The sequence below is a fragment of the Simochromis diagramma genome, unplaced genomic scaffold, assembly GCF_900408965.1.
Source record: "Simochromis diagramma unplaced genomic scaffold, fSimDia1.1 OVJJ01000545.1, whole genome shotgun sequence".
Taxonomy (NCBI): domain Eukaryota; kingdom Metazoa; phylum Chordata; class Actinopteri; order Cichliformes; family Cichlidae; genus Simochromis; species Simochromis diagramma.
The window spans coordinates 1,191,766-1,316,273 of NW_024387371.1; the positions used below are offsets into that span (position 1 = coordinate 1,191,766).

General features: G+C 39.9%; 3 protein-coding genes and 1 long non-coding RNA gene across 19 annotated transcripts; all 4 read left to right on the forward strand.

Annotated features, from left to right (window-relative positions):
• The first annotated feature begins 5,466 nt into the window (after nucleotides 1-5,466).
• samd10b (sterile alpha motif domain containing 10b) lies at nucleotides 5,467-63,281 on the forward strand. The gene is made up of 5 exons (XM_040008324.1): nucleotides 5,467-5,791; nucleotides 32,466-32,650; nucleotides 47,018-47,186; nucleotides 53,390-53,530; nucleotides 61,623-63,281. Exons 1-5 carry the CDS (start codon nucleotides 5,779-5,781, stop codon nucleotides 61,643-61,645), a joined length of 531 nt encoding a protein of 176 aa, XP_039864258.1. The 5' UTR covers nucleotides 5,467-5,778; the 3' UTR covers nucleotides 61,646-63,281.
• A 4,951-nt stretch (nucleotides 63,282-68,232) lies between these two features.
• Nucleotides 68,233-95,573, forward strand: znf512b (zinc finger protein 512B). Of its 11 annotated transcripts, none has more exons than XM_040008294.1 (18): nucleotides 68,233-68,917; nucleotides 69,017-69,245; nucleotides 70,567-70,701; nucleotides 79,294-79,373; nucleotides 79,526-79,654; nucleotides 79,963-80,138; nucleotides 80,228-80,511; nucleotides 80,605-80,676; nucleotides 82,157-82,291; nucleotides 83,233-83,360; nucleotides 84,498-84,590; nucleotides 87,120-87,218; nucleotides 87,864-88,118; nucleotides 88,257-88,616; nucleotides 88,829-88,930; nucleotides 89,071-89,133; nucleotides 90,556-90,654; nucleotides 91,775-95,573. In XM_040008294.1, exons 3-18 carry the CDS (start codon nucleotides 70,569-70,571, stop codon nucleotides 92,114-92,116), a joined length of 2,550 nt encoding a protein of 849 aa, XP_039864228.1. In that variant the 5' UTR covers nucleotides 68,233-68,917; nucleotides 69,017-69,245; nucleotides 70,567-70,568; the 3' UTR covers nucleotides 92,117-95,573. The 11 variants fall into 11 exon arrangements, with proteins under 11 accessions (XP_039864228.1, XP_039864229.1, XP_039864230.1 ...); XM_040008295.1 differs by having other exon boundaries at nucleotides 69,063-69,245; XM_040008296.1 differs by having other exon boundaries at nucleotides 68,233-69,245; nucleotides 88,275-88,616.
• A 1,182-nt stretch (nucleotides 95,574-96,755) lies between these two features.
• Nucleotides 96,756-119,184, forward strand: uckl1b (uridine-cytidine kinase 1-like 1b). Of its 6 annotated transcripts, none has more exons than XM_040008309.1 (15): nucleotides 96,756-96,882; nucleotides 102,025-102,218; nucleotides 104,328-104,434; nucleotides 105,529-105,699; nucleotides 106,075-106,146; nucleotides 106,921-107,110; nucleotides 107,221-107,282; nucleotides 115,025-115,044; nucleotides 115,771-115,869; nucleotides 115,992-116,085; nucleotides 116,595-116,657; nucleotides 116,810-116,932; nucleotides 117,161-117,268; nucleotides 117,370-117,526; nucleotides 117,647-119,184. In XM_040008309.1, exons 1-15 carry the CDS (start codon nucleotides 96,809-96,811, stop codon nucleotides 117,724-117,726), a joined length of 1,614 nt encoding a protein of 537 aa, XP_039864243.1. In that variant the 5' UTR covers nucleotides 96,756-96,808; the 3' UTR covers nucleotides 117,727-119,184. The 6 variants fall into 6 exon arrangements, with proteins under 6 accessions (XP_039864243.1, XP_039864247.1, XP_039864246.1 ...); XM_040008313.1 differs by lacking the exon at nucleotides 96,756-96,882 and adding an exon at nucleotides 96,889-100,552; XM_040008312.1 differs by lacking the exons at nucleotides 96,756-96,882; nucleotides 115,025-115,044 and adding exons at nucleotides 96,889-99,561; nucleotides 113,910-113,926.
• A 625-nt stretch (nucleotides 119,185-119,809) lies between these two features.
• On the forward strand, nucleotides 119,810-124,150 carry LOC120719250. Its single transcript, XR_005692639.1, has 2 exons — nucleotides 119,810-120,204; nucleotides 121,577-124,150. It is a non-coding gene; the product is annotated as an uncharacterized LOC120719250 (long non-coding RNA).
• The last annotated feature ends 358 nt before the right edge of the window (nucleotides 124,151-124,508 follow it).

Sequence of the window (124,508 nt, forward strand, 5' to 3'; positions counted from 1 at the left end):
AGCACAGCAGCTTACAAAACACGTAGCTAGCTCATACAGCTGCGACGTAAATTTTTTTCATAAACTAAGATCACCTTAAAATAACGGGGCTCCGTGTGGTGATGCTAGCGTTAGCCATGTTAGCACGTTACCTTCAACGGGTGGTCAGACTGCGAAAACAGGCACTCAGTCAGAGGTTGCGCTCTCCGTTTCGCTGCAGGGTCTCTTCATTCTTCACATATCCGCGTGGAGCCGAGTGTAAATCCTGAGGCTGAACGGCCTTTGTACAAGCACACACGCTTCTTAGCAGGGCGAAGCTATGAGCTAGAAAAATCCAGGCAGACAGCCTGTATCTGTCCAACCAATCAGAGAGCTCCTTACATCTCACGGTGTGGCTAATTTGAATAGCGGCAAGGAAGTTGTTAATCGAAGAGCTAATCCAGCAGCTAATCCCTGAGCGAACAGGAAAGGGAAATGGATTTTGAAATGCAGTTTATTAAATTGGAATTCAAAAATGAATTTACAAATGCAGAAATTATTCTACAATTCATTATTTAAGCACAGAATTCTTTATTTCGATGCACATGGCTCTTGTGGTCCTCCATATTTCACATGTACCAAAATATGAATACTTCAACTCCCTGATGAATGAAAAAAAGATTCTCCACCTTTTAAAGTCATCAAAGTGTTTAGTTTTTTTCTCAAAACCTTACTGCCTTTGGAAAAAGTCTTAAAAATGTAGGCTGAATGGGAAGTGAACATTTTTCAGGCATAAAAATGAAATGTGAAGGATTTTTAACTAAATGAAATTTGAGAAAAGCAAAATAAAACCACCATAAAAGACAAAGTAAATAGATACAGTCTGTGAACATAGAACCAACTAAGGTATAGTCCAGTAAAGTCACAGTACAAACATTCAGCATCCACTTTATTAGGTATTAGGCACAGTAATCCAGATATCTAATCAGCCTTTCAAAACAGCCGCAACTCAAAGCATTTAGGCATGAAGTCATGGTCAGGACAGGCTGCTGAAGTTCAACCCAAGCATTGGAATAAACATGAAAGATGATCGAATGTGGCATGGTTGTTGATGTCAGACGGGCTGGTGTGGGTATTTCAGACATTGTTGATGTACTGGGATTTTCCTCCACAACCATCTCCAGGGTTTACATGGAATTATCTAAAATGAGAAAACATTCAGTGACCAGCAATTCTTAGGGTGAAAATACCTTGTTGATGTCAGAAGAGAATGGGCAGATTACTTTGAGCTGATAGAAAGGGAGAAGTAACTTACATAACCACTCATTACAAACAAGTTATGCAGAAGAGCATCTCAGAAAGCGCAACAGCAACAGAAGACTGTGCTAGGTGCAACACCTGTCAGCTAAGAACGGGAAACTGAGGCTACATTTTGCACTGATTCTCCAAAATTAGACAATAAAAGATTGAAAAACACTGAACTCCAGTGGCCTCCACAGTCATCAGATCTTAGTCCAGTAAAACAGCTTAGAGGAAGGAGAAATTTGGATGAGCAGCTGACAAATCTTCTGCAGCTGTGCAATGCTATCATCTAAACATGGAGCAAAATTTCTAAGCACATTGATGAATCTATGTCACAAAGACTTGAAGTATTTCTGAAGGCAAATGACGCTCCACCTTGAGGCTTGCAAGGTGTAACTAATAAAGTAGCAAGTGAGTATATATGTATAGTATATGCTTGTGTGTAACTAACAGTGCCATGACATCAACCTGTGACACAAGAGTATGTATTTCTATTTTTTTCCAATTAACCTTTTCTGAGAACATATGTTTATATTAGCTTTCAGCTGAAGATGAGGTTCCTGTAGGTCTGTCACTGTCAGTGAAAAAAGTCAAATGTTTGAAGTAAGTAATTTGAAGTAATTTGAAAATACTCTCCAACAATGCTGCAGAGTGTTAAGGAAAGTGAGAGACACAATAGCAGTGTACAGTGTAGACAGAGACCAAATAGAAAGGCTAATGTGAGTGGAGAAATGTGTTAATTAAGAGTTAGTGAAAATGAAGTTCCTGATGTGAGAATTGCACCAAAGCGATGGAGAAAAACTGTAATTAGTAAAAATCTGTACACAGTACCTTAAAAATCATTGTATTTAACCCATGGATACATTAATGGCATCATTGACATTCAGCCACAAGGATGACATTCTTGATTTGCTTCATATACAGTATTTAACGTAAACATAAGACAAACAAGAATAAAGCTCTTCTGTAAGACTTCAAAGACCTTTGCAGTGGTGTGGAATGAGGTCATGACCCCCACGTGGTCAGCAGAGTCAATTCAAACAGCAGAGTTCAAGAAGGTCATTAAAGAGACAGCAACATGGTTACACTGTGCACATTTGCATGGGTGTGGCTACTGTGAAGGAGTTTGTGGCATCTGAATTGTGTTCCATCCCTTCCTCCTTCTGCATATGAGCAAATGTATACGTGCATACATGTATTGCGTGTGGAGCAGGTGAAAAGAGGTAGTGATCAGGGAGTGGTAAAGGGAATATATCTCTCAAATGTGTCTGTCATCTTTTGGTCCACATCCGGAATAAATCTAGAAAGGGGACGCAACACTTTCAAAGGAGGCCTCTCCTCAATATGCACACAGAATTGCCAAATACTCTCCCAAGTCTTTGATTAGGAAAGCAGCTCAGGGCCACAACTTAACACTATAAAGTGGATTCCTCTCTATCATCTGCACTCATCTCAGTGGAGTAAATAGCTTCCTATGGGAATTCATTAGATTGCTTTCACTTTCACCAGAAAAAAAAGCATCCCCCCTTTCAGATCACATTAAGTGTAGAGAGAAGACGACTCTTCTGTTTTACTGATATCCAACCTCTTTGAATCTTTTCTGTTTCTGAGCCATTTAGATGCACCCAAGGTTTATCCGGTCTTCCCTTGGCTGCCCTTCTCTATCCATTTTACTGTTGTATTTGGCACTATTATTCTTCACTGCCAACTCAGGGACAGCCGCTCACCATGACACCAGCTTTGGTGAGGCTGATGCCACACTCCACTATCAATAGCTTCTCTGTGCTTCTCGAGGAAGGGCTCTCTTTCTCCCTCTCTCTTTGAAGGGAGCTCTAACACAAGTCCAAGACACTCCTTTTTCATCAGCAGCTGCAATCTGGTTGTTAGCAGTACAAGCATACTGCTTGCTGCTGTTGTTTATGTTGTTGGAAAGCTCTGTCTACTTTTCAAAAAGTGCATTTTTAAATGGCATGCGTGGATGTGTTTGCGTTTAGATTTTGCTAGTTTTGCACTGTCCGAAGCAAAAGAACCCAAAGAAAAAAAATGGCATGGAGTTAGGGTTGATAATGCTGGTACAGCATTATCAGAGAAATATTAATGGTTTCATATATCAGTTATACTGAATATCGTATTATAAAATGCATGGAGGCAAACACTCTCTTAGTCACCATCACTCTAACCTTTCACTGATACTGCTTATCTCACTAAAAATGCTTTAACAAAACCCTCAGCTTGTGCTCCTGCTGCCGACTGAAGAATGAATTATAAAAAGTAATGAATGACTACAAACAATAACACTTTTCATGTCCCTTTGCTGTTGTTCTCTTCTTTATCTGCACTGGCATACCTCTCCTCCCTCCCCCGCAAGAGTTGCTCATACTTTAGCTGCTGTGTTGCTGTCACCTGAGACCCTGTGGTTCTTAGCAAGTTTGTCTCTCTCTTGATCTCTGTTGGACCCGTTCTATTCATTATTCAGCACACAGACCACCCTCTGAATTAAAGATGCAAGGGTTCAACCGCTCAATTTTTTTACATGACAAAATGTCCTTACAGGCATAGAGAACACACTTCTAAATTAAGCTCTGACTCTGTGAGTGTGAGGGAGTGAATGCAAATGTGCGTGTGTGCGTGTGTGTGTATGTGTGTATTAACATTATGTATACAGTAAATCCGTGCATGTGTGTGTTGGCGTGTCTGGCAGGCTCACTCCCAATCAGCATGTATTTTGGTGAAGCCCTGATGGACCAGCTAGTCCTTTGTTCCTTGTTGTTCACCCTTTGATGATCCAGTGCAGTGCCTGAGCTTTAGGGAGGGCCCCCATCTTCTTCCGCAGACTGATGGAGTCTTTCAGGGACATATCTCTCGACTGTTCTACACACACACAAAAAGCACTGGTGCAGAGCAATCTGCATGTATCTGAATGCCAGCAGAATCAATTAGTCGGATATGCTGTGAGATTATATTGACAAAGACACGTTCACAACTTTCTCCCATATTCTCCGCTTTGAAGTGAAGCTCGGTTGTTTGACGGGCAAATAGCAGCTGACGTGGATGTCTACAGGGGGATGGCTGTTTTTAGGTTTTGCTGCCAGAGGATCTCTCCACATTTCTGCTTCTTGGTTTGTGGTTTGAGACCTTCTGCTCACATAGATGGTAGCAAAAACATGTACTTAAAATTTCTTCTGTTCTTTCCACTCAATGCAGAGGACCAGTTTTTGCACACACACAGACACACAAATAAACTAAATGAAACACTTCATTCATCAGCGTACTATTGTGAAGGCAAATAAAGATCCATAATGTCTTCTCTGATTTGAGTGGCTCTAATGTAGTGATTTGCACATTTGCCTAACAAGCAAAAGATCTGGTTTGGTTATAGACACAGATCCCTTGGGAGGAGTGCGGACAGTGATAGATTTACTGATGGTTAGAAGAAGTGTGCTGATAATGACAGGGAAAGAACGAACGGATGAAAAATAACATATCTATTGTAAAGTCTTTCAGCACTTCTTCACTCTAGATTTGAACTACATTTAAACGTTTAACAAAATTGGTATGAGGAAACATGTTTAATATAACAGATAATATCAATATTGGAGCAGTCCCAAAACAATCAGGTTAAATTTAGGCAAAGAAAGTTACAGTGACAATGTGGCTGCATAATTTTCTTTAGATAACATTTGTGTTGGTAGCTATAGTAAAAAGTGAGCAAAACTCACTGACTATACTGCCCCGCTGATGCTGTTTTCATTTTGACCGTTCTTCTTCCTCCTGTCGGACCCTTAGTGAAACCACAATGCTGCAGTATATGATAACCAGGCTTTCTGTAATGGTTCATTTTATCCGATTGCTGTCCCAGTGTGCAGAACTTGGAAACTTTAGGCTGAGGAAACTAGAAGGTTTCAAGCAACACATCAGAGGAAACTTCTATATTATTATTATTATTATTATTATTATTATTATTATTATTATTATTATTATTATAACAATAATAACAATATAGTTGGTAGACGAAAGTTTTTCTGGGCATTTTTAAGAAAAAGGGGGTGGGGTGGGGGGTTCTGTGTTATGTGAATCTCTATCGTCGCTCGTGATTTAACAAAAAAGAGGCGTGGATGTGTTTGTGCGTGGGGTGAGAGAGAAAGAGAGAGAGGGAGAGAGAGAGCGGCGTCTGTGTCCTATAACAGCTGGTGTCGGGGCGTAATGACCTTTTGTCTCCAGCCGGTCAGGTACGGAGGGAGGGGGGGCGGAGATACTGAAGGAGCAGTTTCATAGCGGACTGGTCCCGGCATCCCGGAGACCAAATGGCCGTGAACCGACAGAGAGGAAGAGTGTGATCTAGGTTTTTCTTTTCTCCCAGTACTAACAGCAGTAAGAGCTGTCTCCATGCTCACATAGGTTAGAAGGGGCAGGAAGCGCTCTTCATCTCTCACGCTCAGTAGCCTACATTTTATCCGTCTGGCAGAAGAATGAGAGAGTCCTGTTGACACCACGGAGAGATACACGCTGAGACCGACTATGGCTGTGGACGGTAAGAGCGCCTACTATTCCCTTTACTAGAGCATATTACCCATACCCACAGTGGGTATTCATACGGGGCATGAGCTGGTCTCTAACTGTGACTTTATAAGCTACTTTGGGGTTTTCTTTGACATCATATCACATTTGCACCACATCTATTATTTTTTATAGAACATTTATGATGCTATTTTTTGGCAAAAGAGAAATAAAAATGCCTTTAAGTAGCAGGAAATGTTTCTATGGAGATTATTTTATGTATGTTTTCTTTATTGTGGAATAGCCTCTAGATTTCAACTATCCTCAGGAAAAATAAATAAATAAGTAAATCTGCAAAGTTGTTTCTGACAGGATTTCAGGTAAGAACTTTTCAAAATAAATGTGGATTTAGTCTTCTCTGTCATGTTAAATTTGCCTTTGAGAAAAAAGACTTTTAAACTTGCATGTAGTCAAAAATACCCAGCTGTAACGTGCAGTTAAGTAGCCAAAGTCTTTGTTTTACAGGAAAGAAGACTGTATTGGAGGTTCAGTGTTACCCATGGTTTCTTTGTACTTGATTGTATTTGTCCAGCGTCTGGCTCACCTGAATACATTACCAGCTGAAGAATAACAATGATGCTGTATTCTTTGTTATTCATGCTTTTGTTTTGCTGTTACACAAGTATGAAATATGACTTCATCAGTCATGTAAGCACAATAACCCACCCCCATCCTTTCAAAGCACCACCAACCCCACCCCTCACAAAACAGAATTTGTTGCTTTTAGATCTGGATTGAAAGGGTGGCATACACTACAAAGAATGGTAATCCATAGCTCTCTCTTTTCTTTTTTGTAGAAGGCTGCGGTGGCTAAATCTGCTGATTGATCTGATGACTGTTCTTCATTCATTAATTACTGTTTGGTTTATGAAAAGCTAGAAAAGAAACTGATAGTAAACTACAAAAGCTGTTTAGCAGCTTTGTTTTGCTTGGAAACATGACTGAAATTTAGATTTTGCGTATCAAAGTGATTTCTTTAAAAACCAAAATTCCCCTGAAAACATGTTGAAATAAATCCTACCCATTTTTTCCTTTTGTTTTTGTTGTGAGGTCACATTTTATGCAGCCTCAGCTCAAAACAAATTTCTCTTTGCAGAGCTCTGATTGTCTTCCCCCCCACCCAGCCCACTTACCCTAGCTTCAGGGGACCAAACTAATTAGACATTAATATACTGTGCAAAAAAAAAAGCTCTTCGGTGTTTTTTGGAATTGTTTGTACCCTTGTTTTTTGTCCTGCCACTTTCTCTTTCCCGCGCTTGGCTGGTTGGTGTTAGCTCCAGGCTAACTAACTTAAGTGAAGCCTAATCAGAGCCTCTCTTTGCTCAAGGGCAATAATGTGTGTGAGAGCGTTGGTGTAGTGCCAAGTGGGTTTTCCATCTGTCCTCTGTCTACTGAAGCAGGTTAGCTCTTCATTAGCATGATTGCAAGGTGGAGGCTCAGTCAGATATGCATACGTGCATACTGACACATTGGACAATCCATAATTAATCCATAGTTTACTTAAGCATCATTAATTTACTCAGAGCCTCTGGCGCTGATGCCACCCTGACACTGCTGTGCCACTTAAACTTTAATGAATATGGGTCCAAAAAGACTGTATCACTGCTTGAAGACATGCATGGGGGTGACTATACAGCTAGGAAACGATATCAGACTTACTAACATCTGCAATAAGTTATAGGGCACGGATACTTATTTAAGAAGATTTTGTCTCTTATTTAAAACTTTTAGAAAGAAAGTTTAAGAGTCTATTTGAGGAATTTAGATAATTGTTAACCGAGTTTACATCCAATTTGTGAACTGTGATTACTTTTAGTTGGGTACGTACAGAACCAAAGCGACACTGACTGGTAATGCATTGCATTGATTTACATATGCCAGGAGACTTTAGTGTTATTGTGAGGTAGGCTCTCGGCAACCGGCCTGTGACACTATCATTTACAAGGGCTGATCTGCATTTTAAATGGTATAATAGACATTTTGCCTCATCTTCATGTAAATTGCTGAGGGAATTACATTTTTCTCCTTGCTGCCTGCTGCACAGCAAGTCAAGCTATATAATTATATTCCCCTCTACGTTAGGCAATTCCGATTGGATGAAATTCATCAGATGTTTGCTTAAATCATCCAGGACATCTGGCTCTGTTGTCATATCTGAGATAAGCAGCCATACAAATGATCCAAGTGGGCCACTGTGCCGTCCAGTGCTCATTGTTTAGGATGAGCAGGATTTCTTTTTCTCCAGAGGAGAGGACAGCAGGCTTCATCCCATGTTCACATTAGCGATAGACATGGGGGCAACCCAGTGTGTGTCCTCCAAAAGGCAAGCCTGGCCAAGCCCAGCAGCAGCATATCCAAAGATTTTGGGCCAGTATAGAGCATTCCAGCATGGTTTCCATCCATCAATAATACAGCGAGACATAAGCACACACACTCAGACATACAAAAAAAAAAAAGCCAAAAGCCATGCCCACCACCAACCTGACAGGCCCACACAGAGACAAGCGCACAGCTGGATCTGAATCTATAAACAACACATTTATTTGTGTCTCTCTCTGGGCATGTTGGTAGAAAGCCTGCCAAAGAAGGGTCGATAGTTGCTGTTTGCCGTGGTTCATGATGGACACTTACTGTAGGATGGGGGCTTAAACATGAGGAATGTTTGTACTGTAATTTTCTTCTAATAGACAGACATGCTGCAGCATTATTTTCTTTTAATTACTCTGAAAATGTAGTTCTACCATAAAATAATTCATAAAAATGAACAACTATGGCCTAGATACACGCTCCTTGAATAATCTATTGTGTTGTCCTTCCTCCAAATGATGGTTAAAAGCCCCAAAGCACAAATGCATAGTGTTTCTTCAGATCAGGTCACACCATTGTGTGCTCATTTGGTTTTAAATGAACTGCCCCTTTCCACTGAGAAGCCAAATATGCGCACATGCTTTGGTCAATGCATCCATTTGTGTTTGTATGTGTGAACATGTTGATGAAGCATAAGGGAAGCTAACACCCCTCTGAGTGAGGCGCTGCGGCAGGAGGAGTGTTCGCTGTAAACAGACAAACTTTGTTGTTTTCCTGGTGTGTGCTATATCGCCTGCTAGAGAGTGCATCCATTTGGTGCTGGAGCCAAATGTGTTTGGGGCCTCTGTAGTTGGGTAATATGGTAATGGTGTGCTAACCCTCTCAGCTACAGTGGCATGGAGGGGTTATACAGCAATTTCATGTGTTTATGCTTGTCAGGGAGCGTGCAAGCTGTTAACCTCTTTGCCGTGTCCATCATCATCCCGTGCTTCCTCACAGCAGGAGGGTGTGCCACTCAATATAATGCATGGAGAATCCTCTTTAACACACGCATGCACACACACTCATGCACTCCAGTCATCCATCATCAGCTCTCTGATCCACTGCTGCCCTGCAGCTGCACCTGGTATGAGCATGTGCATTTTAGACTCACAGAGAGTGGAATAAAGGCTAAATTGACAGAGGGATAGAGGAAACAGGGGGGATGTGTTTGTGTAATCTTGTACAGTAACTGGAATTCCCAGACTACATTAACAAGAGCCCTGAGAAGTTTCCATAAGCTGTTTTATCAGCTGAAGGTTATATTATTGTTATTAGTTTCTTCATAGCTTTGGCTACCATTTTTTCAAGTGACGATATTCTTGTAGCTCACTCAAGAGAATACTGAAATGATTATGTCTGTACATAGTAATGTATGTTTATAATAGAAAGGTTGGGCCATAATTTTGTAGTTTGTCCTTTTCCCACCTCTTTCATATATTGTAGCTAAATCGACTGGATAATATGAAGGAAATGATTATCTCATGAAACATTTGAAATGTTATTTTAAAAGAAAAGTATGATATATGATATGATATCATCATGGTATATGAGAAAAATGAGAAAGTGACCTTTTCATGAGAAAATATTGATATGAGAGTACCAATGAAGCATTTATTATTAGAAAAATATGAGATGTGTATTCAGTCTTAATTTTATTTATTTTTGTCTATAAAGGAAACCTGTAATATCTTTGCATTACTTAAATTTTAACTTTATTTTTTAAACCAATTCAGCTGCTGATAATTTGATTAGAGATTGTAGTATGTTATTCGAGAAGCCTCAAGTGTCATCCACTATTACGCTCTCCAAAATAATGAGATATTTTTGTACAAAATAATTTTAATTCCTCAATAAGCTTCTTACCCCCTTTTTATATGTTCTTGTTCATAATAATATTTCTGCCTTTCTGGGTCTCATCAGTTATACTGGTGAGAATAACTTTTGGGCAAAATCACAGACTTTGGTTTTGACTTACTCAGGTAGACTGTGGTGTTTAAATGATGCTCAGTTGGTACTAAGGGGCCCAAAGATTGCCAAGAAAATATTAAATATCCCCCACACCATTACACCAATGATACAAGGCAGGATGGAATCATCTTTTCATGGTGTATGCACAAAATTTTGACCCTGCCATCCAAATATTGTAGCAGTAATCAAGACTCATCAGACCAGGAAACGTTTTTTATTTCAATTTTCTGTTCTCCAATTGTAGTGAGCCTGTGTGAACTGTACTTTCTTGCTCTTAGCTGACAAACAAGGCATCCAGTATGGTCTTCTGCTGGAATCTGCTGCATTCTGTTCATTCTCCTTTCTGACACTGATTTGGCCTTTTCACTCAAAGGACTGCTGCTCACTAAATATATTTTCCCTTTTATGGACTTTTCTTTGTAAGCTTTAAAGATGTCTACACAGGAAAATCGCAGTATATCAGCAGTTTCTGAAGCACTTACTAAAAACCTTGATACTGAAAACATGTTTCTTTCCCATTTATTTGAAACTATGCCTAAATGCATTGAGTTGCAGCCACATGATTGTCGATGAGATATTTGTGTTAAAGAGCAGTTGAAGAAGTATACCCAATAAAGTATTAGGCGAGCTCTTGTACTTGTTACGTTAGTAAAGTTTTAGGTAAGTGAACTTCTCTTGGCTTAATGTTTTATAAAAAAATGTTCAAAGCCCTAAGACGAGCCAGGGATATATATATGTATTATCATTCAGATGATTTCCCAACATGGCTGCAGGTTGGTAAGACTTCCTTCAAGATGAACTTTGGTAAAACTAGAGAAACATGACTTAAGTTGCACAACTCACTTGGTAATTCAGGGTGAAGCCAGTCGTATTAGTAACACAATATGAAGTTTAGATCAAACTCAGGTATCCATTAGAGTGTTGCTGTTGGTGGAAAACTTTTTTCTGAGATAATGATGTAACGGGTTTTTTTGTGGCTCCGTGAGACCAACCGCCAACTGCTTTAACCTCTGACCCGATGTGTAGGACTTAGATGGACTGCTTTAATCCTGCAGGCCTTTCGCAGATTGATGAATGAGTAAAAGAGGAGAAGCCTGTTTCGGGGTAAATAAGTCGCGGATTAACAAGAGCACAGTGCGGTGGATTTCTGAAAGATTCTGTTCTGAGGCGTCACACCTCAACTGTTTTCATTGAGTCTGCCCTGTGCCCTCATTGCTACCAATGCCATGCCTGTAATACTCTGCCAGATGACAAGGCCTCACCTTTCCCAAATTCTTGTCCTGGCTCCAACTTTTCTCCCGCCTCTCCCCCCTCACTGCTTCCTTTCTCTATCCTCTTGCTGAATTAAAGTGCGCACAGGCCCATATCCAATTTCTGTATTTTAATTAGCCTTCTGCACACAGAGAAGGATCAAGGGAGAGGAACTGAAAGGGTGCAGGGACAGAAGAAAAAGAGAGATGTAATTTTTCTGAAGGATTGCACTAATTAGCTTTAATTTCATACAGTGGTTGTATCCCCCATGCATCACTCTGTTGTTACTTACAGACTTAACTCACTGTATTTTCCCTCACTCACATACTTGATCAATTTAATTACTGAATTTTGGCTGTTGTGATAAAGCATCTGTGTAGTTTTATTTTTGACCATTATTGCGGTAGTTCAGTTGTAATGACTCGCATTATTGTTTATTTCTGCTCTCCATCATTACCATCGGTCCCGAGAAAATGAGATAGCAGCAAACGGGAGGCCATGTTCCACTAATATCTTTGTGTCCTCAGCCTCATCCTTGGCCAGATGTCTTTCAGCCTGCAGTTTCAAGGAGAGCAGTCAACCCCTTTCCCTCAGTCGCTAACTCTCCCATTAGAGTCTGCTAAACAAACAGCCTAATTAAGTGTGGCCTTGTGTGATAGGGTATGCTTGGAGCTTTTTACTCTTTTTTAATAGGTTGGCCTGCTCCTCCTACCAAATGCTGGGGGTCAGTGAAGCTTGTGGAGCAGATTGCCCATTACACCAAATGGCTAATGGCTCCAGCTACACCCTAACAATGCATACCTCCTTGCATAGTCAGAAGCACAAGTCACATCCATTCATCCACTCGAAAAACAATTACATTACTCCTAATAATAACCTAGGAGCGTGTGGCAGGGTCCGTCTGCATGTGAGATGTGTCTTCTACATCGGTTTACGTGTATATATTAAGCCACTGAAGTGTGCTTGCGTGACTTTGAAATTGAACAAGTTTAAATCTCGTTCCTCCCGTACCTCTTCCAAAAATAGAAATCAATTTTGTGTTCCGTCTTCCCCTCTTATCAGTCACTTAGCTGTTCCCTCACTTTCTCTGCTCCAGCCTATAAATCACGCTTTTTAATCGCTCTACCTCCATACGGCCCACCTTATGTTGCGCTCCTTTTTCCTTCTGTCCATATTCCACTCTTTCCCTTCCTGCTCTGTTCCCTGATGTGTATGATTACAAAGTTCCTTTGAATATACAGCAACTGGCAGGGTCTATAGCCTCCTCTGGCTGTCACGGCGCTGCTCGAATAGGCCCTCAATTTACCATGTCAATAGGCAGCCAAGTGTCAGCCGAGGTGGAGAGGAAGAGTTGTTTAAATGCAGCTCAACGCACAGTGACTCTCTTTAAGCCAAGCAGTATGCTCTCTAGTTAGCTGCATTTACCCCCACACATTTATACAGTGTTTTATTTCCTAATTTTATATGTTCTCAATATATCTTTCTCAAATGCACTTAATTTCCACTTCCTTTTCATCATCTTTAAAGAGATTTTTGGAAACATTCCTGTCTGGCTCTTCTCTCTTCCCTATGGTACCTCTCTGAAGTTACATTAAAAAGAAGCCCCTCCCCAGCCACGTCAGTTCGACAATTCTTTGCATGCTCATTGAACATGTGACATTTTCACTTCACAAACTTTTTTTTGTATTTCCTTTTTTCACTCCCATGCTTACCAAACCCAAGGGAAGCTCTGGCTGATGAAAAAGCCATATGGCGCTATCGAAAAGTGCCTCAGACCATGGAAAATACACATTACAGTGATTTATAACATGCTCGAAATGCACTGATAAATGTGAGTAGTTTAATATGACATTCAGGTTCCCGTTTGTGTGTACATGTGATCCGATTTTCTGCAATTAAGTCACAAATAAGAACTGACTTTAACGTCCAAGCCCAGGAGATGTCTGGAGGCTGAAAAGAAGAAATTCTGTAATTTTAGCTTGAATGTAACCCACTTCCTCATGTGGCCCTTCTTGACTTCTTAAGTGATTCATTCTCAAAAAGAGATTGGGGCCATTATGTCAAAGGCAATCTCTCATACGGCACATAAAGATCATGTGTTGAAAAAAAAAGTTTCTATCTGCGCTTGATTTTGAATCAAAATCTTCTTAGATTCTTACCTGTCTTATATTATTTCCACTTCTAGCCCTGGTTCTCTATTAATTTGTGGTCGTTTTGATCCTTTACTTTGATCGCTGGCATCAAATGGTGGAAACACTGGGCTTTAGCGTGGCACTCTTTGTGTACAATACTACGCTTTTAAGTGTTTGCACCCTTTTGACCTGATTTAGTTGAATCCACTGAGACATGCGGCTGTTGCAACTTATCCTTAGATTAGGATGGATTTGTCTCGTAAGAGTTATAGATAGGCAATCACTTTCAGCAGCCTCTAAGTGCTGTATTGGTCATAATATCCTCCTGACTACCAGCAATGCAAATTTGTCCTCTGTAGATGACATTTCTAAACCTGAATATCTTCCATCCACTGCATACTACAGAAATACCTACTTTTGGTATCTACAGGGGACATTTGGGGCTTTCCAATGATACCAAATGTGAAGGGGTGGGGCTTTGGGAACTTTAGTTTTTTCATCAAGGATCATGGCGGCCATCACTGCAAGCACATTTTATGGGAAGAAGAAAAGTAAGTGCATAAAACTTTTTATTGAGGAATTTTTGGCTACAAATGTTGTTAACATATTTTAGATTAGTCTCTTAATAACAAATTAAAACATAGTATGCCTAATTTTAACTTTATTTTAGTATAGTATTGAAGTGTTTACAAAATGTCCTCCGTAGTGGACATTTGTAGTTATTTCCTCTATTTTGTTCCATTTTTTTCAAATGACCAGAAAGGGAGTCTTTTTCCGAAGCAGAAAGAATTTTATTACGAATTGTTGAGGGAAACTCAGATCTTGAGTTGTCTGATGAAGAAGATCAAGATGCATTGTTTGAGCCAGAAGCAGAGGAAGATGATTCAGGGAGCTCTGAGGATGAAATTCAGGCAGGGCAAGCAGATACTGAGGAGTCAGATCAAGCTGAACAGTGCAGTCGGCGTCCACTGTGGAGCAGGAATTCAAAGTACACCTTGAGTTTATATTTTAAAACAATACCAAATTTTATTTAACAATTGAGACTCATTTAAGTGTTTTATTCCCTTTTTCAAGATTCAAATTCCAAGTTGATGATCCTGCCATTGTTGAGAACAATGATGTCATGACACGTGAAAACTGGACCCCAATGGATTACTTCAAGCAGTACATCGATGACTCAGTGTTTGAAAGAATGGCCTTGTGCACAAATCAGCGCGCAATCCTTGAGTCTGGAGCAACACTAAATACCACTCCTGAAGAGCTGAAGACATTCTTTGGGATTTCCATTTACATGGGTTGTCTAGGCTATCCAAACATTCAAATGTATTGGGCCTCAAACACCAGAGTTCAAGTTGTGGCAGAATCCATGACTAGAAATCGTTTCTACAGGCTCAGAAATTCCATCAAGATCATCAATGACCTTGATGTTTCAGATGATGAAAAAAGAAGTGATCTCTTGTGGAAAATCAGGCCCCTTTTGGCCAAAGTGAGGCAAGGATGTCTGAGTCTACCTAGAACAGAAAAATTGTGCATTGACGAGCAAATGATCCCATTTACTGGTCGCTGCCCAGTGCGCCAGTATGTACCAGGCAAGCCATATCCAACTGGATTGAAGGTGTTTGTCTTAGCCGCACCAACTGGTTTGGTCTTAGACTTTGTGGTGTACCAAGGCAAGACTACCTTTGGAGATACAGGAGGAATGGGTATTGGAGAGAAAGCTGTTCTTCATTTGGCAGAGTCTGTTCCCCAAGGAACCCACCTGTTCTTTGACAGGTTCTTCACAACTATCAACCTCCTTGACACCCTAAAGATGAAAGGGCTGACTGGAACTGGAACCCTCATGAGTAACAGGATTCCAAAGGAGTGCAAGATCATAGGGGATAAGCCCTTCAAGAAGAAAGAAAGAGGGGCATCAGAGATGGTAGTCAGACGAAGTCCTCCTGAACTGTCAACTGAGCTGTCATTAAGTGGTTGGACAACAAGCCAGTTGTCATGGCATTCTCTGCCTATGGCATTGAACCTCAGGACATACGCACAAGATGGTCCAAGAAAGACAAAAGATTTGTCCAGGTGCCAAGGCCACTGGCAATTGCTGAGTACAATACCAACATGGGTGGTGTGAACCTTGTTGACCGAATGTTGAGTTTCTACAGGATGGCCTCTCGCACTCGGAAATGGACAGTACGTGCAGTTCTCCACTTTTTTGATCTGGCAATCACCAACTCGTGGCTTCAGTATAGGAGTTACTTGCAGTTTCGGGGAAAGAAACCACTGAAGCTCCTTGACTTCAAGCTGCTCCTTGGTGAAGAGTTGATTACTCAGGCTCAAGGAGGAAGCGCAAATGACAGTGTAGATGACTATACTCCCCCACGTCAAAAGTGGAAACCTCAGCCAAATGAAGCTCTGAGACACTATGGTGCCATCCATCTTCCAGAGATGGTGGATGAAACACATGCATCAAGATGTCGCAGATCCAACTGCACGAGCAAAACATACGTGATGTGCACAAAGTGCAAGGTATTCCTCTGTGTTTCCAAGAAGGGGAATTGCTTTTTGAAGTATCACTCCAAATAAACACAACAGAATTAATCAAAAGTGATGTTGGTCTGTGGATGTTAACCTTGTTCTTAGGTTTATCTCTTTTTTGGGGGGAAGCAACTGTTTGCCATCAAAGTTCAGTTTTACATGTTTGGCCTTCCAATGTCCTCTGCAGTGGACATGTGATATCTAAAAAATAAAAACTTTTTTTTGTAAAAAAATGATTTCAGTCTTCTCATTACCTTACAAACATTGGGGGATTTAAAACATTGATTGGACAACATTTTTTTTCCTGGTAGTCAGGAATATTGGCTGTTAGAGCAAAAGACAAAAATCCTGTAGCTATATATAATTTTTTTTTTTTTTTTTTTTTTTTTTGCACAAGCACATAGAACAATCTAAGACTTTTGCAGTTCTTTACAGTTGCTTAAGGGAATAAACAGCAATCAGTTTGTCAGAGTCCAATTATATCTCCCTCAAAACATTTCCTCTCATTCCACTTCATGTGCTTTTGTCCTCCGGTTGTAGTCTTATGCTTTTATAGAATTTTGCTCCAGAAATAGCTGTTATATCAAACTAGGAATGACAGACGTTAAAATGGAACCAGGACCAAACTATTGTCGTGGGAGGCAGCCGAGGTTACGGCGCTGTCAGTCAGAGTTAGTGGGGGCGGGCTCTAAGCTGTCATCCCAGTGTGTCGGTCTCGCCCTACATATCAGGTCAGTGGTGCTCTGCAGGCTTTGGATCTCGGTAGAAGCAGACACACACAGAGATGCACATACACTACTTTTAGGGATATAGCTATGTGGGGTATTGTATATACAGTATTTTTTTCCTTCCACTTGTGTGTGCACTGCACGTTTGCACTGATGGGCCGAGTCACCGAGTCTGGAACAATGCTGGAAATAAAAACTGACACAAGTCAGGAATAATTCTTGTAAGAAAGTCTCTGCCTTCAGTGGATTTTTGAAATGGATGACGAGATGAAACAGATCTGACCAACAGATTTGACCAAAAAAAAAAAAAAAAACTGATTTAAATTTCTCTGCAATGACTGAGAGAAGAGAAAAGCACAGCCAGTAAATGTAGGGATATCATGTGAGATGGGTTTGAGGTGCACTAATTTGACAGAAAGTGATGTAATTAAGGTCTGTATAATAAAACTCTTCTCTCCCAGCCTGTCTCATCTAAAGTGAAAATGGTAGACAATCAGCCAGTGCATTAACATCAATAGATGTGATGGCACAGAGATAGGGCTGTGTGTGTATGTCTGGGAGATATAACGCAAAAGAAGCAAAATGGGTCACTCACGCTTGTGCCATTAATGCCCTATTGTTAGTGTGATGTATCTGTGGAACAACTAGTGTTTATTCATGTGTGTGTGTCTGTGTGTGTGTGTGCATTCGTATAAGTGTCTGGCTGTGACATCTGAGTAGCTGGGTAATAATATGGAAATGGTTCAGTAAAGTACAAGAGAGCGTAGCGCTGGTTTGGCACTGCAGTTTTGGAACGCAATTACTGAAACTACTGAGACTGTAGTTTCAGTAATTGTAACACTTCTGACCAAGAAGCACTGGTGTTGGCGCTTAACAAGCATACACGCACACACGGGGGTGATTAATTGGCTGGTTTCTGAGAGGAGCCCAGAGCAGTTTCTGCTTCTCTATGAAACATCTGGCATCATTAGAAGCCAACATTAGGGAGTTATCAATAGAGAGCTGATAGTGTTTGAAAACCTGTTATTTATGGAGCTTTGTGGTGCATTAGCCACGGAAATGGGCACATAGACAACTTACCAAGCTCGAAAAAGATATTTGTTTTAGTAAATGCTTTAAAAAATAGCCTGAAGTGTCTAATTAGTGTAACAACATGTGTTCGTGCACCTCAATTTGACCTCTTACCGGAAGCTTTACTCTTAGTTCTAACCAATGCCCTTTCCCTCTCTCTGGAATTCAACATGTGTCCTTCTCACTTGGATTCACTTCATCTAGGCGGCTCTCCCATTTCTTTTTTATCTCTTGTTCCCACCTTTGATGCACTGATTTAATATTTGGGTTTGCTACCTGTCCAATTCAAGCCCAAAAATCTAGATAGGATATCTGTGACTATGAGGCAATCCACTGGCACGATCTATTCAATTCAGTTCTATGTTATTGTGCGTTTGCTTTGCCACTGAGCTGCAGCTAGCGGCAAAGCTAAGGTAGAATGGAGCTAATGGCAGACAGGCAGACAGCAGTTTGGAGGCACATCACAAAGCTACAACAATATATTTGAACTCAGCCACAGCCAAGATATCAGTATCAGACTGGACCAGGAAAAAGCTGGATCAGGCAATCCCTACTTTTGTAGACACCATCAAGTCTTAGTCTAGAAAACTTTTTTTTCTTTATGTTTTTTTGTAATTTTTTTGTAATGCTATTCTTTTTTTTTTTTTAATTTTCATTTTAAAGTGCCTGCTCTTATAAACACTAGGCATAATTACAACCATAGATGGATATACACTCTTAGAGAAAACAGCCATGGTTATAAAAGTGCAAAAATATCTGTGTTAGATTGCAGAGGCAAAGCAGGAGACAAACAGGAGAGACATTTTCTCTCGGTGCCGAGATGGATCAATGAACTCATCACACACTAGGACAGCTGACTGTCAGCACACAATATCCTCAACATATTTCCATTTGTTTTGCAATAGGGCCATGCTTTAGCGCTATATTTTTGAATAGACGTGAGGGGTAATTTGACCTGCATATGCCTATCCACTCGATGTCATCCTCAGTCATGCTGGTTACCATGATTGTTGCAGATTCACTAAATTACTTTGAACTGAATAATTAAACTGAGCTTGCACTTCAGTAACTCACAGGCGATGTGGGTGTTTTCCATTATCACACTGTATAAATTAGTGTAACTTATAGCTGAAGTGGAATTCAGCTTAAGGGGCACAATGACTTTATTGGATGGAGCTTAAGTTTACATGACACTCATGTAACAAAAATTCTTCAGGACTATTTTTGTTTTAATTTTTTATATTTATAGCTTATAGAAACAAAAAAACAAGTTTCTCACAATATAAATTCTGAGTTTGAATAAATTATTGTTCAAATAGTATAAATACCTTGTGTCTCTTGGTTTAGCTCAGTATGTGTAATCACAGTCATGGGAAGACAGTTGATTTGATGGTGTTGGAATTAAATAATTTTCTAGATGATAATCATGACAGTCAAAAGGAGGGTAAGACACAGAAGATCATTGCTTTGAGAACTCAGGAAAGTTTCACAAGGAGCGGTCTGATGCTGGTGTCAGAACATTAAAGGCCACCATACACAGACGTCTTTGGAATAGAGGCTACGGCTTACGCATTTTTAATGTCAAACTACACCCAAATGAAAGACAATATCTTACCTGTGCTAAGGAGTAAAAGAACTCGATTGTTGGTCGCTGGTCCTCTTTACAGATAAAAGTAAATTTTGTGTTACAATTGGAAATCAAAGTCATAGAGAGACACAGAAGCCAAGGGTTTTGATGTAGTGTGTGTACGTGCTGCAATGTGCTGGTGTTGCTGCAGGGCTACGGTGTTTTATCAAGTCCAAAGAAACATAGCTGTCTGCCTGGAGATTTTAGAGCACTTCATGGTCCCATGTGCTGGCAAGTTTTATGGTGATGCTGACTTCCTTTTCCAGCAGGTGTTAGCGCCTGCCCTCAGTGCCAAAACCAAATTGTTTGTTGATCATGTGTGGTTGATTGGTTGGCCAACTCGTTTGAACTGAACACCAGTGAGAATTTACTGTATGGGGTATTGTGAAGAGGAAGAGGAGACCAGCACACCTGATCAAACAGATGAGCTTGTCAGAGCTAGATATTTCTAAACAGTCAGTTCTTTATTGACGGAAATATTCAAGTAAAATGAGTTGCTCAATTGGTGATTTCCATTAGTGTGATTGAAGTACTCTGGTAATATTCATATTTACCGTTCTATCTCACTTTTGCATGACGTTAATTTAAAGCCACTGAAGCTATACAGCACAAGGTTTTAATCTGGTTAGTTTGTTTCAATACATGACAACTGTATGCAATAATTCAAATGATGGTGCACAATTTGGTTTGCATTTGTCAGGATACTATGGGTATATGTTTGAGTTGCCTGGCTGCTGCTCCAGTTCTTCCTGGTTTAAGTAAAAGAGGAAGCTGAGGGCAGAGCTGGTTTAAGTGCAGAGGCCAACAAATGGACTTAACCATCTGGTGACCACACAGGAGAATGGGGTGTCCTCTTGCAATGTGTTTAGCTATTGTGTCTGTGGTTTTTCCCTTTGATGTTTAAAATGGTTTATTCAGTTACTATATAAGTTGCTAAGTATTTTTTGAGTAGAATTTTGTTTTCTTGTTTTCTTTGTTTGACATCTTTTATGGGCCCACTTAGTCCTTAAAATAGTTTGTTTCCATTACTGTAAATTTTTGTAGTAACGTCTTTTTTGGGGTATAATAAAACCCATTTTTTGAAGATTACACCTGTGCCTGTACATTCTTGGCTGATTGGTCCCTTAGTTATTAGTTATATGCCATAATCAACAATTTGTTTTTTAAAAAAGAGAGAATATTTCACTTGATATGTTACTTCACTTGAATACAGAATAATTTACTGTTTTGAATGAACTTACAAAAACAGAATACATTTTTCATGATATTCTACCTCTTTGAGATGCACTAGTACAAGCTCAATGTTATAAGTGAAACAAACCAAAGGAAAATGCATCAAAAGAACAGTGCATAGTGCAGGATGTGTAGGCAGGCAAAGGCACCCTCATCTATGGGGCAGGTGAAATGAAAAGAATACTGAATTCTAGGCAGATGTTGTGCATTACAGCCTGTACTTGGCTCGACACTGAGGCAATTCTGCAACACTAACAACACAGAGCACGACAGCAGAGAATTTGGTTTCTTCTCAAGATATTATTACTATTGTAGCTGTGGATTTCAGCCCATTCAATTACACTGCCTCTCTATGAAATGCAATATAAATATTATCCATGTGCTTCTGTTTCTCAGTTTCAGGGAGGGTGACGGTAAATGAGGATTTTCATCACAGGCTTGAACCTTGACAGACTTATTTCCTCCACCAATGCATATGTGATAATTGCAGTTTGATTGTGTGTGTGTATGTGTGTGTTTATTTGTCAGCAAGACTACATAGAACCACTAATCCAAATGCCATAAAACAGGGACTGTTTATTATGCGTTATAATACACAGTCTGAAAATTGAAGTGCAACTCCACAACTTTGCTTTTATTTTGACATTTTGGTTTTGGACCTTTTAGAGCTGCTAGTAGGAGATGGAGAGAGACATTTCCATCTACTGCCAATCTCTAGACATGACACTGATGTCAATTCATTCCTAGAAAGGAAACAAAGAGAATGCATGCAATTTCAAACTGCTGAATAATGCCCATAAGAAGAAGGGAAGGCAAGAAATGAAATAGGTACAGAGTGTGTGTTTTGGAGTAAAGGATTAAGAGGAGAGAAAGTAGAAAGGTACCCCGGGGATCTTTGGCCCCGACAAGAAACTCCTGCTGAGACTTTATTAGTTTTGGTGTGTGTATTTTTCTGCATGTGTACATAGAGGTGGTGCAGAGATTTGATTCCTTTCCCCTTTTTTATTCCAAACTACCCGCTATGTATCAGCTGCTGCGGAAGCTATTTGAGTGAGCAAGAACAAGTGTGTGTGTGTGTGTGTGTGTGTGTGTGTGTGTGTGTGTGTGTGTGTGTGTGTGTGTGTGTGTGTGTGTGTGTGTGTGTGTGTGTGTGTAGAAGAGCAGTAATTGGCATGTCCACCTGACTGAAAGGCCTGGGCGAAGTGGCAGTGCCGGAGTGGAGCTGATAACATGGCAATTAGGCTGCGAGAGACAGACCCCCAATCAGCTCAACATGGTACAGAGACTTACAGAGACAGGTGGGACTACAAGGACCGACAGAGACCAGAGAATGGGCGAGTGCCCCCAGGTGTGAGCTAATTTGTCATGCTGCTATACTGAAATCAAGCAAGCTCCGCGAGGGCTTCTGCCAAGCTATCCGTACAGGATGGCGCAGGCAGACAGCTCACGTTCACGCAGAAGACACCTGCTGCGGCTGCTGACGAAAACCTTGGTTTTGTTGCGTCTTTTTAAAACTCAAATGGCACACTTTAAAAGGATGAAGAAAGCGGGCAAAGGTTTACATGCTCTGTGTCTCACTACTAATGCACAGATAAAAAAAGAGGAGAGTAATTTCATGGCTGTGTCTGATTGTTTTTGCCAGTGGTTCTTTCTTTCTTTCTTTCTTTCTTTCTTTCTTTCTTTCTCTTTTTTCTCCTTACCCCCCCCCCCCCCCCCCCCCCAGGAAGGATTAGAAGAAGCCTCCTGGATCGCATCACATGAGCATTGCAACAAACTTTTAAAACTTCAAAGCGCTGAGTTATATTTCAGTTGGCAGACAGAAGTGTTAACACTATCACCGCCTCTATTGCTGAGTTTCTAATCATTCATGCTGCTTGCAAACTAACTCTCTGTCTGGAGCCTTCAGTCTCGACCCATCTATCTCAGCTCCAGATTCATTGGCACATTTTCCTTTTCGCCTCACTGTGCTCTTTTGTCTTTCTCTGTTTACCTCTTAGCTTCTGCAGAGCATTAACTTTTATCTCTTTTTTCCCCCCCACACCAGCTCTCCACTCTTTTGATAAGCCTACTCCCCCCTCCTCTTTATCATCTTTTATCCCCTCATCCTGGCGTCTTTGTGTGGATTCAGGGATGGTGTAGAGCAGATTATCAACTAATGCTCACAATGGTCATTTATTCACCTCTTTGTTTGCAAATCCTCTGGTGTTCAATAACCTTTGTGTTTATTTATGCAGAATAGTGTGTGTGTGAGTGGGTGTGTGTGTGTGCTTGTACATTGTGTGTTATCGAATGGTTGTTATGGCCATGCTATGCTCCGATGTTTCCTCTCTAATATGTGGCGAAGGCTTCATGAGTGCTGACATACATAAGCAAAAGCGGGGTTTGTGTGACAGTAAAGCTTTAAGGACACTCAATAACATATTGAGTACTGAACCCAGACCGCAGTGTGAGTGCACTGCATTGATTTACAGACCACATGACAATCACAAATAAGTGCGGCTCATGCTCACCACTGTAGGCCACTGTGTGTGTGTTTATGAGTGGCAGCTTGTGCACAGACTCCCTTGCATCACTCCAGGAGCTTTTAACCCTTGTGGATGATCACCACCTCCATATGGAGTTATCGTGTAATAGTATGAAGAGACGATTTCTCTATGATCAGCAGACAAAGTTTAGCGAATCCCTGCCGGACAGCCTTTCAGGCTATCACTGAAGGTATGTGTGAACTGGGAACTACTACCATACTGCATTTTGCTTTTTCAAATTGCTTCTTTAATTTCAATTTAGAGGAAAAAAACAAAACAATAATAACGAGAAAACCTATTAGTCTCATTGCTTGAACCACTTTAGAGTTCATTAGCACGCCATCTGGCTTATAGCTCTTGGTTCCAGTGATAGGCTTAAACTGCTCTTTAAATGAAAAGATAATATTTTGACATTGAGATGAATGCTGCCATTGTTTTGCGATAACCTGTTAAATGACTAATTTCCTGCTGGCTTTATCGAGGACATGGTTGTAAGTTGAGGAGGAAATTGAGTTTTTCAGAGCTTTGATATTTTGCACCCAAGCATCCGTTAATCCACTCACTGAGGATGTTTTGCCACTCAGGGGAACAGCTGTAAACAAACACCGCATGTTTAAGAAGCCAATTTTGTTCTTAGCAGAGACGTTATGTCATTTCATTTCCATCATTATTTTGGATTATTTCCTGTGGCGTAGAGGAGGACGGCACGTTTGACAAACGGTCTCTCTCTGAAACATCTGAAAAATTGAATTCTAAACATGGAATTAAATCAGCAAAGTGCACAATTCTGGATGGACAGTTCTGCATGTTTGAGTTGTAATATTATAACATCTGCCTGGGGATACCACTGCCACTGTCACGAGTATTTGAAAATGTATACCACGCTTTGCTCGGTCTGAGCACCTCAAGTAAATTTTCATGCCTTGTCTAATTTCCCTTGATTAATTTCTAAGTCCTAATGAGGCTAATTTGATTACATTTGTCAAAGCTTTTCACACATTGTGAATGATAGCAGTTGAGTAGTTGTGAATAGGCAGATTGATCTGTGTTACCTCTGTAGTTATTGTTAAATAATATTTTACAAACATGTACATAAACACTGATACTGGTTGCCGTGTGACACTTGAGGCTTTAATGGAAAATCACTGATTCATTGTAATGATTACTCTATGGATTCATTATGTAAGTGGATGCCTACTGCAGACTGCCAAAGTGTCATACAGTAAACGGTACATATATGTAGGCCGTATAGGTGAAGTAGTACTAGATCTACAATGTCTTTACTTTCAGTATTTGAAACATTCACATGGTAATGTGATTTCAGTTGCTGGGTAGTGTCCTCACATGCCAGCCAGGTCTCTGTCAGCCAGTTCTGACCAATCCACACTCACACAAGCTTGATGATGTATGAATGCTGTATACTATTAATATCACACCCTTTTGTTACTTGCCATCTGGCATTTGGTGCAAGGCGGTTAATGTACACTGAGTTTTTCACTGAAAATGGCTAATGACTCAGAGGATAATTTTCTGTAGTTAATTACTACAACCAACCCGCTTGCTACAGTCTTACAGTAGTTGCCTTTATGTTAGGATCTTTTCCATTTTATAATGTAAAGGGAACTACATATGGTCAAAGTTTGAAATAAAGAGGTCAGGCCAGGATTCAGACTGTTTCTTATTCTTGGGTTAAGTTTATTTTTCAACTCTTGGATTTGTATGATGTCAGAGAGAGTGGATATGCTGTGGGGCCACAGCATGATTATGAGCCACAGGTTTGCAGAAAGGTCCAGTATCAGATAAATGAGGATTATTTTTAAAGTGTGAACGATACAAAGCTACTGTACCACGGCGGAGTCAAGTGTAAAAATACGGGGCTTGAAATGAGACCCATACAACAAGCCCTCTTACCTCAACGACATAATACGTCATAATGTACTCTCAAAGCAATAATAAAGGTGTGTTTACAGAAACATTTGAAGGTGGAGGCGGTGATGATGGCACAGCTTACAAAGATTTTTAACCAGAAACAATTAAGAGATCTGAGTTTGCAACAATGTGAAAACAGTAACAGAATTAAAGATTCAAAATAGGCAGTTTGATGATTTTAACTAAATTTCTTTATACACAGAAAACAAATTCATGCACATTTGTGTTGAGTGTTGAGCTAGTTTTGACGTTATGCAGCATCCTTGTTTTCAGGCTGCTGTTTTTTGCTCCTTTCATCACTTTGCAATGAAACACACGGGTACCAGAATAGTTATGCATTGCCAAAGTCAAGTTTTAAGTTTCATTTCAGGGTGTAGTTACTATAAAATTGTTTATAACAAAGCATCTTGTCTGTTCCCTGGTTTGCTCAGCCCTGGTCACAACTCAAATTCTATTATTCAAGCTCATCTCCTCCCCCTTGTCCTTTCTCATCCTCCCTCTGCCTCTGACATTCACTCTGGATTATTGATTGTCAGTGAGATCTAATCTGTCCTCCCATGTCATCATACAGGAGCTTGGCTGTGAAGGGGAGAAAACAATAGACATGCATGATCTCCACAAACTCATCTTCTTAGCAGTTCACACCTTCATTCTTCGCCCCCCTTCATTTCCTGGTGCAATTAATTTTAATGCTCTTCTCTAAAGCTTCATTTTCCATCTATTCTCTTTCATTTGTAAATTGCCATTTCGCCTAGTTTCCTGACGTTCTATTTCTCCCTATACTCTGGGTTACTTTTCGTCATCCACTTAAGAGAGCATGACCGTGTCAGACCCTTATATCCTGTCTCCTCTTCCTAGTAGTCCTTCGTTTTCTTCCTCTTGTGTGAAACATGTAGGAAGTTCCTTTGAACAGGAGTGGATATGACAGCCAGTGACCTCGATTGGAGGAGTTAGGTGGTCTGTGTCTGTGCCTGTTTTATCTAAAGTGATCTGTAATTGTATGTTCTCTGAAACAGTGATGGATAATCAATAGTTCTGTCTGTCTCTGTGAGAGTGTGGTGGTGGCTAGAGTTAGAGAATAAAAGTCATTTTGTCCTTAATGCGGGACCATTACAGAGCTTTTTTTTTTCTCTCTCACACCACTGCTTGCAAAGAGGAGACCAAGGCTGGCCTGGCATTTCCTATACCAGCTTTTGTTATTCTCTGTTAGGTGCTCTCAGGGTAGTGCAAGCTCTCACTGGCAAAATCATAACAGAAATGGCAACTCCAGCTGCGTTCGTGGCTGCGCTGTGCACTGTAAGCCATAACTGCCCTGCAGTTTGAATCCAGAATCCAGCCTCATATATACAGCCTCTGTGCAGCTTCACTCAGATCCTCTGGTTTAAACAAATACAGACAGGGGATTGTACAGATGTGTGAATATATGAGTATGCATCCTGGCATTGTGAGGCCCATTAATGTATGTATGAGTATGCTGGCATTTACTAACACCCACAATCAGACACACAGATTAAGTTGGCATTTCTCTCGTCTGTGCCCTGATCAGAGTTGATGACGGGACTTGGAGCCTGTGTCGTGGATGTCCATTGTTTACTACCATTTCTCTGTTTGTGTGTTCCCCTGACACTGATCGTTTGTGAAAAGTAAACCTCAGCCCCAGCCTCTGTGACAATGTCTCGTGTCACAGCGGATAATAGACTGCAGTGCATCATGGGAAAAACCCTGGGGTCCTGGGTTTTATATTTATTTTTAAAGCTGCGACCAGATTCTTCTTCTCCCCCCCCCTCCTGCTCGTTCAAATGAAGTAATTTCATGGCTCATTCCTGGGGTTAAAACTGGGTCTGGTGGAATGGATGAGATGTAAATAGCCCCATGCTTTACCTCTAACATGCTATAGGACCAGCAAATTGGGATCATCGGTAAACGTGTTGGCAGCATTGGTCTGCTGAATGCTGTATTTAGGAGTCCAAGTTTAATGTGTTATACAGGCATGAAATCACTGTGTGATAGAGTTTCACCCGCTTGAAGATTACAGAGAAATGAGGGTAACTGTGATTTTTTTCCTTTCCTCTTTTATATAAAACTTGGACTGCAAATAGAAATTTTATCTTAGAGTTGACTAAAAGGTGTTTGGTGGGGAGGTACTCGATGCCAATATCATGCTGCTCAAATACACCGTGGCACCGTCTCTGTGATGCCTGAAATAAGGTGGATAACCGGATCACTTGCCTCATCCTCCATGCATAAGGATGAAGCAAACACATATTCAGATGCATCCTAAAGTTGAAGCCAAGGTTATGCAGAAATCAAACTTCAACAAAAAGCCTACACAGCAAAAGAGTCCACATGGACTAATTTAGATGCTCTTTTTTAGAGTCAAATGAGCAATGTTCGGTGACGCCATGTTAATCTACTGAGGGATTTGGCTTGGAACGACCTTCCTGGGTGCTGTACCTAACAGCTTAATTACCTTTTCAAAAGGAAATACCTCTGAGAGTTAGCAGCCACTCTCACAGCAGATATGCTGCTCCGTCAAGAGGAGGTGATATGAGGTTACACTTCACTGGGCTGAGTCATATTGACCTACCTGTCCTCTACACACACACATAGACAACAGACGCACACACCTGTCCGACACTTTGCCCTTGATTTTGGCACCTTCACTATACACATACCTTTTTTCTCAGTATGTGAAGCTGGAGGTACAGACTTAAATTACACTCCATCACTGTGTATCTTCTTTTTCAGCTACCCACAAGACGCATATCTTGCTTTTGTCTTTCCATTCTGCCTCCCACCATCCACCCTCCATCATTAGTTGTCTTCTCAACACTCCCTCGGCTGGAAGTGAAAAAAAGTCACCAGCAAGGGCAGCGAGAGATAATGCAACACCAGATAGTGACAAATAGGACAGTGGAGATAGTGCGATTGTTGAGTCAGATCAAATTCAAGCTGAGACAGACAAGTAAAGGTGACTGATAACACCTTTTTTTTTAATGGTAAGGGTGGTAATCACCCCAAATCATAAAGATCTGAAGGGCTTTAACACAGATAGATGATAGTGCACGTGCATGGTCTTAAAGCTTTGCGTCCCTAAAAGCAAGCAGTAGAGGGATATGGTGCAATGTCATTTCAAAAGCGATGTCAGTTGAAAGGTATGGATATTTAATCATCTTTGCCTCATCTTAAATTCTCTGCAGTATCCTGTCCCAGGAGGGAGAGCCTACAAAGTCCATTAAACCACAGAATGAGCAGTTTGTCTTCATTTGTACGTAACGGAAGTGGTGAGGCCTGGCAATGTGGCAAAGGTGGGATTTCAGTGGAAGAGGGAAGTCACGATCCTGTTAAAAGTGATGTCTGTAAAGTGAAAGGTCTGCTACATCTTATACCTTGAAAGCTTGCTCTTTAACAGCTTGTAAAATTAAGTTGTTCTGTGGTCTATTAATGTGTCTCCCTGCCTTCTTCTGCAGCTCTTTCACCTTTATAAAGTTTGATCGGTTTGCATGAATCTGATGCTAATTTGCAGCTTGGCTCTCCCGCCTCACTTTGTTTTCTGTCTTGCTCTTGCTTGTGCACTTTCTCTTGCCTCTTTTTGTGAGATTGGCAGGTCTTTAGGGTTGTGAGGCACTTAGCTTCCCATGTTTCTTCCTCCTGTCTCCTCCCCCTGACTGGCAGTAATTACATCAGGTTTGGGCCTGGTTTTTCCTGACAACCCCAAAGAGCTGACAACCAGAAAGCTGAAAGAGAGTGAGTGAGAAAAAGAAAGATGGGAAACAAGGAAGATACTGCTTAAGAAGACACAAAAGTGGCAGCATACAGAAATGGGGAAAGCAGGAGTGAAGTGCAAGACAAGAGTGCAGAGGGAGAAAACCGTACACGAAGGGAGAGAAGCAGAAAAGGCTACACATCAGTGATTCCTGACAGGTCTTTCTTCTTCTTTTTCATCTCTACCCCCTTTTGTTAGTCTTCCCATCATGGCTGTGTGAATTCTGTATTCACCACTGCTCACTTCGACCGACGTGTAGGATGAAAAAAAGTGTCCCCTCCCAACTCGGAGCTGCAACCAGCTGTTTCCCACCATTTTCAGCTGTCATACAGCAGGTCTCAGCAGGCCTTTATTTAATTCTAATATGGAAATGGAAAGATTATAATCCTTTGTTAGTTAATGAACTTTCTTTCTTTCTTTCAAGATGACCAAGTGTCAAAAGTCCCTTAAAGACAGAAAAAAATGTAGAAAATTGGTAGACTGATAGATGAACACATCAGAAAGATCAAATTCAGCCCAGTTCAGTTTCTCCCTTCTCTCTTTGGAGGAATGAGGAAAAGAATTTAAGAAATCATTCACAGAAGATGGAATTTTTGTTGTTGTTCCCTCAAAGCATGTGCTTTTGTTCTTCTTTTGTAAAGAGACTTTCAGATCAATAAGTAATGAATACAACATTTATTATTCCACATTTCACTTTTACTTCTATCATCAGCAAGTCTGTCTCCATCTCACTAACGGTTTTTACATAGTCAGATAAAACTTGTGGTTCGAAGTAGAAGTGTTTGTCCACCACTACTGTCTCCAGTTGAATAGCCATCACCAGTTGTGTCTGTATCTGGAAGTCCCACAAGACCCTAGCTTGGTCACTCTTAACAACCCTATGGGTGTGTGCCATTTTGACCTTTTGTGGACTTGCAGGCCATACTCAGCACAGATGTTCCTGTATACTATGTCAGTCGCTTGATTGTGTTCCATGTATGCCCTGCCTCCTAGCATCTTGCACCTTGCTGTTATGTGCTGGATTGTCTCAGGGACATTTTTATACAGCCTGCACCTGGGGTTGTGTTTGGTGCCTCTATCGAGCTTGTGCTTAGAGCTCATACTTGTGCTGCAGCCACTTCTTCTATCTGCCGGTGGTATGTACAGTGCAGGGACCTGTCTTTCCATAATGGGTCCTGATGTTGCTCCTATTCTTTCTCATGGTATGTACTAAGCATGTGATCACTTGTGGCCATCTTTCTAATGTAGTCATGGATGTTCGTTGTCTCACCCTGGCACACGCTAGTCCTCGGCCTCCATCCTTCCACTTAGTTTATAGTTACAGATTGCTGCATTTGTGGTGAAACTCTTGATGTAGGTGGCTTCTATCACCTCCTTTGGCCAGCTGATTATCCCAGCAGGGTATCTGATGAGTGGTAGGATGTAGGTATTGATTGCCCAGATCTTGTCCTTCCCATTCAGCTGATTCTTCAGGACTTGCCTTATTCCCTGCAGGTATTTGGTGGTTGCAGCAAAGATGTGGTCTCTTTTCAAGTGCTTCACATTTGTCTGTGGGATTCTCAGGTACTTGTATCTGTCCTTGATGTCTGCAGTGCTGCCTTTTGGTAGTGCATTCCCCTCAGTTCAGACTACTTTCCCTCTCTTAGTTACGATCCAGCTACACTTCTCCAGTCTAAATGGCATTTTGATGTCGTTGATCCTAGTCCTAGAATTTATATCGTTTTTAACTTATAACATACATGATGTTATCCATGTAGAGGAGGTGGTTAATGTTTACTCCATTCTGTATTCGGTACCTATAGCCATTCTGGCTGATGATCTGGCTAAGGGTGTTTTTTAGGCCGTTTGCCAAACAGCAGTCATGACAGAGCATCCTGGTATATCCCGCATTTGATGGTGACTTGTTCAAAAGACCATGTTGATCTTGTATAATTATAGACATTTTAGGATCCATGTGAGCCATCGAGTCATTGGCTTTCTTCTAGTCTATCCAGGCATCAAATTCTGACTCCACCACCCAAATGTTGCAGCAGAAATCGAGAGTCACCTGACCAGACAAAATTATTCCATTGTTATTCAATTTTGGTGAGCGTGTGTGAATTATAGCCTGTTTCCTTTTCTTAGCTGACAGGAATGGACACATACCAGTAGACCATCTGCTTCAAAGTTTGACATATGCATTCTCTGATGCTCTTCTGGATACCCTGGTAGTAACAAGTGGTTATTTGAGTTACTGTTGCCTAGCTGTCAGCTCAGTCTGACCATTCTCCCCTGACCTCTGGCATCAACAAGGCATTTTCGCTCAGAGAACTGCAGCTCACTGGATATCTTCTCTTTTTATGACCAGTCATTGGAAACTCTAGAGATGGTAAAGATGGGGGGGAAATCCCAGTAGCTCAGCAGTTTGTTAAATGCTCAGACCAGACCATCTGTTACAAACAGTTATGTCACGTTAAAAGTCCCTTAAATCACCTTTTCTTCCCCATCCTGACACTGCCTAAATGCACCGAGCTGCAACCATGTTAGTGTCTGATTTGATGTTTGCATTCATGAGAACTTGAATAAGTGTACCACAAAATGGAAATTAAACAAATCTTACTCGGCTGGCAAAGAGCTTGCAGTCAAAACTTAAATATTGTTTCATTTTTGTTTGAACCAAAATAATCAAGAATGAGTGTATAAATGATTTACAGAATATCAGTGGTTGCATGTAAACAAGGTTTCTCATTTACCACTAATAAGCAGGTTTCTTATCAGATTTTTTTTTTTAAATTACCGCAAAATGACTATGTTAACCAGGTAATTGTGATCAATTCTCTGTTTACACACCCTCTTGACCTTTTTACCCCTCTCCTGCCGCCTAGCCTCTTATTATTTGCATTACATCACATTAAATCAATGCTTAGGTAAACTGAGCAATGACTGCGTGTCTACGCTTTGAAATAAATCCATGGCTACAGATGACTAACCGCAGTAAAATAGCTCATTCAACTTGATGTGAACTGTAGAAGATGCCCTTTGGCCTTCACAGAACTATACTCTGACCCCGCACTGACAACTTGTCTGCTTCAGTGTCTCATAGCAAGCATTTAGTCTTGACAGGGAACGGGGGTAAAGATAGAAAAAGAAAAAAAATAAAATATTCATGAAGTAGGATTTAAATAATCAAGGACTAATCTGAAAGAGAGACACAGTTCCAGAAATCATGCGGTGCCTCTGTGAATATGCACTCAGAATAATTGGAGATCACACTGTAGTTGCACTGCTGCCCACCACCATCACCAAAACAGCCATCTGTTTGTAGCTGTTATAGAATCAGAACACACAGCATGTAATCTGGGGTGAATGCTTCCTGTTAAGCTCCTAGAGGATTATCAATCATTTATTTTTGTTAGGTTTGGATGTTCTTGTTTCTTATGGACCTTATGAAAACCCCTTTCGTAAAGAAAATACAAAGTGAGTGCTTATCAGTAGCTATTATTTCTCCTCTGCTTGTTTCGTTCTGTTTCATTTGCTGGTTGTTCTTCTTTGCTCTCTTGTCAGCGGCGTCCAGCTTCAGTTTTTGCCGTGCCTCCCTGGAGCACACGGTGTCTGCTGAGGAGCTGAGTTACCAGCTGCCGCGTCACGCCGGAGGCAGCAACCTGACCTGGCACGATGGCCGTGGCCAGAAGACAGCACACACACGCACCGTCAAACTATTGCAGCAGCCCGGCACAGAGGGCATCCAGGTATGAAGATGTCCACACATACAAACCAAAGGCAATGCGGAGGAGTGTTTTCAGTGCATGTGAATAACTCTGAAGTGTTTTTGCTTATATTTTTATTTTTATTTTTCAGAATTAAAAAGGCCAGTGGGCAATTTAGCATCTTAGAAAAACAAATTTAAGATCCCTCCCCCTCTATGTCAACACACTTTGCAGTACCCTTAGGGTCAGCGCAGTCAGTCAGTTACAGTTTACTCTTGTCAGTTCATTTTAATGACATTTTTATACAGAAATTTAAAGTTTCTCTTTCTTTGGATATAAAATAGCAATTCCTCAGTCACACAGGCCTTGAGACAGGTTAGCGACCGGCCGTCACTGTTCACAAAGAAATGCCCGAGTGGTTGCTGTAGGTAACTGGTTGACACTTGTGATTGTTTGCAAAAAGAGTGCTGTACCGAAAACCTTCTTGCGATTGATTTGCTCACAGTTGTATATAGTTTGAATGAAGTACTGCAAATACTCCCCATTTTACTGTGAGCGAGTGAAGCACGAGAAAGTGCGACACTCTCTGGAAATAGGGAATGTTTGCTTTCAAAGCAAAAGTTGTACCTTACCACTGCAACCAACACATTTCAAGTGAAACCTTTATTTCCAGACTGCATCAGATTTTTCAGTCATTCATCACTGCTTGATGAGTAGTTTGCTGGTATTTGCAGCCAAGTTTATGTCTGCCATGCAAGCTACAGGCGATCCTAGCAACCTGCTAGCAATCAAAGCAATTGAAGGATGTTTTGATGTAGCACCAAATACCCCTGTGCACTCAATTTTGCGCCGGCTAACCACTCGTAACCACTCGCCAATCTGTCACAGAATACACTTGCATGCAGGTCTCTGAAAGGCTTGCATGAAGAGGGATTTGACAATCAAATTCACAGCAACTGCCACCAACCACTCAAAACCACTGGTCATGAGGAAAATTGTGTATTCTCCAACCAGTGGTTGCTACATGATCGCTAACCAGCCTCTAGACCTGTGTGATTGAAGCATTTAAACATAAAGCATTCTTACTACCTACTACGCCGACTGTGGTCCATTTTTGCTGTAAATAATGTTACATGTCACTTGCATGGTGTTATATTACATTACATTATAATGAAATGCTTTAGTAAAATTATTTGGAAAAAATACTTTTTCTTTGAGTATAATTTTGTTGTAATTTGGAAGTAAATAATATGTCACAAAAATGTATGTAATTTCAAAACAGTGTCTAAGTTCTGCAGAAGAGTGTGGTGCAGCGAACCTATCCACACAACGTATCATACAGCAAGATAAAGGAATGTGCACAAGCAACGGGGCTTCACCTAAAGCGATCTAGTCTAGTGGGAAAGAGGAAGACTAATTGTTTAATTTACATAATGTTGGCTTGCCTCATCTTAGACTGTGGTGGATACCACCAGAGAAAAACTTATATAATTCAGGAGTGGTGTGAGAACTGCCTTCTGATGTAACTATTCTTGTACAGTCCAAGCAAGCACATACTGCACAGGAAATAAACTCCCAGGAGCATGCAATTTATAGTGACCTAGATGTCTCAGATCATGTTTTTTTTTTTTTCAGCCCCCCCTTTTTTTATGCTCAGCAAAGCTTTAGCGGAACTGACTGGTATAAAAACTACATATTGAAGTTGTTTCACTGCTGATTGATGGATGCAGAATGTGTGTCTGGCGGCTCTTAGCAGTATCATTTAAGCACAGCAACCGGAGCATCGTTTTCTTTCACACATCACTTTGTGCAAAATGAAATCCCATCTGTCCAGCACCAGAGACAGTCTAAACAAAGAGAGAGAAAAAAAATCTATTTTAAGGCTTTCTGTCTGTGTTTACCCAAAACCAGCACATGACACAACAGCTCCTGTCCTTTCTCCTACTCCTCAAATGAAAGAGACCAGATAGGCCAGCGGAGAACATTTGCTCTGTCTCACCACTGGTTTGAAGAAAATTTGCAACCTTGAGGCCTTAAGATGTACATGTGCACGACAAAATTTGTTCAATAATTCATAAAACAGTGCCCACTCAGCTATAACGGCTATAAAAGGCCTAATGAAAGACGAGTGGGAAGCTGTTTCCATGTGATTACACAGACACCGGATAATTAAACCTCCTCTATACCATGAGAAGCAAGGCTTATCATTTCCTTGTGGCAACAAGCCTCTTAATGCATTATTCAACAAATGGGAGAGCCGTCCAGCTCTGTCTGATACGTGTGCGTGTGAGAATGAGTGCCTGCGCATTCAGAAAATGTTTCAGAGTCCATTCGTACATCTATACATTTAAGCACTGGTGTATATTGGTGCGTTTTTACTGTCGATTGTTTTCTATGTATCCAGTTCTCTCAGGATGATTAGATTATGCTCCATTACACTGGTTGTGCACACATCAGCTGTAATGAGGAAGCCAGTTAAGTGAAACACAGCTTGTCTTCTGTATAAGGTGGGACCTGGGGAATTTCTTGATCTGTTTAACAAAGCTTATATAACACATTATGCACTGCTATCCAAACACTCAGTCAGTGGAGACAGAAAATAGTGACAGCAGAGTGGGAGGACAGAAATCTTTGATATTTATTGGTGTTCATGCATGCACAAAAGGGGCCATTATTACAAAAGATGCCCCCAGCATTAAAATATTTTCAATGCAAAAAATATATCAAAAATGTAATTTTTAAAAACATTTTTTACCACGGCGCACTATATTCCAGTCTTTTTTTAATTTTATTAAAATGAAAGCAAAGGAAAGACACCAAGAAATGATTATTAAAAAGGTTGCAACGGGTAGACAATTGCACTGAAAACAGCTCAATTTATATTGTAAACAAGTTAGATATTGTCTGCACACAGTAGCAGCTGGCTCAACAGGAGTCAGCAAAAGCATATGTTGAAACAGAGGTTATATACTCCTTTGCCTTATTAAGTTTAGGCTTACAGAGATCTGTCTTCTGACTAGATTTTCCAAATAATTAGTTATTGCGTAGTTGACGTACCTTCTGTGCCATCCCTGAATTGGCTGTTTAGATAGACAGATGGGGTGAAGGGAGGGGTTTGTGGGTGGCTCATTTTGCCGTCTGACTCACAGCTTGTGGGTGAACCTTTAGATGAGACTGGGGAATAGGTGGAATAAAATGAATGCAATCTAGGAAGGTATAGAAGCCACTGTGTCTCCTTTCTCTAAAGCAGGACCAAGTGAGTTACTGGAAATGAGGCTTTTATTCACGCTATGCTAGGTGGGCAAATAAAAAACCCCACTTAGTGAAAATTTTTACCATTATCCTTATTGAAGACAGTTTCTGACCTGAGCTGATACAAAAGAGTATATTCCCTATTCTCACATATATAATAGTGTTCACTTTTGCGCCAATAGCACCAATGTATGTTGTTTCATGTGTTTCTGTATTACGTACTCACTTCTATCATGTATGAACATGTATGAGATTGCTTAGATTATCGTGGTCTGCTGTAATAAATTAAGGCACACGCAAACTACTTGTACAATGTGCATCATAGGCTCCTTTCAAAGTGCTAGGTTTTTAGACAGGATAATGGCATGGTTTTACAGATTCCACAGTTGGTCTGTCAGTCAGTTCACAGCTTGATCCAGATGAATTTCATGAAACTTTTTTCAGACATTCATGGTCTAAGGGTATGAATCCTGATGAGGTTTGTGAAATATCGAAATTCTGGCGAACCACATCTGTACTTTCTTTTCAGTGGTAATTAGTTCATGTCAGTGTAGTAACATAGTAAGCCAGGATGAAAGACATGGCAATCAATTTGCCACCCTATCACCAGCATGTTAGTATTTTCATTGAGAGTTTCATCCATCTATTGAGTCCACTAAAGCTCATCTCTTCCTATATGGAAACACTGTGGCATTCCCAAGCCAACAAAGAAACATGTTATGGGCGTGCCAGAGGATCTCCTCCCAGTTGGACATGATTAAAACAAGCTCACCTGGGAGGTGGGCAGAAGGCATTTTGGACAGATGCCCGAACCTAAATTGGCTTCTTTCAGTGTGAAGGAGAATCATCTCTGCTCTGTGCACCTTCTGATCACCTGCTCTACCGGCAAAGGATACGTTAGACACTCTTAAGTGGAACCTAGTCTCTGCTGCTTGTAATTGCAGTCTTATACTTTCGATCACTAGCCACAGCATGTGGCTATGGATGAGGGCGGGGATGTAGCTCAGCCAGTAAACCAGACCACATAGTGAGTTTCCCAATGTAAAGCATAACTTTGGAGCCCGTCGGGTGCACTGGCGTAGTGCTGATGGTGAAGGCTAGTGGTTCACACCGAAACACACAGAGATAAGTACGAGTGGCTTTGCATCGAGGCAGAAATACTGTAGACTGAATTGTCCTTGTCCTGCCACTCGGTGATGTGTTGCCCTGCCTAAGACACATGTTTGACTCATGCTAAATAGAAAGCTTTGTGAAAATCCCATCTGGCTCTTTGTCCACCCACTGAGAGACTGTTCATATTTGCATGAGTGCAAGCCATTTACGCACTCAGTGTCCTGAGGACAACCAAAGGCAGTTTCACAAAGCTGACAGAGGTTGACAGTTCGCACACTCACACAAAGTTACTTGCACAGGAACAATCAAGTAGACACTCACAAAAGCTTCTGAAACATTTTCAGAATCACAGTGACACACTCAAACACACAAATGCAAAGGGCTAGACATAGCAGTGGGAGACACAGGGGTGCTAAATGATGCAACAGAAACTGCTCTGGAAAAGGGATGGGGTTCACTGTTACTAAGAGGAGAAGAATGAAAGATAAGAAGTGTGAAGAGACATGAAGGAATCAGGGATAGGATCTGTCAGGGTCTTTCGGATTGGAAAGAGAGGATAAATATGCAATTATATGATGACATTACAGCAACTTTTAGATTTGTACAGTAAATGGAAGAGAAACAGAGCTGTTCGGTCAGAGGGGAGAGCATACAGGACAGGGGTTGAGTGTTTGCTGTCCAGTGATAAGATAAAGATACGGTAGGAAATGCTGCAGAGCAGAGACGGGCAGCAGGTGATATATTTATAGTATGCATGTCATGTACAGATTATACAGTACATGACATGCATCCTATAAAACATCGATTCACTCATTCACTTACACCCACCTCCAGAGTTTTACTGCTAATTGGCGTAACATCATTGATCAATCTCAGGCAGGGTCTGGCTGCGCAGAGACACAGGCAGTGATCGGAAGAGAGGCGTTATCGGTCACAAAGAGTGATTTTTAAGGATTCCCCACGCTCCCTTGACTTTAAGCTAATCCCCCGATTCGGCTTCACAGAGAGGCAGGGCATGCACGTACGCGCACGGATACTTGCAAGCCCACGCGCACCAAAACCCAGGCACTAATATGGACAAAAAGTAGCTCAGTGCACAGAAGTCAAAGCAGAAAAAAGATAGAAGGGAGTGAACATGTGAGAAGGAGGGGGAAGGGAGGGTGGATAAAATTTGTGAGAAGCTAGTAGAAGTGGGGAGATCAGAGACATGATAGAACAAAGTACGCTGGGAGGACAAATGCTGTGCGAGGATACAAACAGAAGGATCAATAGAGAAGTGGAGAGAGAAAGTCAGAGTATGGGGTGGGTAAGAAAAAATTATGCAAAAAATGATGAACAGATAGAGATAGAACTTGTGTTGCTGAATATATTAATGCACCTAATAGCATACTCAGTTATTAGAATTTATTATGTGCCCTTGTGGCAGTTTCTGAAAGATGAAGTCATAAAAATAAATTATAGATTAAAAGAACAGTAGTACATTTTAGGCTACTAAGACAGTTACATTAAAAGGCTGATACAACTTGAAAAAAAGGTGAACATATCCCATATTTGAATAAACAACATTTCTTTGAAACAAAGCAATGTTCTGAAATAAGTGATGCATTAAATTTACACTTTGTTTCATAATTCAAGCAAATCTTAAAGAACAGATTATTTATATGGAAGAAACTGAGGACACTCTTATATTTGTTATACTTTCAAATTCATAAAATTTAAATCAGATTCCAGGTGCCAATGATTAAGGATTCTTTGGGGAGTCATCATATCAAGATGTAAACAGAATTCCTATGAGTCTGGTAAGGAATATTCAAATTATTCAGTAGTTATTTGAGATTAACATACAAGACTTCAAATAACTATCCAAGATTGGTCACCCTGGAAACTTTGTCCCGAGAGCAAAACTTGTCCAATTTTCTTAGCAAGATCTGAGCCTGATTAGCGCTGTTTCCTCACAGGAAGAAGGTTCTGGTGTGAATCTACCAGCAGGCTTGGCTCCTCCCCTACACTGAGTCTGTGCAGAGTCTGCAAGCTTTCCCTGTGCATTCTCTCCGGGTATCCCAGCCTCCTCCCACAGTCCAAACATATGCTTGTTAGACTAATTGGTGATTCTAAATTGGCCGTAGGTGTTAATGCTTATCTGTCTCACCGTGTTCGCCCTGTCCAACTTGCACCCCCTGCATGACAGCCAGGATAAGCTCCAGTCCCACTGCAATCCTGATTTGGATAAGTGGAGGAAAAGGTATAAATCTGCCACTAGACATAGCTTTTGTTGTCAAAGTACAGGTGTCTAACAAAGAGACAGCACAAATTTGATCTGCATGGACACTGTGCCAGGAAAAAGCTTGTGTGTTTAAAAAAAACAAAAACATTAGTGCAACACTACAGTTTAACAATAAACATGTTCACCAAAGACTTGCTCAAACAGAAGCAATGGAGGGTTATGTAATGATTTAGTGAAAAAAGGGCAACGTCTAAATCTCAATGATATGTTATAGAGGGATTTTAAATGCACATGCAAGATATCTGAAGTAGTTTTGCATGAAAGAATGGTCGGAAGTTTAAATAAATGTCATGGACAAGTAGCCGTCTGTGCAGTTCTTAGTTTTTCCTCAGAGGGAAACCACATGTATTAATATCTTTTTTAATGGATGAGGTGTATCAAAAATCCATTTTTTCTGGGTGCTGTAAAAAAGAGAACCAAATGTGTCCAAAAAAGTCCAGAGACAACTGTTTTACTTTTTCACATCTATGGTCTGTAGCTACACATCTGTTTGCTGCGTTTACCACACTTAGGGATTTAATACTCTTCTTGCTAACTGCAGTTTATGATTGCATTTACAGTATACTATTTTCCGCCTTTCTGTCTCTTTCTTCCTCCTCTCCATCCTGAATTTCTCTTTACACTTGCGCTCTATATACAGTCTCCACTTTGCATATGCCTCCTCGCCAACTCCAGCTCCCTGTCTCCCCCCTCCTCTTCTGTATGTAACAAATGAGGGACCTCCTCCAGCTGGACAGAAGTAGGTCTCGGGAGGAGGAGGGAGGTCGTAAAAGGGGGGAACGGCGACGAGAGAGAACTGGCCAGAGGAGATACAGTCTGGATGGCCAACAAACAGAGCGAGAAGAGCAAGGGAGGAAAAGGAGAGCAAGCAGGGATGATGGGAGCGATCATTCCATTTCCCTTCTGTCTGGCTCCTTGATAATGAAGGCCATTACTCATAAGCATTTCACTCTCCTGGCTCACTGTCTTCTCTTTCTTTTCATCATTTTATTTTCCTCTTTGTTCACTCTCTCCACCTGCCTTTGCATCTATGCCTTTCGCTGCCAGTTTCAGTACTTATAATGAACAGTTAAATAAATGTCAACAAATGTGAGTCATAAAATATTCAATAACTAATTATTACAGCTGAGGCATTTATAAGCAAACAGAGACCTGTATCCGTTTCCCAGATTTGTTATTGTGCAAAACGATCCTTCATTGCATCTTAAGGGCTTATGATTTCATCTCTAATATGCCAGCACTCCTGTGGCTTAGCTAATCGTTATTACAGATGGTGGGGTCATCCTTTCTGGGAACATGGATATTCTAGTTATTAAAATGTATATTATCATATTTAATAAATATGAACTCATCAAGATTTTTGCTGTTGAAATGAAAATGGGGTAATAAGCTGTTAGAATCAGAAACCACAGTGCTATTTGTATTACCTTCACCCATTTTAGCATCTCTTTATTCATGCAGTACTCTTTATGTAGGCTACGTTAAAGCCCTGTTAGTAAAGAATAGTGCTGCATTTTGAAATTTGATCCAGAATTCATGTGGCTGTGGCATCTGTAGTCCAAGAGTTAGAGTAAGTTGTCTATTAATAAGAAGGGTGGTGGTTCCATTCTCCTCCTGTCCCAAAGCATCCTCAAGAAAGACACTGAAACTAGAGTGTGAGTGTTTGAATGCTAGGTTAAAAGAGCTCACCATAGAAAAAAGGCACTTGTGTGAATGCGTGAACGAGTCTTCTTGTACTAAGAAAGCACTTTGAGTGTTGCATAAAGACTGGAATAAGGGAAATAACGGAAATTTCAACCAGTCTACAGTTATATTACTTTAATGTCACTAATAAACGTGTAAAATGGTACATATCTTTGGTCTTTACTGAGTTTATTTGTTATGCTGTGTCTTTACAATGCACGACATCTAAGAAAAAAGGGGAATAGGAGTTAACAATTTTTTGAACTTGTAACAAGTGGCTTTTGAACTTCCCTCAAAAATCAAACCCCTCGCTTGTTGTGAAGACTATTAGCCCTCCAGGTCACGTGATTATGTCCTTTTTTCATCCTGAGAGAGCAAATCGTAGACCGCTGACTTAATCTTGGCAAAAAATCTATTGGTCTTGTTAAATTCACAGAAGTGATTGATAGTCCAAGCGTTCGCATCCCCCAGCGACTTCGGTATTTACTCAACTATGTCAACACGAGGATAGTAAAAAATGATAGACTAATTCTGCAGGGATTTCAGCTACAGCTTTTACTCTCTTTTGGCCACACTCAATCATCTACAAGAGTGGCCATTTCTACATGTCTCCTAACTTTATCTCAATTAATGATTGGGTCGGAGTTGTAAATTTAGGTTATTAAAATGGCTTTGGCGCTCCACTGAGTCAGAGTTGAAGTATGTGTGTGATTAGGAAACCACCAAACACACTGGAGCGGAGAAATTGAGTTGTTTTCAATTAAGGCCTACAAAGCAGAACGCACTTCGCTAGTGGACCAGCCAGAAGTTGATAGGCCTCGTTGGTGTTTAAATTGATTGAAGGAAATCTCATTACAGCGGCTGGCAAAGATGTAAATTTAGTTAGTTGTGAACAAACTCATGTCTGTCACCTTTTTTGTGCGTGAAGGCATTCTGTGAGTTGCTCTTCGTATCATTAATAAGAAAGGGGTGGGGAAAACATTAGATATGAAGCTACAAGAGCGAGCGAGTGTAAGTTGCATTTGTGCGTGTGACATTTCAGCATACATAATCCCATTTAATACGGTCAGTTATGGAGTGGAACATTTGGCAGCACTTCTGTGTTTTTCTGTTGAAAATCAGCCAGAGCTTTTGTCATAGAGTTGGCTCAGACAGAGCATGAATGAATGGATTAGATATGAGAGTAAGTCAGACAACAGAGAGAGAGTTGATGGGACGAGGAAACGGTTGGGTTTTTTTGCTTGTGAGAACTGGCTGTGACTTTATTAATGTTCCTATTAATTCCCCGCACATGGCATTGGCCTATGGAAAAATAAATTATATATATATATATACATACTAGGGGTGCAACGATACACAAAATTCACGGTTCGGTTCGGTTCGATACTTTGGTGTCACGGTTCGATATTTTTCGATACAAAAAAATGTTCATGCATTTTTAATTTGTCATTTATTAAAATTATAAATATATATTTTAACTCAAAAGTACAGTTTTTAAATTTAACCCTAACCCTTGTGCGTGTTTTTTATTTTGACAGCGAATGCGCACGTCATATTGCAGCCACAGAAATTCTTTTGTCCATGAAACCATAAAGCTGCACTTTCTTTTTGCCTTATAGTCTGATTTGTCATAAATTCTCCGTTTTGTGGTAAGCTTTTCTTTGGCTGTCACTTCTTCACCCTGACCTGTCTTATTTGGCTCAGCAGAACTGAAATGCTTTTACACGCTCACTCACATAAGCTCAGCGATTCTCTGCGCGATCAACCTCTCACATGTTTAAGCTTGCTGCGGGAGATTTCACTTGTCATGTTTGCATAGTAAGCTAACGATTAATAAGACGATGTCAGAGGAATTGGTGCACAAATTATCATCACTCACAGATCAGTGCTGTCGCTCTCTATACACAGTTCGCACGATTGCAAAGTGAAAGCAAAAAAACAAGCGCAAATTCAAACGCGACTTCAATATGTCACATATTGACAGTGGCTCACCGATGCCAATGACATAATTACCCAGCTACATTTCTGAAAGAATGCAAAAGCATTGACATATATTTTTCCTACAATAGCCCGACGGGCAGGGAAGAGATAGATTTTGGTAGCCCGACTGAAAAAATCGCTAGCTCCGGGACGTCGGGCTAGCGATATTGCAAGCCCTGTATCTGATTGAGGAATCACTCATCTTTGGAAAAGAGAGTTTATTACAGAGAAATGGCTCTTTCCAAAATAAAAGCTATACTATCCGCTTCTTCTGGGCTATATTCTCAGCAGCATATTAAACATATAAGGAGAATCATGTGCTAACAGCTGTCTAAATGACTCGGCTAAAGTTAGTAGCATGCTTGCTTTTTTTCGTCTTTGCACTAGGATGATGTGGGCGTAAATGTGCAGTCATATTCGTTGTGTTCCCACTAGTGCTTTCAGGTTAATCTCGTTAAAATGACCTTAACGCCACAACACGGCAAATCTCCGTTAACGAGCTACCGCCGATCGCTCCGTGCATGGGGCTAGACGGCCAACACGTTAACGAGCTAACTGCGCTAACACACTAGTTCACACCAATGTAATTGAGCATTGCATGGCACATCCAACATACTGTTTTACTTTAGTCCATGACTCGCTTACCTTCAGGGTCATACGTCACATGAAAACCAAAATAATTCCAAACGCCAGATCTGAATGAGGTTCAATTTGCCTGTTGCAAGGAGAGCTTAACTTCTGTCGCGCTAGCTTGCCCTGCGCTCTTCCTTCTGACTATGCTGTCTGTGTTGAGCGCTCAGTGGATCTGCGCTGGACAGTGCAGCCTAGGCGGAGTAGTCGAACACAGATTCACTGAGCGCTCAACACAGACAGCATCGTCAGAAGGAAAATTGATAAAATAAATTACAAATGTTGTATTGGTCGATACATATGCGTACCGAACCGAAAGCACTGTATCGAACGGTTCAATATCGATACGAATATCGTTGCACCCCTAATACATACATACACATTAGGGGTGCAACGATACACAAAATTCACGGTTTGGTTTGGTTCGGTTCGATACTTTGGTGTCACGGTTCGATATTTTTTCGATACAAAAAAATGTTCATGCTTTTTTAATTTGTCATTTATTAAAATTATAAATATATATTTTAACTCAAACGTGCAGTTTTTAAATTTAATGTTGCTGAAACAACAAAGGGATAAAATAATAAATCTATCTGATCGAGAAATCACTCATCTTTGGAAAAGAGAGTTTAATACAGAGAAATAGCTCTTTCCAAAATAAAAGCTATACACTTCTTCTGGGGTTTACTCTCAGCAGCATATTAAACATATCAGGTCCCCATAAGGAGAATCATGTGCTAACGGCTGTCTAAATGACTCGGGTAAAGTTTGTAGCATGCGTGCTTGTTGTTTTTGTCTGCTTCCACTTGTCTTTGCACTAGGATGATGTCGGCGTAAATGTGCAGTCATATTCGTTGTGTTCCCACTAGTGCTGTCAGCGTTAATCTGAAATGACGTTAACGCCACAACACAGCAAATCTCCGTTAACGAGCTACCGCGGATCGCCGATCGCTCCGTGCATGGGGCTGGATGGCGTCAACACCAGTAGTTCCCACCCATGTAATTAAGCATTGCGTGGCACATCCGACATACTGTTTTACTTTTGTCCATGACACGCTTACCTTCAGGGTCATACTTCACACGAAGACCAAAATAGTTCCAAAGGCCAGACCTGAATGAGGGTGGGGGAGGTTCAATTTGCCATGTTGCAACGAGCTTAGCTTCTGTCTTGCTAGCTTGCGCTGCGCTCGGTGGATCTGAGCTCCACAGCGCAGCCTAGGTGGAGTAGTCGAACACAGATCCACTGAGCTCTCAACACAGACAGCATCATCAGAAGAAAAGTTGATAAAATAAATAAAAAAAATTGTATTGTTCGATACATATGCGTACAGAACCGAAAGCACTGTATCGAACAGTTCAATATCGATACGTTGCACCCATATATATATATATATATATATATATATATATATATATACTCACTGACAACTACAAGGATCATAGGAAGGTGTGTGAAGAAGAAGAGGAAAAAAATAGAGAATGAAACAACGAGACATGCTTTCATGTAACTGAAAGACGACATTGACAGAATCATATTAATGCTGCGCTGACTGTATAATGAAGCGCTGCTGTCAAGGAAAATTACCTTTGGAAAAAGATCCTACCAGTCACAAAAAGACACATCAACACCCATAGAAAATGTGGAATGTAATTACTCTATCAATATGTGTTGCTGACAGATGGTTAAAATGCCACAAATGTACAAAATTAGAATAATAAAATCTGTTTGAAGCTATGTGCCAATAGAACATTTAGATGGATGGATGGATATATTTATTGATTTCACAAAGGAAATTATTAAATATCTAAATTTCAGTCGCAAGGTGATGAGGTTTATTTATCCAGAAGAGCATCTGCTTACCCTTCTATGCCTGCAAGCTTTTAAACTGCTGATTTTTCTTTTGCCATTTGCACTCATGTGGACTTGATTTGTTTCGTACAATACAAAGTCATAACCCTGCTAAATTTTAAATGAGCTGCATTTTTTTTTGTCTTGCATGAGAGAAGTATCACTGCAGGCTAAATAATAATGTATGGACACTTAATAAGCTTCTTTCCATTACATGATGTTATTTGCACTCGCTGGGTGGTTTACTACCAGAACTGATTTTGTAGCAGTCATTGGCAATAGAATGCATCATCCCAGCTGAGTTCACATTAATGAGAAAATCGTGCATGCTGCATATTTAAGTAAGCTAGAGCAATTACAGAGTGTTTATTTGAAAAAGCAATAAAAAAACAATGTTTTAAATTGCATAATATAGTAACTCAACAAATTAAAGTGCAAACATAGACTCACTGGTGTTGTCTTACTGTCCGCTCACATATATGTGCGAAAGTCTGAAGCCACAGCTGGTTTTTAAAAAATGGAAAATTGGTGCAGCAATTTACATACAAACATAGGAAATACAGCATATTTTTGTAAAATTCAACTGAGCTGTGTTTTAGAGATGGCTGTAGATACTCATTGTTAAATGTCTCTTCTGATATCATTCATACAATATGAACTACAAACTAGAGATTTTGATTCGTCACACTATAAGCTATTGTCACTGATTTTTGTGTAATTTCACATATCCCAGCCTTTTCTCCCTGTTTCCCTTCCCTTCACTCTTCCACTGAGACTGAGGCTTCAGTGAAAAGTAGATGGATCAGCTGAAGGGCCAGATGTGTCCTGTGTCAGATCTTTAAAGGATTGTTTTCCTATTTCTTAAGGATATGACTGTCAGATACTGCTCATCTGCTGTAGTTTTTTTATGCCTGCCGCTTATTCTTTTGTCCTCCAGTTGTTCAGTTTTAAGGAAACACTGCACATCATGTAGATTCATAGATTCAACAAAAGAAATAGAAACAAATTTTATGTTTTTGTGGCAGACTGCTAGTAGGAATGTGATTTATAATTGGTTCCAATGTTAGCTGTCTGGTTTCTATATACATAACACTGGTCCATCCCTGGATTTTGTTGTGTTTTTGTGCTTAAATGATTCATAGGTTAGTGTTAAGTGTCATGCTGAAGAGTGATGTAGTGAGGACCTAAAGGCAAAAATGGAAAGAGAGAGATCACAAACAAAAAGCAAACTGTTTAGGTAGACTGGTAAGTTCATACCAATCTGAAACAAAAAAAATAAAACAAACAACCGACATAAATAGAAATTATGAGGAAAAAATTGCCAAACACAAGATGTAAGATTCATAAAATAAATACCAAATCACAGGCATAAAAACCTCATGTTCATGGCAGCTTAACATACAAACACAAATAACATTCCTCTAAAAATGGTCAAGCGCAAGGACTTGACTGAAAATGGGTGAAAAAGCAGCCAATCTACATAAGCAAACGTTGAAAAAGCTTCAGAAATCCTGAGAACTACTTCTCAAAACCAGCAAAGTATAAAGAAATCCAAGACTTTTGCACACTATTGTACAATATGCACATTGACAAACTGCTTCCTGTGTGTGTTCTTCAGTTACGTCCAGGTGAAGCGTTCACTGTGTACCACACCAGTCCTACACTGTCCAGTCTGTCCAAACCAGTGGTGCTGTGGACTCAGCAGGATGTCTGCAAGTGGCTTAAAAAACACTGTCCACACAACTACCTGACCTATGTAGAGGCCTTCTCCCACCACGCCATCACAGGTACAGTGCACAACATGTGAATATGTAGCATCAGTTGTTACAGAACTTTATGCTGACTGGGATTGTTGTCTTTTATTTGCAGATAACGTCAATCACTATGCCTGCTAATAGTGTAAAATGCACAAGATCTTCTAGAGGGTGCTGTTTGTGTTAAACTTCTCATTGACCTCTGTTCCGTTCAATAAGCATAGTAGTGATGCTCATTTGGACTAAGGCATTGCAAACCAGAGCCATAAAAGGCTTAGTAAATCTCACACAAAGTTTTATTTTTAGGTTTGTGGTTCCACAGCTTAGCTTTCTCAACTGGAAACAGGTTTACACCCAAATCTCTGCAAAGGAGATTTAAAAGGCATTCATGTGAGGTAACGAAAGGAGTGCAGCCTATTTTTGCAGAAGAAAGGCAAATCTGTGGAAAAAGTGCTGTGTTATCGTGTTTGAGTTCAAACAACAGGCTCTCACACATTTATTTGTTAGTAAGCCCACACAAATGCATGCGAGTGCTTAGATACACAAACCAAGGTAGTAACAGACATATGAGCATGTACGTGTTGACACATCCTCGTCCTTGACAGACCAGACAGTAGAGCAGTTTCTTTTTCAGTGTCTCATAGAGAACAGATTGCTGGTCTATGCTGCAGGGTCAGCCACCACTCACTTACATTTCCATACACACACACACAGACACACACACAGACACACACACACACAGGCACATACAGTGCATTGCATACACAGGCTTCGGGGTTAACAATGCTGCCACCATCATAGCTGCAGCAGCTCTGATCTGATCATTTCTATTTATGTATTCTCTAACAGAGAGCGTGAGATAGAGGCTTCAGCTCAATTATCCCTGTGTATTCACTTGCAGATGTCCAGCTGGATTTTATTTTGGCTGTTATTAGCTGATGTATTTTTCTTGTGCAAATGAGAGTTGAATATGTGTTTGTGTTGTGGATGCATTCGGTCAGCATAAAAAATAACCTCAGAAAAGACTACATACAAATTCTTTGCCTTTTTTGAAGGATGCTGATTCTCATGAGCAGCCATGAAATGGATTCTGTGTTTGTAAAGGAAAATATTTCTCTGAGCTGCTCTCAGCCACTGGAAAAAGCTACCTGAGAAAAATCAGTGTAGCTTTCATAGTTTCTCCTGCAGTTTGAGTTGAGTTTGAGTTTGAGTGCATTTATCAGCACGTTTAATCTGTTTCTACTGTTTCTAGCAATAGTGAGTACACAGCATTTTGTCAGTTTTCTATATAATCTATATTCTGTAGACTACATGTGCAATTTGATTACCACATAGTAATGAGAGTCAAACTTACGATCCCATTAATGAACAGTTTCAGGAACAGTTTGAATTGAGTACTAGAGCACTTCCAGGACAACAATAAATGCTAAAATGTGCTATAGATGTGTAGATAAGCTAATGCTAGCACTAGCTAGCTTGAATAGCTTTTTTGGAGAAAAAAGTGGTTAGAGACCTCAGCAGAATCCAAATTATTGTGATGGTGTGCAATAAACTTGAAATCTTTTTGCCTTTGAAACTGCTGTTTCAAAGGCAGGGACCAGGTCTGCAACTGCTGGCAGTCAACTGACATCTTCAAAGCAGATTTAGTGCATCAAGACAGCAATAAAACGGTATTAAGATGGAATCAGTCTGCTATCAGTTTACAGTTAAAGTTGGAAATTACATGCAATCTGTTTGTGATAATGCTTTGATTAGCTGTGATAAATGACCAAAAACTGTGGTGTCTATTACAGAAATTCACATTAATTGCTTAGTCTGGCCAGAACCTCCCATATATAAAACAGAAAATAAAGACTTTCCCCCACAAATAGTGATATAGTTGCTACAGTACAGCAATTTAGCTGCAAAATAACATAGGCAACCTTGCTTTCATGTATGAATAACACCCATCAACTATTGAGGTAAGTCTCCTATTGCAAAGAGAAGCATCGCAAACAAGTTGCACTTATAGGAGCAGGCTCTGATTGATTGCAATGCGTTGGTAAATTAGACAGCAATTATTTGCAAAGCTTTGCCAATCTGTGTGGGAGTGATTATAGTTAGTCTGAGCCAGACTTTTGTTTGGAGTTTGCCTCTCTCCAGGTGACCTCTGCAATCACCTTGCAATTGAAAGTGGTCGCCCAGAGCCCGAGGGTGTTCCATGTTAAAATATAGGTGCGTGGTGGGGTACTTCCAATCAATTGTCGAATGCAAAAAATATCAATTTTCATGGTCACAAGGAGGCTGTAGTCATATTTTTTACTCTAGTGTGCCTGAGCCATTAATAATGTGGACATGTAGATACCAAAAATGCTGAACAGTAGCCTACATCTGAATGTTAAACAAGCCCTTGATGCACAGAATAGCCACACTCTAGAGCACACACTACTTAATTATCTGATTTACTCTTAATGGGAGTATAATTTGCAACGTGAATACTATTCTACATTCAGTTAGAATAAAAACTCCAATCTGAAAACATAAACTTTGCAAAATATTTATCAAGATCATAAATCAAATGAGAAGTGGAGTCATTTTCTCAAAGTTTTCCATACAGCAATTTTGCAACTATTGGAGTCAGCCCCTGCAGGACAGTAGAAATACTACACGTTTAAGTAATGTCCTTCATGACTTAAATGGCTTCATCAAGCGGCAACTATACTATACTGCATTCTGCACTGCAAGTTAGAACCGTTCATATTAGACTAAAATAACCTCAACTCTTTTGCAAAATGAGAGAAAAACGGGGCAAATAAAACTCAAACAAGAAAAGTGTGAAAGCAAGAAAATTTCTTACTTAATGCTTTTAGAGTTGATCATGTTACATGATGTCTGTTTAAGTCAAGGATCTGAATACTTCCTCCATCAGACAGCTGTTATTTGCAGAAGTAAATAATAGATGTGATTACACTCGATTCTAGCAGATGTGCATGTGAGTTAGTGACAGAAAACCATTTTTGCATTGCATTAAAAAGTTGATGTGATAGATGAGATGAGTCAGACTGAGGCACAGATCAGTCACACATTCAGACCAGTTCTTTCAGTTTTGTGCACTATGTCTCCTCAACATTTTCATAAGTATTTCGTAAGTACTGTACAATAGGCCAAGAGGTGTGAAGCTGATAAATTGGCACTTGCTATCCAAATCTCATGTACTGTTACTTTCTCATAACATGGCTGTATACTTCACAGACTGAAGTTTGAACACACAGAAAGCTAGACCACCTCTATATGTGGTTTTAACTAGATTGCCCCTGAAGTTGCTCCTATGCTTCTTATGTTAATATTCTTGGTATAAAATGTTATACCAAGTATGATTAACAGATATATTCAATAGATTAGTAATATAGACAGACCACAAAGTATGTAGTCAATAAAGCAAAAGTTAAATAGTTTAAATTGTTGGTCAGTTTGATCACAGATTTAAACTAAAGGTTGCTCTTTTATAAGGAAGTGCCCCCCCATGCACACACACCTTGGATTGCTTTTCAGACTGTTTTAAGAGTCATTATTGTCCCAGCCAAGTCAGAACTGCTTCCCATTTGCCCAGAGACATTGTTAATAAGCAATTTATTTTGAAGCCAAATTGAGAGAGGCGATCTCTATTGAAACAGCTTTTGTTTTTGTGTCTCTTTTCTGCCTTTGACAGCATACTTTCCCTATCTGCAGGCAATTATTAGGAGCTGTATTAAGTCTGTCTGAGGGGAATTGATTTGAGCTCCATTCATCTGCTTTGTCTCATTTGTACACATGCACACACAGACATTCACAGAGCAAGGGCAGTAGTTTTTTTTTTCTAGGACACACTGGTCCTGCTTTTGGCAAGCGCACATGAGAGGGCTTTTGTGAGGATTGGGTAAAGAGGCCGACGAATGTGTACGAGCAGACAGAAGTGTGTGTGTGTGTGTGTGTGTGTGTGTGTGTGTGTGTGTGTGTGTGTGTGTGTGTGTGTGTGTGTGTGTGTGTGTGTAAAAGAAAGAAATACTGATATACCACACAAAATAAATGGAAAATTATTGTTGTATCCTCGAGGTAGTTGTGCTCATACAAATTGGGTAATTCGACTCTGCGTGCTCGAAACAGGGAGCACCTGGACTCGGAGGAGAAGCAAATAATCTCCCTTTAAACAAAAAGTGCATAGACACACATGCACAGCAAACACACACGATCCATTCAACCATTATAAAAGCTAACTGGTTTGTCATGGCCTTTCCTCCAAGGGAGAGCAGCCATACCCACAGAAGAGGGAACTATTGTCTATATTGTTGGAGCCCATCTGGTAGTAAGGAAAAGACAGGCTGACAGTTCTGTCCTCATTTGGCTTGGCTAGTTCCATTGAGAGCAGTATATCGTATATCAGAGAGCTGAGAAGTGTACAAAACACACATTGCTGCTATCTTATATTATATTCAGCTGTCTGTTATGTAAAGTATCAATTGGCTTTAACAGAGCATTTTTGCTGAGATATTTCCTCACTGTTTTGCATTGTTCTAGTCTGAAATTGTATTTCAGTTTTCCTCAAGAGGAAACATACCACACTCACACACACATACGTCCATAGTAGAGTATAAAAATAAGACTGGAACCAAAAGAGTAGCAGCTTTTATTTGCGAGAGTGTACTAAACGGCAAATGAGTCAGCTGAGTCATGCAGCCAAAAACATGGAAATCTGTCAAGATGCCCATGCTACACGAGCTGATGGAAACAAAAGGTTTCCTTTAGCTAAATATAGAGCTGTTGGACTCATTTGGAAAAATTACACAATCCCAGATCAGTGCTTTTATACTGGTTTTAGGTTAGATGAAGGGTTTTTGCTGTATAACTTACCTGAATTGCTGTGATTAAGATGTTAAAGAAGAATATGGCTTGGGGCATGTTAGATTTTTCTTAACAGATGGTTTTAGAGGCACTCAGGCCGGGCCTGGGTCACAACAGACCTATTTCAGTGTAATGTAGCACACCATCAAATCTCTTCTCCAACATAGAGTCTGTGTTATAAAATATGACTACAGAGTCCTTTAAGGGTATTTATATTTTATGGGCTAAGAAAAAAGACAGAGGGCATGTGGGTCTAATTCTCTATCCATTTTCCCTCTTTTGATTTTATTTGCTTTTATTGTGTTCTCTTCTTTCTCCTCTGCTTTTGCACTCGTCCTACAGATTTGCTCACTGATTACTGTGGGTACATAAAGGAAAAAATTGAGGCTCAGTGTAAGTGTGACAGCAAAAGAAATAGAAAGGAAATGTGAAAGGTGTTTACAAGCTATGAAATACACACTGGTTGTACATGCAATATATAACCTGTGTGACTTTTCTTCTTCAGAACATACTTATGATGCAGGTATAGAAAAATGAAAAAAACAAAGGTACAGAAGATATGTGCAGGGCAATGAAATGGAAATGAATAGAGTGATATAGAGAGCTGCATGAGTAATGAGTCAAATTATGATTTGGGCGTCGTACAGAGCTGCTGCAGGTATGATGGATTCCTCTTCTTTCTGCGCCTGCGAAGGACGTAGCTCTCCTACTCTCAGTAAGCTCTCTGTGTGCTGCACCTCCACACATACAAGTGTCTGATATTGTGTCTGTGTTCATGGGAGTGCGGCTTGGTTGTAAAAGCTGTTTACTGTGGGTAATGGTATGTTAAATGTGAGTGTCCCCAGGGTTAACTGCCAAACTGTAGTAAAACTTAACCATAGAAAGAGTCTGCCTGTGTGAGCCAGCCTTTTTACTGTTAGCCACCAGGTGGCTGAAGTGCTGACCAGGAAAAGAAAAAACATTTCTAATTTATGTACATAAGAATGTGCATTTCATTTGCCTTTTTCTTTTTTGAGATTGGGAGAAAATTCACATTGGAAACATGTGGAACCCACAGATTTCTATCAAATGTATATTTTTCTTATTTTATTTATGTCAGCGACAACACTGCAACATTTGATAGATGCTTTATAACACTCACACACACAAAGAGATGGGTCCTTATATGTTCTTGCAGCTACATTACTGTTACATTTTATCAAATGTAAATGTAGTAGTTAAATGTGTCAGTATTTTCCCATAGGGTTATATGAAACAATATTTCATTTACAAGGGCTAAATCAAAATTTTAAGCTGATAACACTGAAATATCTATTTTATGGCTACTTTCTGAATTAGTGGAGAAACCTATCCTGACATTTCACTTCTGTTCCTTGCAGGACGGGCATTGCTGCGTTTAAATGGGGAGAAGTTGGAGAGGATGGGCATTGTCCAGGAGACACTAAGGCAGGAGGTCCTCCAACAGGTCCTCCAGCTGCAGGTCAGAGAAGAGGTCCGCAACCTGCAGCTCCTTAGTAGAAGTAAGATCTCAAGATTTTGTGAGCGAATAACCACGCTGCTGTGCACTTCTGTTTTGTGCCTGTAATTGTGTGCTGGTGTATTGATGTGAGAGAGGGAACAATAACAAGAGACAGGGGAAGAGCAGTTGGGCTTGGTTAAATTGGGAGGAGACAGCGTGAGACCATTGATGCCTGCTGTGACATACGTGGAGTTGGGCATTCAAGTGCAATTGTTTGTGGCTGTGTGGTTTTATTGAAGGGAGCCCTTGATTTGCTGCACTGCCTCTGAATGGTGACTTCAGTAAATTCTTTTATTTTCCAGCCATCAATAAACTTGCTCAGGCAGGCACTGCTGACCTGGATTCAGACGTTGATGTGGTTTGTGTCTTAAAAGGAGTGTTTTTCTTTTTATCTGCTGCGGTGATTGTTTTCTGTGCACATTGAGGACTGGGTGGCATCAAAGGGAAACACGTGCACAGTCTCCTTTCTCTGTATGAGCACGATTATATGGTTATTTAAAGCTTCCAACATTTTCAGTACATTTTATATTCCAACTTTAGCAGAATTACCTCATCCAATAAGCCAAATGTAATGATGATAAGTGCCATAGTTTTTCTTGGTGTAAGAGTTTGTATTCAAAGCCAAATGCGGGGCACCTTCACTCAGTTTAAACACTATAATCTTCAAGATCATGACCTATATCAAGAAGCAGCAACATCCTGGCTGAGCACATACCTTGAATAAAAGGGATTCTGCAACATTTAAGGGGAATTGCAAGAAGCTTACAGCCTTAGTCGTTTCTAGATTGTTCAAGCTTAAAACAAAAAATGTCTCGAGGTTTCAGATTATCCTGAAGAACAAAGCTTTTTCTGCAAAATTCAAGAAAAAAAATGCCCAGTCTCCCTTAACATGAGTGTTTTTGTCTAAAATTGATTATTTTGTTAAATCAGGCTGAGCAGTGAAGTTGTTTTTGTCATCAAGTGATCATCATCATCAACTGATGGCACAAGGGCTCTTATAATCACCAGTTAGCTACAAACAAGTAAATGAAACACTCCTTGTACTTTGACAAGCTCTCCACTTTCAGTATCTGATCATGCATGCTGCTGAAGTTACTGTTTGGTTTTCTGCATATTCCTACTTGCTGCAGACCACTTTGGGGTAAGTGCGGGAAAAATATGTTTATGTGAATTTTAATCTTTCAGTGGCCCATACATAAAGCTGTGTACAGAGCCAGAGAGACGGAAGAGCTACACATCTGGGGTTACAGCACAAAGCTGTACAAAAAATCCTGCATGGTTGTGCACTGTTGTCAAGGCATGGACAAGTTTGCCAGTTAAACATCTACAACAAACTAACAACAATAAAGATGAGGCGTAGATCATCTTCAGTTTGAGATATAGTGAAGCAGTGAAGAAAGTTTATGTGGTTTGAAATATTATCCTGTGATAGTTTGAATTTACATTCAGTAATGAAAACACTGGATTTGTAGTTCTCTATTAATAAAAATGAATTCTTTAGAGCTTAGAAGCAAAGGTTGTGCCTGAAAGAGCACTAATGTAGATATATTCGGGGTGAGAGGTTGGGGTTGCAGAAAATGTTTGAGAGTTGCTGAATTAAGAATTGTAATTGGTATAAAACCCCTACAGTAATTAATGAATAACAAGAAACAGCACACAGGACTGAATTGGGTTACTACTAAAGACTAAATTCTAATTTGTTTCAGTAAAAGGTGCTGCACTTTCTTTGAAGTGGTAATTATACAAAATCAGTCTCAGGTTAGCACTCAGTACTGTTTGACACGGATGGACCACTCCCTCTCATCTTTTTGGCTCATTCACTTCACTTACAGATATAGAAAGTAAAAGTGCATTTGATGGCATGCGTGCCAACCAAGCATGCTGTATTAAATTAAGCTGAATTAAACTGAGACATGTGATGCAACTTACTGGTAGGCAGAATTGCTTTTGGAAACTTCTATTAACTGGAAAATGCATTGCAATGCAAATGTAATTTCCCAGTTCAGCAGCCTCTGACTTTAAGCTATAAGGCCAAGCTAATTTGGTGCACTCATAAAACACCTGAGTTTCACAGGGTTGCAGGGTATTCAAAGGTGATAAAGGCAGGTCGAGGTGTGAACCCTTGGAAGAAGCGATAATGGGGATGTTTCAGTGGCTGAAATGAAATGAGAAGTGTTATGAGGTGGTGTGATGTGATGAGGTGCTGATGAGGTGCTGATCTCAGGAAAAGGTGAAGGTCTGGACTGAAACTGGTTTAGTGTAAGATAACAATCTTGTCATTTTCTAAAAAACAAGTTAATGTTGCAATCAACTTCATGTAACCAGTGTCAAAGTCATCCACAATTTTATTGTCAGAACTTCTCAGAAGTAGAGGAGGAAGAGACACAGCTGTTTTCTAGCCTAAAGTCAAACATCGCAGTTTATTGTCAGTGCCTCAGCCAACTTGTATCTTAACCATTCCAGTAACATGGCTGTAGAAATAAGACACCAATGGCTGTCACTTACCTGACCATTTTCATCCAAACCACTGATCCCACTGCTTTTGTATGATTTTGGCGTGTCTGTAGCTCAGGTGGTAGAGCATGTCACCTACAAATCAGAAGACTGGTCATTCGATCGCGGGGCTGCTCCAGTCTGCATGCCAAAAATCCTCGGGCAAGACACTAACCAGGTTGCTCTCCAATGCATCCATCAGAGTGTGAATGTTAGACACAAAGCACAAAGTGCTTGTATGAATGAGTGTGACTAGGTGAATGAGGCATGTTGTTTAAAGCATTTTGCGTGTTCAGGTAGAGTAGAGAGGCACTACATAAGAACCAGTCCATTTACCATTTGCCATAAAGCTTCATAGAGACATTTATGGCCCGCAGATTATCCTCTTATATCCAAAAGTTCCAAAACTCTTCCTTTATCCCTACCAAAAAAAAAAAATATTTAAATTCTTTAGTAAAATATATTTCTGATGGAATTAAGTTTCTGTGGATCAGTCACCAGGTGGGGCTGGGTTAAGAAGGAAAAAATATGCTGATGTGAGGAGAAAAGGGAATGAGGCTGACGTTTTGGCTTGTGAGTCAGATGTGGAGAAGGATGCTGATGGTGAAACGGAAGATAGAGAGAAAGAAAGAAAGAAAGAAAGAAGCAGACTCACTCAGTGGTTAATGCATATTAGGATTTAGACTTGTTCATCTTTGCTCACTCCACACACACTTCTAACTATTCTCCCTGAATGATTCGCCCAATACACTTTCAATTCTGGGGTGATTTAGCAGAGCCGTCATACCAGCTGTCAGGTCTGATTCATCTCCAGTGGATTTACCAAAAATTAAATATTGATCTCACAATAACTTTAAAAGGGGGGGGGGGTGAAAATACAGATGCAGCAGTAAAGCTGAATCTGATGGGAGCTTGTCTCTGATCTGAGCCGCGATAGCACACTTTAACGCAACCCTTACAAGGCCCTCACATTATTGATGTCAGGATTGTAGAAGGCTCTGTTCAGTAATTCTTAAGCTTTTACAAGCAGTGCAGACTTTCTCTGTCTCTCTCCAATTCATTAAAAAAGCTGAAACAGAGCTGTGATACAAAATTAAAGGGACAAATTATAGAAAAGAGCACCTAAACACCTGGAGGGTATGATTTGAATATGGAGAGGTGAAAAAGACAAGACTAGTGTGCCATAAAAAGGAGGACAGAGAGCTGAGACTGGAGGTGAAGTGTTTAACAGAGAAAAATACTGGAACTGAAATTAACAGATCACAGAGATAAAGAAATGAGACGGGTGAACAGGTTAATAAAGGGACATTGATACTTGATCTGATTTCACTTTTATTCTCTGACTACGGGGCCCTACTTTTCTGCTTCTTGTTAATCTGCGTAAAGCAGGCTCAGTTGCTTAAAGCAATGTAATAACATTTCACACTCAGCCAAGAATGAGATTACTTTGGCTGCAAATTATGGTTGAAAATGCTCTTCTGCATGCGATACCCAGTGAAAAACAAAACTCTTGTCTGTGGATAAAAGGGAATTTTGTCTGTTATTTGATGTCCATAAAAATTGTGGAAAGATTTTTTTTTAAGATGTTCCCCATCTGGAAATTTTGATTATTAAATTAAAACATTTCATGATATTTCCGTGCCCTGAGAAAATAGCAAAATAAAACTGGAGGTGCAGAAATGTAAAAATAGACTAAAACACTAGATGGGATGGTTGGAGGGGGATGTTTTGGCCTCCACTGCACCAGCTGCGAATGTTCATTTTTAAGATGTCTTTCACAAGTCACCCAACTTCATGAAAGCCCGTGACTAAACTGCTACTCTGCCCTTTAAAGGTTGGCTGCGGTGACTTCGATGGTTAGGTATTTTTGGTTTCTGTAATAGCAGCCCTTCCTGTGAGCCTCAGAAGAACACATAATCTCTTAAAGTCCTCACAAGCCTTTTCTTTCCTCCCCAAACTCCTGATATCCACTTCTAAAGACTTTGCTAGATTTTTCTCATTGGCTTCTTTTTTCTTTCCTTCTACCATATAAAACATGAATGGAAACAACATAAATAAAATTGATGTTTTAGAAAACACAGTTCATTTTCAGTCATTGCTGCAGATCCATGTAATGGATCTTGTCTTACTTACTGACCACTCAAAGCACTTTACAACTCACCTGCCTCACAGCCATAATCGATTAAGAATCACCAATTAACCTATAATTCGGGTCTTTTGATTCTAGGCTGAAGGCGGTGTACCTTGAAGAAATCTATCCTAATCAGAGAGAAAGCAAGAAAAGTCCACAAAGAAAGGCCCAAGCAGGGCAGGAGATTCAAACTAGGAACCTTAAGCAGCCTATCACTGTGCTTTAAAAATACATAACTTGTTTGGGACACTAAAAAGCCCAAGGTAAACTCTAAAGGCACACATATATATTCATGTTTGAGAAAAAAAAGAACCCTACATCAATTGGCATGTTTTCAGTTATTCTTTTGACTGTATTGTTATATATGGGCATTTTTGATAACATGACATGAAATTTTTTGCTTTGCAATAGCTCATCTTGCCTCCTTCACCTAATAAGATGTGTTCATGCAGTCCAAGAGTCTTGTTGCTTCTGGCTCCCCTCCAGTGCTCTTTTGAAATTGGCCAAGTTTCTCTCAGAGGGGATGTTTGGTTTCCAAGTGCCTCCTTGCCTTATTTGGCACCATGTTCATATTAGACGACTTCTCCTGACAGATGACACGCTGAGGCTGAGGGCTGCTGACATCTGCGGTCTAGCAGAAGTCATAAGAAAGGGGGATTTTAAGATCATTCCTGATAGCTTCTTCTCCCTGTTTTCAGGGGGTCTGCGGTCACATTGTTGGTAGATGTGTTTGGTTCATGCAAGAAAATGATTCATGTTCCCCTATCTGAAATCTTGTTACGCTCTTTGCTAAACCAGGGTTTAATGTGTTACACTGTGATAATTCCTACCCTCCAGAAACAACATGAAATGACTTAGTTCAGTTTCACAGAAACCTCTTAAAAAACAGGGAATAGAATTTGCATCTGTATTGGAAAAAGGGGGCCTACAGCTATCAGATATTGGATATGTTTTATTTAGTTTTACGGCATGTAAATAATAGTCAAGTAATTGTCAGTGATGAGTAATGATCAGGCAAATGAACAATAAGGGAATTGATAGTAATCTTTTGCATATAAAATACCAATCATCTATCTAACCTATCCAACCATAGAGAGGCTGATTCCAGTGAGATAAATGTGTTCTGATAGTCAGGGTCCATTTCATGGTTAAAAACAAAGTCCGGCTCACAATGATGTGACTCTTGGAGCATAACCCACCTCACTCCTTTACATATTGTTTAATATTAGACGGAAAAACTTTTGGAATTCACTATTATAAACTTTTTATCCACTTTTTAAGTCTGCAGACAGTAAGCGTTTGAAATGCAAAACATTTGAAAGAATGTAGATTTACATCCCAGCATCAAAGCTAAATGCAAATTTATACATGAGCACATCCATCCTGGCAGTACTATGCAGCATACAATACTGCTCTTCATGTATACAACCCTGCTACTGTTGGGAAAGGTGCGGTGCCTTATCTTTTTTTTGTGTGTGTGGATCTTTTATTTGTACTTTTACACACTCCATTTCAAGTGTTCTCGGTAGAATTGGTTGCTTTATTTTAGTCAGCAAGTGAAAGGTAAGGTTGATGTCTTTCAAAGCCCAGAGCCACAGCTCTCTTAGGGCAACGTAAACCATGCAGGGGTTGTAACATCTTGAATGCTTTGGGAGAGAGGATTCACATCAGAGCCCAGTGGGAGATCCACCTTCCCTCTTCCTCTTAGCCACTGGTTGCGAATAATATCTTTATAACATACTGTCAGAAACCCCCCCCCCCCCCCCCTTCTTCTTCAACATATCAATTTTTCATCAGTCATTCTGTGCATTTGTATGCAGCCATCTGCCATATTTTAGACTCTTTCCAGTAATTATCTAAAACTGATGAAGTTGCAATTAACCTCTACAAAACACCTGACACCACCCACCCACCCCCAAATGCAAAAAGAAACCCTGTCAATAGCACTTTGGCTGCCTTAGGAGACTGCCTTGGTAACCTTTTTGCTCTGAATCGATTCTGTGATGTTGCCCATCCTTGCACAGCTTTACTCGGAGCTCCCTATGGTGCCTGCCAGCTGAATTAGAATATGAATGAAACTCTGAGCGTGACAGACAGAGAAGAAGGAGGAACATGTCATTTCTCCTCAGAACAAATTTTGCTCAGTTGCGTTTCACCCCCATCCCCCCTTCTTCCCCTCCACCTCCCCTCCTCTGCTTCATCTAGGCTCTGACGACTCCATAGGGAGCTCATTTAAAAGAATTTCTATCACAGAAACTGTTTTCTCTTTGTCTGTGCAAGCCTCAAGTCATATCAGCGCCTCTCTGTCCTGTCTGCTTTTCCATTCTGTCCCTCTGTTGTTTCCTGGTCGAGGTTTACTACCGTTCTACGTTACATCTGTCTGTGTTGGCTGCAAATCTACAGACAGGTATTGTCTCTTCCTTGGCAATCAGAAGAGGAGGGCTTGGAGCTGAAATGCCAACAGTCTGGGAAAGAAAAGTCCGCCGTTCTGCTGACACTGGTGTCGTTTTAGGATGCAACAAACTGGCTAGTTGTCAGGGAAACCACCTGGTTGAATCTGTTGTTTGAAAAGACCCAAGAATAGATAATTAGAGTAGAAAAAAAGGTTTGCTAATTAAATCCCTTTTTTGTAAAGATTTGTAGCCTTTTCTACCTCCAATTATTAATAATTTATTCATCTCCATTTTATTGTCTTTTTCACTACTTAGTACCATTATTCTACTTCTTAGTCAGTCTGCCAGTGCTTGTCCAAATTACTGTTTGTTTTGGAGACTGTTGCTCTGTGACTGAGTACAGCGTATTACATCAACAGAGATTAATCACAAAAGTTTTACAGTAGTGTAAATGTGGTTGTATATTGTACTCGGAACAACAAGCATGAATTTTATTCTGTTGTTCGGTGGTTGTCTTTTCCCCCACTTCTTTAGTTGAACCTATGAAAAATGCAAACAATAACACAGTTTGATAGCCATGAAATAGTAGTTTTACACCAACATGGTGATTCCCAAAGAGGTATTAGTCAAGTTTAGAGCATGCTGTATCTCTATACATTGTGCAGTCCCCCACCCCCCGAGGAGACTGAACCAGGCCTGAAGACTATCCACTGCAGATGAATAGTATCTTGGGGGGGGTCTGACACAGGATTATAGAGATGTGTCTGGTCCTTCCATTTATCCATCTACAGTTCACCAAAACCACAATGAAAGGTTGCTGACAATAAGGCATCCTTACTGAGACAAATACTTGGATATTAGAAAGACTCTTAGATACGTCTGTGCTCTCAGGACAGCACAGACTTGCACTGAGTGCATACAGAACAAGCATACCAACAGAGAGAAATGTGTATTAACTATTTACTGAGGTCACAAAGGAGTATGATGTAAGAACAAACTAGTGCTGCACTTTCAACCTCTTTTGCATGTGAATCCTATTTATGTATTCCCCTCTCTCTTCTCTCCCCTCTCTGCAGCCTCCTTTGGAAATTTCTCTTAGCTCATCCCTGGATCCATTTAGTGGCCCTTTCCCTCATCCCTTGTCACAATATGTCTCTAGGAGCCATGGAAGAGCTGCTGTCTTCAAATATGTGAGCGGAGAATCAACGAGTGAAAGGGGAGAGGACGAGCCTATAGACTACATGCCAACCAGTCTGGAGGATTCTCATTCAACACGGCCAATCGGGTTTACAGACACTGAGACAGAGACAAAAACCCCGCTCTAGGCAGGGTTACCCCCTGTAACATACGATAAGATGATAAGATGAAAAGATGAAAGATTAACAATCTTCGTGATGATGTTTGCCTGGCGCGGGTATATCTTCGGTCATAGCAAATCTCCTTTTGGTTTCCTTTCTCAGCTGGAATGCACTGGTTGAGTAATTTCAGCAGAAGCTGTTGAAATTATATGTATTTGACATAAGTAGCGGTTATTGAATGAATTATTTTTTGACATGGTTTCACTTAGTTTGTAATAAGCATTTGGCCCAGTGGCAAAGGAAATGTGGATGTAACCATAGATTTATAGGCAGAGCTACAATTTAGACAATGGAACCTTACATTTAATCTTTATCTCCCTGTAAAGTAACAACCATGAGCCTATTCAAAGGTAATTAGAGCTTTTGTTAAAAGCATTTGACTAATGCCAGTTTAATCAACCCCTCACCCACGTGTCACACTGCATTTTCCTCTCAGGACATCGGTTTCAGAATTTGCAGGCTTGGAAGATGAACATTAACACAACATTAACACAGGCTGAATGTCATTCCCACAATAAAATTTTTGTATTGTGACTAATCTGCAGTATTTCAGTGAGAATTTAGAAATATATATTATAGGGTGTGAGCATTGTAGAGTAACATACACTTTAATGTGTGTATACTGTAACAGTTCTTTGGTCTTTTATTAATGAAATGGATCCAAGGGGCTCACAGAGTTAATGAGATTATAATTGCTTGATAAAGCAATAATGCAAGTGCTAAAAGGTGAAGAAGATGCACATCTGTAGAGATGGGATGCACCGTGTGAGTGTCTGCTGACGGAAATAAACACCTTGCCCTCTACAGTGGCAGTATTTGCAAGCCTTGTAGTTTCAGTCCTTTGTCTGTGATCATGTATACTGTATGTCACCTCTTACACACAGATAAAACAAGAAGGATGGGTCTCCGTTTGTGTTCCATCTTGTTTCTATCCCTGATGTGATGCTGTACTGTCAAATGGTCAGAAAACAAGATACGGTTGAGATTCCCACTGTGAACGAAACCAGCACCTTTGATGTCCTTCTAGGCAACAGCAGACAGCGACGATGACAATGATGCTCAAGACAGATGATAAAATCAGTGAAATGAAACGTTAAAAAAAACACACAACTTCCAAAACATCTGCACCAACCATCTTCCAACTGTCCTTTTACAAGGACGCTTTGAGTAATGTGAGATATCGACTGTTAAATGGGAAGAAAACACACTTTTATTTTTAGATGAAAAAATGTACTGTAAATACTGGTTTACATTGACTGATGATTTATGACCTGCAAAAGGAGAAAATGTTTCTCTGTTTTACAGATTCAACAGTGGATGGAATGGAAAATGATGAAAGCTGTCATCATGTTTTTTGAATAAACTAACTGAGATGAATTGTTAGTTGAGTTTTTAATCGGCAGCCTTTGAAATGCATGTATTTGACAGTAAAATAACAATGGGGGGAGGCACAACAAATGACGCTAAAAAGAGGAGACAAGACAAAGGAAGGCATAAAAGAAAGAATAGAAAAGAAACAAAAAAACACAAGCCCCAGAACATAATCACACTTCAGCCTGATATACACCGCCAAAACCTATGAATCAGCCCTTTATTTAGTCAGTCTTACAATATAACATCCAATATTTTTCCAAAATAGAGAGATATTTTAAGTTATTTAAGTTAAAATAATTTTCAAAACTACAATTGGTTCCTCTAACCTTCTTGAAACACAGCGTCTGAACGATTGGAAACTGATTTTTGGCAAGCAGTGCTCCCATTATCAAATTGGCTACGGAGCCAAACGATAGATTGTCCTCTCTGTTTCGACAAATCAACCCGAGTCTCTCTTGGAAAGGAAATTGGTTTGGATATTTTGAAATAAATACACCAGACACATCCAAAAATAAATGCAACGCAGTTCCACTTTTAGTTTTGAAGCTGTTAAAAAGGTTGTTTTGATGGTCAAATAATGTTTAAGACTTCTAAAAAAATGAATATGTAGCTCAAACTGTGAAATAACATTTTTATTTTCTTGCTAAACAGAGAGAAATGCAACTTGTGGGTTTCTACCTTCATTATACATAAGCAAAGATGAAAATGCGTAGAAACATTTCATTTTATTTTGTTTCACACATGGTAAAACAGTAATTCATTTCCTACACACAAACCTTTGTTTCAATTAAAATAACACTGTATCCATGCATGAAAAGAAGCAGGAAGAAGAATAAATTCTTATTAACGCCTATCTATAACCATGCAAGTAGGCACTGACAACCAAAATACACTCTGACACTATTCTACACACAACAAAACAAAACAAACAAAGCAATATAATCATAATGAAGAATACCACTAAATAGCAAATTAAAAAGGATAATTCTTTCTATAATTAACTCCTGTTATTTGAATCTTCTTCATATTGGTTTAACATTTTATTCTTATAGCACCTTTTAAATTGATAAACATTTGTACAACCCTTAAGATGATCATGGAGAGAATTCCACATTCTTATACCTATAACATTTGGACTCATTTGCCTTTGAGTGGTCCGAGCAAACCTTAAAATAAAACTTCCTTCTACTATCCCCATTTTCTGAACACAATACAAATAATCTTTGTAACTTCAGAGGCAATGTTTTATTTTTTGCCCTAAACATAATTAATAATGTCTGTAATTTCACTATATCTTCTAGTTTTAATCATTTTGATTTTATAAACAAAGTATTTGTGTGTTCTCTATATTTAACATTATGCATAATACGTAGTGCTCTCTTCTGTAATAAGTATAATGGTTTTATATTAGTTACAAACACAAACGCTTGGTTTTAAAGGTCACAAAACTTCCCCTCAGAATCGAAAAGTGCTTCTAGAAATTATAATTTGGCGTTATTACATTAAATGAAGTGTGTTTATAATTTCAAGTGTGTAAAAATGTTCAAAAATAATTTTTTTAAGAAAAATAAACTCAATTTGAATTATACAGTTACTGAATATTTGTTCCAGAAGTTGCACGTGCTTCCTGAATTGTGGGTCCATCTGTGACGACTCTGACTGTGAATGCAAAATAGTGCTACACACTATTATTGTGTCTGTGTCTTGCATGCGCATTCATGCACGCACACTCACAAACACACACACACACACAAACACTGGCATCCAATTACTGAGAGACATGAAGCATCTCACCTGTTAATAACAGGGCACATGTATGATAAACAGAGTCGGTGAACAGTAGCTTTCTCAAGCTTGACAGGAAAAAAAAAATCTGGCGCAGATGGTTGGATGGTGCAGTTAATTGGATGCTGTTTACTGTTAAGGGTCTTTTCTTTCTCTGTGTGGCATTTGTAGATGAATGAATTCCTTTCAGAAAGCTGCTCTTTTATGATTATTCGCTAAAATACCCCAAAGCTGACACCCTTCTACCAGATTGTTTATCGTTATCTGCTAGTGACTTTGATCAGATGGATCTTAGTCATATGACAGCACTGAAATTGAATGAAAAACACTCTGTCCTCTCTCATCAGCTATATCTGTTGACAAGCCCTTTAACGGTTGCTTGAGTGAATTTCCTCTATGGAATAAACTTAAACAGCTAGAGAATTTAATTTTTACTGGCATCCCTCCGATGTTAATACAGAAAACTAGTACAAAACACATTAGCATGAAATAGTGCATGCCTGCTCCCCAGACTTTCACTGGAAAGGTCAATAACAGTCAGCTGCTGGTTCAACTTTTCAAGAGCCTTTAAGTGCACAGACCACTCCACCTGGCCAATTTTATAAACTATTAAGTAGCCTTTTGCTCACTCAGCAGAGCAGGAGTGGGAACATTAATCACTGCCATGGTTGGAAGTCTTAATCAGGGGTCAGACTAGGCTCTGTATGAACTATTCATTAACAGCCATTAAGGAAAGCAAATTTCAGGATCAGCTGGATATTCGGTGTAGAATGGCAGCTGCCAATTGCACCCCGCAGACTTGGTTTGTCAGCTGAGTGCCCCCTCTAGCCTAACAGATCAGAGATCAACCCCAACAGTGTCTGTACCAACACGTGTCGCTGCATAAAGTCCAGTCACTATGGAAGAAATATAGTGTCATCAGAATTCAACTATTTTTAGACATTGAATTTATAACACTGAATTTTTATCCTCCAAATTTCCCTGCAAAAATATTCACCTGCAAAAATTCACCTGCAAAAATATTCACTTGCAAAATTCACCTGCAAAAATTCACCTGCAAAAAATTCACCATCAAATATTATGGAAGAAATATAGTATCATCTCTGATGATACTATATTTCTTCCATAAGTCACACATTAAATAGCGACAACAATGCTGCAGGAACCCAAATATTTCTATCCAGTAATCAACAAGAACGGTTTCTAACACAAAACAGGACTGCACTGCTCCCTTGTGGAAGAATCCGGATAAACCTTGACTGAAAAGAATAATGAAACCATATGAAAGCTTTTCAGTGGTAATAACTTAATGTTATATAGTCCAATCGTGTGAAATTAGTATCTATGACTATTCCCCACATGGGTTTATCTTTTTATTGCAAAAACATGAAGCCACATAAAAACCTAACCACTTTGTATGTTAAATACCACAAAAGTGACTATCCCTCTCTCTCTCCATATATGTGCACGGACGGACGGACAGACAGACAGACAGATAGTTTGACTCCACCATCTCCACTGAGGTATTTCAGTAGTTGTATTTCTTGTTCCACTAGCCCACTTCTCATGAGTTTGCCTTGGTTTCCCAGCATCTGATGTGGACTTTAGTAAACCAGGTCACATCCAAGTTGGTATGCTTTCAGCTTTAAGTGTCACGTTTCGCATATGTGTCGTGCTCCAGATCTAGCCTGGGGACCCTTCCTGGACACATGCTGATAGGGACATATATACACTCACTGATCACCTTATTAGGTACACTTTGATGGTGACTGGACTGGCTGGACTGTCTTGGACCTCATATCCTTCAGAACTCTCTTATTTTTTCCTCTCAGAGGTTCATTATTATTGTAGGATCTCTGTGTTACAATATAAAGCCTTGGATAATTTTAGCCATTCTCCTCTGACCCCTGGCATCAGCTAAGCATATTTGCACAAGCGACTGCTGCTCACTGGATATTTTCTCTTTTTTAGATAATTCTTTGTAAACCCTAGAGACGGTTGTGTAGGAAAATCCCAGTAAGAGTTTCTGAAATACTCATAAAATCCCGTCTGGCAACCATGCCACATTCAAAGTCACTTAAATCACATTTCTTCCCTAGTCTGATGCTCAGTTTTAACTCCAGGAGTCCATCTTGACTCTAGGGATGTATATATGGCCATTCTGAGAAACAGCAAAGGAGACCGTGATGAGGTTAATTTTACTTTGTATTTATTATTGCTTTTTATCTTAATTCTTTTTCACTCATTTTGTTTTGAAAAGTGTCCCATGGTGTACTGTTTTTTTTCTCATGCTCAAGTGCATGCAGGTCTTGGGGTCATGATATTTTTCATCAAGAAAAACCTTTTTAATCGCTAATCTCGCGCCTTCTCGGAAATATTTATTAGGCATTATTGAAATACCAGTAATACTTTTACATTTGTCAAACCTGCTATAAAAATGAGGATCTACCGCCCTCCTCTGGCAATAACGATCCCACATAAATTACATCATGGTTCCTGATGATTTCCACTAATAGGAAATATCGGGTCATGATGACTGGCACCAATCAAAGACTAGCAGGGACCCTCTGTTGTTTTACTGGAAGTGAGTGACGTGGCAGTGATGCTGTGAATGATTAATTTAGAAAGAGAGAGAAGAAGAAAAAAAGATGTGGGCTCACACCATATGTGAAGCATTTATTATTCTGTGTTAAATGGGGAAATGCCAGTCTGTTCATATAGCCCGTAACCAGCTTGCAGCTATACAGCAATTAAAGACCCAGCAGTGTTATTGACTGCAGGCCTGTGTGCTGTTAAGCTGCCATTAACATCAAAAAGGACTAATGGCTTATGTCTAAATACTGACCTTGAATTGAAAACACAGCATCAAAGACTTTTTACTCTTTACAAAACTCTGGCTTTAAATGCAAAATATTGAGCCAATTAATAATTCACTTTTTTATGTGGAGCCTTTTGCTCTTATGTATAGCCTTACTAAATTATAGGCATACTTGATATTTCAGAGGCTTTTTTTGGAGGGAGCTACTTGCAGTGACTACAGCACCGGCCTGGTATGACAGCTAGAACAGCCTGCCACAGACTGGACAAGAAGCCGTTATCGGCTACGCGGGAGGACATGGGAAGAACATTTTGGCTGCAGCTAGATTAAAATAATTCGCTAAGGGTTTGTATACGGAATTTAAGCCCTGACCCTTTTTTTTTTGTCGTCAGGAGCGAGCGCCGTTACGTCGGAAGAGTAGCACGAGCCGGTATTGCAGCGAGTTTATTAGCCAGAAATCCCACTATTATTCAGCTCGAAAATTGATAATAATAACGCGAGAGTTTGCAAGTTGCCTCAAGACTGTAGTCGCAACTGTCAAAGGTGGAGTGGATACGCGCATGACCCAACACACATTACTGTAATACTGTACACGGCCGCCGAGATAATATCCGTATAAAAAAACGAATAATCCCGAGGTAAGGAGCGAGGAGTGAACCAAACCCGACCGAGATTTGGCGCTTCTGCTGATTCGTTTTCGTTCGTTTTCTTTTACTCTAACCAACAGACTCACAGCCGTCGAAATTACTGCACTAAACATATTTTGTGCCTCCCTTTAGCTCCAGCCAGCGCAAGGATTTTTTTTTACTCCTCCTTCGTAATAAAGTCGCCATTTTGCTTCACTGCCTATATAAACCATCCCGTATTCTAATATTTTTTCTCAAGGAGTCGAGGGCTCTGTCTTTCCTGGCTATTTCTATTAATTTGGAGAGTTTAACGAGAAGACAAGGGTTGGAGAAGTGCCTCGTGGTATACATATTAATGCACGAAAGGAGAACGAGAGGGGGGGGCAAGGCAATTGGAAGCTGGAAATAAGGTGAAAGTATCCTGGATTTCTTTTCATGTTCAGACGAATTTATAATTTCTCATCTCCTGCACTGCTCTTTTTTACCGTCCACCTGGTCGTCGTCTGCAGACTGGGGGGGACAGGACGACGGTGACGACTGTCCGCTTCCTTTCAGGCCCCCCAAGCTCAACCTGACCGCTCCTTGACGCACAGCAGGTGTGATTGCCATGTAACTTAACGTTGGTGAAAAAAAACGCCTACTTTGGTGCCTGTCTCCTGCCCCTGACCTCCTCCTACCTCACGTGGATGACCCGGGGCCACCCGGGCTCTGGTGCTGGGTGACTGCTCGACAGTTAAGGTAGGTGTGGCCGGGGAGGAGGAAGAAAGTAGAGCACTATTTTAGTTAACCACATAAATAGGCAACTCAGACCTTGTTGTAGTTGTCAAACAGCGTGGCAGTGTGCCACGTGCGGTGTTAAAATACTTATTTCTAGGTTGGTCTCTCAGCAGATTGTGAGAGGAGATGTGAGTGGGTGTCACGGGGTTTTGTTGTGTCTAGCTAAGTGTATGGTAATAAAGTTTCTGTAGCAGGTTTGTGTTTACATGTAGATTTAATCGTTTATGAAAACCCCAGCTGCAATGTATTTATTCATTCATTTATTTATTTAATAGGAGGATGCTGTTGAAACACTGTGGCAAATCTAAAAGGGGGTTATCCTACATAATTATTACAGGGTTGCACAGTAAGACTCACCGTCAATCAGCCATATCTTTCTCACCACCTCTGTTTATTTTAAGTAGTTATGAGCTGATCTGTAGTCCATCTCTTCATGCTCTGATACATCATACCGGAAAAGGAAGATGCCTAGTGTTAATGTGTGAAAGATTTCATCAAGTTGCACCCTGCAGCAAGTTCCCCATGCATTTTATAGTCAAAATCATCAAAACTTTACAACTACTGTGAACGCTTTATCTCTGTGGTATTCACGCAGTGAATTGCACAGCATGTAAACGGACACCGAGTGGCCCCCATTGAGTGACCCTTTGTGTGCTTTGTAATTCATTAGGAGAGTGACATGAATGTGTGCTAAGAGAAACCATGTTGGATTGTAATCAGTACCGCTCACCATAATTAGCAATTGTCAGCCTCTATTCAGAAGGCTGTTCCTTCCTGATGGGGAATGATGTTTAAGCACAGAGAGTCTGAACTTGACATGTACAATATAAGCATCGGGATTGATAGATGTAATGTATCTCACTTGACCTGAACTACAGATCGCTGGTTTTCATAGTAAAGAAAGCTTGCACAGCTGCTCAGGAGAGTAGCTTTGTATCCCCACCATCTCTTTGACTCACCTTTTGTCTAATGGGCAAAGCATGAAGTTAGTGTGCGAGCGAGAGTATTGATTTTGAAATGAAAACATAGAAGGTCACACCCTCATTACCACACGTGTGCCTGCGCTCAGATAACCTTCAGGCCAATAGCACTGATGGCCAACATAAAGAAGCTGCATTATTGAACAAGGAGACAGCATCATCACACGCTATTGATGCAGCAGACTTTGCTAGTAATGTTTTGACAAACAATGGATTCGGATTAATGAGCAGCAGAAGCATTTCCGATATTACCTTTAGCTATGTCTCCTGTGTGTTTGTACCCCCTCGTTTGTACATTGCAGGCATGGAGAGCCCAAGTGGGCCCAAGCTTGGGAAGCTGTCCTCATCAGGGCTGTCGAGGGGCCGAACGCCCAAGCATGGACATCCCCAGGAGCAAGTTAGAACCATGTCAAGCCCTGAAAACCACAGCAAACATAGTGAGTGACGAGCCGCTACATTTTGTTGAATGAATACAGTGTGTGAGTTCAGGTTTTGTTGGTATGACTCAAGTTTGCTCCTGGACTGATTCTAGGATGAAGTTCATGAAGCGATACAGTGTGAAGAGTAGGTACTGGGTGCATACAGCATGACATACTAACACATATATGACAACTGAATTTTTCGTTTTTGCATATTTGTTTCTTAGATCCAGCAGGTTTGCATTGGCTAAAGTTTTGTAATTCCAGCTAGTGCACTTTAGTGTGCTTTCTTAAGGATTTGATTAGCATACCATGCATGCAGGGGTCTCTGTAGCTGCTTTTTTTTTTTTTTTGAATGGATTATATTTTATTAGAAATCAATGGTTTCAGGTTCAGTGTAATTCTACCCCTCTCACCACAGTAGAGCCTGGAAACTCCAGCAATTTTCCTGAGACTGCTTTACAGTGAGAAAAGCAAACAAACAAGAATTGCCAAGCACTGACACAAGTGAAACCCCAGGCCATCTGGATGGAAATGGAAGATTTTGGAAAGAGAGGGCCAGACTGGGGAATTATTTTTCAATCCAATAACCAGTAGATCATCATGACTTTGTTAATAGCGTTGGGCAGGCTTGGAAAAATGGGGCTGTTCTAATATGACCCAGTTGTTTTGGTTGCTACAAAATAGCCTCTCATTCCCAGACACACAGAGCACAAACACTAGACTAGGTGCTTCGGTTTATTTTCTTTTCATGTTATTATTCAGCCCTGTAGGCCAGAGTTTCATACCGTTGTGCATGCATGTGTTTCTGTGTATGTTTGCTTGTTGTGGTTATTAATGCAAAGCTTGTGTTGCAAGAAATGAGAGTTCGGCGACACATGGTACAAAAAAAAGTGTGGAATCCCTTTACTAAAATCTTTCTTGTATGATCTTTCATGTATTTATGACTGTCTGCAAGATCTTCCCATAGTTAGAAATAAAACACTCTCCTCAACTTCTCATTGTGTAGGGTCTGGCAGCTGATTGGCTGTTTTTGCTGTTGAAGTACATTTGTTTTTTGAATGAAATGGTTTTCTCTGCAGCCTCTTAAAGCTTTGTGTTTTATGGGCATTTTTTTACACTTTATTACTCAGTAAATAAGAGGAGTTTATAAATCAATCAGCAGAAAGTTTGTGCTGGGCTCTGCTCTGATCGATGTGAGGCTAAAGACAAGAGATTAGAGACACACTTTTGGCTTAGCTTCACTAATGAATAACTCTGATGACTGCGCGTTTTACTGTGTGCGCGCGTCTTAAAGTAATACTATAACAGGTGATGGATTGGTCCTGGTTTTTATGGGGCTTTTTCAGGTTACTTAAGATTCTGCTATTTCTGTGTGTCTATTTCATTTTCTCTTTTTACACTTGATCTGTTCGGACTTGCAATTATGTTGAGCTTCTAAGTGATACCAGTAGTATTTAGATCATGTTTGATACTGCAAGTCTGTGCTATTGTCTGTTTTAAGAATAGCTTCTGGCACAAAAGATAAGAATCTATGTTCCACTATGTCTAAGGAAGCTTAGCTGGTAACATTGCCAGCTGGTTGAGATTTATCTTCTCTAAGAACCACAAGGAGAGAGACAGATCTTCTCCTGGAGCACATGTAGATTGTACTGACCAATAAGAAGATGAATATAGACATAACATACAACACGGGAAATGTATAAGAAATTCTACATTTCCATTTTAGGAATATAGTTAAATTTTGTACAGTAACCGGTTTGGAATATGATTCATAAACCAGTAAGATATTCATTGACTGACTGACTGTGCCAAATTGTGTTTCAAACACCAAGCAATCTTTTACAATTTTCAGTCTCCTTAACTTATTATTTAGAAATTTTATGGATGTTATGATAAGGAGAAATGCTACAGTGGTGATATAATGAACCTGGCACTGGCTTGTCTATCCCAGGGGGGATATGAACCTCAGTTTGGGGAAACAAAGGCATCAATATCTAAGGCTCCCTATGAAGGTTTTTCAGTCCATGCTCATTGCACACAGTGTGCTCTTCTGATAACCTCATTATCTGCCCTCATCCCACTGGTTACTTCTTCATTTTTCATTTTATGTCCATGGAGAGTTTGGACTGTTATGTTGCGTTATCAGTTCTCATGTTGGCCCATAAATCTCCAGCTGGAAACTTTGCATGATGTAATAGCGGAGAAATCCCGTCTGGCTGTTGTACTGGTGGTTTCCTGAAATCACTATGTGCCTTCATATGTGACAACAAAACCTGGGTTTGTGTGCTTTCCTAGAGTGTTGTGGTTGAGCTGTCACCTTGCCACACCAGAGAAGTCACAGGAAAGAATGTGGTCCTTGAGGGTGATTTGCGCTCTGTTTCTCTCTTTTGTTCTTCAAGATGTTTCCTATTAATGCCTTGTTTGATTCTAAAGCTAAGTCATTTTTCTATTTAGATAGAACTAATGCTGTTTTGCCAAGTGCTGTAGGCCCTGAAAATAGTTACCTTTCAGCAAACATTAACCCAAGTCTAAATAAGTAAAACTTGGATGTGTGAAAGGCCGCCCCCTTCTTTACCCTCTCTGACCCCAGAACACACTATCCAGTCGGCATGTTCTGTGTAAGAGGAGATGAGCGCTCCAGATTTGTTGTTGTATGGTAACATAAGTGGGTTAGGAGGGGAGCTGAGAGCGTGATAAGTTTTATGCTTGTGGCTGTGTGTGAATGATAATGTGCTATTTGGTGCCATTTGTTTGTGTTTATGTTTATGCATCTGTTCGTGCCTGTGTTTGCCCTAGCATGTGTGTTCTCATGCTACACTTTTCTACTCTGGCTGTGGGGACCTTCTTTTCAGGTCCACAGTTGCTCTCTATTGACCTGGTATATCTGTGTCAGTATCCGTCCATCAGTCTCTTGCTTTTCCTCTAAATGTGCTGCTTTTTCAAGCTTTCTCTCACTTACTTGTTGTCCAGACGTGACTGTCATTGCTCACTGTTCTGTCCTTCCTCAGCCTCGTCAACTATTTCTTGTTTACCTATTAGCAGTGACTTAACCTCACTATTCCTGCCACTTCCCATTCCTTCTTCAGCCTGTTCCCAACCGTTACCCTCACTTCTGGTCTTCACTCTAATCACATTTCATATTTGTTACATTTTCTAGGGACTTCCTCTTAATGGCTCGAGTCTATCAAATCAGTAAAATAACAAAATATCAAATCAATAAAAAGCTATAGATTGAGACTGTTTGTTTTTGGGTAGAAATTTAATTCTGGTGCTTTTCTCAGCCTGATGTTACACCTCATTTTGAGGAGAGTCCTTTGTCATCTTTGTCACACCTTCACTTGGCAGACTTGTGGATGGTTGATGAGAACGAGTACAGGGAAATGGGAGAGGAGAGAGATTGAGTTGGTGAGTCACTGTCCATAAGGAGGGTATTGCAAACAGTTTGTAGCAGGCATTGTCTCTCGGCACACATATAAAGTGCTGGATGCCCTGTTGCATAAGCTTATTTTATTGTTATGTTGTTGTTTTTTCAAGTGTGTCTGTATATGCTGTGCATCAATTGTAAACTCCCCAGTGATTGGTCAGTTCTCTATTATCCCTCAGGTTTTATCTAAAACTGTTGCGATTTGATGTCACTAAACATGGCATTGGCTGTGGGCCAAATAAGTATCAAGTAATTCATTGAGTTTCCAATAATATGAAGCATGCTGTTGATGTGGAAGGCTGTAAAATCAATACAGGTCTGAAGAAGCTGTTGAGGTACAATGAGTCACCAGATTATGTAGCAGAAATCTCAAGCCTGAGCTCTATTCTTGGCTGCTTTACGTGTGGTTTAGTGGTGGAAGTAAACTGATATTCTACCACATGTCTGTGTAGTGATCCCTGGCCTCTCAAACAAAGTGATTCCCCATACAGTAAGTCTGCGGGCAATAAAAATTGGCATTCATTAGGACACTGAAGAATCTCCCAGTGTAACTGTTTTCACTAAGACTGAGTGACTAGTGCAAGTATAGAAATAAATGTAATTATTTTATATATCCATTTTCTTACACTTGCACAATTCGGGGTCATAGTTGGAGCCTATTCCAGCTGTCCACCCAGACAGGTCACCAGTCTATTACAGAGAGGCAGATTTCCATTTAAGCTCACATTCGCACCAATGGACAATTTAGAATCACCAGTTAACCAAACGTGTTTGGGTGGTGGGAGGAAACCGTAGTGCTCTGAGAGAACCCTTGCAAGCAAAGGGAGACGATGAAAATGTCACACAGAAAGACCTCCAGTCAACCAGTGGTGTCAAACCAGGAGCTTTTTGCTTTGAGGCAACAATGTTAACCACTGGACCAACAACTCTCCCTGAATAATGCAAGTGATAGCAAATGCCACAGTGTATGCCAGCACTCAGAATGGTTTAATATTAGGAAATAGGTGAAACAAATAGGAAGGTGGTGCCACTAGACAAAAATCCAAAAGTAACCTTTCAGTATATAATAAATCGAGTTGTCTAAGAGGAGTTTTTACTCCTGCAACTGCTTTCAGCTCTGTTCTGCCCCATGATAGGGAAACTTTGGCCAATCTGATCTTTTCTGGAAAAGAACAGTCAAATAGTGTGGCGTAGTATGAAGAAAAGGTTTGGGTATAAAGCACCCCACTGTGCAGTGGGCTAAGGAGAGGGCATTCTTAGAGGAAAGCTGGATTTGATTTCTTTGTAAAGCCATAAGTCAACATTGGCATTATTTTAATACATACCAACACATACATATCAAACTGGCAGGGTGGAATGGGGCTCAGAAGAGAGAAGGAAAAGCTGTGGAAGGCGGGACATCTACTTTCAAATTCTGGTCCTTTCCTAGATTGCTGCCAACAGGAACTCTAATTTATTTTGCAAATAAACCAGTGGAGCTCCACCAGATTCTTTTATTTGTGGTTGTGTCCACTTTTCAGTTAAGGCAACCCAGAGCAAAGGTATGTTTTCTTGCAATGCTCTATAAATTATACAGATTTATAAACATTGCTACTGATGAATTGCTGTTTCTTTTCCATTAAAAAAATAATGAATTTTGACAGATTAGTTAAATGTTTGTGTCTTTCAACAAGTGGATGTATGTAAAAGATTAAGCTCAGATGGTTACACAAAGCAAGAGATAGAAAGGAGGGAGGGGAGAAAAAGACAGAGAGAGAGCGAGAGAGAGATAGAGAGAGGAAAGACTAAGACGGAAAGTGAGAGCCAGACTCACTGAGACTCTGGGGTTTTTTTTCAGTTAGCTGTATCAGGGTAGTAAGACTTGTCTGGTGTTGCTCCACCTCACTCCTTACTCACTGTCTGGAATCAGGCCTGACTGTGAGGGAATATAGGAACGTCTTCAAAAGGAGGTGTGTATATAAATGGAACAACTGTTGTGTGTGTGTGTGTGTGTGTGTGTGTGTGTATGTGTGAGAGAGAGAGAGAGAGAGAGAGAGAGAGAGACAGAAAGAAGGAGGGAGGAAATGAGAGAACATAATGTAAAATAGCATATAAATATGTGCGTGTGCTTGTATAAAAGTGGTGAACTGTTGCTAAATCAAATGTGTGAAGGAAGGAAACAGTAAGCAAGAAGTTAAAGCACAATAGACAAAAATTTATAGCAGAAACAGAGATGTTAGTAAGGTCCTGTGGTTGCATTCACTATAAAAGCTGCACAGCTTGCACATGCTGTACAGTCATCTGCTAGTGCGTTTGCTCTGCAATGAGTCCAGGTGTATTCGTTTATACATCTAGCGTCTGTTGAGATTGAGGAAGTACTGTGTCTTGTCTTTTTTTTCATGAAGTAGCATGAGTGGTGAGTGATGTTGTTTGTGTGTTGTCTTTCTAAACGACAGTATGTCTAAAACCAACTGTGAAGGCACAGACAAAGGCTCCTGTGTGACTGTTTGTCAAGGAAAACAAATGACTGTTCTGTGTGTGTATGTGTGTGTGTGTGTGTGTGTACATTTGTGGGTAATGTGTGAACCCTTGCACTCAGGGAGAGCAGTTGCAGGCGTAGCTAGGAGAACTCAGAGGTTATTTGAGATCATTAGACAGCTGCCAACACTCCTGGTTCTCTTCTCTTCTCTTCTCTTCTCTTCTCTTCTCTTCTCTTCTCTTCTCTTCTCTTCTCTTCTCTTCTCTTCTCTTCTCTTCTCTCAGTGTTAACCATTCTCTTCGCTTCTGTGAGTGTTAACCAGTCTGCTGCAACAGTTGCAGACAGCTGGGAGCGAGTCACACTCTGACATTAGTTGAACAGCTGTTTTATCCCTATGGTCTGCGCCTGAGAACTGGGGTTTAGATTTGCCACAATAGACCTGCTTTGTTTCCTACCAAGACAATGGTTGTGATTGCCTGAATGTTTGAGCACAAGTGTGCTAGCCATAGTCATACAAACAAAGTAAAATGTATAAAAACATTTTTTGTGTGCACAGTTCACCCCAGAAAATCATGTTGTTGTTGTTTTTTTTTAAAAAAAACTTTTTGCTCTAACTTTTGCCAGCATGTGCACTGCTGTGGCTTTGCAGTGTGATTTTTGCCTGTTTGCACTGTAGCCTGCTGCATGTGGGCCTAATTGTTCTGCTTGCTGTAAAGAGGCCTCTGATAATGGTAACTAAGACAAGTGGATCTTATTCCCATAGCAACAAGAACATATCTTTCCCAAGAGCAGAATTCATTAATTATGCCTTTCTTTTACAAGACCTTTATTTTCTAAGACAGGAATTAGAATGCATGCTCAATTTCCTCCTCAGCATAAGAGCTGCACCGCCGACTGCATCACCTCTCCAGCTGCTACCCAGACAGCTAATAGAGAAATGCTCTGTCGCCTGGAGAATATTAATACACTCATATCCATGCAACCACATCTCGCTCACACTCGGTAGTAATGGTTTTGTGTACTTGTTTGCGTGTCAGTGTGCCCTGACGTGTGTGTTTACACCTTGTGTCATCAACTATTCCAAAACACAGTCAGTATTGCTTTGCTACTTCTTATTACATTTTATTCAGTCTTGCTTTATTTTCAATCTACCTTATTATTGTGAATATGAAGTAAAATGTTACATATAATCTGCCTACATATGTTTGTATCTGTGTTTCCCAACTGAGAGAGTAAAAAGAAGACAAATGAGGGAAAAGGGAGAGAGCTGATACTGTGTAATAAAACACGAAGGGAAATGAACAGGGGAGGCCATAGTAGGTTAGTCCTCGTGTGCTTCTTATACACATTAACATCCCTGGTATAGAGAGTTGTTTTTGAGGGGGTCAAAGGGTGGCTTTTGCTAACACAAGCTGTTTTTTTTTTTTTTTTTTTTTTTAAGAGAAATGATGGCATTAAGTCAATTCATTTATCTGATGAAAAATTATCCAACCATTTTGTAATCCTGGTAGGCACACAGTGTGCTCTGATCCAGTTTGGGACCTTCTGCAAATGGGCAGCACCAGGCATGTGCATGCTGCCTTGGCTTGTCAATTTGCAGGAGAAGAAAATAGTTAGCAGAAAAAAATGTTATGGTGATGTGAAAGAGATCTTAAAAAAAAAAAGTGCATTCCACTTCACAACAAAATACCATCTTCTCTACTGTAAATAGATTTTATGTCACTGAAGCATCTCTTGAAGCGTCTTTGTTTCCTGTTTATTTCTACTGTTGCTGTTGGGTCTTGTCAGATTAATGCAGAGTAAGTTGAGAGAACATGTAAAGCCATATCATTTTGTAGAGCAAAGTACAGCTACCTGGAGCACTATGATTCAGTGTTATGCTCAATCAGTTATCCACCTCTGCAATTCTCTTCCCTTCCTCAAAATCTTGTGCTCTCCTCTTCTTCCTTTGTCAACCCCCCTCCCCTTTTTCCACATGCATACACTCATCTTCAGCTCTTTCCGCCTTCCCTCTCTCCTTCTTCAAGGAGCAGTGTATAGAGGGAATAGAGTGCAGGGCTGATAGCGTGGAGGTCTAATTGCACCCGAGAAGAGAGCAGTGATGAGCCAGTGGAACCGTAGAGAGACATTGGAAAGGGTGTGAGCAAAGAAAGGGAAGAAAAGTGAGAAAAGTAGACATGGGGTGAGAAAGAAGTAAAGCAGCAGCATGAGAGATGGAGGGAATGAGCAATAGAGAGCACATAGAGAGCTGAGGCAGTCGGTCTGCAGTCTGCTGTGTCAGAGGTCCATGCAGGCACTAGCGATTTATAGCTGATCTGTTTGGCTCTACATAAGGCCTTTGCCCAGGCTGCCTCATTTTTCCCTCACTTACACACACAATCGTGGACATCCATTCTGTGTCCCTCCACAGAAGAGGCTAACATTTGAACAATGGTCACAGTTAAACCTAAACACTGTATAACTTTGCATTTGTTTGTTTTTCTTCAGAAGTGTTAGTGTTCATACTTATTTTGCAGTTTTGGTGAATCCAAATCTATTCTTCTAAATCTCTTTGTGATATCTCAAGAGCATATCTAGACATGGCAAGTCAAATATAACTAGGCTTGTTAGGTCAATAACAAAGAAGGTCCAAATGAAACTTCAGGAATTTTTTATTTTATGGATATGAAGTGCTGGCAGTAGATTGTTTTTAGCTCTGATGTGGCTTTCTTTCTCGCTTTGCCAGGTCCAGTGTGTGATGAGCCAGCAGAGGGGAAGCGGAAAGGTCGTCCTAAAGCAGAAATGCAGGAACTGAGAAGCATCCCTGTGAGTATTTCTCTTTGAAATGAGTGGGTACTTGAAGTGGGCTTCATTTTTCTTGCACAGTAGGCAGCTCCCCATGAATATTCACAATATACAGTGCTATATAGCAATAAATCTGGCGTGGATTCAACTCTCTCTTCCTCACCCCTGATCAGGCCCATATGATAGTACAATGGAAGGAAGAGTTTAAGCGGCGCTCCAGGGTAAAATGTCCATGTTCAGGCTGCTGGTTAGAGTTTCCCAGCATCTATGGCGTCAAGTACCACTATCAGCGCTGCCCAGGGGTGAGTCACTAGCCTCTGCTCTTTCCTGCCACAAGGCTGTTTATACCTTTATGCTTCAGAGTAGACTTGTAGCACTGGACCACTTTATAGGAGAAACCCATCCGATAGGGCACCGTTTAATAATTCCAGAGAATATATAATGGCCTTATTACAAACCTGAGCAATTATTAAGGCTTTTTCAAAAACCTAAGATAAGTCAGCTGGAGGGGGGGGGTTATTTTCTTTTTTGTAAAAGCTACCCACTGTCATTAGATTTTGGATAGGGAGAGAACTCACTTTGAATCTCCTCTTCGTATGTCTGCATCCAGGCCACCGTAGCTGAAAAGCTGAGTCATGGCTGTCCCTACTGTGAGGCCGTGTTTGCCACAAAGGTGCGTCTGCAGAAACACAAACTGTGGAATCACCCAGAGAGAGTCAGCATGGAAACCAAGGACGAGCAACCTAAGCTTCAAAAGACTTTTGTGAAGTCCAGCGCTAAGAAAAGGTGACTGAGATATAGCTCAAATTCCTAACCAGATTGAGTCACTTAAAGATAACTGCCTAAAACTGTCCTGTCTCATTCTGTGAATTCAGGCCCATGGAGATCAGTCCCCCCTCTCCTGTGTTCTTCAAAGTGAAAAAGACCCATGAAGTGTCCACACCCTCTCAGAATGGGGAGCTGGCCTACCAGAAAAATGAGAGGAAACAGCACAGCCACAGCCAGCCTTCACAACAAATTCACCAGACCCTGCCAGTCCAGCCTCACTCCCAGCAATCTCATTCCCAAAGCACGTCATCTGATGCAGGGGGAAGTGAAAGCGAGGGGGGCAGCCTTCCCCCTTCTTTTCCTGACGAAGACCCAGAGCGAATGAAGCACAGTAAGATTTCAACATGCCATTTGAAATGTTCTCAATTATATGCTTCTAGTATATTTGTATAACCATTATGCACTGTTTTTCCTCCTGCACTAGGACGAAAGCAGAAAACACCTAAGAAATTCACTGGAGAACAGCCCTCAATATCTGGAACTTTTGGATTGAAAGGTAGATACCTTTTATTAAAAGGAAAACATGGGTTTTTTTTAGTGAAAACTTGAGCATGACAAAGAATTTTGTGATGTAATTTCACATGCCACTGTAGGGCTGTTTGATATAACGATATATATCGGATGACGATATAAAAACATCTATTGTTTTTACGCTATCGTTTGTTTCGTGGTGTTGCAAAATAAACTGTTTACGGCAATATTTTTTCATCGTTTTGATGGTCACTGTAGTGGCTATATTAATTTCTTAAAGTTCTCTCTTTCTCTTATATTTAATATAACCACACTACGGATGGACAAGTGCCTGTTTTTATGCGTTGTCGTTAGCAACAGCGACGGTAAAACCACCGCGTGTCCGCTTGTTTATTTTCCACATAAACCTTTCACAATAAAGCTCAAGATCCTGTTGAGACTTTTCAAAATAAACTGAATCACGTGAAAGAGCAGATTATTTACAAAAAAGAGCCGCCAGGTGCTAAAAAATAAATCTTAGATTCAAACGTTAGAACAGGCTTTTCCCCGCAGCACGCCGTGTAATAAATACTCACAAAGAAAACGGCGGCCGCTACAACTTATGTCTAAAAATGTATAGTTTCATGCATCGATTAAAATACTCGACTCGACCAGGTACATGACGCGCAGCTGGAAACACTTCACGCAAGTCCAGCTGCCCGAGATTCACAGAATTTACAGAAAATGTTACATTTCTGTGATTTATATCGTTATCGGGACGATAGATGTCTTATATCGGGATATGAGATTCTGGTCATATTGCACAGCCCTATGCCACTGATATAATAAAAATATGAGACAGAATAGTTTTTTTTTTTTTTTTTTGTATGCTGGTTGATTTACAACAGACCTTAGGAGCCCTTTGCTAATTTACTTAAATATTGAGTTCCAGAGTGGACAAATGTGCCACTGCTGGGAGGAGGGACATTATTAATTATGTAAGTGACTGAGATTGCTCCCTGCTGCCACTGATCAATGGTGCTGTTTTTTTACACAGTGCTAATGTAGCAACTGTAGAGATGTCTCATATCTGGCTAAATTAATCAGTGACTCACACATCAAGCACACATTACATACGCATATTTTTTTCAGCCTTTCTTCGTCTCATTCACATATATGCTGAAAATGCTCAGTGACTCATATAGCATACAGAGGGCTGTAAACTACTTACTATCACTTGTCAGACAATTCATCTGCAGCTCACAGGCGCTGTCTTTTGCTGTCTTTTAGTCTGCTTGTCATTGATTTGGTATAGCTCAAAACAACTTCCATTTTCAGCCTCCTTTTTTCAATTTATAGTCAGTATCAACTTTCTGTTTTTAGTATCGTGTTCTTGTTTGGTTTGCCCTACATCTGTCCCACTCGCATTTCTCACTTTATCTTCTATACTTTCAGTTTGAATTTTAATCACTAGCATGACTGTCTGTGTATATGTGTGTGTCTGCGTGTGCACATGTGTGTTGTAGGTATGACTAAGGTAGAGGAGAAGCTGAAGGCAGGCCGTGTGAAGAGACCAGAGGGGAGTGGGTTCATTGAGGAGGCTCAGAGAAGACCTTCGTCAGTTCAGCCCTCCAGAAAAGACTCGGCCACAACAAGCTCTGGTGAACACCAAGATCACATTTTTTAAATTAATCATCCATCTGTCTAGCCATCCACACATCCATCCATCCAGCTATACATTTTCGTATCTACCTGTCCAATTCAGGGTTTTGGGGGGCTGTCATAAGGCTAACACAGAAACTAACACATTCATGCTCACTTCACACCTACAGCCAACCAAGTTTATTAACTAAAAACTAAAATTAAGTATGAAAAAAATTAGTTGACTAAAATAACAATAAAATGTATAAAAAAAATCTTTAAAAAATAGTGAACTTGAAAAACTAATTAAAATAAAAATACAGCGAAAGTAACCTTAGTTTTAGGATCTGTTAGTTTGGTATAAATGTTATTATAGCTTCCTTGATTGGGCATTGATGGACATGCTTGAACATTTAAACTAACTAAAAGAAAACCAAAACTATACATTTTCAAACAGTAAATGCTAAACTGAAATGAGAAATCCCTTCTGGAAAATAACTGAAACTAGAATTGGAACTAGAAAATACACTGATCACTCTGCCACCAACTTAGAATTACCAGTTAACCAATTAACATGCATGCCTTTGGACTACTTGAGGAAGCCAGAGTAATTGGAGAAACCCCACGCAGGCAGAAGAACATACATAGTTATTAATCAGTTAAATATAATTATTACTTTTATAAGTTGCATCATGTTTTCTTCAAAGAGCATTTCTTAAATCTTAATGAGATATGCATGCATATGACAAAAACGACAAAATATTTATCTTCAAACTATCAAAACCCCATGGATATTCATTTCAGTCATATGAAACTGAGAAAGCAGCAATCTTTCACTTTTGGGAAGCTAAAAACGTAAGTGCTTACTGATCATCTAGATTGCTGACACATAAGGACATCATACCAGTGTAATTTCATTGGCTAAATAACAAAGCAGTACTGTGTTCTGAATGTTACTCAGGAGCTGTTCCTGACACTCAGTGGCAGCGAGCAATCTCAGAGAGAGGTGAAGTGGTGTGTCCCACTTGCTCCATCGTTACCAGGAAAACAATCCATGGCCTCAAGAAACACATGGAGATTTGTCAAAAGGTCAGTAGTCGATGCATCTGTTCATCAGAGTGGGAGCGGGGTGGCTGCGCTGTCAAAACAGCTGTTAGAGCAAACTGTGAAACCAGTAAAATTGTTTTGCTGGTAGTAGCATTCAAAGACAAACTGGAGCTGTAAAGCTCAGCTTGAAGAAGCCTTGCATTGTGGTTATTGTGCACTGAATACGTTAAAACTGGGGAGCCTGGGAACCTTTTCTAGTAAAGATAATGAAAATAAGGCTATCGGATCGCCCATGAGCCTGTTGCTGATTCACCACTGTTCTTTCCTTAGACCAGTTGTGATAGATACTGACTGCTGCAGTCCAGAAACACCCCATAGGACCTGCAGTTTTTGAAGATGTTCATAGTCATCATAATCTGGTCCTTCTCAGGCTCATTTAAATCCTTACACTTAACACATCAACTTTGAGGAAAAAATGTTCACTTGCCCCCCTAATATATCTCACCCACTAACAGGTGCCATGATAAAGAGATAATCGGTTTTATTTGCTTCATCTGCCAGTGGTCATAATGTTATGTATGATCATAAAAGGGGAAGGGAAGGGCCCTGTAAGCTACTGAAAATATAGTGTGTAATGCACTCAGTTGTGGTTATTAGCAGTAATAAATGAAAATGGGCTAAAGCGTGGGGGGAAAAAAAGGGTTATTTCAGTTGTATTATATCAAGCTTGTCTAGTGGATGAATGAGGTTGAGTGTTGCAGTAGCCTCAGCCCTCAAAGACAGTGTTCCTGGAGCCTGTTTTAATGGCTCCTTAGCCCAGTGGCCTGTGTGACTCTATTAAAGTGACAGTCTGCTGTTAAGCAATGACAGAATCATCACATTACCACTGGGTCACTCACCATCAAGACACCTCTGTCTCCAAATCAATACTGAGGCGAGGAGAGAAGCTACAACAAAGAACACTATGTGATAAATTGGGGTGGGGGTTTAAGGTTCCTAATGTGTCCCTTGCCCTTTACTTTGACCAGAACATGCACTAGTAACAAACTTTATTAGGTTACAGATTAAATGTTGCTATACTGATGGATTCAATAAAGAGCAAAGCCAGCAGGAGTGGGTTATTTTCCTCTCATAGAAAAATGTTATCTGAGCTTCTTCTTTGGCCTTCAACCCCTGCAGCTCCAGGATGCCCTGAAGTGCCAGCAGTGCCGCAAGCAGTTCAGGTCCAAGGCCGGCCTCAACTACCACACCATGGCCGAGCACAACAGCAAGGTAATTGGCTGACGTTGTACTTTGTAAACCGGTTTCAAAGACTTTAAACTTAAAAATGACACCCTGTGACTGATTTTGCTCCTTTTTCTATGACTCATTATGAGTCCAGATGGTTTGGGTGATCAGATCATCACTGAACATGGTAATTAGTTTCAAACAACACCAAAGAACTGAAAAGTGAATGCTAATAGTTTGGTTTGTCATGACAGTATGCATGGACATCCTACATTTATTTCTGCTAGTATCGGTTTACACAGCAGATGTCCATCTATTTATATGCATCAACGTATAGAGTAAAAAAATATACTCTATCCTATAATTTTATCTGTTACAAAAGTATTGTCAGATGCTATGATGATCTCTCAAAATTTGATCTTGTGGTCTCTAAAAAATCGTGATTGTAAAGTTGAACTGGCGATTGGTATTCCTGTCAGTGAAGGGCTCACATTTTTTTCTGCAGCTGTCTTAACTCTGACAGCAGAGAGCTTCATTAAGATATTATCATGACACTCCTGCATTAGAGCAGTGGTGCCACTATGAAGTTTGCTGAATAATTTAAAGCTACCCGTTTCAAAAAGTATTATAAAAGATTAATGAATCTACACTCAGCAAACCTTGTGGCATGTGTGTTTGTGTTTTTGTGTGAATGCGTATGGTTATAGTATATGAAATACATGGTAATCTATGTGTATGTGTTTAACAGGCTTTGGCTGTGTAATGTTTGCTAGATTAAGGGCTCTGATAGATGACCGTGCCATCTGTGTCAGCCAAGTTAAACTGTTTGATGCTGCCATTTGTCTTCAGAGGGGACCTGTTGTGTCCTGACCTTATTGGCGGGATTCCAGTCCAGCAGAGCAAAAGGCATTAGTGCATTGTGTGTGTGTGTGTGTGTGTGTGTGTGTGTGTGTGTGTGTGTGTGTGTGTGTGTGTGTGTGTGTGTGTGTGTGTGTGTTAAGAATAAAATGCTTAAAGGTTGCACAAGGTAGTCTTCCTACACATCTAAACTTCTGCTGTTTCTGTTCTTCTGATTAGATAATTACAACTTTTGTGACAGAATGAAAGCTGTTATTGTGTTAATCTCTGTTTGTGTGTTGGTGTGCTCTAGATTTGAAGTAGTTCCTTATTAAAGAAGGCTTTTTTAGCTTGTGGGTTTGACTGGTGTCACACTCTTTTTTTACTTGTCTTTCCAATGAATTTTAAATTTCAGGAAATTGAAAGATCAGGAGGAGATAACACATTTCTTAAAATCACAGTCTTTAGAAGTATGACATGTCCTCTTTCTGTTTAGATACAAACGTTTCCTTTGTGCTACAGTAAGACAAGTACTTTTCTACAGTATCAATCATGTTATTTATTAATGTTACAATGTTATACATTGTAGCGGTTTTAGAGTCATGTTTTTAAGGAAGTAGGCCCTACTACAACTGTGCTTTTGGATACACTGTATATTAAGGCATTTATTCATTCAAAAGTATCAAAAAGACCAGTGTTTGGTGCCTTTGAATTGCAAAGCAGTTTTTTTTCATCACTCATGTGTTCCACTGACAAATCTGCAGAACTTTTGTTCATGCAAATATGTTGAACTAATGTATTTTCCAGTATTTGTGAATCACTTGGTACTTTAACATAGAATAGAAAAATGAGCATATAATAAAAAAAAGCTTTTGCTTTTGCTCATACATTTTATTAGAGGTGTTAAGTTTACATATGTTAATTTGTCCAGAATTTCTTATTAATATTCCTATATTAAACCGATTTGCACTTCAGTCTCATGTAAGCTGTGTTACTGTGTTTGGTTTCTGTATGACTTGGAGACTTCACTGACCATTGCTCTGATATTGTAAGTCTTCTCATGTGGCTTTACCCAAATGCAGTGTGGGAAAGGCAGCAGGCTGACAGAAGGACAGGGGTCACCCACTGAGATTGACCTTGGCGTTGCTACTGTGATAGTGCTGCCTCATTCTCTTACGCTTGCTCTTTTGCTCCTTCCCTGATAGAAGCATTAAGAATACAAGCTGATGTCGTTTCATTGTTGCTGGCCCTGTCATTGTATATCAAAGGCTTGCTGGTGCCTGTCCTGCTACCCTCAGGCTTTTGCAGTAGCTTTTTTGAAGTACTCAAGTGGTATCTCCCTCCTACCTTTACAGAAAGCTACTGTAGTGTTGTGTGTCAGTCATCTCTGTGTGTTAACACATGAGAAAGCACATTAAATGTGTTCCGCTGGGATCCCTCAGTTAGTCTACTCTCTCTCCAGTCCCCTGCATTTCTTTTCCATCTCTGGCAGCCCTACCATCTGTTGTTCTGGTCTTGGCTGGTGTTTGGCACCAACCAACATGCGAGCGAAAACACGAGTTTGACAGTTGTCATAAACATGCCTTGAGTAACAGCCTCACCAGGAAACCATTTAATGATCCTGGCATCTTGTGAACATTAGAGATAGAAAACACATTTTGATTGCTTTTTTTTTTTTTTTTAGTCATGAGGAAGTGGGGTGTGTGGTGGTGTAATAGTGTATTTGTTCCCCCTCAGCCCTCAGGGAGTGAAGGCCAGAAGGGCAACGAGCATGAGGAGAGGGAAAGGCTGCGCCGAGTGCTCAAACAAATGGGACGAATCAAGTGTCCCAGTGAGGTATGCACTTCTTCTTTTTCCCTGGTCTTTTCCTCTTTTACTGTCTCTCATTCTATACTACTCTTGCTTTCCTGTGTCTTTCATTTCCATTTGTCTCAACCTTTATGTCTTTTATGTCACATTTCTGTCCCTCGTCATCTGCCAGTTTTGATTTCATTTCTCTCTTGTCCTCAGGATCTTCTTTTGTGCCTTTCTCCTTTTACATCTCTCTCTCTCTCGCTCTCTTTCTCTCTCTCTTGTTATCTTTCGCTCTCTCTTCCTTCCCTCTTCCCTCTCTTTTTCCTTTATGCCTTGTTCTTGACATGTTGCCCAAAATCACATCAACACCCTGCTTCGCATTACTCACACTAGAGTGCAAAAGGCAGAGAGAGTAAGAATAGAAAGAGCTGTAAAGAATAAACTCTACAGTGACATGTCTTCACACTGAAAAATGAGCATCTTTCTCCTGTTTTCTCTGTCTTTTTAACATTAACCACAAAGTATTGACCAAATGCAGCGTTCCATTAAAACTACACTTTGTTCCACTTACCCAGTCTCTTGCTTAATGTTTGTTTTCATTCTGTCTCATTTTTGTCATTGGCGTCACTCAATCACACAAACATTTTGTGTACAAACACACACACACACACACGTACACAAATACAGGGCTGTTCAGCCCACTTTTCCAGTCTGATGGGCTACCAGTATCACCAGCAGCGTTGTGGAAGAGAGTGTTCTGACGATGCGAAGCCTGTGTTTCTGTGCCAGCACTGTGGAAAAAGCTACCGCTCCAAGGCTGGCAGAGACTACCATGTACGCACCGAACACTCCCCGGCCATCACCACCACAATGACAGCCGCAGCCACCACCAACCTCATGGATAGTATCACTGACACCAACAACAACACTGGCAAGGAGAGGGTGAGATCATCATAGACGAGGGTTGTAGTAGCAGTTATAAGAGATGAACCTTTTTTTCTTTTCATTTTATGCTGATTACAAACACATTTTACTGAATTTTAATGAGTACCTAAAGTTTTCCTATATTTTCACTCAAAGGTCTTACTGTTCCTTCAGGTGATCTCTGAAGAATCTCCAACAGGAGGTAAGAAGGAGCAAAGCCAAACTGAAAGGAAACGGTGGCAAGAGAAAGCCCCATCCAGCCATCCTAAGGAGAAGGACAGAGGCGCTAGAGAGAAGGACAGGGAAAAGGAAAGGGAGCAGGAACAAGATCAACAAAAAGCAGCACAGATTGAGAGACAGGGGGAGGACTTTGAAAGGACCCCCAGTGGCAGGGTGAGACGGCGGTCAGCTCAGGTGGCGGTGTTCCACCTGCAAGAAATAGCTGAGGATGAGCTGGCTAAAGACTGGGGCACAAAACGCCGCATCAAGGATGACCTGGTTCCTGACAGCAAGAGGGTGAGGAATAAAATTTGGATGCATTAAGTGCGCATGGTGACCACAGTAAATACAGTACATTAGCAGTCCAGGTCAAAGGCCATGCAAAGGCTCCACACAAACTCCATCAGCAGATTTAAAAAATCATTTATGTTACATCCACTTTTTTACACTGTAGAATTATATTAATAACTTGAATACTGATAGATTAAAAAAAGTTGTCTTCTGCATAGTTAAACTACACCCGCCCTGGCCTCCCCAACTTCAGCCCAGAGCTTCTAGAGGCTTGGAAAAACCAAGTCAAGGAGAAGGGCTTCATCTGCTGCACAAACGAAGTAAGAATATACAAGTACACCATGTACAAAAAATAACCTACAATATCTGAGCAAAACAAAAGGGATTTGCCTTAACGTTGAGTGTAACATAAATACGAAGTCAGTGTGTTTAATCCTTGTTTGTTTCTGCTTTGTCCTAGAACTGTGAAGCTGTCTATTCCAGCGTGTCAGGACTAAAGGCCCATCTCGCCAACTGCAGCAAGGTACAAATCCACACTGCTGCAAAACTCAGTGTCTGAGAATATTACTGGATATACAGTAATATTCCAACAAACCAATACAGACATCCCAAAAATACACTCAAACTGAAAAAATTAATCTTAAGCAAAAGGAAGTGGAATCTGATGGTACAGTTCAAATAAAATTAAGACAAATAAAGATACAAAATGAAGAGAAAGCAGGAAGTATTAGAATCACAGCATGATCTTGTATAACTTGTAAAACAGGATCTATTTTGCTCATTTCCAACTCATCTCAACGATTTTTCACTCTCTACTAGAGTACCTTTGTATTATTAACAATTTACTATGATACGTGGGGGGGATATACTGGGCTTTTGTGCTGTCTCTCAGTTCATCCGCTGTATACTACAAGCCTTTTTAGATTGACTGTGCCCTGGAAAGAAAATGTTGGGAGGGGCTGCTGCGCTCATATTAAGGATATCCCTTCTCACTGACATCATACAGGGTGAAGCATAGTAAATATTTTCCGAACATTCTGAAACCTGAGTTTTTGGTTGATAGGCATTCATTGCACGTAAGTTCACCTCTGCGTTTGAAACTATGGCCCTGATCACTATCAGAATCCACCAAGACTTTGTTTTTGAGCTGTATTTTCTCAAAATATGTTTTTAAGCTTATTTAAATAAAAACTTAACTTGGAATATGTTTTTAACACCCTCCTGCTGTAAAAGGCTGACAGGGTATGGTTTTTGATGGGTTCTTAACTTTCACCTTCTGCAGCAACCTTAAACTGGTTATCTAAGCAAATATCTTATCAGTCATGAGGCAGAAAATTGGCATATGAACAGGTGGACATGGTAAAGATGGTTTGTTAAATTTCAAAAAAGAACATTTCTGTCCACATGGCAGTCAAGAATGGGCAAATAAGGCTATGGTAAAGTTAGAATTTGGCATAAATAACATAGAAACATGCATCTATCTATTCTCTTTTGTGTCAACAATTCAGGGTGTTCAGGTAGTCTAATGATGTGAGGGATAATTTCTTTGCGCATTTTAGTACCAATTGAGTGTCATAAATGCCAAAGACTGAGTATTGTTGCTGACCATCTCGATCACTTTATGACCATCCCTTTGTGTACCCATCATCTAATGACTACAGCTGGCGTGGTAATGGACCAAGTAACAAAGGTCATACCATCTCATACTGGTTTGTTGAACCAAACAGTGACTTTAGTGTACTCGGGTGTCTTCCACAACTACCAGATCCAACAGAGAACCTTTGGAATGTGGTGGAACAGGAGATACACCAGATGATGCCGTTACCCACAAATCAGGAACAAACATTTGATGATATCATGTTAACACAGACCAAAATCTCAGGGGAAAGTTTAAGTGTGTCCAACCAGGTACTAGCAACATTTCTGGTGTGTGTGTTTGTTACAGGGTGGTGGCGAAATGGGGAAGTACACCTGTCTGATCTGTCAGAAGGAGTTCAGCTCGGAGAGTGGCGTCAAATACCATATTAGCAAGACACACTCACAGGTGGGTCACTGTCAGTATAAACCTAGAGGTTGCCATTAACATGACCCACTTAGTAAATTTCATTTCTGGTAATACGTCATAAAATAATAAACAGCATTGGTTAATCTTAGATCCAGTTTATTTTATCAGACTGTTGTTGCCAATATGACCGAAAAGAGCACTAAGAGGCTGGTCACTGGGACTCACTGGGAATTGTTGTGGAAAAGTGTATGAAGAAGAATGTGCAGACCACATTTGGCAATAGTAGTCAACCAGTCTATAATAATTTGGTTGAGTGAACTGTAGGACAGATCGTATCTTCCTGCTTTTATGATGCTGTTATTAACACAAACGATTCATGGGCAGGTTACCAACATGGTAACAGTAATGAACCCATTTCTACTGTTTTACTAGTTACATATTGTATTTTTGTTTGTTTTTGAGAAACATTCAAATGTCTCCGATTGGTTGAATAAAGTTTTTTGTTTTTATCTAAAAGGCAAAGCAAATCCAGAAGTGTGTCTACGGCTCCAAAAAGTTTCTGCAGTTTTATGCAAGTCTATGGGAAAATAGCCTCAGAGACCAGCTGCTAGTTTCAGGTCATCTTGAATTGAACATTAAGTCCATTATGGTTATACTTTTAACAGCCAGATAGGAGGACTTTCTAACGACATGTCAATCATGTCATATCCGGTTTTAAAACACCAAGACAGTGAAGCCACACACTTTAGGCTTCATAATGAGACTTTCTAAACTAACGAGTGACATCATGGTGGCTACATCCATCTGTTATACTGTCTGTGGGTAAAACCAGCTAGGTTGCACATTAACCTTGTCATAATACTCTTGCACTCAACAAGTCTATACATATCTTCCTTAAACTAATCTTTTCTCTTTACCAACAACAACTTTAGTTACAAGATAACACATACAGTTTTTTTTTTCCTTATATCTTTGTTTTTCGGTTTTAACATCCCCATCTTGTCCCCAGTTAACATTAACCTTTGGTGTTCAGACATGGTGGTTTATACAGTTATTTAGAAAGAAAAATGTATACACATGCAGTTGTATTCTGCTTGTTTGGCTTCTTTGGATCTTGACTGGTTTACTGTTTTTTTGTTTGTTTGTTTTTTTGTCTTAGAACTGGTTCCGTGCAGCTGCCAGTCAAGTTGTGTCCAGTAGCAAAACTAAAGTCCCAGAGAACAATGGGATAAAGGCCGAAGTGAGGAACGGAGCCACGACTGGTAAAAAGAGGGGCCGTAAACCAAAAGAGCGCCCCCCTGTGAATGTACCTCTCGAAACAAAAACTGAGGCACTTACCACCCAAAACTCAACCCCTGCCGCGACTCTGTTCTCTGACACAGCACAGCCCCCAATTCTGTTCCCTGACCCAACGGACAGTGATAATTCAGGCCAAAACAGACAGCCAATTCCCTCCGCCACCAGAAGAAACAAACCCAAGAGGCTGTTACTGTCCGACTAGCTCTGCTTTTGTTGACCTAGGAGCCCAAGAGGATTCTTTCTTTAAATATCTGCCAGGAAGCTTAAAGACATTTCTAGCGCTACAAGAACTTGGCACTGAGAAGAAAGCCAAAAATCAACCAATATGAAGTAAAACCCAGTCTTCAAATCTTGGTTTTGAACCCCCCGAGATAATGTGTATACTGTTGTACTCAGAACAGTAGTGTTTTATTTCCCCATTCCACTTTTGTCTCCCATTTAAGGCACATTTTTCAATTTCTGTACTCACAGCAGGGGTGTCAGTAGTAATCAAAGTCCTGACCTAAACATAGATTTTTTTTTTTTAAACAGAGTTAGTATTCTAAATACCAATGGAGAGTCATTTTCTCTGCAAGATTTGTGTTGTGTTTGAGAGGTTTTAAAAAGGATATTCTATTAGCATGGTGAAGTCATTTAATAATAGCTAGTGTTTTCACATTTTTTCACAGATATACTGTACTGTGTACATGAACAATATCTATATCTATATCTATATACTCAAAGCAATGATGCCATCCGTCATTTCCAAGCCTGAAACATCCAATTGGATCATAAGCGGTCAGAATTTTTTGCAGTGTGTGCTTTAGTGCAATGTTGTTTTAATATAGTTTTTTTTCTAGTTTGACTTTTATTGTTTCTTGCTTTTCATGTTTTACATAAGCAAATGTCATATAAGCTAAAATGTTTGTAAGTTGTTCATGTTTCACAATATTTTTTACAGTTGTTTCTTCCAAGGATTTTTTTTCACATGACTGTGAACAGTATCTGCTTTGACAACCATAATTAAGTGTGAAAAGATTATTTCCAGACTGGTTTTACACGGAAGTTGAGAAGCAGAATACCCAGAAAAGTGACTGATATTTTCATCTGTAAGGCATACTGCAACTTAGTTGCGATTAGAAATAGAAAGACACGTTTAATTGAATTTTTAAAAAAAACCAACCAGGAAAAAAATGTTGAAACACTCTAAAATCGGTCTAGCAAAGCTAAATGTTTGACAGGAGGAAGAATTCTGTGTGAAGCTTGTTGCACCATTGCAGCACAATCAAATGATGAGGCCACGTTTTGGCTACTGCTTTAGCTTGAATCAAAGCTGAGGAGGGAATTTTAAAAATATACTATCTTTTATAGAGAGGTCCAGGATAATAATCTTTTATTAAACAGAAAAACTGCTAATTAAGATTCACATATAATAATGTAAAGAATGAATTCTTGAACGCTCAAAGTTATTGCCTTGCACTTTAACCTTTAACCCTTCCTGCTCCCCTCTTGTAGTTTTGCACTCCAGAACTATTCACCCTAACCTAGTGGCTGTCTGGTGCAGGAGTGGGATTTTTGTTTATTTTTTTTTAAACTCTGGTGGTAAACTAGAGAAAGAGACTAAGTTTGTCATGAGCAACATGACTGACACTTTCTATATTGTATCTGAAATCCAACGCAATGGTATAATTATGATTCACCTCACAAAGCCATAACTGGTCTTATTGAAGTTTAGGGCTGCTTAGCCACTTAATGTTAGATTAGCTTAAAATATATAAATATATAAACAAAATATTAAATGACTTTTCAAAATCTAAAAGATTAGAGAATATTTTCACTTTAACATGTTGAAAGTAGATACTTGAATCCACAGTTGTATTAACAATTTGAGCAAATTAAAACTCCATGAATATTTGATTTATATTTGAAGTTTATGTCCATGAAAATAACGACTTGCTTGCTTAAAAAAATACAGATCATAAATCTATTTTATATTCTATGGTGTGTGTTACTTAGATAGCAATCTGATAGCTTTGGATAAAATTATGTGAGGATATTCTGGTGAGATAATAAGGGTGCTTTACTTGCCACTCTACCTTAAGGGCCTGATACAACTCACTCAAGTCCATATTATCCTTACTGGCAAGTCCTCTGAATTTTGCACCATAATGTCAATGTCATTAAAATCAAGCACTGATGTCAGCAGAACATTTTCAAGAAACATTGAATTTGAAATGTGTGTTTTTCCAGGTGGTGTCATTCCTACGCTGTGACTTTTTATAACGTAACGCAAAGATTCAATCTGAATTCCTCCATTGCTAATCAACTGATGGAGTTAATTCAGGTGGGGATGATTATGCACGTGTCTCTGTCATGGGGATGGACCTTTATCTTCTACCTGGGTTCAGATGACAGAGAGGATAAGATGAACAAGCACTGAGTGGTCCTCGGACCTTTTCAATATGAGTTGTCCAGACTTTGTGTGTGTGCGCGTGTGTGTGTGTGTATTAAACAGTTAGCACCTTTTTTTGTAATGACTGGATGTCAGAAATAGTAACACTTTTGAGTGTTATGCTGTGGCACAGAATCAGTTCATCAGCTGCTTGTTACTCGTTTCATTAATGACGTCACATTGACTGTGTTTACCTGACGAGCTTTGGTGTTGCAATATGATAGTTTAGCACTGCTTTTAACAGTGGGTATTTTATATTTTATCACACCCTTTACTATCTGTCTTCCTATGATGTGGAAAACACATATCTATCCCGCAGTGTGAGCTAACTGCAACATGTTTAGAGAGTACAGCAATACACCATATTTAGCTGATTTTGTTGGCTTGCTGATATTTTGATATCGATGTGTCTTCTCGAAATTGTATGGCTTTTTTTCCCACTCCCCTCCTTTTATTAATTTGCTTTAAAAAAAAAAAAAGCTTTTTACATATGATGAAATCTACACAAAAAAGGTTGAGAAACTTTGTAGACCACAAACAACATTGTAGGCCTGTGTGTTGGCATACACTGTTATTTTATCCATTTTGACGATGCACATAAATTGAGCTTTTTCAGTACATGATGGCAAACAGATTGAGAGAGTCCTTTTATTATTATCTATTCAGTATGGGACAACAAGGCATATGTATGTGTGTTTGTTTCTGTATTTAGTGCACTTACTATACCATGAAATAGGCTTGAAATAGGAGTGTTGTTGGAGCTTTCTAGTTACCTGGACTGTGTGTGGTGTGACTTTTGTACCTGGGGAAACAGCAGGCTCAAGTGTCTTCCCTTTGTCAGCAATGTTATTTCCAAAACCAAGATTATTCCTTAGAAATTCCCCTAGACAGCTGAAGAAGTTTACACTTTTTATTTGGTGGTTTGTTTTGTATGCTACCTAGTTCAAAAGCAGGAAATGGCATCCAGCTCTGTTGTTGGGGTCATTGTGATGAGTTTTAAGAGATGATGTTGTAGCTCATAACTGTTTATGGTATATAGGTAACAAATTAAATGAGACTAATGATGTATTAAAGATTTCCATATCTGAAATTAAGCTGTATAGTACCTAACATTGGAGGATTCAACACCTCCTTTGAGTCTGAACTGTTACAATTTTTTCTCCCAAACTTGTTGTATTACCTGTGCATTAGTATCCCTTAACTAATTAATAAAAGTTTGTTGACTAAACATGTGTCATCTCTGTCACCTTTTAGTTACTTTTTTATAGCTGTTGCAATGTACAATGTAGTTGATGGGATTGTAGATTGTGTAAAGATGATGAAGATGGTTATATACAGACAATCAGTGGAATATAATAAACTTATTAGGGTGAATATTTTGACAAACACAAGGCTGTGAAATAAGATTAATAGTCCTTTTAGCCAAGTACAGACAATAGACTATATATATTCAAACCAAAATCACACATTAAAAGGAGCCCTTAGTGCATAAATGTTTTTTTTAATGCAGCTGAATAATTAGGGTTACAATTTTATCTAATACTGGCTTTTATCACACTTGTTCATAGTTTATTAAAGCTGCACTAAGTAGCCACTAATTGTGCTCATGAAAAAAAAGGAAATATATATTTGTACAGTACTGTGCACAACCCCGGAGCCACCCCTCACTTCTTTATATTTTGCTAGGAAAGTGGAAATTTGGGGCAGAGATTTATTGAAATGTACAAAAATTCCTGGAAAATAGTGTAGGTGAAAACAATTCTAAAGAGCTTGGAATGTCCACCTTCATTCACCAACACAACCTGAACTTTGATAGGAAAGCTTTCTTTTAATTTCTCAAAGAAGTCAAGCCAAGCCAGTTTATTTATACTGTGCACTGAAACACAACAGACACTGAACAAAGTGCTGCCACAACACTGGTTCATTCCTTGATATAGGTGTTTTTTGTTTTTGTTGTTTTGTTTGTTTGTTTTCCATTAGTAGGTCAGTGTTAAGTGGTTTAACAAACAAATAACATTCTTCTGAAAATGTTAAGGTACAAGAACTGGACTGAAAATCATTTAAAAGACTTTAAGAGAACTATTGCTCAAGACTGCTTTAAAAAATTACCAGAAAGTCTGGTTTCTTGGGAGCAAAATATAAGGAAATAGGAGTGGCTCAAGACACAGCACTGTAAAGTTATTTAGATTTAGAGAGAGATTATGAAGCAAAACTAAAATTTAAAAACTGACTAAAAAGATTCATCTCCACTCCCACCTACACGTGGCCTGTAAAAGGCCCTGTAAGCTTAAAATAAAAGTACATGCTGCTTATTGTGAATAGAAAAAACGGATCACGTGCATTCTGGGGCTTGAAGTCCAAGTGCAGCCGCGAAGCTGAAAGAGATTCCACTGAAGAAATACAAGTCCCATGATGCCTCAGCTGTGACTGCGCTCTTAACACCTGATTGTCAACAGGGCAGAAATGTCTGTGGTTAGCGTGGAAGACAGGCGCTCAACGATGGACAGCGAAGCGAAAACTTCCTCTGTATCGAACAGGTATAGAGTTTGTAGATTGCTTCGGAAACATTTGGTATTATAGTACATTATTATGACGTTACTGGATGCATTTTTTTTTTTCATTTTATCCTGGCAGTTGGGTTAAGCATCTTTACGGAAACACGACCTGTTACACTGTACACTGTACGTCCCAGTGGTACAGTAATTAATATATAATACGTCTGATAAATGTAACAGCAGTCTAGAAGTTACAGTATAATTATTAGTTTATTATAAATATAAGCCCGAGGCCTGCTTTTTGAGTCTCTCGTTTTGTCCACTCTCTCTCCCTCTCTTTGGCTTTACGATCTGTCATCTTATTTTACACGAGGTTGCCTCGTAGCTTTACTTCATTGTAATCTTCTGAAACGAAGAAATCACATCAAACACGTCTTTACAAAAGCAGCCACTGTTAACTGAAACATGTTCACCTATTTTAACGTGTAATGGAAATTGCTAGAGAGAATTGGAGAGCTAGCTTAAAGCAGAGAAAGTGGACTAAGAGAGCTTTCTTTTAGCAGAGGTGGAAAGCACGCGCCTTGGTGTTTTCTGGAGGTACTGCGGCGTGAGTAAAGCGGGTATTTCTGGCAAATGTCATCTTCCTTTGGGATATATAAGGTAACGGAACAGAATAACATTTGGGTTAGGTGACTAAGACTCAAGCTGAAGCACTTGGTCCAGTTGTTTGTCAGCTGCTGGTCTGCCTTAGATGTTCAATACCTCGTTATTCCACAAGAGGGCGGTATTGTATTGGTGTGTCCGCTGAGAGAAGTTCCTGCTTTTCTAGACGTCAACCTTAGTGGCTCGCAGGCTTTAAAGTTATACTCACATTATTAAATGTATGACCGCTGATATTAATATAGTTGTATGACAGAACTCAGTTGGTCACTAAACTATAACCTAACACAGAGGCACCATAAACTGTTAATTGAGGCAGTACCAGGCCAGTCAAGAGCTCTGCAAGGCAAAGGTTCTATGCACTGCAACCTCCCTTTATCACTGAATATATTTGATTTTTTAAAAATTAGTAAGTAAAGTCAGCATTACATGCTGTTACTAATACATTTAGCTTATATTATAGTGTGTTTACAGTATTAGTTTTTGGTTAAGTGTTATTGCAGCCGAGACTTTGTAAGCCTCCTGTGCATCACTGTCGCCATAGCGAGATGGCTGAATGTTTGGCATAGAAACCAGTTCAGGCTTCTTGTTTCGATGTGGCTTTCTTGCTCTGCAGCTGTCCTCTCGATGAAGATTAAAGCGACAGTGCCACTACCAAACCATTACAGTTCAGATTAGAGGAGAACACTCAATTCTCTTTCCCCTGTTGGTCCCCTGTATAATATTAATAAGTGAATAAAGAGAAATGAAGTCTGGTCGGAATCCATGTTCCAAAATATTTGGAAAAGCTTCCATGTTGCTTTGTATTATATCTAGTAGCTTCTCTAAGCTGCTTGATTGTTTTTCTGTGCACTGAAAAGCAATTAGTCCATCTCCTCTGAACTCTGAGCATAATGATTTGTTTGTCTGTACAAGTTGTGGCTAGGGAGGAGTGGAATGGCGTGCATGTGTGTGTGTGTCTGTGTGCGTTTCCCAGGGCTGTTCCCCAGACCGTCAGCTGATAGAGCAGCAGAGGTAGTGTTGGGTTTCATCATGCTGTTTATTCCCCAGTCTTCACTGTGAGTGAAAACAGGGAGGGGACTTTGCTCTTCGGGCGTGTGTGTGTGTGTGTTTGCTGTGGTGCTGACATCTCTAGACTTGGTATAAGGCACACAGAGGCACTGTATGTCCCCACAGGGTAAAAGCACATCAGCTCCCCTCTACCCTTCCCCTCTGTCATCCCCGCACCCCCTTCAATTTCTCTTCACCTCCCCAACACAGCCTGAGGCGTCTCTGTTGTGAATTCAGCCAACTGCATCAACATCAGAGGAGAATAATCGCTGGCTGTGTGACTGCGCTGCACTCTTGTTATTTATTTCTTTGTTTTGTCTTGTTTTGGGTTGTTTTTTTTCCACCCTCTAGTTTGTTTCTTCTCTTGTCACTCTCTTCTGGTTCCTCTTTCACCTCCGGCCACATACTGCGACACTGACTGCCAAAGACAGATGACCCAAGCTTGGCATGTGTCTGTGTGTGTTTATATATGCGGGTGTGTGCGTGTGTGTACCAGGAGTGGTGTGGTCTGGTTCTAACCCGGTGCTATTAATACACCCTAATGAACATAATCTGGAGGGCAGGTTATCCTCTTATGTTTGTTGGCTGGGCGTCTAATGGGAGGAGCAGCGAGTTAGTGAAAGAGGAGGGAAATGCTGTGCTGTAGTTTCACACTGAGTGCGCCTCCTCTACCAAGCTGCAGTGCCTTCTCTCTCGCTCTGTTGAGAGAATGGAAGAAATAGAAAGCTAAGCAAATGTTTAAAGTTTCGTTTCTCATCCAAGCCGATTCCCATGTATATTAACCACCTTCTGTCGCCACCTCTCTGGATGTGATGCTCCAGAGAGGAGCGCTGTTAAGTGTGTGTTTGAGTGCATATGAATATATACACTGAGTATACCGGCTGACAATAGTATAGGATTAAAACACAACTTTTGGAGTACAAACACTGGAAGCTTCCCAGTTATGAACACTCTACCAGCTTACTCAGGAGCTAGAATATCTGGCTGTTGGACGCTAAGATCTGATGGCAGGTAAGTGCATTTTATTTCCTTTAATGTACTCCTTAGGTGACCTGGGCAACTTTATTCCTGTCTGTAGTTTAAATGTCTTTAAAATGTGTACAGTTAATGCTTTTAAAAGTCTGGATAAACAGGAAAGACAACTCCAAGTTGAAGCTCACTTGTTTATACCTTCTAGGTTTTTGTCTACATACTTTAGGAAATGTGGCACCTTTTAAGTGCAAACGTGATGTGAGGAACCATAAAGTTTTTTTTAAACTGAGAATTTTACACTGACATTACAGTAGTGTTACATACTTGTACATACTCGTTTTTTATGAAATCTTGTTGGACAAATGAACAAGCTGATGTGAAACAGTAGTCACTTTATGCAGCTAGGTTGTGTTGATTTACTCTTTGTGTGAGCCATTGTGGAGAAAGTAAAGAAAAACATGTCGCTTTACTGACATTAGATGTGACGTTGCGTCTTGATTTGCTGCTAATATTATCCTTCAATCTGCTGCCCATAAGGCTTAGATGTCTGCTTCATAAGGGCCTTCTCAGGTACCCCACACTATAACTTCTTATCACAAAGGTGCATTCATGTAATGTTTTGAAGCACTGGGTACTGTAAGTGTAACCACAGAACAAGGACATGATTCAGCACAGTCAGCTAAGCTAATCTTTTATTGCACACTAGTTGGGTTTTAACTGATAGCCATACTTCAGTGAGCTATGTCCCGCGCACGCTCTCAGCAGTCTCCCACTCTGCTCCCTGGCTCCGTCTAACCAGGTGACCCTGGTGAGATAAGATAAATCTTTGTTCTCTCTTGTTTGCTCCTCTTCTGAGCTCCTGGCAGTCCACCTGGGCAGGTATATGACCTATATAAATGTGTGGAGCCTGACAGTTGACTGGAAAACAGAGGAAGATCTAAGACTTGTTTATTACAAACGCCGCTATAGTTATGGCCGCTGGCTTTTTACAGTCTTCACTGGGTGAAGTGTGGATGGCTCGGATAATGCAGTAAGTGTTCCAACTGTTGCTCAGTTAGGCATACCGCACACAGATGTTATGTTGTATTTGTTAAACAATGAACGCAGCAGTTGTTTTCATGATGATTGTGGGCGGCAATCGTTGAGCGACTTTAGATTGCTTCGCTAATCGAGTGGCATTTTCCTAAAAAAGCAATATTTTGTTTATCAAACGTCAGCGGCACAGCAGATTCTTGAGACGCTGACAAAATAGAGTTATGTAAGAGAAGTGAGGCTGTTGTTTTAGAGGAAGTAATAGAGAGGTTGCTCACCAATCTGCTCGACCAGTTCTTTGTACCAAGTTTTTTCTCTGCTCTGAATTCCAGTTACTCACAACTGCCGAATGATTTGTAAAGGCACAACATTAAACTTAGTCATTATAGGTTAAGTAACTTACAATAGTGAAAGAGTAGCCCATATGTGCAGCTGTTTGCAGTTTAGACACAAAACTCTTGCAATGGGTGTTACATAAATTTCTTTCTTAATTTCTTCTATCTTACAGAACAGATGAGAGACCATCAGGTGTAGTTTGAATAAGTCAATGCAAATTCACTCCATGCCTCGCTCGCCTCAGCACCTTGTACCTGTTTTGAATTGGCTTGTTGTCATTTGTTTATGAGGGCCTTTTTATCTTGCTGGTTGTGATGGCACATTATTGCAGCAATCTTTTCGCTCGTAAAACCGATCACAGGACTTTTCGATTAGTTGAATCAACATTTCTCCACTTCTAACATGTTCTGTAGGTGTTTTTAGGTACTGTAACCACCTGCTTTTCTAGCATGCTGTCTTTCCAGTGGCGGATACCTGATCCTTTCAATTGGTAAAATACAATGGACTATGAAAACACAATCCATCACTTTGACTCTATAATTCTCTTATGGTTATGGGGAGCTTTAGATGTAATATATTATACCATCTGTACATTAGTACCTGCAGCAGTTACACTGGACAAGACTGGACAAAGTTGACAGGTTGAAAAATTAACCAGTGACAGGAGGGAAAATGCTACACTACTGTTTTGTTGGTAACTAACTGGGCCGCCTTTCTTTAGTCAATCTGTTCATCCATTGCATGGTTACATGCCACAAACAATGTCTGTCTCTGTGTGTCTAATGTGTCACCGGGCATTAGATACAAGGGGACAACAAGGCTATACCAAATAAGAGATTGCCATTTCAGTGGGACTGATCCTGTATATTACATTGGTATGTTATTGCCTTGATTCTGTTGTTTTACCTCGTTACCTTTCCATGAACGCTCACCAATGTTAGAAGTTGAAATCATGACACAGCACATTCGGGTTCAGTGTGTCTTACTATATACAGGTGGAGAAGATGTGATGATGGAGAATGTTGGCGTTATACTGCTACGCAAAAGGTTTTATGAAACCCAGAAAAATGCAGTGACAAGAAGGAAAGTTGCTTCCTGTGTACCAGAGAGTAATGTCATGTTTCTCATCTGCAGTGGAGGTGGCGAGGGATCACTCGACCGTCTCCTCCCCTCGGTAAGCACAGGCCTCTCGCCCAGGAAAAGGACAACCAGCCAGTGTAAGTCAGAGCCTCCTCTGCTACGCACCTCCAAACGAACAATCTACACTGCTGGTCGCCCACCCTGGTACAACGAGCATGGAACACAGTCCAAAGAGGCATTTGTCATTGGTAAGAAGAATAACTTTCTGTGTTTGACATTTAGATATCATAAAGATCTATGAACTGTCAGAGCCCCAGCTTAGATTAAGTGGTGAGTTTTCATCTAAAGTATTATAAATATGTTCGGATTGTACCTTTAAATTTAGGAAACTAATGAATAATTGTTTATAAACTAACCTTATACTTTGTATAAGTGAAAATTTTTAATGTTTAGAAAACTCAGGGAATGCACACATTAGCAATATGGCAGCCTCGCTTCTGTCAGTCTGCCCCAGGGCAGCTGTGGCTACAACCGTAGCTTGCCTCCACCAGTGTGTGAATGCGAGAGTGAATGAATAGTGGTATTGTAAAGCGCTTTGGGTGCCTTGAAAAGCGCTATATAAACCCAATCTATTATTATTATTATTATTAGCATATTTTCTTCCCATATAGTTGTGGCACAAAGTTGTCATTACCTTATTTAAGGTAAGGTAAGGCATTTTCTTGGCGTATTTGACCATTTTATGAAGAAAAAAGCTTGAGAAACCTAAACCCAGATAGAGATGCACTGGTTAAAATTAGTTGTTTTTCACAAACTGGAGAGTTTCCTCTTTGGCAGAGTGTTTTTAAATACAGGAAAGCCCTGCTATACTAGTGATAAAGGGCATTAACTCACAATTTCTCACTGGATGGAGCAAAGCAGATCCATCCAAGTATGTTAAAGATGGGTGTGCCCTGCTATCAGGAAGTGCTGAACTAATGCGTGAGAGACTTTGTGAAAAATAGGAATAAAGAGAATGTTTATGTTGAAGAATGTTATTGGCTCTGTTTCTGCATGCCTTTTTAAATTAGCCTAAAGCAACCTCACAATGTACTGAAACAAGTCTTGTCAAACTAGTCAAACTACTGATAGCATGTTTGCACCAAGTGAAGGTACACTTACCAAACACTTTATTAGGGCCACCTTGCTGGTACCGGGTTGGATCTCCTTTGGCCTTCAGAACAGCCTTAATTCATGACATAGGTTGAAAAAAGTACTGGAAACATTGCTCAGAGATTTTTGTCCACATTGACATGGACTGATTCTTATATAGCGCTATTTTACCTCAGCACTCAAAGCGCTTGTTTTTTTATTGACATGACAGCATCACACAGTTGCAGATTTGTTGGCTGCACATCTCAAAGGTGTTTTCTCTCTTGCATTGATCTGTGACTGTGGAGGCCATTTGAGTAACTCCTTGTCATGTTTAAGAATCCACTTTGAGATGAGTTGAGATTTGTAACATGGCACATTTTCCTGCTGGAAAATGTGACCACATGAACATGGTCAGTAACAATACTTAGACTGTGGCATTTAAACATTGCTCAAGTCGCTACTAAGGAGTCCAAAGTTTGTCAAGAAAATATCCGCCACATCATTACACCACCCTGAAGGCAGGGTGGTTAGATTAGATTAGCCTCTATTGTCCTCTGGGGAGAAATTTACCTTGGACAAGCGAGGGAAACACATCATGTAAAATAACACACATATGCAAACACTCACAGAGAAAATGTAACTCCAACTCACAGTTTTGTACCTTTTTCCTGAAGACATCAACTCATAATCATTATAAAGGATGTCATTTTTGTCCGTAGTAATTTTAACTATCTTTGAATCAGATTTTGAATTTGGGATCTGAGCTTGACAGAAAGGTTTTCAAACCATGTAGTGATACCATAACAGATAATAGATTCAACAGTTCCCCTAACATCACGCATTTATTCACCCCAAGGTAGCCTTAAGCTCTGAAAACCTCTGACTCTGCCATCTGAACGTCACAGCAGACGTTTTTCCAATTTCCTTTTTTCCAGTTTTGTTGACCCCTGGAAACTGTAGCATCAGATTTTCTGTTTTTGGGTCATCCTCTGTAAAATCTAGAGATGGTTGTGTGGGAAAATCCCAGTAGATAAGCAGTTTGTGAAATAATTACAGTAAAACCACACCTATTAGTCATTTCAACTTTCTTCCCAATTCTGATGAACTTTTTGAATGTCTGCAGGTCATCTTGACCATGTCAACTTGCCTAAATTATTTTGTTTTTGTAATTTAACTGGAAGGAAGTTATTACTCAATGGCTGTTTGTCAATTTTTAATTTCAGGCCTGTGTGGTGGCAGCGCTTCAGGAAAGACAACTGTAGCAAGGAAAATCATAGAAGCTTTAGATGTACCCTGGGTTGTACTACTCTCAATGGACTCTTTTTACAAGGTATTTCTGTGGTGTCTACAAAACCGTATATGTCCTTTTGCATGCAGTGATACATTTGTCACTGTATCTGTGAAGTTGTTAAAAGTTATCTGAATTTTTAAATGTTGCTGCATGTCTAAATAAGTGTTTAGAGTTATAAATAAGACATGTGATAGGTCCAAGAAACTCTGTTCTTATCACTTTTGTCTTGAATGGCTGTTAACCACCCAGGGGCCTAAAGGAAGGCTAAAGAAAAGCGAGACTGAGTGCAGGAAACAGGGTGAAAGAGAAAAGAAAAGATTTCCTTTGGATCCCAGAGGGAAAATGAGAAAAAGAGGTTTTGATTAGAGAGAGAGAAGAAACAGAGTAGATAAAATATAAGGAGGCAGTGCTGAAAACAAGGATGAAAACACAGTGATGGGTGTTAGGGGGAGAGAAAAAGAGATGTAGTGAACAGTATAGCAAGAGCCATCATTCTTGCCCCCTCTACACCTCCACCCACTCTCTAGTTGTGTAATCCTGTCAAAATCTGACAGCGGCAGATCAGACTGTGCAGAGTTGGAGGGATTTACCAGTGACCAGTGCCGCTGTAGCCCTCAGCAAGTGGTGGTCTGCTCACCACATTTTACAAAAGATTGCCATTTATTTTCAGTTAATCTATGCATTTTTATATTTTGCTTTTTTTCCAGTATAACATTGGTTTATTACATAAATATGTTACCAGTTCATTTGAGAAGGGAGTGTTGCTGTTCATTAACTGCCAAATACCAGGACTGGGTTTTTAATGTTCAACCACCCAAAGGACAGATACGCGCGTGCACATACCACCTCGTACGGACGTCACTGTGGCACATGATGTCCTCCTAAATTTAGGTCCCCAAACTTCTCTGCTCTCGATCAGCGATCTGTGCCAAAGTGTTTTTGCATTATTATTTGTGAATGCATCATTTGTTTTACTGCAAAACACGTGTGTAATGTTACTTGACTAAGAGATTTTTCTTTTGATATGCAAATATTAATATGTGTTCATGCCATTTTCTCAGGAAATCTTGTAGCATTGAAAAGCAGCATGCAGTGGTGACATACTCTAACTTCAGTATCATGGCAATCCTCAGGTCCTGTCCCCAGAGCAGCAGGCAATGGCTGCCAGTAACGACTATAACTTTGACCACCCAGATGCCTTTGACTTTGATTTGCTGACACACACCTTGCGCAAACTCAAACAGGGCAAGAGCGTGAAAATCCCTGTGTATGACTTTACAACTCACGGGAGACAAAAGGACTGGGTAAGGATGAATGCACAGACCCAAACATTTGGCTTTGTATTTTTAAGTTATTAAGTAGTGTGTCATTTTTGCATATAATCCCTCCTTTTTGTTTACCGAAGAAGGTTTTAATCCTCTTTTCTATAGATTTAGCTGCATTGTAAAGCTGTACATCTCCAGATGGTCTCCGACAGATCGCTATTGTGATATCTGCGTACTTCTATTTATCCTATCACACACAGACATTCACACATTAGTGAGGCAAGTCAGTTTGAGAGCTTACAACGATTGTTGGAATATACATGCACACTTAATGTGTAGTGCTTTAATGCCCTCGTTCTCATTTTTGGTATGTAAATTTTATTGTGTTATTACATGCACATGTCTCTGCCCCAGAAAACAGTTTATGGAGCCAGTGTTATCATCTTTGAGGGAATCATGGCCTTTGCAGATAAAGAACTGTTGCAGGTAAGAGAAGGTCATTAGCCCTGAACAAACCGATACAAGGTCCTACTCTCAGCTTTGTTGTCAAAAATATGTATTACCTAATAAAAAAAACACTCTTAGAAAACACATACAAGTGGTGTAAGAGGTCTTTATTAAATAAGAGGTAGCTGTTTATTTTTCCCATGTTGTGTACATAGACAAGATTTACAGGTTTTTAAAATAGATTCAGCATATGCATGATAGCCCAAGATAAGTAAATAGATTGAAAAGCCTGATATGTTTGTATGCACTGTGTGTCAGCTAATATGTGCAGAGAAGTGAATATTGATTTAAAGATAAGAAAAAAATATCTGCAGTACATAGTTTGTCCACTTGAGGGCGCTGACAGGTTTGTTTTTCAACTGTTAAGTGTCATCGATTTAAAAACGTAATGGTTCTGAATAACTGCAGTATCAACTGCAACACAGTAAAGTTAATGGGTTTTTTCCTTTGAAGGTCTGTTAAAATCAGAAGTCATTATAAGCAAAAGAGAAGCAAACATTTTCATTAGTTATCTAATATTCATTCATTTTTCATCTATACTTACATTGACATTGCCAGAAATATTTTTTGCTGTCAGATCTTTCATTCATTCATTCGATTTTTTTCTAGAATTTCTTGCAGGCTTTCACAATAACCCTTTAAAAATACAAATTTGAATACAGTTTGGTATTTTAAGCTCGCTATTTTCATGTCATCTGTTTGTGAATGTGTCTTATATTACTTTGTGTTGATCTAATCAACTTGTTTTTCCAGTTGCTGGACATGAAGATCTTTGTGGACACAGACTCTGACATCCGCCTGGTGCGCCGATTGAGGAGGGATATTACAGAAAGGGGCCGAGATATCGAGGGGGTCATCAAGCAGTATAACAAGTTTGTTAAGCCAGCTTTTGAACAATACATTGAGCCTACCATGCGACTGGCTGATATCGTGGTGCCACGTGGTGAGTATATACCAACATACTTTCATGTACATGTTCAGTATAGCAGCAACAATCCTAAAAAGATTTAAAATTAAAGCATCATTTTTATGCTTTCTTTTTTTTCCGGTCAGGAGGTGGCAACATGGTGGCAATCGACTTGATCGTACAGCATGTTCACAGTCAGTTGGAGGAGGTAAGTGAGGTCATGCTTACAGACATAAATATAAATACACACGCAGAAAATCTGTCATGCCACTTAAATAGTTAATTTGGGGGGAGAATTATAACCTTTCATTTGTCCTTTTTCTTGATGGCCTCCGGGTCAGTACATCTAGTTATGTTATTGCATTCATAAGAGGGTGTATGTGCAGGCTCCCCTTCAGTATGCGCCTGTAATTTCAAGGCAGATCACCCCCTCTAGTGGAAAGAAACTTTACTGAGGCTGAATATCTGTAAGTGCTTTGGGGAAAGGTTTAATCATTAACACTCAATGGAAAAAACTGTTCTAAACTGGTTTTGGTTTTGCTAACTTTCCTAGTAACAGTAACAAACTGTAGTTATTTGGTTCAGAGAACATAAATTTTAAATTGCTTTGTTTTTTTATCTTCTACTTTTTTCTTCTCTTATGTGTTTATTTGAACACTCAAAAAACTTGACAAGATTTTAAAAAGTGTTTAATTATTAGTCATTTTCTGAATCTACTGCCAAAGCACTTAAAGCAAGAAGGCTAAATGATGTTTTCTGAAATGTGCTCTATGAAAACAGGGCTTCTGTTTCTGTTTTCTTATCATTTCATACTTAAGAAGAAGAATGAATATGAATATAGCCCTTTAAATATGGCATATATGTGTGGTTTAGTGATTTACACAAACAAACAATCCCTGGTTAGACCCTTGGAGGAGACTCAAATCCCTTTGGGGAAGGACATCCGGCTAATGCAGAGCTCCCCACTGTGGTGACCCCTTGTGAATAAGGGAGCAGCTGAAAGTAGCTTCCTCAAATAAAGAAAATATGTCAGGTGGAGCTTGCTGACAGAAATAGGTTTCAGTGTTTTTTATAAATTTTATTTTCAGTCACAGCAGCATGTTAACAACAAAACATTGAACATACAGTAGTTTGCTGTTCAGTATTTACAATACCCCAAAAGATAACAGAAATAGAGAAGGAAAAAACAAACAAACCAAAGAAACCCCTACAAAACAACAAAAAACAAACAAACAACAACAAACAAATATAAAAATAAAATGTATAAGGGACATTCAGCGTACAGTTAACTATGACAGTGATATAGAGATATGGCATCCGGTCATGATAAGGTGGTCATTTTAAATGTTTCCATGTACATCAGGAATGGCTGCCATGCCTTAAGAAATTTGGTGGTTGAACCTGCCAGTGTATATCTCATCTTTTCTAAATGTAAAAACCTCATGAGCTCCGCAAGCCACTGTTCATGTGTGGGAGGAGCTTCCTGCTTCCATCTTAAAAGTATAAGGCGCCTTGCGATAAGTGAAGCAAAGGCAATAGAATTCGAATAGCATTTTGGCAAAGTGATGTCTTGAGGTATCACCCCAAAGATAGCCGTTAGGGCAGAAGGATCATATTTAACATTATACATCTCTGACAGAGTGTTAAATATAGACACCCAATAGGTATGAAGATTGGGGCATGTCCAAAAGGTATGAAGGAGCGAACCTGTTTCTGCTTTACATCTGTTACACAGAGGGTCAGCTCCTGGATAGAACTTGGCTAACTTTTCCTTGGAGATATGTAATCGGTGTAGGACCTTAAATTGAAGGAGCCCATGCCTGGCACATATCGAAGAAGAGTGTACCCTCTGGAGAAAAGATTGCCAGAGCTCATCTGTTATAGTCATCCCAAGGTCTTTCTCCCACTGTGCTTTAAGGATGAAGAGAGAAGGAGATTGAAGATCTAATAGTATAGCATAGATTTCTTTAATCGCCCCTCTCTTATGAACGTTTATATTAATAATTTTATCCAATGAAGTTTCCTCAGGTAGTTCCGGAAATGAAGGAAATCGACTCTTTACAAAGTGACGAATTTGTAAATAGCGGAAAAAATGTTGCCGAGGAACATTAAACTGCTTCAGGAGCTGCGTGAATGAGGCAAAAATCCCATCTACAAAAAGGTCTTTGATATTTCTAAGGCCATTACTTTCCCATAATTTAAAGGCAGCGTCCATCATGGAGGGTGGGAACATATGATTTGAGCAGATAGGTGCTTTAATTGACATTAAGTGTAACCCCAACCTTTTCCTACATTGCACCCAGATTCTGAGCGAGTCATACAACAAAGGGTTACGTTTATAGGTGTATAGTTCTAATGGGAGAGCTGAACTCAACAAAGCTGATAGGCAAATTTTGCCACAATTGGATGACTCAATTTGGAGCCAAGCTGGAGTCTCTGTAGTAACATTACTCATCCAGTACAGCATATTACGAATATTTGCTGCCCAATAATAAGACTGAAAGTTTGGCAAGGCTAATCCACCCATTGGCCTAGTCCTCTGCATGAAATCTTTCCGAATTCGTGGACTTTTGCCATTCCAAATAAATGCAGAGATATGCTTATTCAGTGTTATAAAATACTTATTGGGTAAGTAGCATGGGATACATTGAAATAAATAAAGGAACTTGGGTAGTATGTTCATTTTGATAGAATTGATGCGGCCAATTAATGACAGTGGTAAATTGTTCCATCTCTGAAGATCTGTCTCAGTATTTTTAAGCAGCGGGACAAAGTTTCTTTCATAAAGATCTTTGTATGAGTGGGTAACCTTAACCCCCAGATAGGTCACATACCCTGATTTAACGTTAAATTGAAAATCTGAAAATGAAATCTTTCTGGCTAGAGAGTTGACACAGAGAAGTTCACTTTTATGCAGGTTCAACTTGTAACCTGAAATATTACCAAAACCTTCAAAAATGGCAAGAGCACGGGGAAGAGAGCATAAAGGCTCTGACATATACAGCAGGAGGTCGTCAGCATACAAGGATATTTTGTGCTCCTGGTCACCTCTGAAGATGCCCTTAATGCAACTGTCAGCTCGCAGTTTAATCGCCAGTGGTTCAATTGATAATGCAAAAAGAAGAGGGGATAAGGGACAACCTTGTCTCGTACCACGGAGAAGTGGGAAATAAGAAGAGAATAACGAATTTGTTCTAACACGTGCCATAGGTGAGGAGTAAAGTAACTGAATCCATGAAATGAAATTAGGGCCAAATCCAAATTTATGCAGAGTATAAAACAGATAATCCCACTCCACCCGGTCAAATGCCTTCTCAGCATCGAGTAATAAGGCAATTTCAGGGGTTGTAGTTGACTTGGTGTGTAATATGTTTAAAAACCTGCGCAGGTTGAAAAAACCATGCCTACCCTTCACGAAACCTGTCTGATCTGGAGAAATTAACAATGGTAGGTATTGCTCTAGCCTGAGAGCAAGTGTTTTTGACAGTATTTTTAAATCTACATTTAAGAGTGATATAGGACGATATGATGAACACTCTAATGGATCCTTATTTGGCTTCAATAGGAGTGAGATGGTCGCTTGTCGAAGCGTTAGGGGAAGACATTTTGAAACCAATGACTCAATGAACATGTCTCGTAATAAAGGTGATAAACTGTCTTTAAAGGTCTTGTAAAATTCAACCGGATACCCATCCGGACCCGGGGATTTGCCATTCTGCATTGAGCTAATCGCCAACTTAATTTCTTCCACCGTAATTTGCTCCTCTAATTGGTCTCTGAATGCCGAGGTTAAAGTCGGAACTGTCATTCCATCAAAAAAAACCTCAAACAGTCCAGGCGTGTTTAAAGATTCAGAATCATAGAGACTGGAATAGAATATTTTGAAACTCTCATTTATTTTTTGTGGTGTAGTGGTGACATGTCCAGATTCAGTCCTAATTTCAGGGATTATACGAGTTGCTTCTGATTTACGAAGCTGATGTGCTAAAATTTTAGATGCTTTTTCTCCGTGCTCATACCATCTTCCTCTAGATTTAAGAATCATAGACTCTGACTGCTGGGTTGAGATTAAATTAAATTCAGTCTGTAACGTTAGTCTTTGTTTATACAAATCTGGAGAGGGGGTTGTAGAGTGTTGCTCATCCAATTGCGAAATAAGGTGTATCAATTCAGAAAGACGTTTCTGTTTCTGTTTTCTAGTATATGAACAGTATGATATAATATGGCCCCGTAAGAATGCTTTTAAGCTTTCCCAAACCGTACTATAGGCCATGCCAGGCGTAATGTTTGTTCTTATAAAGATATCAATTTGTTTGGAAAGATATTCCACAAACTCCTTATCTGACAAAGAAAGAGGATTGAGTCTCCAGGAGTACACAAAGGGTTCATCCGGGAAGCTGAGTTCCAAAACAAGTGGACTGTGATCAGATATTACTATGCTATTGTATTTACAAGTCTTGATATTGGGAAGCAATTTTTTGTCAACAAAAAAGTAGTCTATACGAGAATACGTTTGATGCACTGCAGAAAAAAAGGAATATTGTTTAGTGGAGGGGTAGAGAAATCGCCACGCATCAACAGCCCCATAGGTTTGTAAATAAGACTGTAACACTAATGAGGATTTAGGGAGTGGAAGTCTTTTATCTGAGGAGCGATCTAGTACTGGATCCATAACAGTATTCATGTCCCCTCCAAGGATCAAGTGGTGTGTATTGATCTGTGGAAGGGAATTAAGAAAGTCATTGAAAAAAGTTGAGTCATTCCAATTCGGAGCATATACGTTTGCTAAAATAAGTGAAGTATTAAACAGGGACCCTGTCACAACTACATAGCGACCATTTGGGTCAGCTATTGTGTGAGAGACTATAAACGGAGTATTCTTATTAATCAAAATTGCTGCACCTCTGGCTTTACCATTGAATTTGGAATGAAAAATTTGTCCAACCCAATTTCGTCTTAATCTGGCATGATCTGTATGCTTAAGGTGTGTTTCTTGAAGAAACGCTACATGTACTTTAAGATAAAGAAGATGAGAGAGCACCTTATTTCGTTTCACTAGGTGGTTCAATCCCTTCACATTCCAACTAATAAAGTTAACATGGCAGCCATTACTCACAGCAGTTGAAGTGTCATCAACAGAAGTCATCACCATATAAGTACATGATGAAAAAGGCGGTTCCAAACGCAAATACCAATCCTATCATGAGTGCACACTGAAATGTTGTTGTTAACAATAATCTGAGCAAATAATATACAACAAAAAAGAAAAAAAAACAAAAGAAAAAGAAAAAGTAGATAAGTCCCTCCCACCCACCTCCCCGTGTTCAGTGTTGTCCCCAAACGACACACACCAATTTCCCAAAGCTCCCCTGCTTCTATTAAGAGTCCCATTCACCTTATTCATAACCACAGCCCCACATGAGCAGAAGCATCTGAACTATGAATCACACATGTAGTCCAAAACATATTCAAATTAGAAAGTCACAAAGTCCAACACAATAGAGTAAAATAATTAAGAGAAGGAAAGAGAAAAACTCCCACGTCGCATTTACCCGTAACCGAAAAACGGACCTGTTTCAATTCTCATCGAACCTGACCCCGGAGTCCCTTTTAAGTGACAAGTACTGGAATATATTTAACCTCCCAGGAAACAAGGGCAAACTCACCAACATCTGAGATTTCTAAATGAACATTGAACATGAAACTAAGCTAAACCAAAGATCGTCCGTTTATTGATTGACAAAAATATAGTCACGATGGTATGAAAGTCCCGGTGGTTCTTATGAAATGTCATTCGGGAGATGACTCAAACTTGGAGTCAATGAAATCTTTCACTGCTTTAGGAGAGTCGAATACCTGTGTTTCTCCATTAAACGAGATCCGAAGCCGGGCAGGATAAAGAAGACCGTAGCGAACTCCGTCTTTTTTCCGTAGTAGTCCCTTCACCTCGCTGAAAGCAGCCCGGCGTCTGGCCAGGTCGGCGCTGTAGTCAGGAAAGATGAAGATCTGCTTCCCTTGAAACTCCAGCCGGCCTTTCTGTCTGGCTAAGCGCTGTATCCGCTCCTTCTCCTGGTAGTAATGAATGCGAACAATGAACGGCCGCGGTCGCCCTCCCTCCGTGGGCAGCGCAACCGCCGCCCGGTGAGCTCTGTCCAGGATCGGAGCCTGCTCCAAACCGCCGGGACCACCCAGTACAACGTGCAACAGATCAGCAACAAATTTAGTGGGATTCCCTTGTTCGGCTCCCTCCGGCACTCCTAATATACGCAAGTTGCATCGTCTTCCCCGATTCTCCAAGTCGTCAGTTTTCAGCAGCAACTTCTTGTATTGGTTACTCAGATCTGCGAAACATGTCTCCATAACTTCTAGCCGCTTGTCCAGATTATTCAAGCCTTCTTCGTGTTCGCCCAACTTCTCAGAGGTTTCAGTGTTTTAACCATATTAACCTCTTGCTGTGGTTATTTGTCCTGCATTAATTCAAACCAAACTAATCTCCAGGCATTTAGTTTAGGAATAAATGTAATCACAGTGGAAACATTACATCCTAATACATAATTATGCAGCATTAGTCACACAGCCTTATAAGACACCCTGTCTTCATACTTGTCATACACAATGTCGATTGATGGCCTGTTAGACGCACTTTGGGATTAGCTGTGCAACATGCACTAATCACTGGTCACCAAAGGCACGCTCTTGGCTGTCGGAGCACTTTGCCCTACTGTGCAGTTTGCTTTGTTCCCTCACAACATACACACACTGAAACACATATGCTGCTGATGGACTGCTCTCTCACTCTCTCCCCCTCATCACCAAATCCCTCCATTGCTTGCAGCGGGAACTCAGCGTCAGGTAGAGTGGCCTTTATCCTTTATATCGTTCTCTCCTCAACATCTGCCCAGTTCCCCTGCTGCACCAGCTTTTTTACTGGGAGAGCGAGAATAAATGTCAAATCAGAAGAGAGCAAAACCAACCTCTACCTTCCACCGACGTGCTGGCTGCCATGACACGTCACCAGGCGGCATTCTTGTATCTTGTACCCAACCAAATATGGCTAATTAGTGCTCTGTCAGTGGGGACATAATACACGGTTAAGACTCGGTCCACACCACCTCAGAATAAGAAGAAGTGGATCAAAATGTGCGAAAACTGCTGTCAACATTTAAAAGCTGCACTCTGATGTTTGAAAGTGGTGTAGTGCAGCCAGCATTCAGTGTAAAGGTGTTGGTTTTCCTTCTCTCTACCTTTTAAAGAAATGACAACTCACACTCTTCCTGCCTTCTGTGTCTAAAAATACACCAATGAGTCAAGTCACTGACCCCTCCTTTCAGCAGCAGCAAGAATAAGAGAGAGAGTGACTACAACTGAAAACGAGAGAGAGGAAGCTCTTGCTACAGCTATTGTTGACTATCGCATACCTCAGCCACAGAGAAAGTTTCCAATACCCTACTACAAAGCGCTGAGTTTTTCCATTGAATGTCGGCCACAGTATCTGAGACAGAGAGAGAGAGGAAGTGAGCTTGGTGTCTGTCTTTAGACACAGGATGTGCTGGGGCCTGTGAGCTGAAATACCAACTTCTACTGTTCTACACAGTGTAAGAGTGACAGCCACACGATAGTTTGTGCACCTCCCACGCATACACGCAAGGGATGCATGGGTACAGATATCAAAATCGGAGCTAACACTTGGTTGGTTTCTTTTTCTCATTGCATTATTATTATTATTATTACTATTACTATTACTATTAAATTTTGATGTCATTTAGTTCAAGGACTTTTGACATTTACAATTCTGGCTGTCACACTTTTCACTGTTCCCGATAATCTTTTCATCCACCTGATTTTATGTCTTTTCTCATTTTTCTTCCTCTTATCTGTTGTTGTTGTTTTTGTGGTTTGTTTTTTTGTTTATCTGTGTCCGCTCTGTTGTGAAAAAAACCCTCCCCATAGAGGAAACTTCGCTGGGATATGTGAGCAGACATGCTATGATTTCTCTTTTCTTTGCATCTGGCTAATGTGTATCTCAGTGGCATTGCAGTTAGTCTAGTGTGAACAACACTGCATCACTGAGAATTTGTAAAAGCGTGTCTATTCCCCTCAAGTCCAAGGTAGAGCGAGGCTAACAAGGCATTCAGAACTAATATTTATTCATGCAAACATGGGGAAATATTAGGAGTACAGCCCTACCATGGGAAACTAATTATGCATGTGTTTATATTGCACATTTAAATCTTTTATTTGTATCTGTATAATTATAATTTTCAAATTAATCTATTTTTCCATTATCACGGTCTCTGTGGTGTTGTTATTTTCCACTGAAATACTCAAAACTGGCCCTGTGTGCGCTGCAATTTTGTGTGTGTGTTTCTTCCCAAGCACTCCCATTACAGTGGGTACACTGCCATTATCAACTTTGCTCTAACTGCTATTGAAAAATTATTTGTGTGGGTTTTTTTGTGCAGTTATTTATTTATCTGTTTTTGCATGCACACACAGGTCTGTGTGTGTGTTACAGTATGTATGTGCACGTGTGTGTGTGTGTGTATGACCTTGCACATACTGTACACATGCGTGCAGAGCAGTCTTAATTGCACTGGCTTTCACGTGTTGCACTCATGCGTCTGTCCATCTTCTCTCTTTTCCGCTGCTCTCGGCGTGTACCACCCCCGCGCTACTATTTGTTGCCGTGGTTACAGGGCAGCCCTGGCTTCTGCACACCAGGCCCAACCCCTCCCCCAGACCCTCAGCGTTCTGGAGAGCACACCTCAAGTCAGGGGCATGCACACCATCATCAGGTAAAAGCTAAGAAACCACATTGTTGTTCCGTTAATAACTGCATTTGTTTTCATGGAAACCTGCACGGTGGAAAGCTGCCGAATAAACCTTCGATCCTTCTTTTCTCGACCATCACATCTAGAAACAAGGAGACCAGTCGCGATGAGTTCATCTTTTACTCTAAGAGGTTGATGCGGCTGCTGATTGAACGAGCCCTCTCCTTCCTCCCCTCACAGGTCCCAAACACAAACACAAAAACGGTTCAATTCAAGTATTGTATTACACTCTTTCTTAATTAAGTTACGTTCTTTATACCAAGGAGGGCATTAAACAATTGGAAAACTACCACAGATAGAGAGAGGTGTAGGAGAAAGAAAGCATGAGATAACCACTCAATAGAAAGATGCTGACAAGTCACACACAGAGACCGTGCTACAGTGTGTGGCCCTGAAATGGGGAAAAATCTGAAAAGGCACTGATAAATGGAAAAAAGAATCTCCCCATCTGTCTTCTACAAAGAAAATCAGATAGACATACTGTATTGGCCTGCCACATGAGTATGGAAACTTATCAAGTCACCACAGTGGAAAGTTTCCATATCTTTATCGCAACATTCAGTGTGCATTTCACAAATTCACGTGACCGACAATTCAGCATTCACTGTAGCTTGTCACAGTATATTTTCCTTACTGTGGTAGACTATAGCATCGTTCTAAAGCTCTTATGATTTTTAATATTATCTCAGGTCCACATAGTGCAGACCCCCCAGGGAGAGGATTACGAAGGCAAGACTTTCCACGGAAAGAGGGTGAGTGAACTCCATTTGCTTCCTGCTATATTCTCTGTGCGTTATTTTTAATTGAGAAAAAAAGAAAAACATTCTGAAGAGTTTTGTCTCGAAACTAAATTGATGCAATTAACCTCTGCTTAATTTTTGTACCCCTCTTTGTTTTGCTTTAGATCACAGGGGTGTCCATCCTGAGAGCCGGGGAGACCATGGAGCCGGCTCTGAGGGCCGTCTGCAAAGACGTCCGCATCGGCAAGATCCTCATCCAGACCAACCAGGACACTGGAGAGCCAGAGGTAATAAACCACATTAATGTCACATGCTGTCAAAAACCTATAACCAAAAACAATTTTGGTTATATGAGTTTTTACATTTACACATTTTCACAGTAACCTCCTTTGGCCTAGTTTGCCATGAAGCAGTTGTTTGTAATATTAGAGGTTTTCTATATGTATATATATAGCTGTAGGTCATATGTGTCACATTTTAGCATGAACCCACATCCTGTCTGTGCACAATTTTAGCTCCATTATCTTCGTCTACCGAAAGACATCAGTGAGGACCACGTGATTCTAATGGACTGCACTGTGTCCACTGGAGCTGCTGCCATGATGGCCGTGCGAGTCCTGCTGGTGGGTGCACCCAGTTGTTCACAACAATGCCAATGCCTCCTGTGCAAATTAATTGCATTGCACATGTAGATCATTTTTCACAGTTGTGTTTTCAATTTCAGGATCATGATGTTCAAGAGGACAAGATCCTGCTGGTTTCTTTGCTCATGGCTGAAATGGGAGTCCATTCTGTTGCTTACGCGTTCCCGCAGGTCAAAATCATCACCACGGCTGTCGACAAGAAAGTCAACGATCTCTTTCACATCATACCTGGAATAGGTGAGCAATGCTGAGGAAGCAGGAAGGACAGGACAGTTTTAAAGTCATTGAAATGTAAAAATAAGCATTGTAGCACTGTATTTATATTTTTTATCGATGTCGTTTATTGTTGTTTTTTAGGAAACTTTGGAGATCGGTATTTTGGAACAGACGCACCGCCTGACTGGAGTGATGAAGACATGGATGAGCCCAGTTACTAAATCAATTGCTGTCAGTTGACTTACTTTTTGAGAGAGTCAGGGCTGTGCTCCTGGACGATATGAAGACATACCATTTGCCCCCGTATGGCTGCTGTTGAAAAAAAAAAGACTAAAGAGAAGAAAAATGTTGCTTATTTGTATCTGTTTGGTTTTTTTAAATAATGTTATTTAAATTTATGTTAAATATATTTTTATTTGTACAGAATGTAATAAGGTCAGAGCGTTTTAGCACTTAAATTGTGACAATCTCTATCGACTTCTGCAGAAATGTTCTGAAAAGATTTTTCTAGCCTTAAACCATGTACTGTGGACGACACAACTGAATGTGAAATTGCATGTGACATAAAAGGAAAAGAAAGAAAAAAAGAAGTAAACTTTTTAAGGTTATTTTTTACCACGCACCTTCCTCACAACTTTCACAAAAGTAAAATCAGAACATGAACTCATGTTGCTCAACTTCCATCGCCATGAGCACTTTCTGAAGGACCATTCAATCGGAAAATGTGTAGGTGTATTTTTTTTTTGTCTCTCTTTTTTTTTTTTTTTTTTAGCTCACTGGTTCACTCTTTTCCTTCTCTGTGGATGCTGACCTAACCAGTTGAAAAGGATGTTGAAAAGCATTTTTCATTATACGGCTTTAAGTGCGTACTTGTGGTGCGTATTTATGCAGAATGTCGCTCATTTGCATATTTTTTTACTATGGATAGTCCTGACCAGTCAGCGAGCAACTCGTACGTCTTTTTGTTGCAGTGAAAATGGGTCATCTTCATTTATGTGAAGTGTTTATTTTAGTCCCTCAGATCCCAATTTATCCCTCCATTATTTTATTTTTTTCAGCAGCCCATCAGATTGTTTGTTCAAAAACGGCTTTTGTGGACATATGAACTCAAAATATCCAAAGGTCACAAAGAGTCCTGATAGTGCCTCATCTTTAAACTGTCACGCTAAAAATGAATGAGATCTGTCAATGCCGTTGCCTGTTTAACATTTCCTTACTGTTTGCTGAAAATGATGCTTTAGTTTGCCAAACACGAGGCGCTTCGCTTCATCCTTGCGGGTATACGAGTCCGGGATATTTGAGGAAAGTTGTCTATAAACTTCTGATATTATAAACCGGGCCATAATTACCATTACACAGTGTTCAGTTTAACAACATTTTCTATTTTTTCACAGTTATTTGCTTTTTTGAGGAAAGGATTCATAAAACAACAAAGGAAAAAACAAAAACATTGCACTGAAACTGTAAATCTGTTCTGTCACATACGCAGCAAGTTCACCTTTAAATATTAATTGTGTGTTAATGTACATTAAATGTGCACGGGTATGAACCGATTGTGTTATGTAGCCTCATTGGGTTTTACTCATCTGCATGTTTTGATTTTAATTCTTTTTGGGACTTTGTTTGGTTTTGTTTTGCTTTTTTAAAATATTGAATAAAAGTGCAATACAACTTTTAAACTGCTCACAGTTTATTTATGCGAAATGTGAATTTCAGAATCTAGTATTCTGCCAGCTCCCACGACTTATCTGAAAATATTCTCCACTCTGGCTGATTAAAATACACCTGCAAAAAACATAAAGCAGGGTGAATATTTCTACCTTTATCAACACATTTCGAGAACGAGAGACACATTACCTACACTCAATGAACAGGAAGGATATTGTGGTTGTCCTCTTCTCATGGAAAGTAACCTTGATATCTTCCATCACTTTCCATAATTATCACTCTGACAGCTGTCAAGATGTCAGCCGCAGTAAAGTGTGATTGACGTGCATTTCATGAGGCTGATGGACAATTACAAATCAGCAGCCTCTTGGGCAGATATCAACACACATGAAGCATCGTGTTTTCTTTCTTTCTTTCTTTTAGAAGGCAGGAGGACAGTCAAAAGACATGCAAGAGATACAAATATCAAGAAGCTGAGCAGCAACATTTGTATACTTGTTTGGTTCTTCAAAATATCAGCCGATTTTAAAGGTTTTCAGCAAAGGTTAAGTAGGCTCTGAAATGAGCTAATGTGCTAAACTGGCTTAAATTTGAAACAATCTGGTCCTTTCTGCTGCTTGATCATGATGATGACAAGTGTATTTTAAAAAATCGGCACAGATGTGTTTTATTCCACGTGACTAAATGCTTGAAAACTTCAGATTGGTCCTCTGAATGAAGATGTCAGTGGAAAGTTTACCACCAGCACTGACAAACAGGAAGGTAGTGTGTCTATGTGTGCGTCTGTGCGTGTGTGAGTTGCATCCCCATTGGTAGTACAGAGCATGATGAGGTCACAGCTTGGTAGAGACAGCAGGGGTGGCCGTTAAAACTCAGCGACCTGTGTTTCTTTTTCATCCTCATGTCACCAGCTTCTAACTCCAGGTTGCTGTGCTCTCTTCCTGTGTGCCTTCTTTTGGTCTTGACTTTGAATGAAGATGAAGCTTGCCTCCCTGTCTTGCTTGACTGGGTCTGAGGAGTCTGCCATGTGGGTAAGGACTGCACAGAGGAGACTATGAAAGCTCTTCCACACAATGAGACTTTCCAAAGTTGTTGTAATTACGCTTGAGAAATCGTGGAAAGGAACCGTGTTTTTTTCATGGTTGTTATTTGTTTGGTTAAAGTGTTATCTGGCAGTGAGTGCGTCTGGGTTGTAAATGTTGAAGAGATGGTGTGAGTAGGCCAGCACAGAGCAGTAGCTTAATGTGGAGAGTAGAGGATGAATAATTCAGACGATGAAGTATTTCTGAATCATGTGAAGAGGGTTTAGATTAGTCTGTTGAAGAGGGTAAAGTATTGTCTTTCCCTTTCGCTCCCTCCTTCTCCTTTCACTCTCTCGCTCTCTGTGTGTGCATGTGTGTGTGTGTGTCTTCCCCTCCACTCTCCATCTGCATAGTTTATCATGAGAGTAAAAATTCTAAGAGACTGGACTGTCCTCATAAAGTCAGGCCAGGGTGATTTAGTTGTTTTTAGTATGAGTTTTAGTTTGTGCATTAAGCTCCGTTGGCTGAGTGTTTAATTGCTCTCTGAGTGGTTTTAGTGCAAGTTAGCTAACAACAGGGGCCAGATGTGGTGTTAATCTATGGCTGGAGTTTCTGACTGAGAAAAATGGCACAAATGTGAGGCAGATATGTTGTTTGAATGCGTTTCACTGTGGCAGTGTTTGCCATCAGGTTAAAAACTTGTATTCTACCGAAATGAGCTATGATGAATCGCTGTATGCGTCGCTGCTTTAAACACAATAACATATATAGATCACAAGAACAGGAATTAAATTGTGTAACCACAATAAACTTAATGTGACGTTGTTTCCATTAATAGCTTTTCAAGCGTTTTTTAAATTTCTTAGTTTTAGTCTCGCTGGGTGGTTGCCTGTGGCGCCAAAATCACACCCTTTAACTATACAGGTGGCTAACAAATGATTTACTTTTTAGATTTTCAATTAGATCTTTGTTTGATTTTGCTTTTGGAGTTGCTTTTTGATTTTATTTCATATGTATTTAATAATCCTGCAGGAAATAAGAACAACACCACAAAATGGAATCCAATCAATAAACCTGCTGTACTGAAATTCTTATGTTTAGCTTTAGAAAAAAAAAATCTACCTTTGAGTGATATTTAGTTCAGAGCAATTAGAAATGTTGGTGGTCAAAATATTATTGCTGCAAAATATGATTTCAGCTCTCCACCACGAGGTCATACAGTAGATATTTGTGCCTCCGTATTATGGAAAAACAGCTCACTAGAATATCCATCAACAGGTGTATATTTCCAGATGTGTAATCACATGTGGAGTGTTATCATAGACACATTCTCATCTTTTCTTTGTCAAGTAATTTTATTTTTGTACACATTTGCCTTCAGTGTGGACTCTGCGTGCGGCGGCTCGCAGAGCGGCCTGAACAACACATCCGGTCCCGCTTTAAATCTTGAGTAGTCCTTTCAAGGACTGTCCAACCTGAGAATGGTGATTATAGGCTCAATCTCAGGTTCGTCAGCCCATGAAATGCTAACTCGCCTCAGCAAAGTATGAGAAGGAACACCAAAAAAAGCCCAAACCTTCCTGGACCGTGCTGGAATTTGGTTCCCGCACCAAGATTTTGAATTACCTGCTGAGGACGTTGACAATCACAAGCTTTTTGTCTCTTTATTGCATGGCTAAAAACTGAAAAACACAAAGATTCTTCGTGTTTTCTTAACTCAACGGGAATATTGCAATCTAACAGCAAAGAAACCCCTTACTAAGTTCATTATGAGCTATATTAAAGATGGTTTGACAGGTCACTTTTCCTCAAACAGAAATATATTGTCATAATATTTAATGTTGAGTTACAGAATACAACAGCTTCTTTCAGTAATTATTATCCAGTAGAGGGAGCAATGCACACAGTAACCAAAAACCAGAGGCTGTTGCTTCTTGTGGAAATTGTATCAAGAATGTTAATTTTAATCAAATCTAAATGTTCCTATTCAGAAATTCTGTTTTAATGTCTTCATGAAGTAGTCGTTGCTCTTTAAATGTTGAGGACAAACACTTTTTTCAAATATGGTCAAATAGCATTAGACCCAAAGTAAAATATACTCTCAGCATGTTTTATTATTAATAATGTAAGCGCATGTGCTTTCTCTTCTAAAATACTGAAGATAAATCCACCTCTGATGATCCAGAATGATCTAGAATCTTGTTTGCTCCGATAAAGCAAAAAATCTTCCTCTTGTTCGACGACTTGGCATCTCTGTTAACGTTCAAGTTGTCTCAGATTTTTTTTTAAAGAGAATGCATGGCTGAGAAATGTAAAAGATGCTTTAAAAAACTTGAGAATTATATTCAAAGTGTAAGTGATGCCTGCATATTGTAAATGGGTTGCACAAGCTCATAAAAAAAAATTGGGCCGCACTTACCTTTTTTGCATTATTACCAATTTTTTGTCATCAATTCTGTAGAAAAACATTAAAAACACTTTGAATCTGTAACTAAAGTAGAATTATATTTATTACTGTTTTACAAAAAATATCTAACTGTTCCCTTTTCTTTGATTTTGATTTATATAATCGATACAGTGAGTAAAGTGGCTAATATCCCTGAAGACAAATCAGTGCACCAACTCAATAGTTTATTTGCCTGTTTGGCACACAAATGTAGTTCAGCACGTTCTGAATCATCTTGCTTAAAGCAGAATCTTAACCGAAACGGTAATCGATCAACAATATAAAAAAAATATTGTAATATTTTAAACTAAATATGCCCAAATAAAATGAATTAGTTGTAACTGGACTTGGAAACTGTCAGTGTAAGTCTTTAAAAAGGATTTATTTCTCTTATATTAGTTAAGATATTTACTCACTGTATCATTTCCAGCGTGTTTACTACAGATGCAGTACCCCAATTTAATAATCTATAATTCAATAAACCCCCCAATTTTTTAGATCGTTCTCCACTCAGCTTGTAAGATTGCTCCCTTGAGATGTCTCATTTGTTTTTTCGCACATTTCTAAAACTTTGAATAAAATAAGATTTCTTAAAAATATTTAAATGGGAAATTGCACTGAGGGTATTTTAGACCCACATTAAATGTATTTCTTGTGAGTTATGTACAGTACCATGTACTCGCCTTCATAGTTTTATAATCTCCTGATTTACTGAAATGAATAAGTAATTTGATCTAAAACCTATAGGGAAAAAAACCTATAATTGAAATCAGAATACATGTGATCAAATCTTTTTAAACTAACAGTATTTTCTAGCTCTATTTTAACTATCCCAGCAACTGCAATTACATATATATATATATATATATATATATATATATATATATATATATATATATATACACTGTTCCCACAACTGTTCCCACTTTATGTTACTCCTCTGAAAGCGTGAAAAATTCCTCACGTACAATGATGTATTAAAATTGATGTGCCTTTTTAAAATCTGTATTTTTGGCAATTTTACTTTCATTAAAGAGCAGCAGGATTCTTTTGTTTTTCGGGGCTTCTCATGATTTTTGGGAGGAGGTGGTTTTAAAATCTTATTTAACGTAAACTGCCGATAAATTGGCGGGACAGGAGAGAAGAGTTTTGCAGTAAATGTATCTGGACAATATGCAAAATGCAAGATTTTATTATCCCTGAATACTGATTCTGCAAGCATCCCTTCAGAGGCAAATGGTCATGTACAAAATGGACTGGAGGAGTGTGTGACCTCACTGACATTCCTTTCATCCGGGTTAAGGGTCAGATTGGGATAGAAGTCTCTGTGGGGAGATTAAACGCGGTCACCAAGGTAACGTTATGAACACTGGTGATGACAAGGGTCACTCTGGCAAACGCTGACACATATATTAATCTTGAAGGTGAGAACGTGTTTATGTTTGTTATCTGTATTTTGTAAAATTGGCTTTGTTGATTTGAATTATTAATAAATGTTTTATTAAATCATAACCTTAGTGAAAAAATTCTTTGAGTGCGTGTGTGCTTTCCTGCTGGCTCGCCTAGCTTTAACCTGTGTTCCCCCACAGCATTCTGTCTGTGAGTCAGCCGACCAGAGTTGAAGAGTTTGAGCCATATTGCTGGTGGTCATTTGGCTGGAAATGAATGTGTGTATGGAATGAAAAGCCAGAAGATGGTGGCCAAGTGTGAGACGAGCTGGCTGGCACACAGTGAACTCTGAGGGTCAGAGGAGGGGTTTAGGTCAGCTCGTGTCATGAAAGTATAGGGCAAAAAATAAAGTAAAACACATTTCCTGTTAATTTATAGTTGCATAAAAAAGTACATAAAATGATAAGAAAGATTTCAA

Excerpts from the sequence above, each read along its gene's own strand:
- samd10b (XM_040008324.1), top strand. Across the intron at positions 32,651-47,017 it reads CCGGCACAGAGGGCATCCAG|TTACGTCCAGGTGAAGCGTT; the intron begins GTATGAAGATGT and ends TGTGTTCTTCAG. Across the intron at positions 53,531-61,622 it reads CCTGCAGCTCCTTAGTAGAA|CCTCCTTTGGAAATTTCTCT; the intron begins GTAAGATCTCAA and ends CCCTCTCTGCAG.
- znf512b (XM_040008294.1), top strand. The coding sequence starts at position 70,569 with ATGGAGAGCCCAAGTGGGCCCAAGCTTGGGAAGCTGTCCTCATCAGGG. Across the intron at positions 70,702-79,293 it reads TGAAAACCACAGCAAACATA|GTCCAGTGTGTGATGAGCCA; the intron begins GTGAGTGACGAG and ends TCGCTTTGCCAG. Across the intron at positions 89,134-90,555 it reads ATCTCGCCAACTGCAGCAAG|GGTGGTGGCGAAATGGGGAA; the intron begins GTACAAATCCAC and ends TGTTTGTTACAG.
- uckl1b (XM_040008307.1), top strand. The coding sequence starts at position 101,825 with ATGTTAGAAGTTGAAATCATGACACAGCACATTCGGGTTCAGTGTGTC. Across the intron at positions 115,870-115,991 it reads GGCATGCACACCATCATCAG|AAACAAGGAGACCAGTCGCG; the intron begins GTAAAAGCTAAG and ends CATCACATCTAG. Across the intron at positions 117,269-117,369 it reads TGGCCGTGCGAGTCCTGCTG|GATCATGATGTTCAAGAGGA; the intron begins GTGGGTGCACCC and ends TTTCAATTTCAG.